Raw genomic sequence first — 107947 nt, 5'->3', positions numbered from 1 at the left:
TCTTGTCCTCCTCTTTGCACGCCACCGGATATGATTTTGGCGTGGTTTCGTTTCTGGAGTAAGGGCAGGCACGTTCCACATTGTAATGTAGTGTTTGTTTGCGCACTTTCCACGAAACGCCTCTCATTTTTTCTTATTAAATTGAATGACCACACACCAGTGCTTGAATCCCTTTCTGATACGTGTCAAATAAGAAACGTCATATACGCCGATGTTTGAAAAATCTTTGATGACGTTACTAAGTCGTTCCACCGCTTGTTATAGGGGGTGCTTTTTTTTTAGAAGTTCATTAAGCCTTTATTGATAACAAAGAGAATAACATTACAATTACAATGGAAGAGAATCACTGAGAACTTCGACTCCATGTTTTGCTAAGAAATCAGTCACATGAGTACCCTTCCTGTAAATTCAGCCCACGGACCCGACAATAAATCCGTGATTTCTATCTAAAGAGATATGAGTAACCGGGTAGCCTTCAATTCCTTTTGCATCTATTTATTACGTTGAGAGAATCTCTTTCTACGATACACTATACACCAAACACCCTAAAATATTTCCTTCAAATACTGCCTTATTATCTATGGAATAACCCGAAAAAGGAACTAATAATCATGCCATCTGAATCTCAAAAAACACCTCTAACACCAACCGGCCCGAGATTTCCAATGGAGCTCCCATAGAAATATAATTGATACATGCACTAGCTTGTGGGACCTATCTTCCCACTTGTGACACCGCTGTAGACAACGGTCCCATTACATTCACAAAATTCGCCACAACATCCACCTTCAATATGCCCCCTCCCTCTTTTGTCACCGAAAACCACGTACCAAGTATTAGGCAAAATCTTATCTTTAACTTGCACCTTCAAAAGTCCTCTAATTATGTTCCAAACAAACTTCCCATAATAATGTTGCTCTCGTGACATCCCGTAATACTTTCCCTTTCTTTGGCACACCTACAAGCGCTAGATGATCCATAATTTGGCAAGGGCATAAAAACACCACAATATTCAATCTCACAAGAAGAGACAAGCTAAAGAAAATCCTAAGAAACTCTAATATTTTTCAAAACCTATAAAAATGGATTGTCTCTATCCAAAAAATCTCTACACCTTATCTCTTGTACTTAATTCTCATATTTCTCTCTCATATCCCACAAAGGAGCAATCCCCACTTACAATTTATCTCTCTCTTAAGAAAAGTTTTTCTTTCTCATGAAAGCCCAAAAAGGGGGGCACGTCCCACTCTCCTATCTTTGGGATCTCTCTCCCACATTGTAAAAAAAGGCTAAGGGTTTAGGCTATGCGGTTCTTCTCTCTTCTATCTCTCAATTATAAATTTGTGGCTAAAGGTTTTAGGGTGTAGCAAAAAAAAAAAAAAAATTCTTCTGTCTCAAACTAGGTTGCTAAGGAAATTCACCTCGGATTTAAGTTTATAATCAAAGAGGTTCATGTTCTATTGGTGTGGCTTGACCTAAACTTACTTTTTCTGTTGAGATTGAAGGTTGATCATTGATCCGACGCCATCGGATGGTGGTGACTTGGTGTGGGGTCTAATAAGCCCGGTTGCGGTAATCTCCGGCACTCTTCACTTTTATTACTTGCAATCTTATCTTATATCCTCAAACATAGTGCATAGTTATTTCAATGGCATCAAGTTTTAAAATCTTGGTTTTATTGTTATGTTGATTTTATTTGAAAGCATGTACTATTCTAATAAAACCATTCGTAAGTGATTTTTTACTAAAAACAAAAATGGTAAAAAAAAAAAATATATAATTGTCTGGTAAAAGATCACATGGGTCTCTCTGTTAACCATATCCTCCATCATATTCGGAAACCTCTTCTATGTAAAATCAGCTACCACAAAAACATCAGGAAGTTGATTTGATAATTTTCTTGATTCATAGGGATAATATCTAACGAAGGGATATCTAAACCTTCATCCTCAAGAGGCATATTCATCTGACCCCTATGAGGAGCAATCGCCGGTGCCATGACCTCCTCTTCGCGGTCCAAAATGGCAACAATTTCCTCCAAGTTTTCCGATAACTCTCTACCATAAGATAAAAACAGCCTTACCCTCTCCTCATCAATATAAGCTTTTTCTTCACATCCACCTGGTCTCTCGGGCCCCTCAATCAAATCCAAAAATCTTTTCAAAACATTATCATTTCCTTCTATTAACTTACTTCCCAAAATAAGTTTATTAATAGAAGAATTCTCCAAAGAACCCCTCATAGGAACCTCCCAGTCATCTACTAAAAACAGTTCTTTTAAATTACCTTCAATATTTAAATCAACTTTCACTTTCTATCCTCAGTCAACAAGCATAAAAGAAGTACCATATTAGACGAGGAAACTATTTTTGCAACATAAGATTCCTATCCACCTTCCATGGGTTTCGGTCTCCAAACCTTCTTTAATAAATGAAAATTTGAACGAACAAAGTTTGAAGACAAACTTATATGCAACCCACGTGGCTCAATAACAGCCCTTGGATTGCTGCAACTATTTCGAGACGAAGCCATGACAAAATGAAATTGTCTTTTGTTGCAGAGATCCCTAAAAGACTCGGAGCAATAAGCTTTATTCCTACCGACTTGAACCCATTCATTCATTCATCCACTATGTCGCTTCTGTACCCACCTTCATCCTAATACCCTTTCTTGAGTAACAAAAGACCCACTTTTCTTCAACCCCCACATCTATCAAGAAATCTGTCTTTTCCTACACATAATTTGATAGACTTTTGAGAGATTAGATAATTTATTTTTTTTGTAAATCTTAACTGTAAAAAAAGCCGAACCTTTTAAAGATTTTCAATCTATATAATGGAACTTCCCACAAAGATTAGCTAAATCTTGGAACACCTCGAGTTCCTCACATGAACCAAAATACCCCAGAACTTAACCCACACCAAGTTCTTAAAAATGAAAGACGTATGAGTGGATGATTTTCACCTACTCACAGTCAACAATCTCCCATGAACTCTCAAATGGTTATTACAAGGAGCTTTAGATACATCTTTGTCACCGCCCTGAATTATTTAAACTGAAAGATAATATTAATAGTGTTGATAGAAATAAATATAAAATAATAATAATTTAAATAAATAAATAAATAAAATAAAATACTTGTATAAAAAAATATTTAAAGTGATAGTTCATTGCGTCAAAATACACCATAAAGACCATTTTTCCTATGCAATTTACCCCTCCATTTGAACATGGACCCACACTTTCTTGGATATTTGTTTGACACCCTGCTCCTCCATCCATGATTGTTCAAAGAGACTCTTTTCTCAAAATCGTGCTGGTCCATTTTATTACTATCGACCTTTGACCCGTCGAACTCTTGTAAAAAATATTATCGAAGACTTAAACCTTCCAAAACATTTTCTTGCAAGCATATTGTGCCTGGTAAGTATGACGTGCCTCCACAAGATATTGCATTAATTGTCATCTTGTGTTGAGGTAATACCATATAGTTTAGTTAATTTTCCTTTGACACATCATCATGGCATATTAACCCACACCCTCTCTCTGCTGTACGTGCCATTATCATATTTTCATGAGAGTCTATGGTGCTAGTAATACACCATAGGGACTACATTTTCCACCCTTCTCACTAACCTCGTTGGTGGGTTAGCTCTTGAATTTCCATGTTTCCTTGAAGTGTTGGGCGACATGTGGTGTCTTCTCACCTCTCCCTCTTTTTAATCGTCGCGTTTTGTTCGTGATCGTGTGGTCCTTTCTCCTCTCCTCTCCTCTCTTAAATATTCGTTTTCATCACAAGTAGTTGGTTGGTGAGTGCGTGAGATATAGAGTTTTAAAAGGTTTTCCTCTATGTTTTTCTTCTATTTGAAAGAAAGATTTTTTATTGGGAAATATATTTATTTATGTTTTCGTTTTTTTTTTTTTTTGGCAAAAGTCTATATTATAATAAAATAAATTTCAAAATAAAATCAACATAACAATAAAATCAAGATCTTAACAACTTGATGTCATTGAAACAACTATGCACTATGCTTGTGAATAAAAGATAAGATTGGAAGAAACAAAATAAATAGTACCGAAGATTACCTCAACCGGGCTTATTATACCCCACACCGAGTCTCCACCATTCAATGACGCGGGATCAACGGTCTAGCTTCAATCTCGAACCGAAAAAATAAATTTCGGCCAAGCCACATCAATGGAACATGAACCCTTTGATCACAAACTTAAACCCTAAGTGAATTCTTTTAGCAACCTAGTTTGAGAGAGATGGATTCTCTTTTTGCTAAACCATAAAACCCTTAATCATAAATCCATATTTGAGATATATGATATAAGAACTTCATAACTTAAACCTTAGGTTCTTTCACAATGTGGGAGAGAGAGATCAAACATGAGAGACATAAAATTTTTTAAAAGAGAGAGTTAGAAAGATAAGGTGTAGGAATTTTTTTTGGTAGAGACAATCTCTTTTATAGGCTTTGAATAAGATTAAGGTTTTTTAGGATTTTCTTTAGCTTACCTCTTCTTGTAAGATTGAACATACACCGTCAATCAAGGGTGACTTGTGGGGTGAGAGATCCGAGTCATCCATTCTATAGATGAGCCATCAACATTATGAAAGATGCATGAACCACTATCCCTTTTTCTAAATCATTTTTTCATCTATAGAAATTAAATAAATTAAATCTAATCAAAATATTGTGCATACCATAAAATAGCACAAGTCTACTCAATAACTTCCAACCATATGGCCACATGTCATATCACCAAAAAATATGAACGAGAATAAAGGTTGGGCGTATCACCTAAGGAAGGCACTCATGGGCCCCACTTTTTAAGAATATGGCGGGCTCATATGCACAATGGGCTCCCATAATATTTTTATATATTTAAAATTAATAAAAAGATTTTAAAATATTATTTGAATATTTAAACAATTGTAAAATAAATATCTTTAATTTTATGAATCTAAAAATTATAAATAAAATATTTAGGGGTTCATAAAAATTCAAATAATAATTTTAAAATAATTTTCATCATAAAACAAACATAATTAAATTAATTTGATAGGAGAATGATCCATATGATTTAAGAATGATAATTAATGATCCATACGATTTAAAAGTGATACATAACTTTGTCATGTTACATTGGTGGAAAATAAAAAATCAATTTGTTTATCTTATTGCTTTGTGCAAAGTGGCAACATTGGTGGAAAATAAAAAATCAATTTGTTTATCTTATTGCTTTGTGCAAAGTGGCAATTTTCTTGTGTTCATATTGATAAAAAGATCAAGCAAGGGTAACAAACCCCCCCATATACACACATCACTATCACCTCTACTCTAATTTGACCATCCAGAAAGGGTGCAAACCCCCCCATATACACACATCACTATCACCTCTACTCTAATTTGACCATCCAGCAAGGGTAGCAAACCCCCCCATATACAACACACATCACTAGCACCTCTACTCTAATTTGACCATCCAGCAAGGGTAGCAGACCCCCTCCATATACAACACACATCACTAGCACCTCTACTCTAATTTGACCATCCAGCATCCAGCAAGGGTATAGCAAACCCCATATATTCACATCACTATCACCTCTAATTTCACCATATAAACCACACATCACTAGCACCTCTACTCTAATTTGACCATCCAGCATCCAGCAAGGGTATAGCAAACCCCATATATTCACATCACTATCACCTCTAATTTCACCATATAAACCACACATCACTAGCACCTCTACTCTAATTTGACCATCCAGCATCGAGCAAGGGTATAGCAAACCCCATATTCACATCACTATCGGTAAGAATTGAGCTTAGGACGTAGTGTTGCATAGTCATTAGCACTAACCAACTAAGCCCATACACTTTTCCAATTCGGAGCGCTTTGGGTAACAATAAACTGAATGTTCTGCTTCATCGGATGTTGGGAAGTTTTGTTTTGATCAAATTAGTCTTGGTTGGGGCCGTAACCGCAAACCAAAATATTCACTGCAATAAATTTGGGGCTGTTTTATACTTTTATTGATGCGAAATTTGGGTTACTAGGAAATTGACAAATTTGAAACACATGTTGATTTTAATACCGTGAAAATCCAACCCATAGGCTATCTTCATTTTAAATCATTTTAAAATAGGCAAATTATCAAGGGTGTGGTTTGTATAGGGCTAGGGCCCCTAAACAATCAAATCAAGACGTACCTTTAAAATAGCGTCAGAATATATTTTTCGGTGATGAAAATTTTTGTGATGACTTGAAACTTTATTTTCATATCTAATTAAAAAATTTAAAACTTAAAAAATAGTGTAGATCGAGCAGATCTATAAACACTTCAAAAGTTTTAAAAACTAACGGTCCAGATATACATTTCAAAAAAGTCTATTTTCAATACTTGAAATCCATTTTTTTTTATATCCATACATATTGAGGTTGAGATGATCGATTTGATGATTTTTTATGATCACAATAACCTTTTTTATGTGGAATGAGATGATCGATTTGATGATTTTTGAGAATCACAATAATCTTTTTTAGTGGAATTTTGAAGGGTGCCTTAATTTATTTGTTTAGGGCCTCGCCCTTATATAATATTTTTCCAATTATCAAACCTTTTTTTTTTTTTTCTCTTTGGGTAGTACAGTGATGGGAATTTAACTTGAGATGTAGCGCGGCTAAATTCCCAACTGCTAACCATTCAAGTCCAAGCCCGATTTTCTTCATTGATTTAGAATTGTCAAACTTATTCAAACTAAAGTAGTTAAATCAACTACTTTATCGAAAGAGTATTAACAAAGGAATCACTTTGTATGTGATGCCAACCTTATATAGGATGACGAGAATAACTTTAATCAAAATATAATGCATGGCCCAATATGAGACCCACTAATGCAGTATTAGCCGCTAGTTTCTATGAGCTGGATTTCCAAAGTCTCGAAAGGTTAAAGAGAGAGAGAGTCAACATGAGGAGTTTACAAGATTTAGTGCATCATAAATTCTTTTTCAGACAACCCACCATAAAACCCGTTTACTTTCTCTCTCTAAAAACACTCTCCCTTCACAAATCCCTTGGAGACCCATGGAAGGCATCTCCCTCTACAAAACCCCTTTTCCTTTCTCTCTCTAAAACCATCCTCCCTGCGCATAGAAAAGGCAAATTGGGAAGAAACCCTTGACTGGGCTATCCAAGGCTATCGTCATTTTTATCTCTGCATAATCGATGATTTACTAATTACATGCACAACAACACCGTATATCTATAAAGGGTGGGGTCTATATAGAGCCTAGGTTCTCAACAATCAAATTAGAGCCTACTTTCGGATAGTGTTTAAAAATGTGGTTTCATGCTGAAAATATTTGTGATAACCTTAAAATATATTTTCATCTTAATTTATAAAGTTTCAATCTTCAAAAATAGTGTAGATTGTTAGTTCTATGAAAACTTGAACATCTTGAAAATTTACGGTCTAAAAATACATTATAAAATACGCTATTTTCAAAACTTGAAATCCATTTTTTCTCACGTCCATTCTTGATGTCGAGATGATCAATTTGAAGATATTTAAGCATCAAAACCTCTTCTTCTAGTGATATTTTTTAGGTAGACTCAAATTTGATTGTTTAGAACTTCGACTCTATATAAACTTTTTCCATCTGCGAATAACAACATCATTCCCCTTTGATTAATCATTTTGCTTTGCTAATAGAAAAATAAAACCACAAAACCTCCACCCAAATACAAGTAGTTGCATCCATTGCAATTCTCCACCAGAATGAGACCCCTATCAACCACATTTAGCCGATGGACTCGCCACAACGAAATATATTCTGTAATTCCTCAAGGTTAAATTATATAATTGTAACCAATACAAAGTGGGCCACTCCTCCCACAATTATCAAATGGGTAGCACGGAAAAGTACGTAAAAAGTATGGTCATGGAATCAGTCAGGTCATCGGAAAGGAAAAGCACCTCATAAGTATGGTCATGGAATCAATCACGTAGTATGGTCATGGAATCAATCGCATAAAAAGCAATAGTATGGTTTCCCTAAAAAGTAATCAATCGCATAAAAAGTAATTTATGGGATGGTGATAACTCTATTATATACTACTCCCGTTATAATTAGAACACAGTTTGTTAGTTCCCTAATTTTAGTGCATCACAAATCAGAGGATGAATGGAAATTTAGAGGTTCACCTCGCACGAAAATTATGCCATGAACATGGATGATGCTGTAAAAGAAGTGATCAATAAATAGTCTGAACAGACAAACTATGATACAATCAAGTTGATCCATGGTGGAGTTATTTTGGATTGTTATGTAAATGTTATTTATTGTTAAATGTTGTCTAATGTTTTCCTTTTCCTCTTTTCTTGGTAAGTTATTCTATGATGAAAAAAGTTTATATAAGGTGTCAACCTTATACTATGTACTATAGAAGTAAGGTGCACCTCAAAATCCCATAAAAAAAAGGCTGTTTCATCATTGGATTAATATCTAATTGATCATCTTGATTTCGATATATATGGATATGAAAGAAGAAAATGAATTTCAAATCTTAAAAATAGTGTATCTTGTAGCACGTTATCTGAACATTGCATTTTTAAGATTTTTAAATGCTCATAGATCTGTTAGGTTTGCACCATTTTCATATCTTTCAATTTCATTATAGGGGTGAAAAATAGAATTTTAGGTCATAATAAGAATATTAGCATCAAATATACATATTTTAATTAGATTTTGTGGTGCACTTTATCGTGATTGTTGAAGGTTGACACCTTGTACAAACCTAACATTTGGCTTTGGCTCCAGATGTTCTAATTGCATCCTAGCCCACGGCAAAATATTTTGGGCCTACGAGGCATGGCTTGGGCCTAGCAGCACGGGCTCCTTAATGCCCTTAGGGGTAGCAATGGTCCGTGTGGCCCCACCCTATAAAATTAGGGTCTGGACCACAAATGTGGTTGAAGGGCTAAGCCAAGGTCCGAGTATCAATACCCAAACAATCATGAGGAATGACTGTACTAATCCCTATTTGGCTTAAGAAACCTCAAATATTAGTCACAAAACTACAGTGCATAAACAGATGGGCCATCGACTCCCCATCCATTTTATACATTAGACAAACATTTGGCAATACCTTTCATCTTTTAAAGAGATTGTCTATTGTCAGAATTTTATTAAGTGCATCAAGCTATAAAAAACATTGAATCTTATGTGGTATTGGCCATTTCTACACCTGAGCCACTTGTGGTAACATCGACCTCCATCTATCATTGAACAAAAGTGCATACATTGATTTAACTAAATAAATTCCAGCCTTATTCATTTCCCAAACTATCTCATCCTCCATATCACGAGGAATAAAGAACTCTTCTACCAACAAAGATATCCATCGTCATCAATTTCCCAAACTACCTCACACTCTGTATCACGAGGAATAAAGACCTCGTTTAGTTTAGCCAACAAAGATAACAATTGAGACGACACCCCTTCAGGAGTTCTATTGTATGGCACTTGCACATTCCAAATAACCTTATCACCCATAAGCTCGTAACTAAAATGCGAGGATTAGAAACTCTTGAAAATAGTTCAAGATAAGATAACTTCAACAACCATTCTCTATTCCAATTATGGAGCCAAAAGGATATAGGCGAGCCATTACCTGTACACCATCTAGTATCCCTACACATATGTGATCTGCACATAAATAAATCTTCCCAAAAAACAGGTCTTGCAGCATTATCTCTCCCACCCCCCAACGACATCCCAAACCTGTTAAGACCATATTTAGCCTGTAGCACCCTAAACCACAATTGATCCTTTAGGATAAGGCTACGCCACCACCATTTACACAACAACGCATCATTCATCAAACCAACTCTCCTAATACCCAGTCATCCTTTGGCTTTTGTGGTGCACACTCTATCCCATCTCAACAGGTGATATTTTCTCTCCTCTCCAAAGGTACCCTAAAGAAAATCCCTCATCTCTTTTTCTATCCTCTTCACCACAACATTTGGCATTTTAATCATAAACATTTGATAGATAGGGAGATTTGCCATACTGGACCTCCCAAAGACAAATATTTGGGCTTCTATAAATCCAACTTACACTGAGCCCGTTGAATAACCTTATCCTAAGTTCATACTGTTAATCAAGAATCAGAAAGAGGAAGACCCAAGTCTATGAGTGGGAATGTATCAACCTTACAACCTAAAGCTCGTGCCAAAACACCAACCATCTGATCATCACAATTCACTCATATTAGAGATGTTTTTGCAAAGTTCACCTTCAAACAAACAACTACTTCACAACATTTCAAAAAAAGACCAATGTTTTTGATATGCTCCTCATTTGCCTCACTAAAGAAAAATGTATCAGCCACATATTGAAGATGTGAAATAATTGGTCCATCCTGAGCAATCTTAAACCCATTAAAATTTCCCCTATTCACCATATTATTTATCATCTGACTAAAACACTCTTCATACACATTATGCAGAAAGGGTAAAAAGGGATCACCTTGTCAAAGTCCTGTAGAAGCTTTGAAAAAGTCAGTAGGACATCTATCAAATTGAATTGAGAAGTATGTAGACGAGAGGCAGCCAAAAATCCATTTTCTCTTTTTATCCCCAAACCCCAGACCTTCATAATTTCCAAAAGACTACTTCACTCAACCTTATCCTAAGCTTTTTCCATGTCCAACTTAATAACCACCCCCCGGCTCTCCACTTAGAATCTTAGAATGAACACACTCTTGAGCTACCAAGACACTGTCTATAGTTAATCGGTTTTGGGTAAAAGCTGCTTGAGGGACCATAATTAAAGAATCTAGGAACCTTTTGAGCCTTTCCGCCAAAATGTTTACCACAATCTTATACAGACTTGACAGTAACCTGATAGGTCTGATATCTAATAACTCTATTATAACTGACTTTTTAGGGATCAGAACAATATAGGTAGAATTGTCTCATACTTTTTGATGAGTACGTATGGGTTCTATACAAGGGCTTCTTTGGAGGTCACCCGTCTTTCCCCACTTCCAAATCATTTTTAATTTCAGCCAGCGACTCAGATATAAAAACAAAGAAGAATATCTGTAACTTGAACTCTGGCCATGGATTCCCATGTTCTTGTTGCATAACCAAAAAAATGGCTCAAAAATTACAATTCAAAGTTCCATCACTTCTAGTACTACTATTTCTACTGCGTTTAATATCTATCTCCCCTTGTTAGGGACAGTTGGTTCATAAACGAAAAGAGGTACACATGCTACTCAGGGAATGGAATATCTGCAAGGTCCTCTCTATAGGGGATATCTTTCTCTTCTTCTTCTTTCTTGCCTTCTTCACCTTTCTCCAAATGGCTTTGGTCTAGGGTTTCTTGGGCATCTACAAAAGTGACCACCCTGTTCTTTCTTAGGGTTAGGTAGATGACTGCTATAACATAGGCAGCCATTAGAGGAAGGACTATGATGCCTATTAAAACTGATGCAAACTTGGGCAAGTGGTTGTGGATTAACCAATGGACAAAGCCCGTGCTTAGGAAATAAACATTAATTCCAATTATGCAAAACCCTACGATCCATGTGACGATGACAATCTGCAAAACAAAATAATAACAACTATGAGTGAAGAAGTCCCTAAGGAACTAATTTGAAAGATCCACAAAGTTTGTATGAGCTTTTGAGTTTCAAATTTCTTTGTCAGTGTTGAAAATTGATTTTAGAGCCACTATAGAGATTTCAGTGGCCGAAAGTGCTTTCCAAGCAAGGATTTGAAGTGAGACTTTATTTGGTTTCATAAAGCCTAGGCCTTACAGAAACTTCATAGACTATTGCCAATACAAACATGAGTTCACTCCAAAAGTTCTTCTACTCGTGTAGGTGCAAACTGTTCATTAAATATCTTGGTTATAATCTAATACAACCTCATCAATCCACCTAGTGACCTTAAACAATAAAAGAAAGAGTCAAATCACACTCTTTATGTGTCTAAAACAACTGAAATCCTATGATTGAACATAAATCATCCAATCCTTCTTGTCCCTTAGATTTCAAAATGGGCAGTTGAAAGAGTATCATTTACTGGACACAAAGTTTCGGATAAAAATTATTGGACTTTCTGACTCAACCCAAACCATTCAATTTGACATCTAATAAGTGGGACTAGTTGTCACCTCCTTGTACAAAATGTAAATGGTTTCTTTGTAGGCAATCCCTTTTCTTATATCTATCAAATATCAACATCCAAACTCCAGTTTTCTAACTATTTAATATTTTCGAGGGAAATTTATCTTAATACATTTCTTATTTAAACTATTTGATATAATATATTTTTTCTTCTATTCAAAGTCAAAATCATGCGTATTTTGATGGGAATTTTGAAATTAAATCAAAATATATAGGTAAGATTTTAAATAGTTAATATCTAAGTGTATTTTGACAAATTTCCCCATATAAAATTATTGTGTTACCATCATTGGTAGAGTAGAAGAGAGTAAACTCACATAGATGGAATTCTTGTAGGGACCCATTTTTGTTGGGCCGCAGCTGAACTTGAGCAGAGGGACGAGAGAAAATGGCAGCTCAAAAGATAGTATCATCTGTAAATTCCAAATTATATATTAACAAAATCATTTCTCTCTCTCTCTCTCTCTCTCTTCTACATGGAGAGAAAGCTGATATGAACATATGGTAGTTGAAAAAAAAGAGGAAATGTGAGTAATACCAAATCACGATGCTGCCTGCCATAGGAGGTCCTATTTTTGTATTTCATGCATTGAAGAATAGAAAACCAATTTTTTGAAATATTTAAGCGACGCCAAATCCAAAATTTCTTATTGTAAATGGAATATCATTTTTTTTTTTTGGATAATTTAGTGGGGGATGATGAACCCCTATCTTAGCTGGAGCTCAAGTGGTGCTGCCACCACAACCCAATCCGAATCATAAACGAAATATTTGGTGCGACCTCGGTTAAAAAGAAAGGGATCCCCCAAACATTTAACCAAAAATTAAGGAAGTGCTCTCTCTCTCTCTCATCAATGATGGGATGAGAATAAAAACCCTTGATTCCTAAACTAACAAAAAATAAAAAAAAGATATCTCTCTATCTCACCGAAGCGATTATAATAAGCTTGCCGGCACCTGAGGATCCACCAATAATGGATACCGCTAAACTTGGGGCAATGGCAATGCACCTTGTCATCAGATTTCTCATCCACTTCTTCATTCGAAGTTCCAAGAATCCCTGCAACAACAACATACCATATATTATTTTTTTTAAAAAATACTACATAATATTTACAAAAACGAATTATCTTCCTTTGAAACCCCAAAAACAATCATCTACCACAAAAGAGCTTCTCAAACTCTTTATTCTTGTGTAACTACCTGCATAATAAATTGACCAGCATAAGTTCCGGTTACCGTAGAGCTCTGCCCTGAGGCTAGTAAAGCAATTGCATACACTGTAGAACTGGATCTACCTAGAACATTCTGTAGGATGTAGGACAAATAATGTTAGCGCCACAGTTTTAATAATTGAGTTTATCCATTCGGAATCAACTTAAATTGTTACGGAATTGTATACAATGCGACCAGTTATATATACTATAAGGACATCACAATCACTCCTACTCATTAAATGTCAAGTTCGATGGCTTGGCTTAGTCTCGAAGTTTGAGGAATTTTTTTTTTTTGAACTTTCGGGCTTTTGAATGACTGTTTTAGAACCTCCCAATTTAGAATCCAAGGACGAAACCGGATCGGCTAGTACCCGGTCCCAATTTGACCAGTCGAGTTTACAAATGCTGATATTAACACACAAACACACACATACACAAATCTTGTTTTTCTTGTAGCTAGCTACCTGACCATTTTGGGGGATTGGTACCTTGAGCAAGAAGGAGGCGGAGCTGAGATCGAGGTTGTTGCATCTATCTGCATCCTCATCGGAGATGTGCTGCCTTGAGCACACTGTACCCGATACCGATACCACCGACACATTGATTAGAAATGCCAGGAAAAGTGGAAATCCAGTCTCTACGAAGATGTATTTGCGTGCACTCTGCATACGAACATCTAATTCAGGTTGAAGCATAAATCATTCTGAGAGAAGAAAGAGGGGGAGAATCCATTGATCCAGGAATTCAAGCGGAAAAAGAGATAAAATGGCTATAGCATAAAATAAAAAGTAATTTATGTACGGATACATAAAAAAACAGAATATGCTAGTTTTGGACGAAAATTACGTGGAAGGTCTGAAAATCCTTTTTATTTTTATTTTATTTTTTTCCAAAATTGCTCTTCGGTTTAAGAACCGCTTTTTATTTTATTTTGTTTAATTTGCAGTGCCCTAGTGTAAGGGACAGTGCCCTATTGTAAAGGGCAGTGCCCATTCCAGAAGGCATTCCAAGGTTGGTATCGTCGGATTGCCGTATTTCTTAGCAAACAAATGAGCTAATGCGTTCTGAGGATTCCAACCTCGGACCGCCTGAAAAGCACCGGAGAGGGCGGTCCGAGAATGGGCAGCTCGGACTGCTTTTGAATGCTTAAAAAAGTCCGTCTTTACAGTCCAAGGATGCCAACCTCGGACTGTTTTGAAGAGTACCATACAAGACAATCTGATGACGCCAACATCGGACTAATTGGGCATTGCCCCAAACATTAAGGCAAAACCCTTCAATTGAAAAAAAAAAAAAAACAAAAAAAATCATAGGACTTAAGGGCAATTTTGAAAAAAGTAAAACCTTACCATAACCAACTTTCATTATAATTTTAACCCAAACTTGACTCATTTCGTTTTTTAGTATTTGGTTTTTTGTCTATAAGTAATTCACTCTAAAATAAATGAGATAGAAATCAATAACAAAGCTAAAAAAAGAGATAAAAAACCAATAAAAAATGAGGTTATGCTCGAGTGGATAGAAGTTAACGTTAGCAACGCTGCATCTCAAATTTGATTCCGATCATTTAACTATTGAAGAGAAAGAAATAAGAAGCCAAAATAAGAAAGAGAGAGAGAGAGATGCCCAATCTTTTGCTACTAACATTTATCTTATGAACAGACTGGGGCACCTTCCTCGATAAGACAAGCGCTGAGTGCAAAAACAAATTATGCCTGCAAAATATTTCATAGCATTATTAATCCTGGAAAACAATCTCCATGAAACAACACCACTTCTTAATTTCCCAATTTTCCGTTCTTTAATTCCAACAGGAAAAAAACAACACTTATTTCCATCATTCTCTCTTGTAATAGGAACGATTATCATTTCTCTTTTTTATTATGGATGAAGTTTCTATAGGGCTTAGGTTTTATGAAAGCAAAATAAATCCTCACATCAAATCACATCCGGAAAGCACTTTTGGCAACCAAAATCTCCATTATGGCTCTAAAATAATTTTTTAATACTGACAATAAAATTTAAAAATAAAAAAATGGTACAAATCTTACAGACTATGTATAGTTAGTTTTAAGGCGAAATGCATGGTCTAAATAATTTGTTACAATATACATTATTTTTAGAGTTTGAAATCCTCAATTCTTTTCGCAACCATAATGTTCAAGCTAAGATGTTCAATGCTTGAATTGCAATTTTCAGTGAACTATAAAAAGAGGCTTTACTTATTTTGATAGAGCTGCAGCCCTGTCAAACCATTTTCCTTTTACTATACTTATATATTGATATCCTTTAATTTGCATCGCTCCTAGGGGTGCCAATTTTCATAGCACTTGCCTATATAGAGCAATGTTTCTAGACTCGGCCCTAGTCCCAACCACATAGCTCGACTGGGTCTGGGCTCTGCTGTGTCACTCACAATGCCAAAAACACTAATAAATAAAAAGAAATTTAAAAATATTAAAAAATAAAATAGAAACCTTAAAAATGAAATAAAACTAAAAACTAACTTAAAAAATGCAAATGAGCTACAAAATGTAAAAAGTAAAACGTTAACTTAGAAAAAACTTGACCTTTTTTTTTTTTTGGAGGTAATTTAATGGGGAATACATGCACCTACCTATTTTTTAAATGGTTAGGTTTTTGAAGCTGTCACAATAAAAATTAAAAAATCAGTGTCAAGCACGTCTAAATTGCATGTATACTTTTCATGCATCGATGCTACACATTTATATAGTTTTTTATTTTTACACTTTTAATGCATCCAAGTGTACTTGAATATTAGGCTCCGTCAAGAACCGAATCTGAGTAACCGAGTCGTTAAACACTTGGAGCACAGTTAGCAAGTCTGGGACTATCAATAAATTGGCTCACCATAAAATAAAAAATAAATTATTTTTATTTTAAAAAATCGGATGAAAAAATCTGGTAAAAAATACGGATTGGCAAAAATACTTCATATAAAGATATCGCTAATATATCGAATTAGGCTAAAAAAATCGGAGTAAAAAAATCAGACAAATTTATAATATTAGAAATTTTGAAATTCTAAACAATAAAAATTATTTCAAAGCCATCAATTACTAATTCATCTATAAAAACTTGACTAGACTAATATAATTAAGTCAATTAATTAAATGCTTCGTGACTCTCATCCAATCATCTAATATTAAATACATAATTAACTAGTATATACCAAAAAAAAATCTACCATACTTTAAGAAACATCGCACCTACTTATTACATACAAAAACAAATATACTATATAAATTTATTCTTTAAAATACTTTAACTATTGTACGGTGACAAATATACTATAAATTTATTCATTAAATGCTTCAATATCACACCTACTTAGCCGGTGCCAAAAAAAATACATGATTTTTGTTTTCTCATTACAATGATTTAATTATGGTATGGTGACTATGGTCACTCCATAACTATGGTTAAAGTTTTATATATTTCTTTAATTGAAAAGAGGCTTGTAGAAATTTGGGTTTCATATCTTTGTGTTTACGGTTTAGAGAGAGAAGAAGGAAAAAGGAAAAAGGAAGAAGGAAGAAGGAAGATAAGAGAGAAGAGGGAAAAAGGAAGAGAATAAAATAGGGCTAGGCTCATAGCCATTAGGGTTTATAGAGAAGAAGAAGGAAGAAGAAAGAGGTCATGGGCTTCACAAATCCCAATGGAAGAGGTCTTAATTGATTTTTAGAGAGAGAAAAAGAAAAACCTAATGGAAGAGGTCCTAACTAATTTTTAGAGAGAGAAAAAAAAAGATGGGATGCTGATTTGGGATAGTTTGAAGAGGGGTTTTTCCTCTGATTTGGGATAATTTGAAGTGGGTTTTTCATTTTTTTGGAAAAACAGCAAGCAAAGCTGAAGGATTAAGTTTGGGGAACTTATCCTATATGTACAATTACTTACTCTGTAAGTTTATAGTTTACACAATAAAAAAAAAATGATTACCTGGTCCTATAGTCACACTCTCTGCTTCTCATTCATCAGTAAAAGACTATGTTTTGAGCTCTAATTTGTACCATAAACAGTATTTTTATAAAAACAATTATCACAAATAATCATAGAAATCTTCATGTATATGTTTTTTTTCCCAATGATTTACTTTACAAAATGATTTTCTATAAACAATATTTCATTTACATAATGATTTTCCAGAGTGACAACTGAAACCTGCATCTATTTGTTGAAGTTTTTAAAAAAATTCATACCGTCAATATGCAACTGTAGCTTTGAAAAATACCGTGGGGATAAAAGTTGTATTTTAGTTTTTTTTTTTTGAAATAATATTTTTTTTTCAAAAGCACGACAGTAGCAATGGCTGCAATACACAAAACAGGAACACAAATCTTTTTTTTTTAAAATATAGATAAAAAAGAATACGGTTTTTTTGCCTGATGTAAATCTTATTATGAAAAAGTACGTTTTAAACTGTTTTATGAAAACTACGCGGTTCTTTTCGACCTTTTCATAAAGTCTCCATTTAAAACTGTTTTTATAAAAACGTTGAATTTTTCTAAAAATCGTCAAATAAACAATGACTTGCGAACTATGCTTGGGAGAGTAACAGAGAGAGAGGCGATTACGGCGAGAGGAGAGCCCCAATGAGAGCAATGGCAGCACCGGTAGCCCCATTACCGCTAAGCTTAGGAATGAACATGCCCGTGAATACTTGTGATACCTTTGGCTTTGCATAGGCCAACTCCGCAATGTAAGAAGCAGCCATTAGAAACACCATGGTAGCCAGCAAAAGTTCCAGCTTTCGAACCTAGTTCACAAATTACACAAAAAAAAAAAAAAAAAAATCACAAATTGAGAAGCTTAACTTTGTGGCAACAAAAAAATTAATCACAAATTGACAAGCATAACATCGTCGACATTGGCAACATTGATCCACTCTTATGTGTCAATGTAGCACAAATATAGAGCAGTTCGATGTTATTGATATCAATCCGCACATTTATTTAAAAAAAAACAAAAAGTTTCTAACACGGAAGGCGGTTTAATGTCAGCAAATATCGAACTGCTCCATACTTGGGCCAAGCCCTAGGTACTAAGCAAAGAAGTAAACAAAGGGTAACAAAATTAAAAAAAAGATTAGCAGGAAAAGGTGGTCGGAATGGAATCCAGGCCATGTAAATATGTTTTAGGCGGCCTCATTTACCAATTCTGATATATATATAAAAGGAAATGCAGGGACAATTCATCTCAATCGGCCATTCTCAACCCCGACGGTTGACATCACATGGCATGCCGGATAATTTGGATGTTGATGGAGGGAGAGCAAGACAACCACAAGTAGACATCACCCAAAGGTGTGTCCAATTGGTCCTAGTAACTGCCCGTCCATTGATCAGAAAACCGAATGAACTTTTCCCACTTTTCCTTTTTGGGTGTGGTTTGTATAAGCACCTCTAAATCTTTCTAAAAGAATTTCGCCGTCGGAAACTTTTGCGACGATCTTAAAATATTTTTAACCACTAGTTATGAAATTTAAAGCTCCAAAATAGTACTAAACACCTCAAAATTTGAAGCCCAAAAGATTTTTTACTCTTCTGCGAGTATACCATCCATCTACTCCCTCAAGCAAAACTGATACTGGGATTATCTTTTAGATAAAAATTTGAGGCTATAATCTCTAGAACCTGACAACATACATTAAATAAAAACTTTTAATTTTAAAAAATATTGTTACCCCATATCTTTGCAGGCCGAGGAGGAGGAACGTGTTGAGACCAGTGATGAGAACTCCGGCCCATATTGGAATATGGAAGAGGATTTGGAGAGCGGCCGCCGTGCCTATGACTGGTTAGGGAAAGAAAGATATGGAAATGACTGTTCAGAGAGATAAGTAGAAATGGTATCTATAATAAAAGGGTGAGTTTTGCATGAGCTTGCAACCTAAAACAATCAAAGTAAGGAGCAGCTTCAAACTTTGTCATAAAACAATCAAAGTAAGGAGCAGCTTCAAACTTTGTCATTAGACGTAATTTTGGTGTCGAAAATTTTTAAGATAGCCCAAAAATCTGTTTTCATTCTAATGATAAGATTTTAAACTCCAAAAGTGATTGAGCCTTATATAAACTTTTTTTATAATAAAAAGTAGAGTGATTTAAGTAATGACCTTAAATTTTTAAGTAAAATACAAAATGCTCCAATTATATACGATAACCGCAAAGAAGGTCCTGTCAACTTGTCTTTTTTTTTATTTTTTTTCATAAATTTCCCCTCGGTCAAACTGAATTTTGATTTATTTATTTATTTATTTATTTAATAATGAATGTGATTTAAATTTTGGGGCAATGCCTTAATAACGAAAAAAAAAAAATAATTAAAATTTAGGTTGACCAAAGGGCAATTTTGAAAAAACAAAAACCGGTTGACTAAACTTATTTGTAACCACCTATAAACAAAGCATTTTGTATTGGGAAAGGTTTCTATATCTCCCTTATAGATCTATGCTTCCCCTACCATCCAACCGTCCAAATTTGATCAAGAGAGCTGCTCACCGTTTGATCTTTGATCCGACGTCTCAAATTATTTTATTTTTAGGTTTTTTTTATAAAACTTGTATGAATATGAAATTTGGTACGTGCCATCTTCTCATTGGGGCGAACCTATAAAAAATATTAAAAATAAATTTTCGATAAAATATAATAACCAAAATACCCCTTGAAGCTTTTAGGGGTATTTTGGTCATTTTATTTTATATTTTGGTCATTTTATTTTATTAGAAATATGTTTTTCATATTTTTTGCTATTAGAAATATGTTTTTCATATTTTTTGCTAGTGTGAGTCTAACAGAGAATTGGACTTCTAAAATTTGGTGTCAAAATAGTTTATAGAAAAAAAATAATAATAAAAAAATAGTAAAGAGATGTGACATTGTAATTGGGGAAGGATATAAGTTTGATGCTGGAGGGAAAACATAGAAAGCGTGCCTTTTTGTATTTTATCTAAAATTTTAAGGTCTCTACGTAATTCACTCAAAAAAAGAAAAAGCAAGAAACATTAATTCAAGAGGTGTATGTTCATTAAATGAAAGCTGATTCAGTTTTTTTTTTTTTGGTTGTAGTTACCTTCGGGTATGTCAGCTGCGATCACAGCCACTTCAGCTAGTAACCAAAGGCAGTAATTCACAATCTTTGGATACTCTGTCCTGCAGTGCTCTGCCAAATGCTTTCCTGCACAAAGATTTGGTAATCGCGTACATTTATACTCTCTCTCAAGGAATTAACCTAAATTATATCTTTCTCTGTCTAGTTTCCTTTTGCATATTTGGTAGTCAATGGTATTTTCGTTTTCTTCTGTTTTTTCACTTGTGGATGGGTATTTATTCATTGGGTTTTTATTTTTTTGGGTAGACGTAAAACAACTTAATTAATTAGAGCACCTTGGTTTCATCTCTCTAGGATTATTGTTTGCATTCTTTTCCTCTTTCTCTCTCTCTCCTGTTTGGCCTCTTTTTTATTTTGGGTTTTTCAGAACGATCTTTATATATCTCTTATTTTTTTTCTTTTGGAAATTCTTTTCCCTCCATTTATTTTTCAACTCCCTTTTCATAATTTTTTTTCTTTTATAAGGGATCGTGTACAACAATGCCGATAACTTTCTTATAAAGAGGTCACAATTGCTATTAACAGTTAGATAGAAAATTGGATGGATTAAAATATGTTACAAAAGTCGGAAATTTTTTTTTTTAAACTTTAAGATACACTCAAAACCACCCAATTTGAAATATGAAATATAGAAAGGATTGTAACCTCTTTATATTGACAGTGGTTGGGGTTGTGGTGGTAGCATCCCATGTATAATCACCACGTTATCTTTTGGATTCCTACCACCAACACCCATACTAGCACTTTAAAAATCTGACTCTTATGAGCCACTGAATTAACCAACATTTTATTTTTTTTATTTTTTTTTATTTTTTTTGCAATTAAGTGGGGAAGACAGGCCTTACTCAGTTTTTGCAATTTTGGAATACTAACTCCCACACTCTTTTTTCCCACACATGTGTTTTCCTGGCTTCCACTTTTCTCTTATCATCTCTCTTTCCTTGTTTCTTTCTTTTCCCTGTTGCGTTGGATATGGTGATAATCAAAATCACCCACATAAAAAAAATCACATACTATATGGGGATTCTTAAATCCTAAAACATTAATGGGCCTCTCTTTCCCCTTACCTTTAGTGACTCCCAGGTTTGCTGCAAGTGACTGAATTATGAGAATAAAGATAAGCCCAATAAGCACCACCCATAGCAGCTGTTAAACGCACCGTATTATATTATGTTTCAGCAGAAAAAGGTAATACTAAAACTCAAATCTGAGAGAGAAAGAAAAAGTATTTTATCTCTCATCCTACCTCGTACTTGTGACTCGCTCCTGCTTGAAGGTCCGTCTCTACTGTAACAACAAAATGACTCCGTCAGAGAAAGTTATCTAACCATGAAACCATTAGAGAAAGAGAGAAGCATGAAATGAAAGGGTACAGTAAGAGGAGGATTACAGTTGCCGGGATCAAGATAGGCCAGTGAGACAAGGAAACCAGGCCCAACGTATGCCAAAAATTTTCTCCATCCTGCTTCCTAGAGAGAGAGAGAGAGAGAGAGAGAGAGAGAGAGAGAGAGAGAGAGGTGTCAAATAATAGAATAGAACACTCTTATGAGACTCGGCCTCATTCTATGGGCGAGGTGAGTAGGCTGTACAACAATGTTCTGAAGTTTAATTACGTCAAATCTCCTTGAATGGCTTCACCATTAGCTCTCATTCATTTATTTTACATATAATAATTTTTCCCTTTATTTTTTTATTTGTTTTATATATAATAATTTTTTCCTCTATTTTTTTTAAAAAAATGAGATGGACATAAGAGAGTTAATCAGATTCACCCAAATAACTTTCCTCGACCAACCGAATCGATTTTCTGAACACTAGAACAGAAGTTACAAGAGAGAGGATTTGAGAGCTGTGAAGTGCCAGTGTGCTTCGAAGATGCTTTGGGAATATGTCTTCAGGAATGGAATGTTAATTTTGTCATAAACGGAGAATGAGCTAGCCAAGGCTGGAGTTGATGCTCAAGTGTTGACCATTTATTTATTAAATGAGAGAGTTGTAGCTCTTGTAATGTGGATAGGAGAGACGTAGATTTTTATTTTCAAGATTGCTCTCATGCAATTCTTTATTTCATGTACGGTTGTAATTTTTTGATTCATTAATTAATGGATGTGGTTTCTATAAGGTTGCAATTTTAAATAATTCAATTAATGTGTGTCTTTAAATTGTATCGTAATATGTAATTTTGGGGTAAAGAATTCTTAGGATTATCTAAAGGGCTAGCTTTCCATGCTTTCCCTACAGCGTAGAAGTTCTATCCTCCACTTTATCCAACTGTCGATTTTGAATAGAGGGTTAAGATTGCCCTAATCACAATGTCACATCTCAATATTATTTTATTTTCAATTTTTTTTATAAGTTATTTTAACATCAAATTTTAGGCGTTCATTCCTCTATTAAACTCGCACTAACGAAAAATATAAAAAAAATATTTTCAATAAAATAAAATGACAAAAAAACACCTGAAAGTTTCAAGGGGTGTTTTAGTCATTATATTTTATCGAAAAATTATTTTTAATATTTTTTATAGGTGCGCCCCAATGAGAAGATGACACATACCAAATTTCATATTCATACAATTGGTATATAAAAAAAAAACTTTGAGACGTCGGATCTAAAATCAAACGGTGGGTGAGTCTCTTGATCAAAATTGGACGGCTGGATGGTAGGGGAAGATAGAACTTCTATGATGTAGGGGAGGCATAGAAACCTTTCTCTTATCTAAAAATCTGGTTTCATATCTAATTATAAAATTATAAACTAAAAGAATGGTTAAAATCAATGTGCTGTAAGATGCACTTTTTTTGGGACTCAAAATATTTGTTTTTTTCATATTCATTCATCTCGATGTCGAGATGAACAATTAGAGGGCTTTTCAACATTGAAACAACCATTTCCAATAGATTTTTGAGGTATATCTTTACTACTACATTTTAAGGTTGCAACCTTATATAAACTTTTTCCTTAATTAATATCTAACATTTTGTTCAAAAAAAAAAAAAAAAAAAAAACAAAAAAAAAAATTGTTTGAGAGGAGAGAGAAAGTGGAATGCGTAAAGTCTCTTTTAATTTTACCCGGACTTGGGCCGGGCGTAGGCCAGCCAAAGGGAAATAGAACCGGCCTAGGGCTGGAGCTGGCCCAGACGAAGCCGGGCTCATTGCCCGCCCTACACATACCTTTTTCTTGGGCGTGAAGTGGTGCTCATGGGTAGATACAGGCTCTTTTCTATCCAGAGAGACAATGCGATTGCTTCCTCTCCATGAAGGCTCCCTGCAAACAGCTGCACCATTCTCATTCACATCCGCCATCACTCTCTCTCTCTCTAAGCTGCACTCTCTCTCTCTCTCTCTCTCTAAGTTGCCTGCACGATGTGATTCTTTCGGGTGATGCTTATGTAGGCGCTAAACACAAGCATTTAGTTAACAAACTTACATAAAAGCGTATCACTCGATTATCAGTAAAAGTAAAGGACATAATTACGCCATGCCCTGCTACTCTTTTGGGACAAAGGTAATAATTTTTAATTATTCCCTCAATTATAAAAAAAATAAATGACAACACAATCACAAAGAGTGTAATCACGAGATACATATGTAAATAATCCAATCACCTAACCTTTACACCTTCCCCAATTCCACCCACCCTAATCCCACCTTTCCCTCATTCAAATTACCACTAGCTATTGCTCCTTGCAGCTACTTCACACATAGCATCACCAACATAACTTTACTATGGGTGAGGTCTGTATAAGGTGCTCTCTTTATATTAAAGTAATGGGCACCTCTAAAATTCATTTGAAGATTTAGTTTCGATGTCGCAGATTTATGATGGCTTAAAAATCTATTCTCATACTTAGTTATAAAATTTCAAATTTTAATTTTAAAAAATGGTAAGGAATGAACAGATTTATAAACACTTGAAAATTTTGAATATAGCCGGTATAACATCAGAATGCACAGTGTTTATGATTTGAAATTATTTTTATTTGATCAATTGGAGGGCCATCTAACATCAGAATACTCTCTTCTAGAGGATTTTTTGGGTGCACCTTACTTTAATAGTACAAGTTCACAACTTTATATAAAATTTTTCGTTTTTCTTATCAATAAACATATACGAATATTTTCTCATCTTTCCGTTATTTCCTCCCAAATCATCACAAAAGGCTATGGATCCTCCATCTCACTTTTACACCAATGAATGGTGTTCATTGAATCACCTTCCACAATCCACCTATCACATTTTCCACCATTATATCTTGCGCTAACAACTTCATTTCAGCCTCATTTGCAGTTACTGCACCAATAGGACCATAATAATTTTTTTATAGGGTTAGTGTTGCACCCACATGCTGTGGATAGTTAAAAGGTGCACGAGCACCTTTTAGAACCTGACCTCATCCAAGGCCCAAAAGTTAATTTTATTTATATTTTAAAAATTATATTTACTTAGAATTTGGGTTATAGCTTCATTTTTATATGGAGAATTAAATAAAAAATTGATAAAATATATTTTAAATAAAACATATTGACCAAAATACATTTAGAGTATTTTGATCAGTTTTTATTTGAAACAATTTTAAATCAGGAAAATGATTTGATAAGGGTGCGGCCCTATCAAAGTACGTAAAGCTTCCGTGCTCAAAACTTATTAAAAATTACAATTCAAGCATTCAAAGAAATTTACATCGGGCATCTCAGCTTAAACATTATGGTTGTAAAAATAATTAGGATTTCAAGCTCTAAAAATAGTGTATAGTATAACAAATTATCTAGACTGTTCATTTTGCCCTAAAAATAAGTGTTGATAGATCCGCAAGATCGGTACCTTTTTTTGAGCTTCCATTTTTATTGCCGGTTTTGGAAATTGATTTTAGAGATTTCTATTGCCAAAATTACTTTCCAAACAAGATTTGTGATGAGGCTTTATTTTGTTTTCATAAAGCCTAGGGTTTATGGAAACTTCGTCCTTTAAATTATTTGAACTGCCATTGTAAGTTTTGCATGAGAGAGTATATAGATAGTATTCTCTGGCAGTAGTAGGAAAGCTTTGGGCTTTTCCTAACGGATGAGACCGGTGTAAATGTTAATTTTGAAACATGCTTCAAAACAACACCTGTTATGAAGGATTGACGGACTACAACATAGTGTTGTCCTTATGGTCCACCTTGAGCTTACCCTTTCTTTTGTCTTAAGCCTTTTTCTTTTGGGTGGCGTGGTAGCACCTTGCTTCATAATTTACACCACACACAACTTCACCTGTTATATGATGGATGTAATTGGGTACATTTATTGCCTTCACTTTTCACACATGGAGATGATAAGATGATGCACTTGTATACATCTATTGCCGGCCTTTATTTCTCACTTTATAAATATTTGAGGCCCCATCGTTCATGTGGTTTTTACATTTCAGGGTCTTTATCACTTTTCCATGCATCAAATTCATGTTCCACGTTCTTCATGAACCAAAAGCATGATCAATAATGACACATTTTTGTTCATTCCCATGTTTTTTTATGCATAGAAAGCTCTCATTGCTATACTAGTTTGATGCACCAATGATAGGGTCATATGTACATAATGCAACATGTTTTAGTGAATTTTGATTAAAATCAAAGTCTCTTTTGACCCATGTGAAAATGTTTTGGAAATTGTAGTTTGAAGTGAGTGTTGAAATGGGACTCAATGATTCAGGAAAAATATTTTCGATTTGGCTGTATCCCAGAATGTACTCACCTGGATTGCTTATATCTTGAATTTCTGTCGAGTTGGGGGTGTTTAACATTTTGAAGAAAGCGAGTCCATCTTGTGCTTCCTAATCTGTTGCTGAATGACAATCTCCCGGACTAGACAACCCTTACTAGGGTTAACATGAAGTTGGAGTTTTTAGATTTTCTACTTATGGACGTGATAAACTCCCAGATCCGACCTAACCCTAACAAGGTTTAACCAGAAGTTCAAGTTTTCATAATTTCTACTTCTGGACGTGATAAACTCCTAGACCAGACCTAAAACTCACGGGGGGTTACTGGAAGTTGGATTTTTTTAGAGTTTCTACTGCAAATTAGCTTCGGTTATGGGGATTCGACCAAAATATTCATTTCAGGAAGTCATTGAAGAACCAACTATTTCAAGTGTTAAACCAATTTATATCATGAGATGGCTACTAAAAGCTCGATAAAAGTAATGACGGAGGATTTTGTGAAATTTCAATGTTTTTATGGTGTGAATTTTAGAAGGGGGTAGCCCAAGGTCCAATTCTTCCTAGGACCTTAAAAGTAAAATATGCATTGAAGAAACCACGATCCTCTGTCAACACAAAGGCAGCCATACAACTTTAGAATCCACCTGTGCTCATACTATTGGTGAACAAACGGGCAGTGATGGGATATATACAAATGGAATATCCTTAATGCTTTGAGTGATACAATAATAATACGAAAATGACAAAAAAATACAATAATAATACGAAAATGACTATATATACAAATGGAATATCCTTAATGCTTTGAGTGATCCTTTGTTTGATTTCTAAACAAGAATGCCAACTGCAAATGATATATGGGAATCTCTTTAAACAAAATATAAACAAGAGGATGCTAAAACAAAGAAGTTTCTCATTAGTAGATACTTGAATTTTAAAATTATAGAAGAAATATCAGTAATGGGTTTATGAGTTCAAGATCATTGCAAACCCACTAGCATCAAATGAAATTAAATTTGACGAGTCCTTCCATGTCGGTGCAATAATAGAAAAACTGCTTCCCTCTTGGAAAGGCTATAGAATAGATTAATACATAAGTCACAAGATTTGAGCCTAAAGCAATTGATGACTCATTTGATAATTAAAGAGGAGAATAGACTTCGAGATTTGAAAGTGCACAAATCTTAGATTAGAAACCCATATAATTAAATGTCTGAAAAAGAAAATCCAAGGATAGAAAAAATAAACAAAATTGCAGAAAAGAAAAAAGAGAAGAAAAAGGAAAAGCAAGACAACAAACTTCCAAAAGCAAAGATGGTTTATGACAAGGGAAAGAAGCTCATGGCATACTATTTTTGTGGAAAAGCTGGCCAAGTGCAGGAATTCCACAGAATTTGAAAGAAGCAGTTGGTTCCCTCCAATGTGGTCCAGGAAATATTTGTAGCCATGATGTCAAAAATAAATGCTGTAGGGGGTACAAAATGGTAGGTGGATTTAGAAGCCACTGGATATGTCTTCAATGATAGAAACATATTAAGGTGTTACGAAATGGTGGTTGAGGATACTATCATTTACATGGGCAATTCTTCTTCTTTCAAAGTTGTTAGTAAAGGAATGGTTGGATTGAAATTCACATCTAACAATGTCCTAGCCACTCCAGATGTTAATTGCGCCTCGAAGTCTAGAGAAATCTGGTCTCTACATACTTATTGAACAAGTGAGGTTTCAAAGATGTCTTTGAGTTAGAGAAATTCATCTTGTCAAATAATGGTGTCTTTGCAGGGTATGATAACCTTTGAAGGCATATTTAAACTCAATGTACATACTGAAAAAGGTACCTCTTCTTCTGTGTATATGATTGATTTCCTTTTTTTTTATAATATGATAGATTAGGTGAAGTTAATAATCATGCTTTGAGAAAAATAAATACTTTTAGACCTTATTCCTAAGTTTGAGAATTTAAAAAGTACTATGTGGGAAGCATGTACAATCAAAGATCACATGGAAACCCTATCCTAAAGCAGAAATAAGTTCCAAGATATTGGAATTGATGCGTAGTGATGTTTACAATTTAATTTGAGAGGAGTACAAACCAGTAGTGGGAAGAAATACTTATCAATTTTGTTGATATTTTCTCAAGATACATATATGTTTATTTGATTAGAAACAGAGTGGTAGTACTTGAGAAATTTAAGATTGGACACAATTTCTTAGACTCGTATGTAGAAATGTGGCCCGTCTTACTAATGTATTTTAGAAATGGATTTTGGCCCTAATTTTTAAGGAATATATAATCTATAATGTATAGACTATTAATATATAAAAGAAAATAAATTTAAAACTTAATAATAATAATGTTTGGAAAAAAATATTTAGACTATTGGCTTTAAGTTTTCTTTGGAGGGAACACCATTTACATCCATCTTTGGACGGATGGTTTATGCCTAGGGGGACGCAAATGTAGGAACATGCAACGCTTTTCCTTTAAGATTTGTGGACCCTAGATAAGACCCATATGAATAATGCCTGACGTATGGTCTTGGAGTATTGAGCATGGACCTTAGGTCAAGCACATTCAGCCTAAGTATATTTAATATATACTTCAAAACTTCGGCTCAGGCTCGGGCTGTTTACCTACTGGGCCCGACTTGGGCCCGGTGCAAAAAACCCTTGGCCAGCTCAGGCCCCTTAACAGCCCTTACCTCCAAGTTGAAGATTATGCCAAGGGATAAACCATTGTAATTCTGGAGGGGGAGAGACATATTTGTACAGGGAAGAGAGATGAGATATACCATTGCCATTCTAAATAGGCCTTCCTCTAGGGTGAGTATATAAACCATCGTCATTCTAAATGGGCCTTCCTCTAGAACACACTCCCGTTGAAGTTGTGTTGAAGGATATTTGTCTTGAACTTTTCCTATATACCAGGTAGTAATCGTAGCCAACTGTCTTAAGAAATTCATTTTCTTTTGATGAATTAAGTGTGGTTTCGATACAAGATCTTCTTTGGAGGTTGCCCACCTTGCCCCAATTCCAAACCATTCTTAATTGCACCAACATATGTACTAATGCACAAATAAAGTTGGATATCTGCATAACTTAATAATTGAAACCTGCCCATGAAATTAAGGGCACATTTAGGACGTGTGAAAATAATTTTCTTGAAATTATTTTCACATGAAAGAACTTCACTAAATAATTAGATGTAAAAGTTTTTTGCACCAATTGGTCCCTGCGTGTTTTTCACACCATTTGTTACCCAACTGGTGTGAAAAATCTCAGATTGCGGAGTTCTTTCATGTGAAAATACTGTCAGAAAAATATTTTTTTATCCATACCAAATGTGTCGTAAACTTCTACTATTTTCCATGTTCTTGTTGCATAACCAAAAAGAACTCAAAAATTAAATTTTAAAGCCCTTATCCTCATGTTATTACATCATTTGTACTACTACTATTAACACTAATACATGTTTCTACAATTTCTATTGCCTTCAGTATCTCTTTCACCTGGTGAGGGACACTTAGTTCACAAAAGAAAAAGATAGACATGTTAGAAGAGATACAGATGTTACTCAGGCAATGGGATATCTGCAAGGTCCTCTCTATAGGGGATATCTTTCTCTTCTTCTTTCTTCTTGCCTTCTTCACCTCCCTCCAATTGGTCTAGGGTTTCTTGGGCTTCTACAAAAGTGACTACCTTGGTCTTTCTTAGGGTTAGATAGATCACTCCTATAACATAGGCAGCCATTAAAGGGAAGACTATGATTCCTACTAAAACTGTTGCAAACTTGGGCAAGTTGTTGTGGATTAACCAGTGGACAAAGCCTGTGCTTAGGAAATAAACATTAATTCCAATTATGCAATACCCTAGGACCCATGTAATGATGAGAACCTGCAAAATAAAATAATAACTATGAGTGAGCAATCCCGGAGGAACTAATGCAATTAGTATTCCACTATGTTTTAATCAATAATTTACAATATTTAAATGTCATTGTCGTCATTAACATTATTACTGCAATTTTAATTATGGAAACAAATTATATAAGATTGCAACCCTATACTATAGAAGTAAGGTGTATCTCAAAAATCTCATAGACAAGATTTGACCATATTTGGAAAATCCTCCAATGATCTAGACTTTGAGATGTATGAATATAAAGAAAAAGAATAATTTCAATTCTTAAAGCTGGAGCATCCTGTAACAAGTTATCTAGGCCATGTATACTTTAAAATTTTTAAGTATTATAGATCTGCTTGATCTACACGCATTTGAGACATTTAAATTTCAAAATCAGGGTTGAACATGAATTTATCAAGCTATTGTAAAATTTTTGATATTAGAACTACATCTTTAGTCAAAATTTAGAAGTGTGCGTTAGGGAACCTTATATGAAGCTCACCCTACAATTATTCAATTGTTACATAGGAAAAATTCTAAAGGCCTCTTTCTTTCAAAATAGCGAGTATTGGACTAGTCAAAAGGAATATATCAACAGTACTAATATTAGTTCATGACAGAATATCGTGTACTCGTGTGGGAGCAAACTTTTCATTTAGTCTCTCAGTTAAAAGCTAATGTATCCTCATCCACCTACCTGGTGACCTTAAAGGAAAAAAAAAGAATCAAACCTCACTCTCTATGCACCAGAAACAACTCTAAGATTGAACAGAGATCATCGAATTTTGGAATACACGATCCAAGTACTTGAAGAACTCAAAATCAAACTTTCTTCATTGACAATTATCGTTTGATGATACTCATGCGAGCTCCAAAATTTTATATTAAAAAAAATAAAAAAATCCCCCAACTAGCACTTTCACTAGAGATTGCAAGTGTACCGTATGCTCCATTGTTAGAAAAACCGGACGATCTAATCAGTAATACCCGGTTAGATCGAAACCGACCCCTTGTCGGTTTTGGTTTCGGGAGGTTTTGGTGATCGGTCGGTATTTTAAAAATAAAAATTCAAAAAAATATCTATAAAATACCAAAAATAAGGAATTTGAATTTTTAATATTTTTTACATTGTGTAAATATTAAAAATTATTTTGATCATTAATACTCACTTTTAAAATCCAGTTTTTCATTAATTTTCAACTTCATTTGAAGGCAATTTGTTTTAATCATTATTTATATGATTTTTATATTTTAGTGTATGTTTTTTGCAGCATTTTAAATTTTTTTAATAATTTTTTGGCCACCCGGGACGTACCCCGTTAAAACGGTTGAATCGGCCTGTTTACCGGTTAGGCCGGTTAAACCGCTTTCGGCTCTATATCCGGTTAACCGTTTTGGTTTCTATTTTGTGATTACTGGTATGCTCCCTCTGGCGCAATATGAGTTATGTATCGACTACCCATAACCAAATTTACTGTTGTCCTTCCCATTATTGACCATATCTCTCCCTGATATAATGGTTTTTATTTTTTATTTTTTTTATGTAACTATTTTCTAGATTTTAGGGGTATTTGTATCTTTTTTTGTTGCAGAGAATTAAGAGCTATAGTTGGAAGTTAAATATGAAATAAATGAAGGGCTGGGATTTAATATTGATTAAGGTTTATGAAGGACCAACATTAGTCTTAGGATTCTTTTTCTTTCTATATATATGTCACTATTGGACTCCAAAAAAAAAAAAAGTAGAATTCATTATGGTTCTTGTGAAAGAATCTCATTTGGAGTAGACTCATTTGTAAAGCTAAGAGGGTATATTCTCCCATCCCCTTATTTTTTGAATTATTACTCTTATAATTTATTTATTTTATTTCTACCCTGGAGCACTTTCTTCTCTCTCAAATCACCATCATCCAATGTGTTAAAAAATTAAAAAATGCATATTACTTTTATATCTATGCATCTTGAGCATGACTCTGTGAAACGCCCACTCAAATCACCATCATCCAATGTGTTAAAAAATTAAAAAATGCATATTACTTTTATATCTATGCATCTTGAGCATGACTCTGTGAAACGCCCAATACCAAAAGGTGATTAAAGAAGGTAAATATTTGAGCACCAACCGTAGCAGATGTGATGAGGATTGAAGTTGAACACAATAATAAAAATACAACAAGCTTATATGCCAAATAAATATAATGACCACTTTAAAAAATATTTTGTGCTCATTGGAGTCCCTAAATCATTCTTAGTTATCCTTAATTTAAATCTTCCTATCATCATGTAATTCATCATCAAGTATGTGGTTGGGGAGGTTGGAAGCGTGACTAGAGATTTTTGTTGATTGTTTTCACACAGTATTTAGCTAGTTCTTTTTAGGTTTCGCAATGGGCAAGGTGACCCTTCTCAGCCCGGCATGCCTGGCCCTGAAAATTTAGGGCCTAGGCCACAATATATGGTCCAAGGGTTAGGCCAAGGCCTAGCTACCATGGCCTGAGCAACAGGTTAGGTCGCGCCTGGGCTATGGAAGTGCCGCCGGCTCTATGTTCGGCCTTATCTTTTTTCTCTATATTTCTTTGAATCTATTAGGCATGGCTATTGCAAGGACCGGCTTGGCCTTGACCTAGACAAGGCCTCTTTGGTAACCTGGGCCGGGCTCTAGCCCACTGCCAATCCTAGTTCTTTTTTTTTTTTTTTTTATCATAATAATCATTTAGTATAACTTGACCTTTTTAGGGTTGTGGTGATAGCACCCCTATATTGTGGTTTTCATTCCCACCAATAACACTACATTACTAGTACATTCCAAAAGCTAACTTCTAATCTACTTGAAAAAAATGGGTAGGGGCTGTGTTCCCCACATCATTACCCAAAAAAAAAAAAAAAAACAAACGAAACTTTTTTAGGGTTAGTTTGCATTGTCTTGGCATTTAATTTCTTGTTCTGAATTTACATGTTTAGTACCCTTTATGTTAATTTTTTATGTCGACAAATGTAGTGGTTCTGTCAAATCAACATCCAAACTCCACTTTTCAACTATTTTAATATTTTAAAGAAAATTTATCTTAATATACTTCACTTTTCAAATATTTAATATTTTATCTTTTTTATACTATTCCAGGTCAAAATCGTCCATATTTAGATGGCCATCTTAAAATTAGGGATTGTATACTGAGATTATTTTCCTTTGGTATACGGAGGTCACAATTACTTATAACCATCCGAAATTTGATAGCTTAGATGTATTACAAAATTCAAATTTTTTTTGTTTGAACTTTGAGTTTGGTCAATGAAATAAATGTAGTCACTCCATTTCAAATCTAATGGTTAAAACTAATTGTGACCACCTTGTACCAAAGATAAATTAGGGATTGTATACTGAGACTATTTTCCTTTGGTATACGGAGGTCACAATCACTTATAACCATCCGAAATTTGATAGCTTAGATGTATTACAAAATTCAAATTTTTTTTCTTTGAACCTTGAGTTTGGTCAATGAAATAAATGTAGCCACTCCATTTCAAATCTAATGGTTAAAACTAATTGTGACCACCTTGTACCAAAGACAAATGATCTCTTTATATACTTTCCCTTAAAATTAAATGAAAACTTATGGGTAATATGTTGGACAGTTAATATCTCATGTGTGTTATGACAAATCTCCACATTTTAAATCAGTAGGTTACCATCGTTGGTAGAGTAGAAGAGAGTAAACTCACATAGATGGAATTGTTGTAGGGACCCAGTTTGGTCGACCCGCTGCTGAACTTGAGAAGTGGGATGAGGGTAAATGGCAGCACAAAAGAGAGTATTATCTGTAAAGTCCAATATATACATATATTGACAAAGTCATTTCTCTTTCCACATAAAAGGTCTTCATCTCTAAACACATAAATAAACATATTAAAAAAACATAAAAAAAATAAAAAAAATCAAACTCACTGAAGCGATTATAATGAGCTTGCCGGCGGCTGAGGCTCCACCAACAATGGATACTATTAAACTAGGTGTAATGGCAATGCACCTTGTTGTTAGATTACTAGCCCACTTCTTCATTCGAAGTTCTAAGTACCCCTGCAGGAGAAATAACATAAGATGACATCTTATCCTCTTGAAAAACAAAAATGTATGTAATCTAAAACAAAAGTATTATTTTCTTCCAAACCGAAAAACTCCCATCTTCTACAATTAAAGCTTCTCAACACTTTACCGTACAATAACTACCTGCATGATGAATTGACCCGCATATGTTCCTGTAACTGTAGAGCTCTGCCCCGATGCTAGTAAAGCAACTGCATACACTGTGGAACTGGACCTACCGAGAACATTCTGTAGGATGTAGCAAAAATGATTGTTAGTACCTAAGTCTTAATAATCAGAGTTTCCATTCGGAATCAACCTATACTGCAAGAGGATGTATTCGATGTTGGTTTGCTGTAGATATACGATCAAAAAAAATTTGAATATTTGGGTGATCAGGCAAATCCATCCTTAAATTGAAAAGTGCACACCCACCAATTCTGAATCGGCTCAATGATTTTTATAGTATCCATTAGTATTAGACTAACTATTAGCCGACCCCAAATAATTGAAAAAATGTTTTAATGATGATGATGAGACATATATATTTTATTTCTCCTATTTGGTACTCTTTTCTACCAAAACGTTTTGGGTGGATGTTACCTTGAGCAAAAAGGAGGCAGAGGTAAGATCAAGGTTGTTGCATTTATCTGCATTCTCCTGCGATATATCTGGTTTTGAGCATATGGTACCCGTAACCGCTACCACCGAAACATTGATTAGAAATGCCATGAAAAGTGGAAACGCTGTCTCTATGAAGAAGTATCTGCGTGCACTCTGCAACAACCCAAACACACATCTAATTCAAATTGAAGCATAAGTCCATCTCAGAGATAGAAGGACAGAATCCATTGAGCCAAAAATTCATATGAAAAGGATAAAATGGCCACAACATAAATAAGTGAAACCATTTTCAGTAACAGAGCTGTGAAAGAAACGGAAATCCAATAAGAATCGGGCTCGTGCTTGAGTAGTTGGCAGTTGAAGTTAGCAATGTTAAGTCTCGAATTCAGTTCCTATCTTAAAAAATCAATAAAGAGAGAGATGCCCAAGCTTATAAGACTAACATTTATCCCGTGAATCGACTGCGGGACCTTCCTCGATAAGACAAGCGCTGAGTGCAGATACAAATTATGCCTGCAAAATATTTTTCAAATACATGATTAATCCTGGAAAACATTACCCATTAAACAATTAAACAACACAATTCTTCATTTCCTAATTTGCTTTATTTGATTAAACAAGAAAAAAGAAGTACTTAATTCCATGATTCTCTCAACTTAGTTCAAAATACGACGCGCAATTATCATTTATATCTATTTGTACTTGTACATTGCTTTATGTATTTTTAATTTGCAATGCTCTTATGAGTGCCAATTTTGATCATAACTTGCCTACATGGACGGTGAAGACAATCGAAAACTCCTCCTTACTTTTATTGCTGTATTTTGTATTGGAGAAATACTAGGTTTTACTTTAAAATAGTATTTTTTAGAATCCTTTTTTCTATAATGCTTATTTTTTCTTATATCATGCTCTACGCAAAAGCGTATTTTGTATTGAAAAAACTTGTTTTGCGTCCTTTTAGGTGAGAAACCGACTGCCTAGAAAGAAAAAGTTCCTTTGTTATCTCTGCAATTCCTACAATTTCTTCCTAAGATTTGTTTGAGAGAGAGAGAGGGGCGGGGGCGGGGATGGGAGAGGGAGAGAGAGAGAGGGGGGCGGGGAAGGGAGAGGAAGAGGAAGAGGGAGAGAGAGCAATTCTTGCAATTGTTTCCTAAAATTTGTTTGAGAGAGAAAACGGTGGCAGGGGGGGCCGAGAGAGAACTAAAAGCTAAATTAAGGAATAGAAATAACTAAATATATATATAAAAACGACGTAGTTGGAAACAAATTGACTTACAGTTAGAGAGATTTTGAAAAAAGAAGGGAGAAAAAAAACAAAAGAAAAAATATGACAATTGAAAATAAAAACTCACAATCAGTATAAAACATGTTTAAATTGTATGTATAATTTTTGTACAAACTAAAAATATATAAAAAAACGACGTAGTTAGAAACAAATTGACATACAGTTAGAAAGATTTTGAAAAAAGAAAGATGAAAAAAAACAAAAGAAAAAATATGACAATTGAAAATAAAAACTCACAATCAATATAAAACATGTCTAAATTGTATGTATAATTTTTGTACAAACTAAAAATTTATAAAAAAACGACGTAGTTAGAAACAAATTGACATACAGTTAGAGAGATTTTGAAAAAAGAAAGAAGAAAAAAAACAAAAGAAAAAATATGACAATTGAAAATAAAAACTCACAATCAATATAAAACATGTCTAAATTGTATGCATAATTTTTGTACATGGTTGCTCTAAGTTTATATATTTTCTTTTTTCATTTTTTGAATATATACCGGTGTTGTGCTCCGGTATTTGGATGAACAGGAGCAGAATCCGTGTAACTCGGTCGAGTCCAAAACTCAATTGAATATTAAACACTCAAGGAGAGAGAGAGAGGATTACGGTGAAACGATAGCCCCAAGGAGAGCGATGGCAGCACCGGTAGCGCCATTACCACTAAGCTTGGGAATGAACATTCCCTTCAATACCTCTGATGCCTTTGGCTTTGCATACGCCAACTCCCCAATGTAGCAAGCAGCCATCAGAAACACCATGGAAGCCATCAAAAGCTCCAGCTTTCTAATCTATTATTTAATTTACACAAAAAAAAAATCATCACAAACTGAAAAAATGACTTCCTTTTTGCTTTTAAGTTTTAGGTGATCAAGTTTTATCGACTTGTTATAATTTTTGTCAAAAGATATATTGGACATTTTATGGATATCACACTGTGCCAGGTGCATTAGTTGATGCACCAAAACCCCACAACTATGGGAAAATTAAGTAGGAGCAAAAAAATAAGTATGGAATTATTGTACGGTCTATATTTTCTGAATTTTACATTACAGTCCTATTTATGGGTGATTTTCTTTTGTTCTTGATTTTCGCCTAGTTGGATGTTGGCAACATCGAGCCATTGTTTATGTTTTTAATTCTTTTTTATTTTTATGACAACTAGGGTGGGACAATACCCCAAAAAGGTAAACCGCCTCACATCTAAGATGGTTCGATATTTGCATCATTGAACTATTTTATCAAATTGCCGTATACTTCAAAAAAGAAAAAATAAAAAATAAAAAATGTATGAGCAGTTTAATTTCAACAATATCAAACTGCCCAACATCCCACCCTCTCCTACTCTCCTACATAGTAAAGCTGGTCTCACAGCTTTATGTTACATGGAGCATGCAATTTAAATTGCGTGGTTTGAATAAGGTGCATAGCTTCTCCTATACAACTGCACTTTAGCTTATACTATACAAGTAAGGCGCAACTCTAAATTATACCATAAGATTTAGTTTCAGTTTCAGAAACCTTATGATGGTTTAAAAATCTATGTTCAACAATATTTATAAAATCTAAAATTCAAAAGTTAGTGCATATTGAGCATATTTATGAATATGTCAAAATCTTAAAAATAGATAGTCGAGATAACTTATTACAAGATGAAATATTTTTAGTACTTTAAATTCATTTTTTCCTTTGCAACATACTTCTCGAGGTCAAGATGATTAATTGCAAGGCTGTCAAACTTCAGAATGCTCTTTCCGCCTTACTTCTATACTATAAGATTGCAACCTTATATAAACATTTTTCGTTTATGATAGGTGTGGCATGCCTGATAATGGTCCCAAAATATTTTTTCTACTTTCATCACATCACCATCCAATCACGGTTTTAACGGTGATTGAGAGGGAGCAAGATACACCACAAAAAGACACTACACCAAAGATGTGTCCAATTAATCACAATCACCATCCGTCCATTGATCAGACAACCTAATGAACTATTTCCTATGGGTGCGGTTTCTATAAGGTGTCAACCTCAAAAAATCAAAGTATGGTGCACTCATAAATCTTGCTAAAAGCTGCAGTTTTGATGCTGTGGACCCTTGCTATGATCTAAAAATCTGCTCACCTCTAATTATGAAATTTAAAATCTTAAAAATGGTATAGATTGAGCAGATACATATAAGAAAAAAAATTGAAACTAGATGGTCTAAATTGCAATGTCTTTTTTTCATATTCATATATGTCGAGGTCGAGATAATCAATTCTAGAGAGATTTTTGATGTGGGTAGCAGCCTTCCTATGTGGATTTTTAAGATAAGCACATATAAATTCTATTCTTTTTCTATTATCTATACAATTAAAATACTTTCTGCCCCTTAATTTAATTTAATTTACTCTTCTCTTTCTCTCATTTGTTTACTATTTGTTACCCCATATCTTTGCAGGCCGAGGAGGAGGAAGGTGTTGAGGGCAGTGATGAGAACTCCGACCCATATTGGAATATGAAAGAGGATATGGAGAGCAGCAGCCGTGCCAACAACTGGTTAGAGAGAGAAAGACCAAGGAATTAGTGTTTAGAGAGACAAGTAAAGATGTGTTTGTTCAATAAATGAAGAGTTTTTTTGTTGAAGTTTATTACCTTCGGGGATATCAGCGGAGATGACAGCCACTTCGGCTAGTATCCAAAGGCAGTAATTCACATACTTTGGATACTCTTGCCTGCAGTGCTCCGCCAAATGCTTTCCTGCACAAACATTCCGAAATCACTTATATTTACACTCTCTCTCTCTCTCTCTTTCCAGAAATTACATAAATTAGCACACTCTCTCTATCTCTCTCCTTTGCTTTTGCATAGTTTTTCTTTCTATTGTGTTTTTTCAAGTGTGGATGGTAGTTATTATTTTTAATTTTTTTTGGGTAGCGGTAAAACGAGTTTTTGAAAAATCAAACCAACCTCGGAAACCGGCAAGGGTTCATTAAACTAAGCACATCCAAATAAAGTTGAAAGTAGTGAAAAAATTCGGCAAGAGTTCATTAAACTAAGCACATCCAAATGAAGTTGAAAGTAGTGAAAAATTTGATTTTAAAACAATGATTCGTAGTTAGGGTTATTTTTCAAAATTTAAAAAAAAAGATAAAAAAAATGTAAAAGTATTCATAACCAAAACACTTTCCAATCTTTGCTAAAATGATAAAAAAAAAAAATTTAAAATACATTACAAAAAATTCCCTTATTTTTTGAGATTATATATATATATTTAATTTTTTTAATACCAAACCGGAGCACCAAAACCAGATCGGCCAGTGCCCGGTTCTGGTTTGACCTGCCGAACACGGGGTAAAACACCTTAAGTAGAGCACCTTGGTTTCATTTCTTGCATTCTCTATTTTTTATTTTTTATTTTTCTCTCTTCTGTCTTGGCCTCCTTCAATTTTGGGTTTTTCATAACTTCCTTTACGTTTCACTCTCTCTCCTTACCTGTAGTGATCCCCAGGTTTGCTGAAAGTGTCTGAATCATAACAATAAAGATGATCCCAACGAGCACCACCCATAGCAGCTGTTAAACGCACCGTATTCCGTTATGTTTTCACCAGAAAAACCCAATATTACCAACCCATACCTGAGAGAAAATCAAAAGACAATTTCTCTCTCATCCTACCTCATACGTGTAGCTCGCTCCTGCTTGAAGATCCGTCATCACTGTAACAACAAATTGATTCAGTCCCACACATAGAGAGAGAATGTCATCTAACCATGAAACCAAGAAAATTATGATTCTCAGAGAGAGCGAGAGAGAGAGAGCAAAGTAAGAGTAGGAGGAATTACAGTTGCCGGGATCAAGATAGGCCAGAGATACGAGGAAGCCAGGCCCAACGTATGACATAAACTTTTTCCAACCTGGTTCCTAGAGAGAGAAAGAGAGAGGAAGAGAGAGAAAACTGTCAAATAATGGAATAGAAGTTACAGGAGAGAAGGGGTGGAATAGAGTTTGAGAGGGGAGAGAAACTTGATTGCATGCCTTTTTCTCGGGCGTGATGTTGTGCTCAGTAATGGAGGAGGCGGGTTCTTCTACATCCTCATCCACAGCGACTATGCGATTGCTTCCCCTCCATGAAGGCTCCTTGCACACAGCTGCACCATTCCCAACCTCCATCTCTTTCTCTCTCTAAACTGTACTCTCTCTCTCTCGCTCTAACTTGCATCATGTGACTCCTTGCGGCGATACTTATATATACAGGCGCCAGAAGCATTTCGTCAAAAAAACTCAAATAAAAGTTGTGAAAGTCACGTGGCTTAGGTGTAAAGGTCTCTTAATTCACCTGCTTAAAAAAATCCTCTTATAAATTCAATCAGAAAGAACCTCGTATAAATGCGTATTATTCGATTATTATATTGGGAAAGTGGGATAAACTAAACGGGATAGGTGTCTTGATCAGTGTTGTCGCTAGCTTCCGAGTGTCATGGATTTTACGGAAAAAAAAAAAAGTTTATATAAGGTTGCAACCTTAAAATGTAGAATTACATAAGCACTTAAAAAATTCATCCGAAAAGGTTGTTTTAATGTTGAAAAACCATCTAATTGATCATCTCGACTGTCGAGATGTATGAATATGGAAAAGAAAAAAGAAATTTGAGTACCAAAAATAGTGCATCTTACAACATAATCTAGACCGCCCATTTTCATGATTTTCATATATATATAGATTTACTTGATTTTAAGTATTTTTGGAGATTAAAGTTTTATAATTAGATACAAAAATAGATTTTCAGATAATCCTAATAAATTTTTATAAAAAAATTACTTGTTATGATAAAATTTGGAGGTGTGCCTTAATTGGATTGTTTAAGGTCATATCCATATAGAAACCGTACCAAAAAAAAATGGATTGTATACAATGAGATCATTCACCTTTGGAATTGGGAGGCTACAGTTACTTACAACCATCCGATGTGAAATGTGATAGCTTGGATGTGTCACAAAGTTTAAGATAATTTCTTTTGAACTTTGAGCATAGTCAATGAAATAAATACAACCACCTAATTTCATATCCAATGATCAAGATTAGTTGTGACCACCTTGTAGAAAAAGTAAATGGTGTTGTTATATACTTTCTCAAACAAAAAAAAAAGACCAGTTCCACGCTTCAACCCATTCAGAGGAAAATTTTGGAATTTTTAAAGAGTAATATTAATAAATTATATATATTCACATATACAAATATATTAAAATAATAAAAAATTTTAAAATAAAAAATTATATATATAAAAATAATATAATTATGTGCTTCATCTGGAGAGGCCGAACCACTGTGAAGCGGGCTGAAGCGTAGAATTGACTTTTTGAAAGACAATGTTGTGCTTCGGACTGGAGAGCTTCTGTCTGTTTTTTTTCTTTGGTCTACGCCGAGTGAAACGAATCTGACAAAATTGATCTCAATAGCTCTCGCTCTCTTTGTCTAGAAAATCTACTCTCTCTCTTTATCGGATAGTAATGCTAAGGCTTTGAACCATCTAAGGCACAATTCAAATAGTGTCAAAGATGTGAATTTGTACCCAAAATATATGTGATGGCTTGAAAATTTATTTGTATCTCTAATTATATTATTTAAGGCTTAAAAAATAGTATAGATCAAGCAGATATATAAACACTTGAAAGTTGAAGATGTAGATAATATGTTAAAAGATACACTATTTTCAAGACTTTGAAATCCACTTTTATATATATATATATTATTCATATATTTCAAGATCAAGATGGTAAGATTGGAGACTTTTTCGACATCATAACAATTTTTTTATGCCTTAATTTGATTGTTTAGGACATCAATATATAAAATAAACTTTTTCTAATGGCTCTGTCTTGGCGTGTTGAGTATGACTCCATGTAAACCTTGAAATCAAAATGGTGGCCTGAGAATGCAAAAATTTGAGCACAACTGTCCAACCGTGGCAGGCGTGATGGAGTTGAACGCAATAATAAATATGCAACAAACTTTCGCCAATTATTGAATAAGATAATTACCCCAAAAAATTATTAAATAAGATGCTTTCATCCTATGAAATATATGTCAACGGGAACAACGGAATATAAATAAATATAAATAATTATTTATACGGTAAAAATATATAAGTAAAACACAATCAGTTTTGGTTGACTTTCACTTGTGACAAGCAACAGGTTCGTTGCATGTTTTGACCAACACAATGCTTTTATAGATGAACGTAAAAAATTATTGTTGGATAGAGATACATAGTACTGTTCTTTATTTAAGTTCTTGTGCTCGTTTCAAAATATGAAAAACTTAATAATGCTTTTGATTATAAGCATACAAAAGTTTTGTAATCCAAATTTGAAATTTTTAATGCAAACCAATAAGTTGTTAAAGGCAATATGAATTTGGAGCTGCCTTTCACTTTTTCTATTAAAAATCCTCTCTCTCTCTTTGTTTCTTCTCTCTTTTTTCAATGATGAAACCCCAATGAATCAACTCATGTATTTTTTTTAAAATTTATCTCCTTTCTCCGTCTTTCTATATTTTGCCTGTGTCGTTCTTCAATTTGTTCAAGGTTACTCCAGAAAGCCAACATTTTATACAAAGTAGAGTTTCATTAAATAAGATTTTCATGCATTTCAACTAATTTACACAAAAATTTACTCCTCTAGAGAAATCAAACACGAAAGCATTATTTCTATCGTAGCAAGTTGAGAGAATATAATACTCATTTTTTTGGAAACTTACTAAATTCCGAGAGAGAGAGAGGGAACAAGTACTTAAAGGTGAAATTCAATTTTTACCTATGTTTGCATGTGTGTAAAAAATAAATAGATTAAATCAAGTATAATGTCTATGTGCACGTAAAAAAGGTCCTAGTGTTGAATAGAGGCCATTCAAATTTTGTTTCTCTCTTGCTACCCGCCAATTTTCTTTTTTAATGTTATTCATAAAAGCTACATTTTTTAAGTTCTATTTACCAATAGAGCAGGGGTTATTTTGGTGGTATAGAGATCCCACACTGTCTATTTTCTAATCTCTTGACCAACTTACCCCTTTGATTGACCATTTTCTTCTTAAACAAAAGTGAGAAAGACGCCCATATCTATTCCTTTCTAAACCCCACTCTCTCTATAATGAGTTTCTTTTTCTCTCTCCTTGCGTTTCTCTCCAAACCTCTTTTTCTTTCTTTTTCTCACCCATCTCTCTTTCGGCCCTTTTTTTAGAGAGAGATAGGAACTCGTTATAGAGAGAGATAGGGGTTTAGAAATAAATAGATATATGCATTTTTCTTACTTTTATTTGGGGTAAAAAATGAACCGTCAAAAGGCGTAAAGTTATTCTAAAGGGTTAGAAGGTATATCATACAGGATCTCTATCCTGTCAAAAATGTTTTCATATCCTAAATTGGAAATAGAAGTTCAAAATAGGGTGTATAGAGATATTTTTCCTCATTTATTTGGTAGCATATTGAGAGAGCATCAAAGTCATTTCCTTGAAAATTTATATAGTCTATGTGAGAGAGAGAGAGAGAGAATACTTTGAAGTAAATTTTAGGCTCTGCTTGCATATGTATGTGTGCATGACAAATCAAATCAAACATATATTTTATGTGCATGAAAAAAATAAAGATCTAATATTAATTAGAGAGCCCCCAAGTTTTGCATGGTCGACCCTAAAAGGTGATTTACTGAAATTGGCATATAATCTATGCAAGTTGATATTGCGTATATGTCGAGAGAAAACAATAATTTGTTTTTTTTCTTTTTCCCTAGATGGATGTAATACTATAGCCTACCCTAAAATATGGTATTAAGGCATTAGAGCCTTATTACAATGCTAAGAAATCATTGAAGAGGTATAAGAGTGAAATCTTTCAAGAAAACTATAAACATATTGCAACTCTCTCTCTTTCTCTCTCTCATCTTAGGAGGTGAATTATTATTTTTTTTGACAAAAACTAGTATACTCTCAAGAAAATTTATTAAGCGATATAAACTCTCTCTCTCGTCCATCTTAGGAGGTAAAATTATTTTCTTTCACAAAAGCTAGTGTACTCTCAAGAAAATGCATTAGTGATATAGTATCTCCCTCAAGCGCACACTTACACACTCTCTACAAACACACAGACATATGCTTATATAATTGGAACTTTAAAAGATAGAAATATTAGTTCATATACAAGCAAGTCAAAATCTAAGTTTACACATAAATGGAACTTTATAAATTTAGTTAAGGTAAAAAGAAGAATTCATAATCAAATGAATTCTTTGTGATGGTGATGGTGATAGTGATGGAGATAAAAAGATGGTGATAAGTTTCACAATCATTTGATAATTAAGAGACATTGGAATTCCTATGAGATATAGTATATTAGGTTTTTCCGATAAAATCATTCCAGTTATCATGCACTGTAACACACTGTGCTTTTCAAGACAATATAATAAAATAATAATCCATTATGATTTTAAAGAAAAGATTTAAATTTTTTCTAATTTTGGTATTTCTATATGTGAAAATTCAATTGAATTTAATTCAAAATAAAATTAATACCCAAATTTTTAACTAAATGCTCTTTTTCATGCTTACTATGTTTAATTTTCAATCATCACTATATTGTAAATAATAACGAAATATTAAAAGGAATAAAATTTCACATTTTACTAATTAAAACAATTATGACTGCTCTCCTTTTTAATAGTTTATTCGATTCCAAGTGCCAATATTATCAACTACTAAGTTGACCATCTGAAGTGTCTAAAAGATAATTGGAAATGTGACCTTATGTTGTCTCTTAGCAATTAAAAATGATTGTCATTTAAATTCGTTTTTATTTATTCATTAATAATACTACATAATTATATTATTGAAAACATGAATTGACTTTCTACTTAATTATCATGATAGCCATAACTGAAACGTAATTTTGTTGATATAATTAGTAACTCTGCTCTATTACAATCTTTAAATTTATACTCAATGCTAAATTAAATTAGATTTATACTTTGGGTGCGGTTTGTATATAGCGTGGGCTTTAAACAATCAAATTAGAGGCTACCTTTAAGTAGTGTTGAGAAATGTGGTTTTAATATGGAATATTTTTTGGATCGCCTTAAAATATATTTTCATCTTTATTTGTAAATTTTAAAACTTTTAAACTAGTATAGATGAAGAGATCTATAAAAACTTCAAAATCTTGAAAATTGACAGTAAAAAAATGTGTTACAAAATACACTACTTTCAAGAGTTGAAATCTATTTTTTTCTCATGTCCATGCATCTTGATGTCGAGATTATCAATTTGAAGATATTTGGGCATCAAAACAACATCTTCTAATGAAGTTGTTTTGGTAGGCTCAAATTTGATTGGTTAGAGCCTCGGTTCTATATAAACTTTTCCCTTATACAATATATTTACTCAAAATAAAGTGTACTTTTTAGATTCAAATTTTGGGAGTGACAATCTCAAACTTCAAAAGAAATTTTTTCGAACTTTATGACAAACCCAAGCTATCAAATTTCACATTAAATAGTTGTACATAATTGTGACCCATTATATAAATGGTAAATGGTCTCATTGTATACGATCCCTGTATGTAATGTAGAATTAACCACCAACTTTTAAACAAAAATACTATGTACTTCCCTTTATTTTAATTGATAACTTTGACTCCCTCACTTACACCTATCTAAGATACGTTACATGTTTAAAGATATCAAAACATGCATGACACGTTTTATAAGATAATATTGGGTTCCATTTGCTTTAATTTATGACAGGTCTTACACCTAAAACTTTTCAATGGTCAAATGACCAATTTGCCCCTCTTCTTATTTAAAAGGCCATAATAGGAAAATGTCACTCTCCATTTGTGCGGCCTCATCTACAACATCAGAGAAGTTAAGGAGATTGCATTCTTCTCTATTCAATAAACAAAAATAAAGACACAGCATTCGTTTTAAACAGTTGTAGAGAGAGGTTAAATGGAAACTCCAAATTCAAGCTCTCTAACCTGCTTTTCATCTCAACTTCCACAGAACCAGACTACGAAATTCACTTTCTTCTCCACCTTTACATCCCTACCACACCATAAACAGCAAAAAAACACAACTTTTAGAGAGAGAAATTACCACTCCTCTCCCTTTAAACATACAACTTTTAGAGAGAAATTACCATTCCTCCCCCCCCTTTAACACAAAGGCTCAGACATCCACCCGCCTATATCTGAACCAAGAAACCTTCGAAAGGATACCTGAAACCCGAAATTCTAGATAGAGAATTCATTCAAGAACGTGACATAGGAACCCAAACTTGTTGAGAGATGGCTTTATTTGAATGAAGAAACTAAATGAATGAATGAATCACGAACGAAGAGTTGCGATCCCAGACTACCCACAAGTATTAATGAAAAAAATGCACAGGATGACTCGGAAACAATGACAGCAGAACAATGAGAATTGGCACACTAGAGAGAAATTAATTACCAACTTCATTTTCTTTAATTTTAGGGAAATTTATGTACAGACCGGGTTTTGGTCCGAAATTACCCGAAATTGGGTTGTTATTATCTGGAAGAACGGATCCCCTATTTTTTTTATGTTCCTTTTCAAGTTTACCGTCGGTGATGTTTGCAACATTGGATCACTCTCTTTAACCCTAAAACCTCTATGTTTGCCCGATTCTTCACTCTCACTCTCGCTCTCAGTCTGTAATTTTCCTGGCCCTCTCGCTAGCTCTCTCTCTCACTCTATAAATTTCCTGCCCCAATCTTTCCTCTCACTCTCTCTCTGTGCTAGCTCTCTCTCACTCTATAATTTCCTGCCCCAATCTTCCCTCTCACTCTCTCTCTGTAAATTTCCTTTTCCCTCTTGCTCTCTTTCTGTAAATTTCCTTCTCTCTCTCTCTCGCTTTACCTCTGTGAACCCCCCCTCCTCCCCCTCTCTTCCCTGTCGCCAAAGAGACATATGTATGTCTCTCTACTGGTGACTACGCATATACTGTACATATGGTTTTATGTGGGATTGGATTAATTTGACGAGGCTAGAATGACTTTTTGGGAAATTCTAATCGTTACCTCCAGGCAATGGGTGCATGTTGAGAACTAGAAAATGTTTATTCGTGTTTGCTTTTTGGCCTATACATGTGTGTATTCATGCAGTTTGATGCACTAAATCTTTTCAGTTAATGGAACATTGTTTAGAAACAAATTGTTTAGAAACAAATGAGCTCCCATGAGTTTCTTAAAATAATGTATTTGTATTACAATTGGGATGCATTCATGAGTTTTCATTGAATTCAGGGTGAAGTCATGCTTTGCAATGCAACGCTAAACCGGTTTTCAGATTTATTTTGGTTAATTATAATTTTAGTGAGATATATTGTTGAATGGGTCCATGTCGGAATACTCGTATCCATATATTTTGTTTTTTTACCTTGTGATTTCTTTCATAATTTTTATTTCTCTCTCTTAAACATGCTTAATTTTCTGGGGTGGTATCCACCGCTAAATTTTATACTGCCTCATAGAGACACCATTAAACACCATAAGGGCTCAAAGGAACCCATGAATGAGGGCTGAGCTCGGCTCAGGGCTATATACGTAGAGAATCAAATAACAGAGATAGCTTCATTTTTATGCTTCAATAGAGAAAAGCATTGATGCCAGTGCTGAGAGAGAGCATTGATTGTGCTTATAGAGAAAGTTTTCACCTTCAGTCTCTGAAAGATAATGAACTATCCAAAAGCAACTAAGTACTTTATTTTAATTTTTCCTTATTTTAACAGGGAGGGAAAGTTTGTCACTTGTTGATCTGAAAAAAGTAGGAGGACAAAGTCGTAAACAAACCTTGAGAGGTCCATTTTATTTTAAAAAAGAAAATAATACAAGTGATATTTTTTCCCTAAAAATCCCTAATTTAATTTTAATTTTATCTGTTAATTAATGATAGGTTGCGGTTATAACTTTTTTATTGATAATTATTAGATTTAATAATTGTTCTCGTAAAAATTTGGCAGCTTTTAAGTTATGCTAACTACGAATTGAGTTTACAAAAATGTTAACCTTTCATATAAAATTTCAATTTTTAAGAAATATTTTGAAATATTGAAAATATAAATTGGATTTTTTCATTATATAATTTAAATCTTTCAATAAAGTGATATATTTTAAGGAATTATAAACATTATAGAATAATTTATTAAATTGATAGGGGCTTATACTATCTTTTTGTGTAAAGAATTAGTTATTTTAAAATATAAAAAATAGTATTTGTGACGCATTTAATACTGCATACATGCATGTAAAATGGCGCATGCATCTAAACTAAACTATAAATTAAAATGCTCCTACTGGAGCATACTATATTTAATCTCAAAAGAACCTACTTATTAATACTCCATGAATCTAAAATTTAAATCTCCTTGCAATCACATTAATGTTTAGAAAAAAAAGAATAAATTTTAAATTTTTAAAAGCAGATGGAGGTAGAACCTGAGGGAAGATAGGTTCAATGGATTTTTATGTCGCTGACATGTCTGTTCACATTATGAATTATGTATTATAACTAGGAAAAAGTTTATATAAGGTTCAAACCTTAAAATGTAGAAATACAGAAGCACCTCAAAAATTCATTATTTTAATATTGAAAAACCTTCTCACCAAAAAAAAACATCTCTACACTATTATTCTCTCCAAAAAATATATTGAAAAGCCCTCTAATTGATCATCTCGACAATGAAATGCATGAATATAAAAAAAATAAAAACAAAAAATAAAAAATTGAGTCCTAGAAATAGTGCATCTTGCAACTCATTATCTAGACTGTCCATTTTCAAGATTTTTATATTTTTATAAATCTGCTTGATTTTAACTATTTTTGGAGTTTAAAATTTTATAATTCAATATGAAAATAGATAATCCAAAGAATTTTTTGCACCAAAATTACATATTATGATAAATTTTGGAGGTGCATCTTAATTGGATTGTTTAATGTTACAACCTTATAGAAACACACCGCTCAATATTGTAACTTACTCTTATTATGAACTATGTAATATGTCCACGTGCATCCTAAGTGGTCCGTTAGATGATTATTGATTGATTGAGATCGATATTGATCATTGTTTTCAATTGTAGAGTAGAATATCATATGACCAATCATAGAAACTCTATAACACATTAAAAATGGAAAATGTTTTTATAGAGCCTAGGATCTAAACAATCAAATTAGGGTCTACCACAAAAATTTCACTAGAAGAGGTTGTTTTGAAGTCCAAATATCATCAAATTGATCATCTCGACACCAAGATGCATGGGCATGAGAAAAAAATGGATTTCAAGTTTTGGAAATAGTGCATCTTGTAATGCATTTTTAGATCGTCAATTTTCAAAATTTTCAAGTTTTCATAGATTTGCTCGATATCCACTATTTTAGAAGCTTTAAATTTTATAATTAAAGATGAAAATATATTTTAAGGCTATCACAAAAATTTCTAATATGAAAAATCATATTTCTCAGCACTATTTGAAGGTGGACTCTAATTTGATTGTTTAGAGCCTCAGTACTTTGTGGTCAGTCATCAAATCTCACTTATCTTTGTTTTAAACCTTGCGTCATTCATGCTGTGTAAAGTGTGTCATCAAGTATGTGGTGGGGGAGGCATGTTCTCCCCTAATTTTTTAATATTATTATTATTTTTTTTTTTTGAAATCTATCTGGCATAGGCCCTACAAGGTCCAGCCTGGACCAGACTGAGCTGCAGGGATCTGGGCTCCTAGCCTATTGCCAGCCCTATTTCAATCTAGGTTTGTTGCACCTTTTATTTTCGGTAATAATCATTTCGTATAACTTAACTTTTTTATGTTTAGTTTACTTTGTCTAGGTATTTGTTTTTCTATTTTAAATTTACACTTTTATTAATTTTTAGGCCATTTTTTACTTCTTGTTGGGAAATAGTCGAAATTTTCATGTTTTATGTCCACATATTTATTGGTTCTCTCAAATATCAACATCAAACCTCCAAATTATTTTCTTGGGATTTATTCGAACACTTCACATTACCTTAAATTGCACGAACTCATCTCTAATTTGTTCAAATTTTAAGTCAGTAGGTTTTGATCATTACTAGAGAAATAGAGAGGAGTAAATCCGCATATATGTACTTCTTGTGGGAACCCATTTTTGTTGGGCCGCTGCTGAACTTGATATATGGATTGACGGCAAATGGCAGCTCAAAAAGCTCTGTTGCATGAACACAGACATGGGTGTCGGTGTTCAGAGTGTCTAGTATGTAGGCAAAAAATATGATTATTTTCTCGATACTTCTGTATACTTTAATTGTGAATTATTTATTATTATAAATGTAAACACCCTGTTCCCGGAGGAGGGAATTCTAAGAAATTGAAAGCCTTGAAACTGTAGGGACCCTGACCTAGTCACCTTCTAGGGCCTAAGCAATAGACTATAGACCCACCTAGTACTGCAAATTAGTCATTCCAGATACCCACAAGCCTAAGAAGCATAGGAAACCAACCTGTATACAATTCCGACATCTAGAACCCGGAAAATCGACACCTAAAAGTCTAAGCCTTCTAGACCTTCTAAGGTTATTGGTCCAAATTGAATGTTTAATTATAGAGGAGGTTGTAAGCATTCAAATGGTATAAGAAAAAGATCAAATACCGTTTGAATGTAATGGACCCAAACAAATTTGTTTTTTAAAAATTCTAGTTTGGTCCTTCTATGTCAAAGGTTTTGATGCGAGCGGCAAAGTCTGTTCTGCTATAGAGGAAAAGCCTGCCGCAGCGTTTGTTGTTCACCAGATTTCCTATAAGCCCCGTAAGGTGGCGCCACAAACCCTTCGTCGCAACCCCGAAATCACCCGAAAATGCTAAAAAAAACCTTCCGAAAGCGGTTGTATTTATTCTAGCGAGGGACTGGCACCTTGTTGCACATGACTAACCTTTTGTTGCGATCCAAAAGTTTGAAAATGCCCCAAAATTGCCTGAAAACGGCCATCTTTATTGTGCATATCCAACACATTATGTGACAAACCGTTTGAGGCTCACAACAAAGGGTTTTGTTGTAGAAGATCTACCGTTCAGATTGAGTAGTAGCCACTTTAGTCCGGGATATTATCACTACTCTTTCTTTTATATAACTCAATTTCAGACTGTTTGAGGGTCGAACGGTGTCCATTCTACCCTAAACCCTAAATCTACCAAAATGACCCTTTTGCCCTTGCACCTTAGAAACCCTAACATCGCCCTTGACCCTCTTGGCCTCCCTGCAAGCACAGAGCATTCAGACCACCTCACCAACCCTTTGAAAGACTTCAAAAGCCTTAGAATTACACTGGGGACCACCATTAGACTACCTTTGATCATCGTGTTCCATACTCGTCCCAAAGGCCCCTCAATCTCCAATCACACTCAGTCAAAAGTCAAGTGTTTTTGGCTCAGCTCTCCAACAGACATGGAAGCAGACCCTTGCACTGACAACTTTGAGCCGGACCGCTAACTCCTAGTGCCAGGCCTATGGTGTCGGCTTGCAAGTAGGCCCACTAACTTCCTTCTTTATTTTTAATTATTGTCTTTATTATAATCATTCAATATATTCCTTCCTCTCTTTTCCCCAACTTTTTAAAAAATTTCTCTTCTCACAGGTTCTCGATTTTGTTGTTGTACTAGCCAACATCGCTGATGGTCCACGAAGGAGCGGTGCATAGGCCAGTCTCTCTCGCGGATAACGATTTTACAGAAACCGCTAATCTACTACTGATTGATGAGTTTACAAGAAAAAAGATGTAGAGATTATGTTTGTCGGCCTAAATTTCACGTATAAACCATAAAATATATAAAAATTAGAAAAACTAAAAAAATTAGAAAAATGTATCCTATGTACTGTTGTTATAATAATTTTAAAACTTTAGTAATAGTTATTACATCATGCAGGTGGCAGAATTACCATGCACAGAGCATACAGGAGTCTTCATTCCTATAATAAGTATAATTTTGATGTTCGGTATTTGTTTGATGAAATATACGTGATGTCATGGTCACATATAACAGGTGTCATCTGTTTACCATGATTGTCAACCTTGCTCTCTAGGTAAAACTAAACTCTTATTCCTCAAATAGGAAAATAGAAAATTGTTTCATGAGAAATGTATGCTCTCCAGCAAGTATAAAGCATCCATCTTAAAGATGGATACAAGCTGGTGTTCCATCTAAAAACAATAAAAACAAATGGCCCAAATGTTTTTTTACTAAAATTCTAATTTTTAGTTTTAAAATTTATTTATTTTTTCATATTCATGATCTTCCATGTTAGATATTACATGTTCTTAAAAATTAAGTCTTAAAATCCATCTCAAAAATAAATTTATTAAGAGGCCCGCATTTCTACATATGCGGGCTTGGCCGCATAGAAACTAGGTCTCCTAAAATTATATCCATGTTTTTCTAGGAAAGAGTAGACTTTCATTCCAAAAATAACATGCATGATTTGATTTTCAATTATTTAATTTGTACCAATCCATTGCCATATTAAATAGGGAAATATTTTGATAGGGTTGTAGTCATATCAAAAAAAAGTATCAGGTCAAAACTCACTATAAATTGTAGTTCTGGCGTCGGAAAACTTTCAAATTGATCATCTCGATCTTGCCTATTATAGTTGTAAAATAAAAACTAGGATTTCAAACCTTAAAATAGTGTATTTTATAACACCATTATCTAGACCGTCCATTTTCAAGTGTTTATAAATACGTAAGATTTGTACTATTTTTTGAACTACAAAGTTCATAATCCGTAGTGGAAATTGATTTTAGAAGGGAGTATCCATGAAGTGTCACTGGTGTCGAGGCGTGTTGACACATAGCCCAATAAGATAACTGAAGTGTCCATGTATATGTGAATCTGGGTTGTGGGAAGACTTGGTTTATAATTTGCTGTAGACTGGGTTTAAGTGGGGATCATGGATTTCATAGGGGTGGGAGTTCTGCTCAAGCTCCAGCTTTATGAGGCGATATAAGGGGGTTTTGTTTCTTTTTTTTCTTCTTAATTTTTCTTTGGATAAAATGTGGATTGCCGTTCGTTGTTGGGAGGGATGTTGGTGCTTGGGAAGTGTGGTTAGGAATTATTTCTACTTTGTGGTGGTGGTTGAATTCTGTTGTAGATCACTAGCAATTGTTTGATTTACAAAATTATTTGTAAGTTTACTCCTTGTTCGTTGAGTTTGGAGTATAATTCATTTTATTTGAATTTGCAGCAAATTTGTTTAATGAATACTGTCAAGATATTACAATGGTTATGCAAACACATGGTCACTCTGCCCTCTTTTCCTTTAAGATAGATTTTTCATAACTTAAGAGATTCTGCTTCTAAGAGAAGAGCTGCCACTTGATGATTTGCAATTCTACGTCTTAGGCTCAATTCCTATCAAGAGTAGGGTCCTCTCCCCATTTACTCACACAAAAAAAAAAAAAAAAAAAAGTACTTCTCCTTTCACTCCTCTCCAAATAAAAATCAATAATGTAGGATAAATTTTTTTAGGCCCCGAAATTTTTGGGATGGAACCGCTTCTACCCAAGGATCAATCACACTCTCTAAGCTAGAAAAAAAAATATTTCTAAAAATTTGAAGGTCGGAGATATGATGTTTAAAAACTCAAATCGAAATTACTCTATTAAAACCATTGTTTTAAAAAGCGGACCGCCCAGCGCCTGGGCAGCCGTCGAGGCGGTCCAAAAGGCCTGGGCACATCACCTAGGCCTAGGCGGCCAAACTAGGTGGATATCCTTGGGCGCTCGCCTAGGCGCCCGGGAACCCGCGTAGGCGCCCGGGAACTTGCCTAGGCACCCGCCTGAGGCGCTCGCAGGGGCGGCCACCCAAGGGCGGAAATGCAGATCCTCGAGGGTAATTTCGGGTCTTTTTTTTAATACTAAAAGACAATTTTATGGGTTTTAGGTTAATTTGAAACTTAAAATTCATTAGAGGCTATTTTAGAGAGAGAAAATCCCAAAACAAATTTTTTTTCTGTTGGGCCGCCCAAGTTCTGGGCGCCAGCCTAGGCGGCCTAGACTCTCCCCCCCCCTCCGACCACCTAAGTGCCACCTAGCGCTTTTTGAAACACTGATTAAAACATAGACGTGCAGTGATTCTTGGTAGGATCCCAAAATTTATGATCGGAGTAATCATTCTTTTGTGTGTAGCTAGCTTTTTCATCGGATGGAGTATAACACATCAAAAATAGAATGTGTAGATTGTATTACTGAATGTGCAGTACAAGATGAACTCTTTCACCCGATGAAGTGTACGTTTGAGCTCCACAAAAGACGTGGGTCTATTGTGCTTTACTCAAGTCTAGGGGTGGCAATGGACCCGGACCCGACTCAGGACCTCCTGGGTAAATTCGAAACATTTGGTCCCAGTGGGTTGGGCGTGGTTTCAAAACCGGGACCCAAACACTATTTAGGTTTAGATTTGCGTTCGGTTGGACCCGACCCGTACCTGTAAGTTTTTGGAAATAAAATGCTTCAAACTCTATTCATTTGTGTATATTAAGGATCGTATACAACAAGAACTCATAGTCATCTTTAGTTATTAAAAGACAAATTAGACAACTTGAAATCTAATGACGGGGTGATTGTGACCTTGTTGCTTTGGCTATTAAAACACAAACTCTACTCTCTCTCTCTCTCCTTTTATTGGGTGTGTTTTTTGTATAAGGCTGAGACCCTAAAATTTCAAAGTAAGCCACACCTTCTAATAGTGTCAAAAGATGTCACTTTGGTACCAAAAATATTTATGATTGCTTGAAAGTTTATTTTCATATCTAATTATATAATTTAAGGGGCGATTTGGATAAAGTTACGTTTAATGTTTGCAAAATCGAATAAGAACGGTTAACCGGACATGGGCTCGGAAGTAGTTTAACTGGCCTAATCGGTAAATCGGCTTATTCAACCGTTCTAACCAGGCAAGTTCTAGACAATAAAAAAAATGTTGAAAAAATAAAAAAGATACAAAATAATATCTACTAAAATTTGAAAATCATATAAAGAATGATTAAAACCAAACACATTCAAATGAAGTTGAAAATTAATGAAAAAAATAGATTTTAACGAATCGATTTTTTAATTAAAGTGACTATAAATGATAAAAACAAATTTTAATCTTTACCATAACGTAAAGAATATTAAAAAAATGCATCACAAACCAAATTCCTTGTTTTTGGGAATTTATATACATTTTTTTGATTTTTTTTTAAATACCAGTCAATCACCAAAACTTCCGAAAATTGGAACCTACCACTGGCCGGTTACGATTTAACCAAGCGGTTAGCTGTTTGATCGCCCGATTTTCCTAACAATGGTTGCGACCTTAAACAATTCAAGTAAGGTGTGCTTCCAAATTTTATCACAAGATGTAATTTGATGTTAAAAATTCTTAAGATGGCCTTATAATCTATTTTAATATCTAATTATGAATTTTTAAACTCCAAAAATAGTTCAAATCAAGTGGATCTATAAACACATGAAATCTTTAAAATTGAAGGTTTAGATAATGTATTGTAAGATGTACGATTGTTGGGGCTAAAAAATTATTATTATTTTCCCATATTCATATATATTGATGTCGAAATGATCAATTAGAGAGTTATCCAACATTAAAATAACCTTTTGCGATTTGAGTTTTTTGAGGTATATCTTAATCCTACATTTAAAAGTGCGACCTTGTATAAACGTTTGCCATAATTTAAAGCCAAAAAAATAGTGTAGATCAAGCAGATATATGAATACTTAAAAATGTTAAAAATTCAAAATCTAGATAATGCGTTACAAGATGCATTATTTTCAAGACTTGAAGTCCACTTTTTTTTTCTCATGTATATGAAGGTCGAGATGATTGAATTTGAGAATTTTTCGACATTACCATAAATTCTTTATGCATTAGTTTGATTATTTAGAACCTCAACTTTATGTAAAATAAACTTTTTCCTTAGCTCAGGCTCTCTCTTTGCGTGTGGAGTATGATTCCATGTAAACCGCCAAATCGAAATGGTGGTCTGAGAATGCAAAAATTTGAGCACGACTGTCCAACCGTAGCAGGTGTGAGCGAGTTGAACTCAAATAATAAATATAAAACAAACTTTTGCCAATTATTTAATAAGATAAAAGGCAAAAGTTTATATAAGGCTGCAACCTTGAAATGTAGAATTACATATGTACCTCAAAACTCCATCAGAAAAGGTTATTTTAATGTTGAACGACCTTTTAATTGATCATCGACATATATCGACATATATGAATATGAAAAAGAAAAAAACTTTTAAGTCTCAAAAATAGTGTATCTTGCAATACATTATCTGGATCGTCCATTTTCAAGATTTTCATATGGTTATAGATCTACTTGATTTTAACTATTTTTAAAGTTTAAAATTTTATAATTAGATATAAAAATATATTTTCAGATAATCCTAAGAAATTTTTACACCAAAAATACATGTTATGATAAAATTTGGAGGTGCGCCTTAATTGGATTGTTTAAGGTTGCAACCTCATAGAAATCACACCCAAAAATTATTCATACAGTAAAAATATACAAGTAAAACACCTTAATCAGTTTTGGTTGACTTTTATTTGTGACAAGCAGCAGGTGCGTTGCATGTATTGACCAACACAATGTTTTTATAGATGAATGTAAAAATTATTGTTGGATAGAGATTTTACTGTTCTTTATTTAAGTTCTTTTGCTTTTTTTAAAAATAGGGAAAACTCGACAGCACTTTTGATCATAAGCATGGCATGTAGTGACAAACGTTTGGTAATGCAAATTTGAAGTTCTTAATGCAAACGAGCAAGTTTTTAAACGCAATATGAATTTGGGACTGTCTTTCAATTTTTCTATTACAAATCCCCTCTTTCTCTTTTAAAAATCCCCTCTTTTTCTTTGTTTCTTCTCTCTCTACAATAGTGAAACCCCAATGAATCGAACTCCAGATTTTTACGCATTACTGCTAATTTATAATAAAAATCCTTACTATAGAGAAATCAAACACAAAAGGCATTATTTTTATTGTAGCAAGTCGAGAGAACATAATATTTGTTTTTTGAAAACTTACTGAATTCCATGAGTGAGAGAGAATAAGTTACCCAAAAAAAGAGAGAGAGAATAAGTTCGTAGAGGTGAAATTCAATTTTTACCTGTGTTCGCATGTGTGTGGAAAATAAATAAATTAAATCAAGTAAAATGTCTATGCACTTGAAGAAAACGTCCTAATGTTGAATAGAGGCCATCCATTTTTTGAATGGTCAAGCTTAAAAGTTGATGTAAAGAAATAGGTATATTAATATGCATGCAAGTTAATATTACGCAAAGCGCAGAGAAAACAATAGCTTATGACTTTTACTACTTTAATATAACATATTAGCCTGGTGAAAATTATAGTAATAACGTGTAAGTCGAAAAAGCCCATACCAATCCCCCCTGATGAGTCCACTCTAAGAGTTGGTTTAATCTCAAAAATATTTATTAGTGACCTAAAATCTCTCTCATTATACATTTGCTTATACATTTAAAAGAAAAAATATTAGTTCACATAAAAGCAAGTAAAATTGAAGTCTATGCATAAATGAAACTTTATAAATTTAACATATATAAAAGCAAATTAGATCTAAGTTCACAGCCAAATAAAACTTATTCTGATGAGATAATACAAACTAATTGAGACAAGTATATGCAATCAGTGAGATGATAAAGAAAATGTGGTGTAAGACTCACTGATATAAAATGTTGCCTTTTTGTGTTTCTCTCTATCTCAACAACCTCTACCCCGCCAATTTTTTTTTTAAAGGTACACCAAAAAAGCTACTCTCTTTTATTGCAAAGTGAAGTTTTATAACAACTCCATGAAACATAAACACTAAAAGCGTTATTTATTTGGTAGCATGTTGAAAGAGCATCAGAGTCATTTCCTTGAAAACTTATATAGTTCTATGAGTGAGAGAGAGAGAGTATTTTGACGTAAAATTTAAGCTTTGCTTGCATTTGGATACGTCTATGAAAAATCAAGTCGAACAAATAGTGTATGTGCATGAAAAAAGAACGATCTAATATTGATTAGAGACCGTCCAAGTTTTGAATAGTCGAGAATAAAAGGTGATCTACATAAATAGGCATATAATATCTATGCGAGTTGATGTTACGTATATGCCAAGAGAAAACAATAATTTGTGGCTTTTCCTATATGGATGTTACAATAATTTGTGGCTTTTCCTATATGGATGTTAACACTATAACCTACCCTAAAATATGGTCTTAAGGCATTAGAGCCAAATTACAATGCTAAGAAATCATAGAAGTGGAATAAGAATGAAATCAATCAAAAAAACTATAACCATATTGCTACTCTCTCTCTCTCTCTCTTGAGTCATTCTAGTAGGTGAATTATTTTCTTTGAAAAAAACTAGTATGCTCTCAAGAAAATTTATTAAGTGATATAAAGTCATAAAAACTAATACTCTCAATAAAATTTATTAAGTGGTATAATCTCTCTCTCTCTCTCTTCCATCCTAGGAGGTGAAATTATTTTCTTTCATAAAAGCTAGTATACTCTCAAGAAAATTTATTAGTGATATAGAATCTCTGTCATACACACACGCAGACACTCTCTCTCTACACAGGCACACAGACATCTGCTTATATAATTGGAACTTGAAAGATAGAAATATTAATTCACATACAAGTTAGTGAATCTAAGTTTACACCTAAATAGAACTTTATAAATTTAGTTCAGGTAAAAGCAAGAATCCAAATTCACATACAAGTTAAACTTTACATTGATGGGAGCAAGCCCCAGTGCTATAAGAAGGTGGTGATGAAGTTTCATGGTAATTAAGAGACTTCATTGGAATTCCTATATTCCCATGAGATATAGTATATTTGGCCTTTATGATCAAATCATTCTATTTATCATGCACTATAACACATCGTGTTTTTTAAGACAATATAATAGAAATTATGATCCATTGTAATTTTAAAGAAAAAATTTTAAATTTTATCCAATTTTGGTTTTATTTGTTATATATGAAAATTCAATTGAATTTAATTTTAAATAAAATTAGTACCCAAATTTTCTATTAAATGGTCATTGTCATGTTTACTATTTTCAATTACCATTATTTTGTCAATCACAAAGAAATATTAAAACTTGAATAAACTTTCACATTTTACTAATTAAGACAATTATGATTGCTCATTTTTAATATTTCATTCGATTCCAAGTGCCAATATTAACATAACTACTAATTTGACCATCTGAAGTGCTGAGAAGATAATTGGAAATGTGACCTTACGTTCTCCCTTAACAATTAAAAATAATTGTCATTTAAATTCATTTTTATATATTCATTAATGATACTACGTAATTATATTTTTTAGTTCATAATTACAATTTTGAAATTCTGAAATTAAATTTTTACTTATCAATAAATTGTGAATCACAATACTTATTAAAACTTGAAAAATTAACGATTCATTTAATATGTGATATTAATATTAGTAAAATTATTTTTTTGACAAGTTTACTTAATATTGTTAAATCAAAAATTCAATTACAGTCATCCTAGGTCTAGAACAACAAATAAGAAACAACCAAAGAGTCTAAAGATGGACCATTCTTGGCTAGATCATCGGCAATAGGCCCCCCTATAGACATGGATAAAACTCACACAGCAATCAAGCATCCTCTCCATTACCTATAACCAAAGTGGCGTTAACGCCAATGTGGTCTATAGGATTTATTACACCAGCTGATCACATTAAATGAGTCACCGGCCTATTCCCCAAGTTTTTTTTCCTCCAAATTGACACCTCATGTTTCAATGTTGCCATTTCAGCATGGTTAGTTGTAACTACACCACTTCTTAATTAATAATATTATTAAAATTATTAATTAAGATAAAAAGTTTAATATTATATTGATGCAAGTACGTCTAGCCATTCGTCTTCTTCATTGTTGCTTTTGATTATGGGAATTTTTAATATGGGAATACATCTAGCAATATGACTTATTACCACTCTAAATGCATACAAGTGCTTGGCAAATTGTTGAAAACATGAATTATCTCTTTTACTCACTAAATGATCAAAATAGCTATAATTTAAACATAATTCTATTGATTTAATTAATAAAGCTGACCTGCTACAATTTTTTAATTTATACTTAATGTTAAATTAAATTGGATTTATACTATATGTTTACTCAAGATAAAAGATCAATTTAGAAGTACTATTTTTTTTTTTTTGACAATATCCGAAATCTTATTAAACTAAACTCTTTGGATTCAAATTTTGGGAGTGCCATGCCATTAATGTGATGTAGTATTAATGACCAACTTTGAAATAAAAATACTATATACTTCCCTTTACTTTAATTGATAACTCTGACTCCCTCACTTACACCTAGAAATCTAAGTTATCTTACACGTTTAAAGATATCAAAACATGCAAGATACGTTTTATAATATAATATTGGGTTCCATTTGTTTTAATTTATGACAGATCTTGCAACTAAAGTTTTTTAAAGGTAAAATGACCAATTTGGCCTTCTTCTTGTTTAAAAGGCCAGATAAGGGATTATATATTATGAGATCATGCATTTTATACAAAGATGATAAAATCATTTTTGACCATTAGATGTGAAATCCAATAGAAGAAACTGCGTCGCAACATTCAATAAATTTTGTTTTGCACTTTATGCCCAAACAACGATACACTCTCAACCACCCAATCTTAAATCTAACGGTCGATAATAATTGTGATCTCTTTTGTCTCGTTATATACATTTCCGTACGAAAATGACACTCTCCATTTGTGCAACCTCCTCTACAAAGCTCGGGTTCAGGGCTATATACATAAATGGAGAATCAAATAACAGAGATTGCTTCATTTTTATGCTTCAAGCGAGAAGAGCAGTGATGCCAGTGCTGAGAGAGAGCATTCATCGTGCTTAGAGTGAAAGCTTTCACCTTTAAAAAAGAAAACAGCGGAAGTGTTTTTTTTTTTTCCCCTAATTTAATTTTAATTTTATCTATTAATTAATGATAGGTTTTGATTATAATTTTTTATTGATAGTTACGTTAACCTTTTTTATAAAAATGTTAACCTTTTTTATAAAAATGTTAACCTTTTTTATAAAAATTTCAAATTTTAATACATATTTGGAAATATTTATCTATAAGTATAAATTGATATTTTTCATTATATAATTTAAATAAAGTGCTATATTTTAGGGAATTACAGATGTTATAGAATAATTTATCAAGTTTATAGGGGCTTATACTATCTTTTTGTGTAAAGAATTAGTTATTTTAAAAATATAAAAAAAAGCATTTGTGACGCATTTAATACTGCATACATGCATGTAAAATTGTGCTTGCATCTACACTAAACTATAATTTTAAATGCTCCTTCTGGAGCTTACTATATTTAATCTCAAAAGAACCCACTTATTAATAATATATAGATCTAAAATTTAGATCTCCTTTCAATCACATTAATGTTTAGAAAAAATTAATAAGTTTAAAAAATTTAAAGGCAAATTGAGGTAGAACCTGAGGAAGATAGGTTCAGTGGACTTTTCTATCGTTGACATTTATGTTCACACTATGAATTATATATTATAACTATTCTCTATATTATAACTTACTCTTTTTTTTTCTTTTTCTTTTTTTAATCAAGTAACTTTAAACTTACTCTTATTATGAAATATTTAATATGCTCACGTGCATCCTAAGTGGTACTTTGTGCTCATTAGAGTCATTAAATCTCAATTATCTTTGTTTTAAATCTTGCTATCATCATAATAGTCACCTCATTCATTCTTTGTAACGTGTGTGTCATCAAGTATGTGGTGGGGGAGGTTAGTAGATATTCTTTTAGATTGTTTTCAAATGATATGTAGGAAGTTATATTTAGGGCAGGCAATGGGTAGGATGGACCTGCCCCAACTGCCCAAGTCCTAAAAAATTAGGGCCTAAGGGCTGGGTGAAGCTTACGACACTCCGAGGGTCGGGCCAGGTCCTGTCTTGGCCCTATTAACCTCGAGTTTGCCCCTATCATTTTACAATAATTTTTTTTTAATCTATTAGCTATAGGTCCTACAAGGTCCAGCCTGGACCAAACTAAGCTGCGGGGATATTGGGTCCTAGCCTGTTGCCAGCCCTATTTCTATATATGTTTGTTGGGCCTTTCATTTTCCATAATAATCATTTTTTATAACTTAACTTTTTTCATAGTTAGTTTACTTTGCCTAGGTATTTGTTCTCTTATTTAAATATACACTTCTATTGCTTTTTATGGCATATTTGACTTCTTGTTGGGAAAGAGTCGACATTTTCATGTTTTATGTCCACATATTTATTGGTTCTCTCAAATATCAACACCCAACCTCCAAATTATTCTCTTGGGATTTTTTCCAACACTTCACATTGCTTTAAATTGCACGAACTAATTTTTAATTTGTTCATATTTTAAGTCAGTAGGTTTCGATCATTACAAGAGTAATAGAGAGGAGTAAATGCGCATAAATGGAGTGCTTGTGGGGACCCATTTTTGATGGGCTGCAGATGAACTTGAGAAATGGAATAAAGACAAATGACAGCTTAAAAGCAGTGTTGCATGAACATGGTTGTTGGTGTCCAATACTTGTCGGAGTGTCTAGTAGTGGGCCAAAAATCTCATTATTTTTCTCAATATATTTGCACATTACTTAATTGTGAATTATTTATTATTTCAAATATAAACTCCCCGTCCCCAGTTGTCGGAATTCTAAGAAACCAAAAACCCTGAAACTGTATGGACCCTGACCTAGTCATCTTCTAGGCCCTAAGTCGTAGACTATAGACCTACCTAGTACCTCAAATTACGCATGCAAAACACCCATAAGCGTAAGAAGCATAGGAAACTAACCTGTATGCAATTTTGACACCTAAAACCCTGAAAACTGGCACCTAAAGGCCTGAGCCTTCTATACCTTATAAGACTCACTCGTATTGGTCCAAATTGAATTTTAAAATATAAAGGAGGTTGTAAGCTTCCAAATGGTTTAAGAAAAGCTCAAATATGATATATACCATTAAGAAGTTATGATCCGAACAAATTTGCATGCTAAAAATTCCATTTTGGTCTGTCTGCCACAAAGTTTTTGATGTCGGCAGCAAAGCCTTTGCTGCTACAGGCAAAAAGCCTGTTGCAGAGCTTGTTTTTCACCAGATTTCTTGTAAGCCCCCAGGGGTATGACAAAGCCTTCGTTGCAAGTGACAAAACTAAAGTTGCAATCCCAAAACCGCCCGAAAATGCTTAAAAACTGTCCAAAAATGCATGTAGTTATGCCGGGGAGCTGCTAGTGCCTTGTTGCACATGGCTAACCTTTCATTGCGGCTCCAAAAGTTTGAAAATGCCACTAAATTGCCTGAAAAAAGTCCATCTTTATTGTGCCTGTCCAACACATACTGCGGCAAACCGTTTGACACTCGCGACAAACGTTTTGTTGCAGAAGATCTACAGCTCAAATTGAGCAGCCACTTGGCCAGGGACATTATTACTATATTTTTTATATAAATATATCTCAATTTTAGACTGTTCGAGGGTCCGAAAGGTCTCCATTCTGCCCTAATTCTACTAAAAGAACCTTTTTGCCCTTGCACCTTAAAAACCCTAGCTTTGACCTAGACTTAAGCCTAGACCCTCTTGGCCTCCTTCCAACCGCGGAGAACTCAAACCACCTCTGCAACCCTTTGAAAGACTTCCAAAGCTTTAAAATTACACTAGGTACCACCAGTAGACTACCTTAAACCATCGTGGTCCATACTACTCCCCAAAAGCCTCTCAATCTCTAATCATACTCAGTCAAAAGTCAAGCATTTTTGGCTCAGCTCTCCAACAGACATGGAAGCGGACCCTTGCACCGACAACTCTGAGACGGGCCACCACCTCCAAGTGCCAAGCCTTTGGTCTCGGCTTGCAAGTAAGCCCACTAACTTCCTTATTTATTTTTAATTTTTTTATTTATTTATTTGATTTAATCATTCAATCTATTTCAAATTCTCTTCCAAAATCTCCCTTTTTTTCCTTGACCTTTTTTTAAAAATTTTCTCTTCTCGCGGGTTCTCAATTTTGTTGTTGTATAAGCGGACATTATTGATGGTCCACAATGGAGCGGCCCATAGGCCTGTCTCTCTCGCAGATCACAATTCTACAGAACCCCTAATCTAATACTGGTTGATGAGTTTACAAGAAAAATGATATATAGATTATGTTTCTCCGACTAAATTTCATGTATAAACCATAAAATATATAAAAATTAGAAAAACTAAAAAAAGAAGTAGAAAAATGTATTCTATGTACTGTTGTTATAGTACTTTTATAACTTTAGTCATAATTATTACATCATGTGGCAGAATTACCATGCACGGAGCATACGGGAGCTTGATTGCTATATTAAGTATGATTTTGATGTTCATTATTTGTTTCATGAAATACATGAAATGTCATGGTCACATATAATATTAGTCATTTGTTTAACAAGATTGTCTACCAGTCTCTCTAGGTAAGAGTAAACTCTTATTCTTATTATAGAAAAATTGTTTCATGCGGGCTGGACCGTATTTTTACATATGCGGTCCAGAAAGTGATCTTAAAGATGGATGCAAGCACGTGTTCCATCTGAAAACAATGGAAGCTAATGGTCCAAATGTTTTCTTATTGGAACTATTATTTTTAGTTTTTAAAATTTATTTAATTTTTCATATTCATGATCTCCATGTTAGATATGAAATGTTTGTAAAAATTAAGTCTTAAAATCCATCTCAAAAATAGATTTATTAAGAAGCCCGCATTCCTACATATGCGGGCTTGGTTGCATAGAAACTGGGTCCCATAAAATAATATGCATGTTTTTCTAGGAAAGAGTTGACTTTCATTCCAAAAATAACATGCATGATTTGACTTTCAATTATTTAATTTTTTCCAATCCACTACCATATTAAATAGGAAAATGTTTTGATAGGGTAGTAGTCTTATCAAAATAAGTATCACCTCAAAACTTACTACAAATTGTAGTTCTGGCATTGGAAAACCTCCAAATTGATCATCTCAATCTTGCCCATTATAGTTGTGAAATAAAAACTAGGATTTCAAGCCTTAAAATAGTGTATAATATAACTTCATAATCTAGACCATTCATTTTCAAGTGTTTATAGATCCACAAGATTTGTACTATTTTTTTAGCTACAAAGTTCATAATCGGTAGTGGAAATTGATTTTAGAAGGGAGTATCCATAAAGTGTCACCCGGTTTTGAGTCGTTTCCATGCATCTGTGAATCTGGTTTGTGGGATGACTTGGTTTATAATTTGCTGTAGACTGGGTTTAAGTGGGGATCATGGATTTCATAGGGGTTGGAGTTCTGCTCAAACTCTAGCTCTATGAGGAGATAAAAGGGGGTTTTGTTTCTTTTTTTTCTTCTAAATTTTTCTTTGGATAGAATGTGGATTGCCAATCGTTGTTGGGAGGGATGTTGGCGCTTGGGAAGTGTAGTTAGGATTTATTTCTACTTTGTGGTGGTGGTTGAATTTTGTTGCAGATCACTAGCAATTGTTTGATTTTCATATTGAAATTATTTATAAGTTTTATGCTTGTTCGTTGTTCATTTTCTTTGAATTTGGAGCAAATTTGTTTAAAAAATGCTGTCAAGATATTACAATGGTTATGCAAACACATGGTCACTCAGCCCTCTTTTCCTCTAATATGCATTTTTCATAACTCAAAAGATTCTGCTTCAAAGAAAAGAGCTCGGATTTAATTGGTTAGTGCTTAACGATTCGCAACGCTATGTCCTAGGCTCCATTCCTGCCAAAGGTAGGGGCCGTCTCTTGACTTACTCACACAAAAAAAAATCTGTTTCTCTTTTCACTCGTCTCCAAATAAAACTCAATCATGTAGGTACAATTTTTTTGGGCCCCGAAATTTTCGGGATGGAACCTCTTCTACCCAAGGATCACACTCTGTAGGCTAGAAAAAAAAATATTTCTAAAATTTTGGAGGTCGGATATATGATGTTTAAAAACTCAAATCGAAATAACTCTATTAAAACATTGTCGTGCAGTGATTCTTGGTAGGATCCCAAAATTTATGATCGGAGTAATCTTTCTTCTCTATGTAGCTAGCTTTTTCATCGGATGGAGTATACGACCTCCAAAATAGAATGTGTAGATTAGATTGTATTACTGAATGTGCGGTACACGATGAACTCTTTCACCCGATGGAGGAAGTGTACCTTTGAGCTCCACAAAAGACGTGGGTCAAGTCTAGGATATGGGTTCAAATAAAGACCCAGGACCTGCCGGATATACTCGAAACAAGTCTGGGTATGGTTTCAAATTTGGACTTAGGCCTGGTTCCAAAACCTGGACCCTAACACTATTTGGGTGTAGGTCTGGGTCTGATTGAACCGACCTGTACCTATAAATTGTTGGAAATAAAATACTTCAAACCCTATTCAATTTGGTATATTAAGGATAAAATACTATTAGAACTCATAGTCATCTTTAGCTATTAAAAGACAAATTAGACAACTTAAAATACAACAGCTAGTGATTGTGACATTTTTTCCAATAATATGGGTATATGATGGTAAAAGAAGAGAAAAAAATTAAAAAGAAGCTCATAGTGAGGGGGATAGTTATAGTAGCCAAATGTTGAGTTTCTTATATTTGGTTGTAGTAGCCAAATATTAACTTTCCTATTTTCCTTTTATTTTTTGGGATTACAATTGTAATGGGATTTGTTTTCTAAAAAGCAAGAGTTATAACTTTATAAATCTCTGTTAAACTATAGTAATCCCTTTGAATGAGATATCGGTTTCCCCTCTGTGAATGTAGGCACCATTGCTGAACCACATATATGCCTTGTTGATTTTCTTCTCTCTACCCTTCATCTCTATTTCCTTTATTGTAAATTCTATATAGTATCAGAGCAGGTAGTGATCCATTGATCATCAGAATTTGATTCTTCTTCTCTCTATCCTTCATCTATGTTTCTCTTAATCGTATGTCTTGTGGGTTTGTCCATAGTCATGAAATGAATTGAAGCCGAGGTTTCAGTGGTCATCTTTATCTGCAACATTAAGGCCACGGTGAAGGTTCTGTGAATTTTTTTTTTTGCTTGGGCCGTAAGTTTTTGCTTTGAACCCTTGGAAAATTGTCCAAATATTGAGCTTTCTATATTTAGTTACTATAACTATCAACAAGACTTTATGTCCACCGTCTTTTTCATCTTCTATGAGATTTTCCGTCCACTATCTTGTTCTTTTGTACATATACCTGCTCTTCTGTGTTTTCCTCTCTCCATGAGAATGATTTATGCTTCAACCTGAATTAGATTTATGTCTGGGGTGTCACAGAGTGCATGCAGATACTTTTTGATTGAAAGTGGATTTGCACTTTTCATGGCGTTTCTTATCAACATGGCGATGGTGTCGGTTTCAAGTACTATGTGCTCAAGGTCAGACATCTCCCATGAGGACAAAGATAAATATGACAACCTTGATCTGAGCATTGTATCCTCTTTGCTCAAGGTGTCATTCCCCCACATCGTTTTAAGGTGCTCTCTTTTATAGAAAAAGATTTTGGGTGAATGATACCTTGAGCAAGAAGGATGTAGTGCTCAGATCAACATTATCATATCTATCTTTGTCCTCAATGCAGGTGTTCGACTGTGAGCGCACAGTGCCACAAACGGACACCACTGCCACGTCTATCAGAAAAGCTATGAAAAGTGCAAACCCACTCTCAATCAAGAAGTATCTGCATGCAATCAGTGACACCCCATACACAAATCTAATTCAGATTGAAGCATAAATCGTTCTCAAGGAGAGAGAAGAGACAGGATCCAGTGAACCCAAAGTCCAGATGGAAAAAGGACTGAAAAAGATATTAAAAAAAATCAGGCATAAATAAATAACAAATCGAAGAAAAAGAAAAGAAACTGAAGTGGATTGGGCTTGGGGTTGAGTGGCTAGTAGTTGATATTAACAATGCTAAATCTCAAATTCGATTCCTATAACTGAACCAAAAAAAAAAAAAACAGAAAATAATAATAATAAAGAGAGAGAGAGAGATGCTTATACTAACATTTATCCCATGAACGGACTGGGGAACCTTCTTGGATAAGACAAACGCTGAGAGCAAAATCAAATTATGACTGTGAAATATTTTAAATTAAAACAAATATAAAATTTTAACTTAAATATAAAACAATTAAAACAGATGCGCAAAATTACCCCCACTACTTTTTAGGATTTGTTTGATATTTCATTTTAAAATTTAGGCTAAAATTATTAAAACAGATGCGCAAAATTTTAGCTGAAATCAATTTATAAAACATTTTAAAATTTAAATAGAAGCATGCGTTACTGAAACTACTACTCATTTTACGTGACATCCTATCATTAGCTTTTTTCTCTCTATATACATAAAGAGATCATGAGAGACGATTACGACATAACAAGAGCCCCAATGATGGCGAGCACAGCACCTGTCACATGACTACCACTAAACTTGGGAATGAACATTCCCTTCAATGCCTCTAATGCCTTGGGCTTTGCATAGGCCATCTCCCTAGAGTAGCAAGTAACCATTACAAAAACCAGCGATGCTATCCAAAGCTCCAGCTTTCAAACCTATTACACAAAATTTACACCTAAAAAAACCATTACAAAATGAATAGCAAGTTTTTTCTTTCTTTTTCATTCTTTTCCTTTTGTTTTGGCTTTCTATAAGTATATTGTAACACTCCCGAGCACTTGGTGCAGGTGATAATGAGGCTGATCACTGCTTAATTAACTTGTTAGTGAGTGATATGCAGGTATGACTTGACTGGTCCCACTATTGTTGTGTAATCATCATCAAAGAATTGGACGGACGGTGATTAACTTCATACTGGCTTGTGCCATTTGGTCACAGCGATTATGGCATTCTCAATCGTATTATATATATATATATATATATATATATATATATATATATATATATATATATATATATATATATATATATATATATATATATATATATATATATATATAAATTAATTACGGCAAAACATGCCCCTTCTAAATCTCTATCTAATGTGAAGATCTATGACTTCAACCGAATGGCATATTACTCTAGATGCGTTTCTGTTTCATATACTGAAAACTTTGAATGGACAGTTGGAATTCTTTCAGTCCCAATGTCATAACTCAGCACTTGAGCATCAAATCTTGATCTAATGGTTCAAAGTTTTTTTTTTTTTTTCTTATTTTATAAAACATATTGAAGTGAAATATTGGGTGTCCACACATCTAACAAGGGTGTAGAGGATAAAAATAGGAAGAAAATATTTTTGATGAGAAAAAATGACCAAACGTCCCTAGAACTTGCAGGGCCTTTTTGGGTATTTATTTTTATAAGAAGATTTTAGTTTTTATTTTTGCTAGGTACGCCCCAATAAGGTGAGGTCATGTCCCAAATTTAATTCCAAAATTTTGTAAAAAAATATTTTAAAAATCAAACAGTATTCAATGTGACATTGTGATAGAAGCATTCCGGTAGTCTATGAAGATTTGACGGTTGGGACCAATGTTCATACATGCTTTACGTGTGGGTGGCGGCAGATATATTTACAACCATTAGTGCATATGTGACTAGTTACTCAGAATGAATAGGAATAATAATGTAGGTTCAAAGAAAAAATTGAAAACAATCCATTTTTATAGTTTAGAGTCCGTTACTTCTTGAAATTCATGATCATGGTGATGAAGTTTAGCAACCTATGAACTTCTAGGTTCACTATCCATAACTGGATGGATTTTTGCATTTTTTGCATTTGCTAAATTCTCATAAAAAAAAAGATCAAGTTAACACTAAAAAGTAAAAATGGATTTTTGCATCTAAATAGATATGCATTAGCTAGCCACCAAAACCCATAAGGGACAGTTTATCGGAACCGTTGAATGTTAGTTGTGACGATTGTGTTTACATATAACATGCAATTTTATTGTAGGGCAAGCTTTCTATGCTTCCCCTACAGCATAAAATTTACATACTTCCCCTTATCCAACCGTTCATTTTGAATGGAGGGCTAAGACTGGCCCAATCACAATGTCACGTTTCTACACTATTTTATTTTTAATTTTTTTTTATAAACTATTTTGACACCAAATTTTGGACGTCCAATCTTCTATTAAACTCGCACTAGTGAAAAATATAAAAACAATATTTTCAATAAAATAAAATGACCAAAATACCTTGAAATTTGTAAGGCGTATTTTGGTTATTATATTTTATGAAAAATTATTTTTAATATTTTTTATAGATGCGCCCCAATGAGAAGATGGCATCTACCAAATTTCATATTCATACAATTTGTATAAAAAACACTAAAAATAAAATAGTTTGAGATGTCGGATCTAAAATCAAACGGTGAGTGACTCTCTTGATCAAAATTGGATGGCTAGATGGTAGGGAAAGCATAGATCTTCTATGGTATAGGAGAAGTGTAGAAACCTTTCTCTTTATTGTACACATGACATGGCTCAAAAAGATGTATGTCAACCGTCATCACATCACAGTCAAATAAGGAGTTAAACACTGAGAATCACCACAACATGTCCCCACTTGAAAGTGTGTCCAATGAGTCGCCATCATCTGGTCATTGATCAGACATCCCAATGAACTTCTTTTTCTATGACCTATATAATTAAAGGAAACAATTTATATAAGGTTGCAACCTTAAAATATAGAATTATATATGCACCTCAAAAATCCATGGAAAAAGTTGTTTTATTGTTGAAAAACCATCTAATTGATCATCTAGACATCGAGATGTATGAATATGAAAAAAAAAAAAAAAAAAAAAAATTTGAGTCCTTGAAATAGTGCATCGGACTACACATGATCTAAACCATTTATTTTCAAGATTTTCTTATGTTTGTAGATTTACGTAATTTTAATCATTTTTGGAGTTTAAAACTTTATAATTAGATATGAAAATAGATTTTAAGATAATCTTAAGAATATTTTACACCAAACTTACATGTTGTGATAAAATTTAAAGGTGCGCCTTAATTGGATTGTTTAATGTTGCAAACTTATACAAACGACACCCATAATTAAAAGATGAAGTTTCTATAATGCATAGGTTTTATGAGAACCAAATAAAGCCTCACCTTAAATTATTGTCTAAAAAGCACTTTCGACAACGAAAATCTCTATGATGGCTCTACAATCAATTTCCAACACCCATAATAAAATTTAAAACTCAAAAGACTGTACAGGATTTATAAAGACTTATTTTTAGAGTGAAACGGTTTGCATAGATAATTTGTTACAATACGTAGAGCTTGAAATTCAAATTTTTTCCCAGCCATAATGTACCAAATGATCCATGTTAAAGTTTTCCAATACTTGAATTATGAGATTTGGCGTTAATATTTTGATAAGGCGGCATCCTTATGAAACCATTTTCCATAATTAAAATAGGCTTTTTCTCTCTTGATTTAATCGAGTCCTTTCTCTCTTTGCTTTTAATTACCCCTTATCTTTCCACACTCTTTCTGCCCTCTCTCTCTCTACCTGTAGTGACTCCCAGGTTTGCTCCAAATGACTGAATTATGAGAGCAAAGATGAGACCAATAAGCACCACCCATAGCAGCTGTTACACGAACAATCATACATTATTTTTCAGCATCAAAACCCAAAGAAAAAACAAACAAACCCCAATCAACACGAAATGAAAAAGAATCTTATCTCTCATCCTACCTCGTACTGGTAACTTGCTCCTGCTTGAAGATCCGTCTCCACTGTAACAACAAATCGATTTAGTCCCACATAGAGAGAGAAAGTAATCTGACCACAAAACCAAGAAAATTATGATTTAGAGAGAGAGAGCAAAGTAAGAGGAGGTGGAATTACAGTTGTCAGGATCAAGATAGGCCAGTGAGACAAGAAAACCAGGTCCAATGTATGCCATAAACTTTCTCCATCCTGGTTCCTAGAGAGAGAAAGGTGTCAAATAATAGAACAGAAAGAGAAAAGGGGGAAATAGGGTTTCAGAGGAAGTTGAGTGCATACCTTTTGCTCAGGTGTGAAATGGTGCCTATCAGGGGAGCTGGGTTTCTTACTTCCAAGAGAAACTATGCGATTGTTTCCCCTCCATGAAGGGAAGGGTCCTTGCACACAGTCGTACTACTTTCATTCACACCCTGCCATCTCTTTTTCTCTAAACTGCACCAATATAAGTATCCCTACAAAGAAGCACATAGTAAAGCTGAGAGAGAGAGCAGTTTAAAGAGAGAGAGAGAGATGGCGGGTGTGAATAGAAGTGGTGCGGCCGTGTGCAAAAAGCCTTCATGGAGGGGAAGCAATCGCACCCACGTTTCTCTCCTCCCACATCCCATCCCATCCCATCCCACTTTATTCAAAGACACACTGACGCGCAACACACATTTTTCGAGGGTTAGTGAAGTTTGAGAGCCATGAAGAAGCTTCACGTACAATATCGGCACTACTGGTAGATACTTGATGAATACGCACCGTACCGTATTTGCCTTCAAATTACAGGCATGTTCCGGTACTAAGAAGATGGTGCACTTGTACATTTGATTTGGTTCGGGTGAAATTGATTTTTATAAAAAACATTTGTATGAAAAAATTATCATGATTCGCTTGAAATTGTTTTTTATAAAATATTTTTATATGAAAAAATTCTCATGAGATTAAATTTCATATCAATTGATTTTAATAAATTGATAAGTTATTGAAATAAAAATATTCTCACATTTAATCACATGTGATTTCGAAACATAATTTAACGCCTACATGCAAAACAAAAGAGACAGGCCGGGTCCCTTTTATTCCGTTTAAATCCACACAAGAAATCAAGAAAGCAAAATTTAAAAAGAGTGAGAAATAGGCATAGCCTTCAATGCGATGTTATGAATGGGGTCAATACCATTGCTTCAAGTTCAAGTTCAATGCATAGGTAGGTCAGTCAGGTCTACCCAAATTTCTATATTTGCATATCTACGCATTTAGTGCATTTTTCCATTTCCATACTGTAGTGGAAACATGTTCCCAAACACTTATGGCCCTCTCTCCTTCCTCCCCTCCCCCTCTATCCTACACCTAATTGTTCTCGCCCATCCACAATTAAATAAAGAGTGATTTACGTACAGATCCTAAAATCTTTTTTGGCTAAAAAAATGAAATGCATTATTTCTAATTAGAAATTACAGCAAATGTCAGCCAACCTACTTTTCTTTTTTTTTTTTCAAATTGCCCCTTGGTTTGAATTTTATTTTTTATTTTTTAGTGTTTTTGTTTTTTCATTAGTAGGCAGTAACTGAAGCTTTAGGGCAGTGCCCTAATAACGAAAAAAACTAAAAAGGCCGTACTAAAGAAAAACTAAAGGATAATAATAATTAAAATTCGATATGAGGATGTCCTCAGATCGAGGGGTAAATCTGAAAAAAAAAAAATAATAATAATTATTTTTTATAATTTTCACCTATAAATAGAGTGTTTTGTATTTTAGGAAAAATTTAAAGATCTGAACATAAAACACTGTTACATACACAAGGAATTATCATCTCTCCCCAATACACATCTATAAGAGAGATAAATACTTGACACCCAACCTTGAAGGGGATGACATGCATAAATCTCCCCTCCGTACATAGCAACATGATGGTTTTAAAATTAAACCTTCATTCATTTTCCATCAATCAAATTAAGGAACTCATTTATCAAGAAGCAAATCCTTTCATCTTTTTTAGCCTCTCGGGTTGGGCTGGTTGATCCATGAGTCAGCAAACGTTACAAGATGCACTATTTTCAAAACTTGAAATCCATTTTTTTCTCATGTTCATGCATCTTGATGTCGAGATGATCAATTTGAGGATATTTGGGCATCAAAATAACCTCTTCTTGTTAAACTTTTTAGGTAGGCTCTAATTTTCTTGTTTAGAGCCTCGGCTCTATATAAACTTTTTCCATTATTAAATAATACCAAATTTTGTTAATATCTTTCTGTTAGTACCATGGATCCATTACTAGTTCTCTAATAGGGTAAGTATGGATATGCTTATTACACTGGCCATACTCACTCTATCAATATCTATTTATTAATTTCATAAAACTAAATTTATAAAAAAAAATTAACATTTTGTATGCTTAATGCATTTGGACTCCCTCTCTTTGAAGGTCACCTACTTACATTCTCTCTAGCAATAGGGGGTCCATTTTACTTTTGAAACATATTTCCACCTTTTGATTGTGGCATAATAATGTAGTATAGATATTCATTTTTCTATCTTATTTACTCTTTGTACATCTCTAGTATTCGTTTGACTCAAAATCTCCGTGAAGTCCAACCTTTAAACCAAGTTTTGGCTAGCCATCTCTCTCTATTTTTCTCTCTCGTGAGTTAAAAAATTGTTTATTGAGAGGAAGCACTATACAGTTAAAGAAGTTTTTGCCAAAAATGGCCATTGGCCATAAATCTAGCAATAACATCGATTGAGCTGTGAGCCTGGTGAGCCTTGTCGTGAAGGTTTAGCTTTCATTTGGGGGCTTTGATCCCTTTTGTGAGGTACCATTTCTCTCTGAGGCTTCCAACTTTGGTGCATTGATCTCGCTGCAGATATCATTTCTGTCAAAGTGAGGAATGAGTCTCCCATCGGGTGCTCTTGGAGGCCGACAGGCTACATGACGATGTTCATGGAGTCCTACTCATCGATGAGGGGACGGTCTAGGACGTGGCCTTGGGTAGCCGTTCTTAAAACCTTGAGTAGCGCAACGGTTTCAGCTGTGGTCAAGTCCACCACTCTAATGAAACCCGAGTTTGAGTGTCGGGTGTGGCCTTAGTGATCTCTAAGAATTGTACCAAGTTGGCAGGGCCTAGGTTGCCGGGTGAAAATCCATCAAATTTTAGTTTGAAAGAAGCTCGGTCCAGTGGTAACTAAATGCTGGATGTTGGAATGGTCGGAGGTGGCTTCGAAAAGTGTGCAGGAGTGGGTACTTATGTATCTCTCCTTCTATTGTGATGGGAGGAGAGATCAATTTCTTTTGGTAAGAGTGAGAGCTAAGCATAGGTTTTTTTTACTTTTATTTTTGACAGAAGTTCCAAAATTTTATTAACGTAATTAATCAAAAGAGACTACATCGGAAGAGAACAAAAGAGAGGGCAGAGAAGCCCATCCTTTAGTCAAGGAATCAGCTAAAGCAGTTAATAAAAAGAGATTACATCGGAAGAGAACAAAAGAGATGGCAGAGAAGCCCCGGCTTTGGCCAGGGAATCAGCTAAGAGCATTCGCCTCGCAGGACACATGAGAAAAGGAAACCGATATGGACGCAGAAAGGTCCATGATTTTCAGCCAAGTAGATCGAAGCTTCCAAGGGATACGTCGTTCCTTCTTGTACCAACCAATCATATTTAAAGAGTCACCTTCAAAAATACAGCTCCGACCAAGGTTTTTAGAGATAAAAAATTTTAAACCTTGCAATAACGAAGCAAGCTCCTCGTGATTAGCACTGGCAGGGCCTAGGGGACCAGCATAGGAAAAGATGATCTCTCCCAAATTGTTGTGCAAGACCCCCCCAATACCAGCCAAACCATGATTGCCTAGCAAACTTCCATCAAACTTCAATTTGAGACACCCCTAGTCCAGTGTTGTCCAAAAGTTTTGAGGTCTCATCTTGACTTTACCCATTAGAAAGAGATTAGGTAAATTAAGCATTACACCCGAAAGAGAAAGACCCCACCCCTCCTTGGTGACTGAAAGCCAATGCCATAAAGAGAGCTTGATGTTATCAATAAACAGAGCATCCGAGAGGCTCACCCCTTCAAAAGTACGCCTATTCCTCTCTTTCCATATTTCCCAAAGCACCGCCCCTCTAGCAATTTGCCAGACCGTACAGCCACAGGCCGGTAAATGAGGGAAAGCTAGTTCAGACACAATATCCCCGCCCGATATGGGAATGGGGGCATGGATCCCAAGTAATCCGAAAAGCCAGTACCAAATTTTGGAGGCAACCTTACAGTGAATGAAAAGGTGATTCCCCATTTCCACATCCATTTTGCGTATCAGACAAATGTTTGGTAACACTTTACCTCTCTTTATCAAGTTGTCAACAGCCAATGTTTTATTTTGGATGGCAAGCCAAAGAAAAACCTACACCTTATTGGGGGTCGGCCACTTCCAAACTGTGGCTGTGAGAGGTAGAGACCACCACCATCTGTCATGGAACAAGGTTCTATAACACTTAACCAAAACAAGACCATCGCATGCAAGTTCCCAGATGAGATCATTCGGGTGGCCAAGGGAGATGTAAACCTTCTCCAATAGGCCCAAAAGATGTAGCCACTAATTGTAAGCCTCGCCATTGAAATATTCCAGGCAATGTTAGGGCCTGTACAATCAAACACCTCAGCAACCATGGCATTCAGGTGGAGAACCTTAGCGAAGAGAACAGGGCAACTCAGCTTCAGTGGGATGTCACCTAACCACTTATGGTGCCAGAATGAAATCGAAGTACTATTCCCCACATTTCAGCAGAAATGGCTTGCAATCATCGGTCTGCACCTGAAAATAAGCTTCCACAAAAAAGAAGCTTCACATAGGCGGCCGCCTTCTAACCATATGCTAAACATGTCCCTCGCGTATTTGGAAGTTAGAACCTCAACCCAAAGCTGATTAGAGCACAGGAAACTCCTCCACCACTATTTACAGAGCAAAGCCTCATTCATGTATTTAAGTTTGCTATGCCCAAATATGCCTTGTTTCTCACTATTTTATGTTGTTTTTCATTAAAAAAAGATCAAAATAGACCATATTTGGGGTCTGGGATGTTTGAATCTTCTAGATCCCTGACTGTAGGAGGTGACACAAAGTGTGTTGCTCTGCATGCCTTAGGCGACACACCTGGCGTCTCCTACACTGGCTTGGGCAACACACTTTGTGTCGCCCAGTTCCATGGGTCTCGAAATATTTCCAGTGACAACAATCCTATTTCACAGTTTCTGGACTTCTGTCTCACAGTTTTTGGATTGAAAGTAAAATTTTAAAAATATATAAAAAAAAATCATTTTATAGGAAAGAAGATCAGTTTCAATTTGTGCATGATTTTTATTTTATTTTAATTTATATTATTTTATTTTATCTTCATCCATGAGTTGCTTACATTCACATGTTCATATTAGCCTTGTATAAAAACTAAAAACAACAAAAATTAAGAAATATATATGATAACCAAAAAAAAAAGGAATCAAGGTTTGCCTGCACCCTCCTTCGACTATGTCCTGATCGAGTCACCCTCGACTCGGGTTTCACTCAACTAGGCACGAATCGTGCCCTGTTTCCACTTTCTTAACTACACATCTTCATAGGGGTTGCTTACTCCTACCTCAATTGTGCTTTCGATCGATTAAACTTCGACTGGAAGCACAACACACTTGGCACAAATTGTACAAGGTGCTCACATGTCTTTCATCGTGTGTTTGCTTGGTTGCCACATTCTCTTCACACATGCACACTTGTGTGCTTCTTTACATAATTCTTGCACATAATGGACCGAGGAAGCCTAGAAAACCCCCAAAATCTGATGTTAAAAGTCGTGAAGGAAACCTAGCCTTAAGAGCCAAGACGGTTGGGATTCACGTAACTTTAACTGTGAGCACCTTTCCATAATCCTCAGCGTCAAAGAAACTCCACACATAGTATGACTTGGTTAATCCCTTTACTAGGCGACAAAGACCTGCGTGGGGACCCACTCAGCCTAGCCACATTCAAACTTTCACTAGTTTGGAACCCACTCAGCCTAGCCACATTCAAACTTTCACTAGTTTGGAACCCACTCAAACGTGGCCTACCCATAGTCTAAATAAAAATCTTCAAACCTTTTTCGAGTGCTTTGTTGTGCTTATATCTCGATTTGTCAGTCTTAGATCCTAGCCTAGGTCAAAATCCGGTCTAAAACTAAATCTTTCTGGGTTCGAGCCCAAGCTTGTGCTCAGTCGAGCCCAGGTTAGAACCAGGTTCACTCCTAGGTCCAAGCCTAGGCCCTCTTGGTTAGAGCCAAGGCTCGCACCCAATCTGGCCTAGATCCTAGCTCTGGTTCACACCCCATCTAAAACAGAATACTTATGGGTCTAAGCCCAAGGTTGTGTCCAGCCGAGCCCAGGTTCACACCGATGTCCGAGCCAAGGCTTGCACCCAATTTGACCTAGATCCCAGTCCAGGTCCACACCTGGTCTGAAACTTAATCATTCTAAGTCCAAGCCCAAGCTTGTACCTGGCCTAGCGCAGGTTTGTACCAGGTTCGCACCCAGGTCCAAGCCTAGGCCCCAGCCAAGACTTGTATCCAATCTAGTCTAGATTTCAGTCAAGGTCCTAGCCTAGGCCTAGATATAGAGTTATCCTTAAAACTAGACTAGGTTCACCTTAGCTCAAGGTTCTAGTCTAGGCCCGTCGAGTCTAGCAAGATCCAAATCTTGATCAAACCCTAAGTCTATATTCAAAGATCAAGTTAGGAAGAGTCATCATGTCAGTCACCCAATGCGACCATGATGATTGTTACATATCTTACTCTGAATCCAATTTACCCAAACCAAGGGACCAGTATGTCGCAATCCCATGGGATTACAACCAAAGACCGAGTTCATCCATAGTTTGACGCCCTAGCCTCCAACTAGATGGAGAGTCTCAAGGATCAGTTCCAGGTCCGGAAATATGTGTAACCTAAACGACCTTAAATAGTCAAGGGATTCGACTTGGGGTCATCCTACAAGGGCTTTTAGGTACCTAAAGTAGGAGTGAGGGAAAAGGCTCACACATTACCAAATGCTCCTACTCATAACTCAAATCATGGTAACCCCAAGGTACAATAACATCGAAACCGTAATAATCAGGACCCACCCAGGTCTAGGGGATCTAACCCGGCTACAAGCCACCATAGCATGACTCAAGATCAACTTAATGCAATAGAAAAAGGAGGTCTTGACCTAAATCATCCCCATGGTGATCTTGATATTCAAGCGGCCCTCCAAAGTCTCGTTAACCGAGCCTTATACTGTTTATGCCTCAGCACATGGGTCAGTTCTAAGCCAACTTAGTGTTATAGGACAACCCCTAGGATAACCGAGTCAATTAGTTCTTCAATTGGTTCCAGTAGTCTGTCATGTTCAGCAAATATCTCTACCTCCGCAACCCGTGGAGGCATCAAGGGGGGAAATGATACCATGCCATTATAATATAATGAAACCACACTTCTAAAAAATCATGTTTGTGGTATTAGTATAAACCAAATTTTGCATGCACACTCTCTTCATATGAATAATCAATCTCAAAAAAAATTTAATGTTCACCCTATATATGATCAAAATGAGTACCCTCCAACAATAAATCAAGACCGTCCATTTAGTGAATTTCAAGATCCAGGCCTTTATGAATTCATAATCAATTTTTTCTTTTAAAAACGTTGTTAATCTAGTGATAATAAAGTTATCTAAAAAATTTGAAAGAAAAAGATCCTTGTATGGCCAAGATTTAAGTATCTCACCAAAATGGACGGCCTATATAAATTGGGCTGAAAAATATTTTCTAGGTTATGTTTTTAAGTTTTCTTTTTTGTGATTGCTCATTAAAATGAAAAGAGTATATATTTTAAATTTTGGGACAAACAAATGGCCCTAAGATGGTTTTTGAAGATTGTTTTATTATATTATTATTGTTTATGATGAAAATCTGACGGATCTTTCGAAGATCTCTCGAATTTTAACACCCTAAACTAATTAAAAAGATGTAAATAAATTGGTAGAGAAATTGGGAAAAATCGAATCAGATCTCGGGCCAGATTTGCCAGGAAACAAGTAGATCTACTCTCAGATCTGTGGCAGAGCCGGTATGATCCAGAGCATTAAAATACGATTTTTAAGACAAGTTAATAGATCAAAATAAATAAAAGAAGCAAAACAGTAAAAAGAAGAAAAAAAAGAGAGGAAGATATAACAATAAACCAGGCCGGATAGCTCGAGATTCCCGAGCCTTCGAGGACTCGCCCGTATGAAAACTAGTCTTCTTTTTCCCTCTGATTCGGATGTTGAACAGTAAATCTCTGGTGTAAAGGTTTAGATCTATGGTTGTTGTACCCTAATTCTAGTTTTGATGTAGGGTTTTCGTATCCTAGGTCTAGGTTTTTTCAGCCTTGGGGGTTAGGACTTCAGGAGCCTAGGGTTTCTATCTTCTCTAAGGTTTTCAATTTAGAGATTTTTCCAAAGCTGTTGGTCTTTCTGCGGTCTAGAGGAGAATTTTCTTGATTTTCTAAGGGTTTTGTGTCTCCAGAGGTTGAATATGAATTGTGAGATTTTTTTTAAAATTATTGGGATTTTTGGGAATTTTTCCTAAATTTTTAGGAATTTTCTAAGGGTTTTTCTTATTTTTGGTATTTTTGTGTAATTTTTCTAATTTCAAGAATTTCTAAGTTTTTTTGGTCTCTCCTTTTGGGTTAGGGAGAGGGGGTATTTATAAAATTCAATTGGTGCTTTTTTCTAAATTTTTTGGAGCTTTTTCAAAAAATTTTGGATTTAACTTGAAGTTTTAGCCTTATATAATTAAAGAAACACAGTTACTGCATCATCAGATGTGTTGACTATATCATCAGCCCGTGTTTGGGCCTTTTGGGTTCGTTACAGCCCACCCTGCTCTCCGACAATTAGGTCTCACATGGACTAAATTGTCATTTATTTTATGTTTTTATCCGTATGTCTGATTTAGACGATTCTTGGACCGTTGAAAAGCTCTTGGGCTCTACTTCAAATTGTGATAGGATTTAGGTAGTTTTGGAGCAATTAAATTGGTTTTATTAGGATAATGTGGTCCTAAGCCAAAAAACCGTAGAATTTGCTAGATTTAAAATGGGGTGTCTACAGTTGCCCCTCTTTGGTACTCCCTGTCCTTCGAGGGACAGGTGAGTGGTAAAGAAGTAGACACTTTGGCGTTCATTGTCCTTCAAAGGGTAGGTAAACATCTAAGATAAAGCAGACATTTAAATTTCTTCTTGAGGTCACATGGTCAGGGGGCACACCAACTATCCCTCCAAGCTATTGCCCACACCGAACTCACCCACCTAGGGCATTTTTCCTCTTAGGGTTTTCGGCATGAGATGTCGGTGAGCTACACAAGGTTGAAACTCTAGTTGAATTTTCTAGCCATACCACTTAACTTCAGGCGTTTTTGTAGTTTGAATTTTTAACCCTTGCATTTTCTTTGATCTCCTTATAGTTTTCTAAGGCTATCTATATGAAGAAGCTTTCTATAGGAAGAGACTTATCTGGCCGAATCCAAAGAGAGAGACGAGGCAGCAACGCGGCAATGCGATAATCATCATGTATGAGTATCCAAGCTCCTTCGTTTTTTTAAGACTTTTTTAGAATTTTTTAAAGTAGGGGGAGATTTGAAATAAAACCCGGAGCAAAGACAGGTTACGATTTTAATAAAGAAATTAAAGTTTTGGAAAACACAAGACATATAATGAAAATTTTGAACAAAGAAAGATATTTCGAAAAACTAGTGTGGTTAGCAGTTTTAACTCCTGCAACCATAGAGCCCTCTAAGCAGTTTAGCATCATACAGCGATGGACCATACACCCCACCCTTTTATGTCAATATGGGGATAGACATAATCCATCGAACAGAGTGGTTGTGCCCTAGATACACCCGACCTTTTGCGCCATACAGGGCTAGACGATACCTGCCTCGGCTCTTTTACATCGCACAGGTTTGATGTTTTTCCATCGAACAGGGTAGTGGTGCCCTGGTTACACCCGACCTTTAATGTCATACGTGAATAGATGGTACCTGCCTTGGCTCTTTTACGTCGTAAGAGTTTGAATTTTTTCCATTGAAACATGGTGGTTGTGCCCTAGATACACCCGACCTTTCACATCATATGGGGATAGATAATACCTATCTCTGCTCTTTTATGTCGCACAAGTTTGACGTGTTTCCATTAAACAAGGTCGTTGTGCCTTGAATACACCTGACCTTTTACATTATACGGGGATAGATAGTACCTGCCTCAGGTCTTTTATGTTATAAGAGCTTGACGTCTTTCTATTTAAATAGGGTGGTTGTGCCCTGAATACACCCGATATTTCACGTTATACGGGGGTAGACGATATCTTCCTCGGCTCTTTTACGACGCGCGAGTTTTATGTCTTTCCTGTCTCGGCTCTTTAACGTCATATAAATTTGATGTTTTTCTTATCTCGGCTCTTTAACGTTGCATGAGTTCGACATTTTTCCTATCTCGACTATTTTACGTAGCACGAGTTTGACGTTTATCCTGTCTTGGCTCTTTTATGTCACACAAGTTTGACATTTTTCTGAATTGGACTTTGGGACATCATACGCACACATGGGGATGAGCTTGCCCCATTTTGCCTCAGGGGATCAGGTCGAGAGAAAAACACTCTCAGACTAGCCAATATCGTCATTGGCGAGGTTCACCCATCTCCGATATGTGGTAGTTGGTAGTTATACTCATACAACCATGGAGTGCCTGACTAGTTTCAAGCCTTCATAACAAGCATAGGAAGTTGGCTTTGAGAACGAGGCCATATTGACTAACAGTTTAACCTCTTGTAATGATGGAGGAAGTCCTTTCTAAAAGGGTTTTGGAAATAGAGGGTTTTAACAATCAGATTGAAAAAGTGCTTTTAAAAGGGACGGGCCTTACAGTTTTGCCACTTGTGGCCCCTTTGCTGGTCATTTTCTTTATTATATTTTACCCAAAGATGATGAAAGGATTTCCTTGTAGGATCGTGAGAACTCAAAAGTCTTGAAGTTGTCTTTTGCCTTTGGAGCTTTCATCATGTGCTTCATGGGTCCATGAAGAGTTCTCTAGATTCTTGCTAAGCTTCCATCTTGGAGAGGTCCCGATGTTCTTTTAGGATTCGTCGATGTTCTTTTAGGATTCGTAGAAGTCAATTCTATTTTCCATTCATATCACACTCTCGCATCTTTCTGAGTTGGTTCTGTTGGGAACCTTCAGGGGTTAGGAGGAGTCTTCGTCCTCAAGGTTTGTTTGTGTCGTATTGTTGGAACTTGCAAGTACTTGTTTGTACTTGAGTGTTTTTTAATCAAAAGCTCCTTCTTGGGGATTTTTTCTTTTTTTTTTTTTTTTTTTTTACCCGTGATGCTCTTTCAGGTTTTCACCATGTCCATTTTTTTTCCTTCTTTTTTTTTTTTTGTCTTTTTTTGTGATGCCTTTTCAGGTTTTCACCACTCTTTTGAGCTCGTTACGGGTAGTATTTTTTGAGATACGTCGCGTTGATGGGGTCATTGAGCTCGCACCCCTCCTGATTCTTGATCTTGTAAGAATTGCCTGCGTGCACTCGGGTGACCACAAATGGCCCCTCCTAATTAGGTTTGAACATGCCTAAAGGGTGTGGGTTTGCAGAAGTGTGGAATATTTTCTTAAGTACCATGTCCCCTTCGCTGAACTATCGAGGAACAAATTTACTTTGGTATGCCCTCTCGATTCTACGCTGGTAAGCAACAATATTTTTTATTGCTCGTAGTCATCTTTCATCCAAATTAGCGAGGGCAGCGATTCATGCTTCGATCTTTTGTTCCTCATCTGAATCTTTATGAATAAGCACTCAGAGATATGGTATCTCAACTTCAATGGGTAACACTGCTTCCATAGCATACACCAATGAGTATGGGATCTTGCTAGTAGGAGTCTTCTCAGTTGTCCAGTAGGCCCATAGCGCGTCATTTAGCTTTTCGTGCCAATCTTTACCACCTTCTAGTATTCTGTCTATAATTCTGAGAAGTCCTTTCTTGGTAGCCTCTGTTTGTGCATTTCCTTGAGGGTAGTAAAGTGCGGAGAATTTTTACGTTATCCGAAACTTTTTGCATACCTTAGAGACCTTTTCATTTTTTAGATTGGATCCATTGTCAGTAATGATTGATTTAGGAACATCGAACCTGAATACAATATTGTTCTTTATGAAACGGGCAACATGTTGTTCCTCAATTTTGACAAATGATGCGGTCTCTACCCATTTGGTGAAGTATTATGTGGCCGTTAATATAAAACGGTGGTCGTTTGAGGCTTTCGGTGAGATCATTCTGATGATATCCAAACCCCACATGGTAAAGGGTCATACAGGCTGTGTTGAGTTGAGTAGTACAGACAGTGCATGGATGAGGTCTCCATATAGCTGACATTTGGGACACCTCTTCAGCCATGGTGGTCCAGTAATAGCCTTGGCACTTGATTTTCTGAGCTAAGGCGATTGTGCCAAAATGACCTCCTTCATTGTGTAACTCTGTCATTACTTGGTCGATTTCTGGCTGATCAAGACACCGTAGAATGACAAGAGATCACCTCTTACTAAGAATCCAATAGAAAACCTTCGACGGGATCCTTTATCCTTTTTGGTGGCTCCTTCAGGGTATAATCCATCTTTTAGCAAGGACAAAATATCGTGGAACCATGGTTTTGTCTTAACTGACGCATCTGAAGCCATGAGAGACACGTCCCCATCATTCTCATTTTCTTGCTCTATTTCTTCTTCGATCCTTGATGGGGAAGGATCATGTTTGTTCCTAATATAGAATGACAGCGTGGTCATTTTTAGAAGAATATCAACCATTGAAGCGAGGGTTGCAAGGGCATCGGCGAACCTATTATTTTCCCTAGTTACATGATGAAAGGTGATTTTCTTGAAATATGGGATCATCTTTTCCATCTTTTCTTTATAGGGCTTGAGCTTTTCTTCTTTCACCTTCCAAATCCCTTGAACTTAGTTTATGACTAGTAAAGAGTCACCAATCACTCGTATTTGTTGGATTTTTATTTCCATGGCGTTCTCGAGCCCGGCTATCAAGGCTTCATTTTCAGCAACGTTATTAGTACATAGAAAATTCAATCTGATGGATGTTGGTATTAAAATCTTATCGGGCGAGCATAGCATAACTCCTATACCTGACCTATATTCATTCCTTTCACTATCAGTATAGCTCCCAAATTGATTCCTCAATTGTGAAAAGGTTCTCATCAGAGTGATCCTTGTAGACAGGAGTGTTATCTCTTGTAGACGGGAGTGTTATCTGACAGTACGTGTTCAACTAAGTGGCTAGCAATAGCTTGTCCTTTGATCGATTTTTGAGTAACATATTTGATCTCAAATTAGCTCAATAGTATTCTCCACTTCTTCAAACGTCTGTTCTTCAATAGGTACTTGAGTGGGTCTATTTTTGAGATAAGCTTGACTGAATGATATAAGACATAGTGTCTTAACTTCTGCATGGCCCACACAAGCATCAAGCAATGCTTCTCCACATCTGTGTATCTTATTTCATAGTCCACCATAGTCTTGTTGATGTAGTATATGATTTGTTCTTTTCCACAGTCATCGTATTGTCCTAACATTGCCCCCATAGTCTTGTCTCTCACTGACATGTATAAGAACAAGGGTTTATCTGGACTATGAGGACTAAGGATGAGAGGTTTGGTGAGGTATTCATTGATTTGATCAAATGCTTATTAGCACTCATTATCTCATATGAATGGGGTATCTTTCTTAAGTAGTCTATTAAACGGCACGCACTTGTCCGCAAGTCGTGAGTTGAAACACCTTATGTCTTGTATGGGACCTTGCAGCCCACGAATTTCTCTGATGTTTCGGGGAGAGGGCATTTCAGTGATGGCTCATATTTTGGATGGGTCCACCTCAATGCCTCTTTGGGTTACTATAAAGCCTAGTAACTTGTCGGATTCAACCCCAAAAGCACATTTTGGTATATTGAGTTTGAGTTGATGTTTTCGGAGTCTTTCGAAAATAGTTCTCCGGTTAGTAAGATGATTAGGCATGGTCTTCGATTTGATCGAAATGTCGTTGATATAGTCTTCCATGATGGTGTGCATTAAGTCGTGGAAGATGCTAGTCATTGCACGTTGATAAGTTGCCCCTGTATTTTTTAGGCCGAAGGGCATGACTTTATAGCAGTAAGTTCTCCATTGCATTATGAACAAAGTCTTAGTCTGGCCTTCTTCTACCATGAAGATCTGGTTGTAACCTGAGAAGGCCGTCCATGATAACATCTCGTGCCCCGCAATGTTGTCGACCAAAGCATCTATGTTTGGTAATGGAAAACTGTCCTTTGGGCATGCCTTGTTGAGGTCTCTAAAGTTAACACACACTCGGATCCTCCCATCTTTCTTGAGTACGACCACTATGTTGGCCAACTATTACGAGTAATCGACTGGGGTAATGAACTTCGCTTTGAGCAGCTTGTCGATTTCTTCTTTAATTTTGAGCTCAAGGTGAGTCTTTTGACGTCAAAGTTTCTGCCTTACAAGCTTGGCCTCTTCATTAAATATTAGGTGATATTGTACCAATGTGGGATCTAACCCTGACATATCATCGTATGACCAGGTGAAGACATCGTGATATTCCTTGAGAAAGGAAATCATATTTTCCCGTTCCTCAAAAGATAGGGAGGTTCCAATCTTGGTTAACCTTGGGTCCTTCTCAGTTCCTAAGTTTATGCCGATCGTCTCTTCGATGATAGCCCTTGCTCAACATGGGAAGTGAGTTCCTTAGGTTGAAAGATTTCTTCAGACTCTTAGCTCTCTTAATCTTTGTCTTGGTCATCCAATTCGTCATCTTGGGTATTTTGCACCGTTATCGGGCTATCTTGAGTGGTCGCCGTTTTTGAAAATTCTTTTTCATTATTTTCAGTTTTATCATGTTTTGATTTTTCAACAATTTTTTAAATAACACAAGAGGTGTCTCTTATGGGACTCGCGAGAGAAATGTTGGGGACTGGACACGCAGGGTGGTTAGATGGTCACCTTGCGCCTATCTGTTTTTTGGCACTGGGACTTGAAGGTGTCGCTGATATGCTTCCAGCAATTCTCGAGATAGGGGAGTGATTAACCAATTATGTTCTTGGGTTTGAATCAGTGGATGAGCATGCTTGACTGTGTTAGAGCCGATTGTATATACCTTCGAATTCAGGTTAGCAAAAAGGTCTTCAATTCTCAGTTCTTGTGTGTGTCGAGATGTGGAAGAAGAGTTATTCCCCATTGGGGATTCAAGGATCACCTTAGGCCGTTTTGAAAAACGGGCATCGAGAGGATCGAGGCTTGGAATGCCTCCAGATCCTAGATATCTTGAAATCTTCATTCGACTTTGCAATATGGTGAGAGAACACTCGAGTCCTCTTCGATCTCCGTTTTCAGTTTTGGCTTCGAATGATTCAAAATTTGCCTCCATTACGCCTTGCCCTTGACTCCCCAAGCCTTGGCCTGGTTGAAAGCCTTGGGAGAAGAGCATGTGCCATGCTTCGAGGGACCTGAAACCATATCGATGTTGACATTGGATAATGTCATCCATCGATGTAGAAGTTTGAAAATTTTGAGGAACAGGTCACCGGCCTCTAGGCGTAAAGTGGTACAATCGGCTTGCTCTACGAAAGCGAGCATGATTTCTCTGAGCTAGACTCCTACAGCTAGCTTCCCATTATATATACTAGGATTGATAAAAGCAGGGGGTTCAACACATACCTTTGCGACGCCATTTTTAGTTGGAAATTTGAGGCATTAATAGAGTGTAGAGGCGACCACGAGGTTTTCATGTAGCCACAGTCTTCTTAACAGCATGTTGAAAGAAGGTTCTATGTCCAAAGCATAAAACTTTATCACTTGAACGGTAGGGCTGATCTTGAATGTGAGAGGCAGTATGCCTTCAACTTGTCTTTTGGTTCCATCGTATGCAGCGATAGTTAGTTGACACAGATCGAAGTCATCTGGGCTTTTGCCTATCTGCTTTACTGTTTTCATAAGGCATATGTTTAAGGATGCCCCATTATCAACAAGCACTCTTCGTATCTCATATCATTGCATGAAGACGGTGATGTGTAAAGGTCGGCCATGAAATCGGTTGAAGCTGGCTGGGATGTCATCGCCTATGAACATGATTAGTGTTGGTACCATCAGGTGGTTAATCATTCCGCACAACTCATTTGGGTGGGTGCTGCTTGGGATGTGTGTCTTGGCGAGGACTTCTCGATCTGGGCTCTATGTACTGGTGAATTGGCGACTAGCTCCAAGATGGAGATTTGAGCCTGGATCTTCCAGAGATGAGCTAGTAGATCATAGGTAGTTGCAGATCCTTGAATTTTTTTTTCCACTCGTGATCTATGACTCTCACTAGTTGTTTGGCTTTTGAGGTATTTCCCATTCTTTCATCAAGAGTATCGACCATCAATTGAATGGGTTTTAACACTCGGACTCTTCGGGTTAAGGAGTCGACCTCGCCAGCCTGAAGCTCGATAGGGTCAGCCCTAGCAAGAGTAATGGGAGACTTTGGGGTGTTGGCCCCTTGTTTGAAAGATGACACCTTTTCATTGGTCCTGATAGTTAGTTGACACTGCTCGAAGTCATCTGGGCTTTTGCCTATCTGCTTTACTGTTTTCATAAGGCATATGTTTAAGGATGCCCCATTATCAACAAGCACTCTTCGTATCTCATATCATTGCATGAAGACGGTGATGTGTAGAGGTTGGCCATGAAATCGGTTGAAGCTGGCTGGGATGTCATCGCCTGTGAACATGATTAGTGTTGGTACCATCAAGTGGTTAATCATTCCGCACAACTCATCTAGGTGCGTGTTGCTTGGGATGTGTGTCTTGGCGAGGACCTTCTCGATCTGGGCTCTATGTACTGGTGAATTGGCGAGTAGCTCCAAGATGGAGATTTGAGCCTGGATCTTCCCGAGATGAGCTAGTAGATCATAGGTAGTTGCAGATCCTTGAATTTTTTTGTTCGACACAATGACTCCCACTAGTTGTTTGGCTTTTGAGGTATTTCCCATCAAGAGTATCGACCATCAATTGAATGGGTTTTAACACTCGGACTCTTCGGGTTAAGGAGTCGACCTCGCCAGCCTGAAGCTCGATAGGGTCAGCCCTAGCAAGAGTAATGGGAGACTTTGGGGTGTTGGCCCCTTGTTTGAAAGATGACACCTTTTCATTGGTCCTGATAGTTAGTTGACACAGCTCGAAGTCATCTGGGCTTTTGCCTATCTGCTTTACTGTTTTCATAAGGCATATGTTTAAGGATGCCCCATTATCAACAAGCACTCTTCGTATCTCATATCATTGCATGAAGAAGGTGATGTGTAGAGGTTGGCCATGAAATCGGTTGAAGCTGGCTGGGATGTCATCGCCTGTGAACATGATTAGTGTTGGTATCATCAGGTGGTTGATCATTCCGCACAACTCATCTGGCTGCGTATTGCTTGGGATGTGTGTCTTGGCGAGGACCTTCTCAATCTGGGCTCTATGTACTGGTGAATTGGCGAGTAGCTCTAAGATGGAGATTTGAGCCTGGATCTTCCCGAGATGAGCTAGTAGATCATAGGTAGTTGCAGATCCTTGAATTTTTTTGTTCGACTCGTGATCTATGACCCCCACTAGTTGTTTGGCTTTTGAGGTATTTCCCATTCTTTCATCAAGAGTATCGACCATCAATTGAATGGGTTTTAACACTCGGACTCTTCGGGTTAAGGAGTCGACCTCGCCAGCCCGAAGCTTGATAGCGTCAGCCCTAGCAAGAGTAATGGGAGACTTTGGGGTGTTGGCCCCTTATTTGAAAGATGACGCATTTTCATTGGTCCTGATCATATCAATCTCTAGTGTGTCATCTTCATCATATCGGTCCCATTTGGAAAGGTTATCGAGGTTTGGAGATGAAGGGCTTCCTCTTAGGAGGCTCAAAAGATCTTCTTCGGGTTCATGAAAGTGATGATCACCAGCTAATATGATTTGACTAGGATCCTTTTCTTCGTCTTCACATTCAATCATGTGAATAACAATGTTCTCTTTCGAGTTGTCTTGTGCTCACGGCTTTTCGTTCGTTGTGACCATATTTTTTGGGAGAGGATTTGTGAAGATACCCATCTTTTGATTAGGTTATTCGACATATTGATTTCTAGGTGCGACAGTGATGTCCCCCCTATTGACCCGTTTCAAATATATGCAGTTTTGAGTATCATGGGCATGGTTTTGATGCCATTTGCACCACCTGCTCTTATCCATGACTTGAAATGGTGGTTCAGATGGTGGCGGCAGATAAACCATATTCTTAGCCAGAAGTAATTCCAACACTTTTTCTAATGGGTCTTTGAGAGGGGTAAAATTATCCTGTCACCTTTGGTTATTATTTTGAGTGTTGACTCTAGGATGACCCTTTCTGTTTTGATTCTGATTGTTGCGTTGAGCAGCTGAACCTTGGACCGATCCGTTAGCGATGATTCCATGAACCTGACCAGAAGCATTCCCTTTGTTTTTGTTCTTATTTTGGGAAGCTGTTATTGGCTTGTTAGGGCTTGGTGCTGAGGGGTATCCCTCTGGCTCTTTCATGTCGCGCCACCCGCTTGATCATGGAGTTGAAAGAGTGGGAGATAAGACCTTGGCTGAAGAAGGACATATACTCGGGAGTAGCATTCTCTAAGACTATGGAGATCTTGGCTGGGTCTGTAAGTGGACATTCTATGACCCGCATGGCTGCCTCATGAAATAGAACGATGAAATCCTCGAAGGATTTTCTTGGGTTTTGTTTTGTTGCACTGAGTTCGCCCTGGGTGAGAGGTCTTGGTGTCAAACTGCGGTAATGAGAGGCGAATAGGTTAAACATTTCGTTAAGAGTGATGTGTGGTCCAGCATACATTGTTCTTCGATGCCAATTCAAGGCCTCACCGATCAATGTTTGTGAAAATATGGCCTTCAGCTGGTTAGGCCTGTCTCACAAAGCTCGAATGGAGAGGAAGTACGCGTTGACGTGAGTATCTGGATCGCTCTTCCCATTGAACTTGTTTCTGAATTTTGGGACAACAAATCCCAAGGAAAGGTCTTCCAAGCCTCCAAGGGTCTCATGAACATAGGCCTTCGGGGGTAGAATTTCATGCATACTCATTCTTACAAGCATATCTTGCATTGCTTTTAAGGTTCCTTCTTATTGAGTATTTGGCATTACAGTAGGCCCGTCGGTCGGTGGGTTCCCAATTGTAGACTGATAAGTTGAGACTTGGGGTATATGTTCTCCTACATGGGCCTGAGAATGATGAGCCGCAGTCACTGGGGCGGTTTGACACATTGGTGCCTAAGGGGCGTAATGACTCATAGGTGTCGCCACCGATTGCAGAAATTACACGATTTATTGAACCGGATAAACCAGAGGAACCGATTGAAGAATTGCGTGACTCGGCTGTGCTAAGGGTTGACCTATACCACTAACTTAATTTGGGATCGACCCATAAGCTGGGGTATGAACAGTGTAACCTAGGTCAACTAGACTTTTGAGGGCATCTTGGTCGCCTATCTCTCCAAACGGTTGGTTTGAGTTGACACCTCTGCTTCGTACAGTGTTCACAACATCATGATCTATACTATGGTGGCTTGAGGTTGGGTTAGATCCCCTAGACCTAGGTGCGTCTTGGTTTTGAGATCGTTGAACCTCAGAGTTCTCTTGGTTTGAGTTACGGGAATTGGCTTTAGATGTTGCATGAATTTCTTCCCTCATTCGACTTCTACTTTGGTTGCCTAAAATGTCCTGTAGGATGATGCCTGATCAAACTCCCTGACTATTCAAGGTTTTTCGGGCGGAGTCGGCTTTACGGCCACACATATCTCAAGATTAGGAGTGGATGCTTGGGACTTTGCCTCTAATTGAAGACTTGGGTATTGGATAATAGATTGTCTTGAGGTTTGTCGATAACTCCAAGGGATTGCAGCACACTGGTCCCTAAGTTTGGGCAAGTTAGGCTTAGAGTCGACCGTGGAGCAATCATCATGGTCGCCTTGAGTGACTAACATGGTGATTGCTTTTGGCTGGGTTCTAAAATCTAGATTTAGGTAAGATCTACATTCGACGACTTAGGGCAAACCTAGCCTAACACTGGGGGGAAAAACCTTAGCTAAGACCTAGGCTAAGACTAGACTGGAACCTAGACTTACTAGACTCAATAGATTTTGGTTAAGACCCTGAACTAGGGTAAGCCTAGTCTAGCTCTAGAGGCAACTCTTAAGCTTAGACTTATACTAGAACCTAGACTAAGATCTAGACTAGATGGTGCACGAGTGTCGGCTCGAACAAAGAGTGGGTATAGGTTTGGAGGGGTAAGCAACCCTAATGTATTTTTATTTTATTTTTTTATCTTTTTAATTTTGATGAAGCACAGTTAAACTAGCATGGTGAAAGCACGGAAAATATGATTTCAGTCAAAATTAACAAACTAAAATAAAATCAAAAGGGCAGAAACAGAACAGATCTATCTCAAGCAAAATATTTTTTTTACATTTTTTTAAAAGTTTATTTTTAGCCAAATATTGGTCAACAGGGAGTCAAAAGTCCCTCAAATGGTCGTATGGGGTCCCAGAATTTTTCTGGAACACTTGCAGTTGGGCGACGCGGGCGGTGTCGCCTAGGTGGGCACTACTGGCTGGTGTCGCCCAAAAAATTTATTTATTATTTATATTTTTATGTTGTTAATATTGATGAAATAAAACTACTTTAAACTTAGAAGAAGCAAAAAATAAAAATATTTGTGATGAAATAAATTAAAATAAAGTAAAATAAAAAAGCCCAGATTGAATTGAAAAAATTTTTTTTTTGTATTTTTAAAACTTTTATTTTGATTTAAATTTATTTGTACAATCACAAAAGAGTCACTAGAACAGATCCACAAAGTTTTAGAGGTTTTTGAGACCTTTGAATTTGGGCGACACTGGGAGTGTCGCCTAGAAAAAGTAGGGTTTCGGAGCACCGAATGGATTCTGGTCACAGCCGTCTTTTGGGACCTTTTGTAGTGAAAAACAGTGAATAAAAATAGTATTTTGAAGCTTGGATCAAGCTCGAAATAGCCTCATGGTGGGCGCCAAACTGTTTACGATGAAAATCTGACAGATCTTCCGATGAAGATCTCTCGAATTTTAACACCTTAAACTAATTAGAAAGATGTAAATAAAGTGGTAGAAAAAGTAGGACAAATCAAATTCAGATCTGAGGCCAGATTTGCCCGAAAACGAGCATATCTACTCTCAGATCTGTGGCAGAGCCAGCATGATCCAGGGCATTAAAATACGATTTTTAAGACCAGTTAACAGATCAAAAATAAAAGAAGCAAAATAGTAAAAAGAAGAAGAAAGAGAGAAGAAAAAATAATACCAAATTGGGCTGGATGGCTCGGGATTCCTGAGCCTTTGAGGGCTCGCCCGTATCAGAACCAGTCATCTTTGCCTCTCTAATTCAGATGTTGACCAGCAGATCTTTAGTGAAAAGGGTTAGATCTAGGGTTGTTGTGCCCTAATTCTAGTTTTGATCTTGGGGTTTTGTGCCCTAGGTCTAGGTTTTCTCAATCTTGGGGGTTAGGACTTCAAGAGGTTAGGGTTTCTATCTTCTTTAGGGTTTTCAATTTAGATATTTTTTTAAAGCTGTCGGTCGACTTCAGGAGGCTAGGGTTTTTATCTTCTCTAGGATTTTAAATCTAAAGATTTTTTTAAAGCAGTTGATTTTTTTGGGGCCTGGAGGAAACGTTTCTTGGTTTTCTAAGGGTTTTGTGATCTCCATAAATTGAATATGAATTCTGCGATTTTCTCTAAATTTTTGGGACTTTTGGGGATTTTTTCTAAATTTTTAGGAATTTTCTAAGGGTTTTTCCTATTTTTGGTAGTTTTGGATAATTTTCTTAATTTCGGGAATTCCTATGGTTTTTATGGTCTCTTTTTCTCTCTCCTTTTGGGTTAGGGAGATGAGGTATTTATAAAATTCAATTGGAGATTTTTTAAAAAAATTTTGAAACTTTTTCGGAATTCTTTTTATTTATCTTGAAGTTGTATACTTATCTAATTAAAAAAAACATGTTTACTGCATCATCAGATGCATTGACTGCATCATTAGCCTGTATTTGGGCCTGTCGGACTACATTGTCATTTGTTATATCTTTTTATCCGTAGGTCTGATTCAGTCGATTCTTAGACCGTTGGAAAACTATTGGGCTCTACTTCAAATTAAGATAGAATTTGGATAGTTTAAATTAGATCTACTAGGGTAACGTGGTTCTAAGGGTTTAGAAAACCATAGAATTTGCCAGATTTAAAATGGGATGTCTACAACTATACAACCATTGCATGAAAGCACTCCCCATATATGGGAAAGTCTTCTATGCTTTCACTACTGTATACAAGTTACATACTCCCCCCTTCCAGTTATAAAATTTAGATCAAGTGAGCCACTGACCGTTTGATCTAGATCTAACATTTCGAAATATTTTATTATTAATTTCTTTTACGAAACAATTTGATACCAAATTTTGGGCGTCCACTCCTCTATTAAACTGGCACCTGCAAAAAATATAAAAAAAAAATATTTTTGATAAATAAAATGTTCTAAGTACCCCTAAAAGTTTCAAGTGTATTTTTTTCATTTTCTTTTATCAAAAAAAATATTTTAACATCTTTTAGGTGCCCCGAATTGAGATGATGGCAAGTACCAAATTTCACATTTAAATAATTTGTAGAAAAAATAAAAAATAAAACAACGTTGTGATTGGATCTATCTCTGCCAGCGTTTAAATCGAACGATTGGACAAGGGAAGGTTATAACTTCTTGTTGGGTTTATGTTGCCATTAAAGGCTTCATGAAAGCTTGTATAAACATTTTATATAGTGAAATATAAACTCAATAGGAGTGTACCCCTCTTGTGGACTATATTAGATAAATGTTATTTGTCAATACTTAGACTTGGATCGACGTGTTAGGCCAGTCGAATTGGAAAACCCAAAGTACTTGGGCATAGAGTTAAAATCGAGAAGGTTCAAGAAAATGTACGGCCTATGATGATTGACATCCACCTTTCACTTCTGTAATAGGGAAAGTACAGAAAGTTGTGTTGACTTAGGTCCATTTTCTCTTTCATTATGTTCTGCATAATGTAAGGGGACAGTGCCTGTCCATTTAAGAAACAGCTTGCGGATCCTGTTCCGTGGTGGGAAAGGAAACAATTTTGAGGGAGAATCAATGTTTTGTATGCTTTGAGTAATTGTTGAGGACTTCTAAAGTTTCCTGGATCCATTAGCAATGTCTGATGAATCTTGAGGGCTTGAGGTAGTAGTGGAGGAATTGCCTAATATCTTCGGATGTTGTCTGTTATTGAAAATAAAAAATTGACAAATAGGTAACAAGGCTGAGCAAGTGGATTAGGGAAAGTTGAATATATTTGGTTGAGTACATCTAAATAAACGTAATAGCCGACTCTATAATTTTTTCTTTTTCTCTTAATTTTGGGATTTTTTCTGAATTTATTTATATTAATGTACCAAATTTAAGTCGTGTGTTTGAATAGCAGCAAGATTGGGTTCAAATCTTCAAATCTCACCAGCGAACAATACTTCTAAATGCTGTCATTTTTTTTATATGAAGGGAGTTCTAAAAAGATACCAAATTTAAGTCGTGTGTTCGAATAGCAGCAAGATTGGGTTCAAATCTTCAAATCTCACCAGCGAACAATACTTCTAAATGCTGTCATTTTTTTTATACGAAGGGAGTTCTAAAAAGAGGTAACCCCCGAAGAATCGAACTTTACACTTCTTACAAATGGAGCTTTAGGTCAGGCAACCAAACCTACATGCCAATAGCTTTTTGATTGAAAAAGCTTTTTGATTGAAAAAGTACCCGCTAATTATATATATCACGTTTTATTTTCTTTAAAAACAAGATAAACTAGATTTGGGCGAGTTACTTAGACTCGTCCGTGTAACTCGCCATAGCAAACGCTCAAGAACCTTGACGAAGTTGATTTTCTGAACACTGGTTTTGATTGTTAGGGTATCTTTCCCTTGCATTTAATGTTTATTGGAAAATAAAAAAAGAATATAATCCTAGAATTACATATTTACTAGGAGAATATGGTATGGTGAATGCAACTTTAGATGCTCACCTCCACATAATCATCCACTTGAACCAGTTTATATCATTCACTTGAACAACAATAAAATGAAGGCGATGTTATAAAATAAGTGATAAGCAGTCTGAAAGGTACAGTCAAGTTGTTTAATGTGCAGTGGCCATGAATTCAGGTGGTCGATCCACCTGTGATGGTGGAATTCTTTTGGATTATTATATACATTTTATTCAAAGTTTTTTCTTTCGAAAACGAAAAGCAAACCACGAAAACTAGAAAGAAGAAACAAACACAAAAGAAAGAGACAACCAACCACAATACAATGATATACGTGGTTCGACAACGCGTCTATGTCCACGGAAGATGAGAACTTCTCTACTGGCAATGGAGAATAGGATTACTAAAAGCTCTCTTCCTCATGCTTCTCTGATTACATAGCACTTTGCGTTCTTTTTTCTTTAACCCTAGATAAACCCCCAATCGCAACAATTGCAACAATATATATCGAATTTCAGATAGATGGTACAAATTACCGAAATACCCTTGTACGGATATATATTAAGTCCCAGATATATCGAATCCCATGTACAGATATATTCGAATTTTTCCTCAGGGGCTGCCGCCCCCGACCCCCACATGGGCCGAGTCCGTCGAGTCAACCTGTCAGGACAACTCTTCCGGGCCTTCGGCCCTTCGGGCTTTTAACGGCCTTCCGGAGTCATCTTTTTTACTTCACCTTGACAGATCTATTTCCTCATAATACAAGACATCAATTCTCAACATTCACTTGCCTCTTTTCTTGATTAGTTATTATACGGTTTCAATCTTTGTAGTTATGTGGGTGTCCCATGGGCTCAAGATGCTTGCTTTTGGATACATGAATGCACCCCTATATTGGACTATTACTGGGCCGGATTTATGCAGGGCTAGCTGCACCCCAAGGTTGGGGTCAAACTGAGTATGTTAGGACCATAGTTAGCAAGTCGTTAAAAATGGTAAAAGTGGGACTTTCTCAAAAAATTCTGCAATTCTTAAACTACGACATTTTCAAAAGATTGGAAAAAATATGCGATATTTTCACCAAAATGTTCAATACGTGCTTTATTGAACTATAAAAAGAAAAAAAAAAAAAAAGACAAAAGACAGGTTGCTTTTTTTTTTTTTGCAAAGATGAATGCCTTTTTCATTTTTATGTAACTTCTATTTTCATACTTCCGACCTGTGTACTTTTTTAATTTTTTTTGGAAAAATGAATGCCTTTTTTTTATGTAACTTCCATTTTAATACTTTTTTCATATTTCTTTTTCTTTTTTTTTTGTAAGATATTTGGCATACCTGAGTTTTTTTATGGAAAAAGTTTATATAAGGATGCTACCTTATAATGTAGAACTATGAATGCCCCTCAAAAATCTATCGAAAAAGGTAGTTTTAATATTGAAAAACCCTTTGATTGATCATCTCGACATCGAGATATATGACTATGAAAAATAAAAACTATTTTAAGTATCAAAAATAGTGCATTTTAAAACATATTATCTACACCGTCCATTTTCAAGATTTTCATATGTTTATAGATCTACTTGATTTTAACCATTATTGAAATTTAAAATTTTATAATTAGATATAAAAATAGATTTTGAGAAAATTCTAAGAACATTTTACATCAAAATTATATACCAAGATAAAATTTGAAGGTGCACCTTACCTCTACACTTGTGGATGCATCCATATGCAAAGTACACCCTTTTTTTATTTATAAAACAGGGCAACTAGCTTAATCAAGTAGACTCGGTCAGTTTTTTGGGGTTGAATATTTGAAAATTATATTATATTTACTGGTTTAAAGCTCTCATATTGGGCATTTGCTTTGAGTGGAAGAGCAAAAAAACCAATGTCTCTTCAAAAACGGGATTGTTTACAAAGAGATCATTTACTTTTTTTACAAAAAGTCATAACTGAGTCAAATTGGATGGCTTAGGGTGAGTAACAAACTTCGAGTTTTTTCTGGAACTTTGTGTCTAATCAATACACTCTTACAATCAGCTATTTTGAAATCTAAGGGACCAAAATTATTGTGACCTCCTTGTACAAAAAGTAAAGGAAAAATCGGAAAATGTTGTTTTAATATTGAAAAGCACTCTAGTTGATCATCTCAACATCGAGATGTATGACTATGAAAAAAAAAAAAAGGATTTTGAGTTACAAAAATAGCTCATCTTACACCATATTATCTAGACCGTCTATTTTCAAGATTTTTGTATGTTTATAGATCTACTAGATTTTAACTATTTTTGGAGTTTAAAATTTTATAATTAGATATGAAAATAGATGTTGAGATAATCCTAAGAATATTTTACATCAAAATTATATATTATAGTAAAATTTGAAGGTGGACCTTACTTGGATTGTTTAAGGTTGTAACCTTATCTAAACCACACCCAAAAGTAAATGGTCTCTTTCTAGACAATCCCGTTATAAAACTCATAATAAATTATCCTCTTAACCCGTAATAGTCCTTCCATACCCTGTTTGAGGCCATGTTCACCGGCAATGTTCTAAAACTCGACCGATGCCACTTGAACTCATCCAAGTCACTTAGCCGCACCCTATAGGCGATGCGAGTTATAGGCGATGCGAGTTTTGGGCGAGCAGACTGTACAACATTTTAGTAAATATTATGTATATTAATACGTTAAACCTAAGTCATACAAACATTATGTATATTAATACGTTAAACCTAAGTCATGCTTGTATGAAGGGTCGTGGTTAGTAGGGGGATACATAAACCTCATGGTGTTGCTAAGTTTGAATCCTGCCGGCGGCCGATGAATGCCTATTTTTTAAGGGTGCGTTTTGTCTGGAACGTAGGCTCTAAACAATCAAATTAGAACGAGAAATGTGTTTCAATATTGGAAATCTTTATGATAGCCTTGAAATATATTTTCATCACAATCAAATTAGAGCGAGAAATGTGTTTCAATATTGGAAATCTTTGTGATAGCTTTGAAATATATTTTCATCTTTATTTATAAAGTTTAAAGCTTCAAAATTATTTTTTATAAAGTTTAAAGTTTCAAAAATAGTGTAGATTGACAGATCTATGAAAATTTGAAAATTGATGGTCCAAAAATACGTTACAAAATGTACTATTTTCAAAACTTGAAATTCATTTTTAAAAAAACTAGAAATCCATTTTTTTTCTCATTTTCATGCATCTTGATGTCAAGATGATCAATTTGATGATATTTGGGCATCAAAACAACCTCTTCTAGTGAAATTTTTAAATCTTTGTGATAGCCTTGAAATATATTTTCATTTTTATTTATAAAGTTTAAAGCTTCAAAATTATATTTTATAAAGTTTAAAGTTTCAAAAGTAGTGTAGATTAACAGATCTATGAAAACTTGAAAATTGATGGTCCAAAAATGAGTTACAAAATGTACTATTTCCAAAACTTGAAATCTCTTTTTAAAAAAAACTAGAAATCCATTTGTTTACTCATTTCCATGCATCTTGATGTCAAGATGATCAATTTAATGATATTTGGGCATCAAAACAACATCTTCTAGTGAAATTTTTTAGATAGGCTCAAATTTGACTGTTTAGAACCTCGGCTCTATATAAACTTCTCTCACTTTTTAAACATTTTCTCTTTTTTTTTTTTCATATGATAGAAGTTATAAAAAAATTCTAAAACCCTCAATGTGCTATATATAAGCAGCTCAATGACGAGGCATAACCAAGATGCCAACAACAGTTTGCTATTCAAAGAAAGCCCACTAAATATAGATATTACATTTTTTTCATCATTTTTTTCACAAAAAAAATTGAGCCGGACATGGGCGAGTTACTCGGACTTGCCCCAGTAAATTGGCTCGGCCAGGTGCCGAGTACCTTGGCCGAGTCACTGGTAAGGGATCTCCAGGCCACAGTTGTCAGTACACTCTCTAGGCCTATGCACCCTCTGCCTCCCTGTGTAAACTCATCCCCATTTCCTACAATAACATTAGCTAGTAGCCACCTTGAAAACCATCTTGTCCTATTCATCCCTTGAGGCATAAATCAACTGGCATTGTTACACAGAGGTTTATGCCTCCAAGCCCCATCTTGTCTTATTCATCCCAGTCGCTGATCAGTCAGCTGCGATTTCTCTCTGAGGCTTCCAACTTCGGTGCATTGATCTCGCTGCAGATATCATTTCTGTCAAAGCGAGGAATGAGTCTCCCATCGGGTGCTCTTGGAGACCTACAGGCAACATGACGATGTTCATCGAGTTCTACTCATCGATGAGGGGACGGTCTAGGACTTGGCCTTTGGTAACCGTTCTTAAAACCTTTAGTAGCGCAACGGTTTCAGCCGTGGTCGAGTCGACTAGTCTAATGAAACTCGAGTTTGAGTATCAGGTGTGGCCTTAGTGGTCTCTAAGGATTGTACCAAGTTGGCAGGGCCCAGGTTGCCGGGTGAACAACCATCAAAGTTCAATTTCTAAGAAACTTGGTCCCGTGGTCGCTAAATGCTTGATGTTGGAATGATCAGAAGTGGCTTCCAAAAGTGTGTAGGAATGGGTACTTATGTATCTCTCAGAATGGTGGGACTAGAGATCAATTTCTTTTGGTAAGAGTGAAGGTTGACCATAGTTACCAAGATCTCATACCAAGGGCAAGATCCCCCCTTCACAAGCTCGCTCCTGCACTCCAGGCAGGGGGAACCCGTGATTTTTATACTTTGGGTTCTCGATCCTTCCTATTCGGGGTTTAGATCTGAAGTTATACATGATCCAAAATCCTCTGCATCATTTCTAAGGATCAACCAAACCCAGGGTCCACCAATGCGGGATCAAGATTAGCTTATTGGTAGACTCTACTATCCCTCTTTGCCTCTTTAATAGGTTACGAGTACGAAACTTGAGCTTCAACTTAATGATAGTTATTTTTCAAAATTATTTCAACATATATATGTATGGAAAATGTTTATATGTGATGTCAACAACATCTAAGTTATATGTGATTCCACTTTTTAGCCGTTCGATCCGAATTGAACGGCTACGATGGCTCATGCCGCACAATATCATGCCAAACACTATTTTATTTTTCATTTTTTTTTACAAAACATTTTTGGATGAAATTTTGGACGTACCATCATAAAATTAGGAAGAACCTGGAAAAAAAAATAAAAACTAAATATTTTTTATAAATTAAATGACTCAAATACCCCTACAATTTTTAGGGATATTTTGGTACTTTTTCATCATCAAAAATATTTTTTTTATTATTTTTATCATGTACGTCCCTGTCAGATCTATGCATGCTCCAAATTATGCTTCAAAACTATTTGTAGAATCAAAATAAAAAAATAAAAAATTACGAGCCGTCTGATCAATATCTGACAGTTAAGAGCTACCTTGTGATATTGTAACTCAAGCCATCTCGGCCATCTATTCAGATTTGACGGCATATACCAGGTGTCAAATATGATATATGTGGGTGTGGTTACATAGAAAGCTCCGTCTGTATGTATTATATAGGTTGGCAACTAGTCAGGCCTGGACTTGGGGCGGGCCAGCCCCTGCCCTAGCCAGACCCTATTTTCTTGAGGGTCGGGCCAAGTTAAATAAAAAAAAAACAATACATAATAAGATTAAAAAACCAGGGCCGGGCCGGGCCGAGCTTGTCTTAGCCTAGCCTAGCTTAGCCTTGGACCTCGAGCCACATTTTGTGGCCCAAGCCCTAATTTTTTAGGGCCCGCCGGGCCACCTCTAATAGCATTTTGGTTCCATGATTTGACCGCATATATGATCTTCTATGGTAATAAACTATATTGGCCCTTGTGGGCTATTTAACATGTCATGAGTTACCTTGAGTTTCAACTTAATATTGATTTTTATAATTTTATGTTCTTACATTACATAAAGTCATAAACTACACTTAAAGAATGCAAAAATTAATTTTTTTCATTTATTTTTTTTGATAAAATTTCAGTTCCTTTAAAAAATATTAAATTAAAATATAAAATACACTCAATGGAGTACAAAAGTAAAGTCAATATAGGATGATTGGATTTTTTAAATCTTTCAATAAAAATTTTAATTTTTGGAAAACAATTAACTATTTGTAATAATATATGGATTGTGCTGCCGATATAAGAAACCCTAGTTAAGTGCACAAAAGGACCCTGATTTTTAACTAAATGGAGCTGTGACCTATAGAACTTATCATTCGATCCCTAGAAGCCTGCAAAAGTGTATGTAGTAGCTATTTTTGAACATACCAAGAGAACAAGAACGAGAAATGTGCGTGTCAAATTTAACAAATTAAATTAAGTATCTAACTTGAAATTATTTAGATATGGAAAAAGTTTATGTACGTGCGAGGCTCTAAATAATGAAATTCAGGCACACCTCAAAAATTTCACTAGAAGATGTTCTTTTGATGCTCAAAATCCCTCAAATTGATCATCTCGACCTCAAGATGCATGGAAATGAGAAAAAAATAGATTTCAAGTTTTGAAAATAGTATATCTTATAATACATTTTTGGACCATCAATTTTCAAGATTTTCAAGTTTTCGTAGATTTGCTCGATCTACACTATTTTTTAAGCTTTAAATTTTATAATTAGAGATGAAAATAAATTTCAAAGCTATCATAAAGATTTCCAGTATTTAAACCATATTTTTCGACACTATTAGAAGGTGTGCTTTACTTTGATTATTTAGATTGGCTCTCGTTTGGTTGTCATTGGTACCTCTCTTACTGTTGCCTTATACTATTGATTAATTTTATTACAAATAATACAATATTATATTTTTGTATTACTATTTGTTGTGTATTGTTGATTAATAAATAATATTTGAAAAATATTGTTGAATTTGTTTATTTGTATAATTTTTTGTTATTCACATTAATATTTGTTGTTTGTATTAATATTTTTTGTTTTGGGTAGTTTATTTAAGCAATCGATTTGTTTAGTAGTACATTATGTTGATATATATATATATAGTACTACACTATATTGTATTTGTTGTTTTTGCTAAATATTGTTCAACTTATTTGTTTGTGTTAATATTTATAGTTTATTTTGTGTTTTTGTTGTTTATTGATTAATTGACTTTTTTAGTAGTACACTATTTTGATCTATGATGTAAAACTCACAATTTATGAACCCTATATTAGTTAGATATATCCAATTTTTTTGTATTCCTTATTGTATTGATTTTTTGTTATACAAATTTTAGTATTCATTTAATACAATAGCATTGATGATGGTTACCAAAAAAATTCAACTGGTATTTCGATATGGGGGGCGCACCTTTTAGATATTACGAATAGTTTATGGACTTAGCATTCCTTGTATGTTTAATTGACTCTTAACCGCATAGTATCAAGCGTGAAGTGGACCGGCCGGTTTACCTAAAGGGACCACCTGCCTCGACCCTTTTGGTACCATGGTCCAATGAAAAGACAGGATTTGAAAAACATGCTATTTGAAACTCAACAAATACAAGAGAAAGCTTTCTATACTTCCCCTATAGAAGTTATATACTTCCTCTATCCAGCCGTTTAATTTAGATCAAGTAAGTGATTGACTGTCTGATCTATATCTGACGCCTCAGAGTACTTTTTTTAAAAAAAAATAATAAATTATATGAATATGAAAGTTGATACTTGCCATCTTCTCAATTGGGTACACCTAAAAAAAACTAAAATATACTTCTGATAAAATAAAATAATGATCAAAATACATTTGAAACTTTTAGGGGTATTTTGATCATTTTATTTTATCAAAACTATTTTTTTATTTTTTTTGTAGGTATGAGTTTAAGAGAAGAGTGAACACCAAAAATTTTGGTGTTAAATTATTCTATAAATAAAAATAAAAATAAAACATTGTAAAAGTGTGATATTGTGATTGGGTCTATCTCAACCGTCCATTTAGATTGGACAGTTAGATAGGGGAAGTATATAACTTCTGCAAGGTAGGGGACGTATAGAAAACTTTTCCTATATGATTTAGGTCCATTTTCTCCTTCATTATGTTCCTCCCTATCTTTTAGATACTATTTAGTCATGTTGAGAATGCAAGATACAGTTCTTGTCCATCTAACAAATAGCTTGCAGCTCCTGTTCCGTCGTGGGAAAGGAGATAATTTTGAGGGAGAGAGAATTCAATGCTTTTCATGCTTTGAGTAATTGTTGAGGCCTTCTAAAGTTTTCTCGATCCATTAGCAATGTCTGATGAATCTGAGGGCATCAGGTAGTACCTTGCTTATGGTGGTTGGCATCAAAATAAACTTAATGGAAAAAGTTTATATAAGGTTGCGACGAATTAAGGTGCACTTTGAAAGCTCATTATAAAAGGTTGTTTTGATGTTCGAAAACCTTTGAATTGATCATCTTAACATCGAGACGTATGAACATGAAAAGAAAAAAAAAAATTGAGTTGTAAAAATAGTGTATATTACAACACATTATCTGAAACGTCAATTTTCAAGTATTTGTACATCTACTTCATTTGAACCATTTTTTGGAGTTCAAAATTTTATAGTTAGACATGAAAATAGATTTTCAAGCCATCCTAAAAAAAATTTACACCAAAATTTATATTTATGATAAACTTTGGAGGCGCACCTTAATTTTATCGTTTAAGGTTGCAACCTTATACAAATCACACCCAAGCATAATAGCCGACTCTCTATTTTATTTTATTTTATTTTTCTCTGGGTTCTTTTCATTTATCCTAGCTCCCCATTATGTCTTCTCCGGTGTCCAATTTTTTTATTGGTGGGGTTTCTTTTCTTTCCTTTTATTTTTAATGTTTACTGGAAAATGAAAAAATAAAATAATCCAAGAATTACATATTTAATTAGAGAACATGGTATGGTGAATACAAATTTAGATGTTCACCTCCGCATAATCTTCCACATGAACGACAGTAAAATGAAGGCCATGCGCCAAGGGTGATGCTGTAAAAGAAGTGATAAGCAGTCTGACAGGAACAATTAAGTTGTTTTTATGTGCAGTGGCCATGAATTCAGGTGGTCGATCCACCTGTGATGGTGGAATTCTTTTAGATTGCAATGTAAATCTTATTCAATGTTTTCCGTTTCCTCTTTTTTTGGTTAGTTATTATCGGTGTCCAAAAGATCGAACCGGTCTCCGAAACCGGATAATGGCGAGTTCCAAGTAACCCGTAACCAGCCCGTTCAACTGGCCTATCAGGCAGGTCCCGGCCGATCCAAAAAGTGTTCATAAAATAAGATAAAATATAAAAAAAACTAAAAAAAATGAAATATATATTTAAAACACGGCTAGACAAAATACATCCAAATGAAGCTGAAAGTTAATGAAAAAATAGATTTTAAAATTTTTAAAGAAGATGGGAAAATATAAAAATAAGTATTGATAGCCAAAACACTTTACAATTAGATAAAAAAATTGAAAAACATATTACAAATAAATCCCTTATTTTTTATATAAACTTTTTTAAAATTCCCAGCTTGACTACACAAATCAGCTAAAACCGGATCAACCAATACTTGATTTGACCAGCCGGTTCCCAGTTGTACCGATCGAGTGTGTGAACACTCTTTCATTGCTTTTGGATACATGAATGCACCCAACATTGGGCTATTAGGAGGGCTTTATATGGATATGGAAAAAACATAATCTATATATTGTATATAAGGTGTGGTTTGCAATTATAAATTTTTTTAATTATAAATTTTTAAGTTCCAAAAAAGGTTCAAAACTTCAAATCAAGAAGATCTATAAACTCATGAAAATTATAAAAATAAATATATTATTTTTATAACTTAAAATCTCCTTTTTTTTTTGTTTTTTTTTTTTTATCGAGACATCTTGAGGTCAAGATTATCAATTAGATGCCTTTCCAGTATCAAAAAATCCTTTATTTGATTTATTTTTTAGGGGCACCTTAATTCTACAATTTAAAGCAGTGTAGGAAAAATTGAACCGGAACAGCTAACTGGACACGAGGTTGGAAGCGGTTACTCTATACTAAGTGGTAAACTAGCCGATTCAACCAGCCTAACTGAGCAAGTCCTGAGAAGTAAAAAAAGTGTTTAAAAAAATAAAAAAGTGTAAAAAACCTAATAAAATATGAAAAATATATTTAAAGTATGACTAAACAAAGCATAACCAAATGAAGTTGAAAATTAATAAAAAACAATGGATTTTAAATAATCGATTTGTGCCCAGGAGTATTTTTAAAATTTTTTAAAAAGATGGAAAATGTCAAAATAAATATTGATAGCCAAAACAATTTCCAATCTTTGTCAAAATGTTGAAAACTTTAAAAAATGTATTACAAATAAAATCCTTTATTTTTGGTATTTTATATAATTTTTTAAAAAAAAATAAACTACCCAACCAGTTCACCAAAATTGGTCGAAACCGTAACCTGTCACTAATCGGTGGTTATAATTTGAACGGCCCTATTTTTCTTAAACTGATTTAAGGCATCAACGTTATGTATATCATCATCATCATCAAAATATTTTTGCAACTATTTGGGTCTGCTACACTATTTGAGAAAAATTTTGGACGAAGCCTGGGTTGTACTAATTATAGCCTGAACACGGCCATTGAAAAAACCCGTAGACCGGTATACATGCCCCATAACAGTCCTTGCTCTCAAAGTTAAAGATCAAGCCAAGGGAGTTGGAGAGAGAAAGGTGTTTTATATCATTGTTATTCTAGAGAGAGGGACATATATATTTGGTCTAGGGAAGAGAGATGTTTTTTAACATTCTCAATCTATATGGACCTCCAAATCAGTGCAGGAAAAATCGAAAATCAATCGTTAATCGGAAATGAGGCCAAAAGCGGTTATTCGGTACTAATCAGTTAACCGGCGGATTCAACCGGCCTAACCGGGCAAGTCCCGAGTAGTGAAAAAGGTATTAACAAAATAAAAAAAAATCTAATAAAATATGAAAAGTATAAAAGGTATTAACAAAATAAAAAAAAACTAATAAATATGAAAGTATATTTAAATGCATGATTAAACGAAGCACATCCAAATGAAGTTGAAAATTAATGAAAATATGAATTTTTAAAAATTGATTTGTACTTAAAGGTACTTTTGAAATTTTCCAAAAAAGATTGAAAAATGTAAAAATAAGTAGTAATGGCCAAAACAAGTTCTAAGGCATTAAAAAATGTATTGCGAACAAAATCCCTTATTTTTTTGAGATTTTATATAATTATTTTTAAATTTTTCAAAATACCTGGCCGGTTCACCAAACCTAGGCGAAACCAGCACCGGCCAAGGGCCGGTTCCAATCTAACCAAGTGGTTTTGATTTGAACCACCCAACTTATCTCACATTGCTCTAAATGCGCTCTCCCATTTGATGTTGAGTTGATTAATGTCTTAAAAATTGGCAAATTGGATCGGAATTGGCCGGTTTAGATTGGGAATCATCGAGGCCGGTCCAGTTCTGCTTATAGATTGGGAACCGACCAGTTCTCACAGAACTGGTCCCACATTATTTTTTAAATTTTCTTCACTTTTTTTTGGTTTTCTTTGATATCTTTACATTTTTTATTCTCCAGTTCATTGGGCCAAATCGGCAATCCAAACTGGTTTTCTAAAAGACCGATCCGGGTCACAAAACGATGTTTTTAAACCTTGGGTCGAACGACATTTGTCTTGAATTTTTCCGATATCCACGTTTACCCCCCCCCCCCCCCA

The 107947-nt window shown here is 35.1% G+C and overlaps 2 protein-coding genes and 1 long non-coding RNA gene across 3 annotated transcripts in view; all 3 read right to left on the bottom strand.

Annotated features, from left to right (window-relative positions):
* LOC110007045 (uncharacterized) overlaps positions 1 to 135 on the bottom strand; it is a 2069-nt gene extending 1934 nt beyond the window's left edge. Inside the window, exon 1 of the long non-coding RNA XR_016044995.1 lies at positions 1 to 135. This exon is cut by the window's left edge and continues 67 nt beyond it. This is a non-coding gene — a long non-coding RNA (uncharacterized LOC110007045).
* A 10991-nt stretch (positions 136 to 11126) lies between these two features.
* On the bottom strand, positions 11127 to 23868 carry LOC18431855 (metal transporter Nramp7.2). The gene is made up of 13 exons (XM_088850634.1): positions 23737 to 23868; positions 21953 to 22031; positions 21809 to 21849; positions 21630 to 21708; positions 20524 to 20628; positions 19139 to 19248; positions 18030 to 18211; positions 15080 to 15149; positions 13923 to 14096; positions 13421 to 13525; positions 13144 to 13277; positions 12535 to 12637; positions 11127 to 11628 (listed from the first exon to the last, which is right to left on the bottom strand). Exons 1-13 carry the CDS (start codon positions 23866 to 23868, stop codon positions 11299 to 11301), a joined length of 1644 nt encoding a protein of 547 aa, XP_088706760.1. The 3' UTR covers positions 11127 to 11298.
* A 5790-nt stretch (positions 23869 to 29658) lies between these two features.
* On the bottom strand, positions 29659 to 72700 carry LOC18431851 (metal transporter Nramp6.2). The gene is made up of 14 exons (XM_088852135.1): positions 72334 to 72700; positions 72175 to 72253; positions 72022 to 72062; positions 71836 to 71914; positions 62222 to 62243; positions 38802 to 38881; positions 38593 to 38702; positions 36774 to 36955; positions 35318 to 35387; positions 34854 to 35027; positions 34395 to 34499; positions 34113 to 34244; positions 33890 to 33985; positions 29659 to 30160 (listed from the first exon to the last, which is right to left on the bottom strand). The coding sequence occupies exons 2-14, from the start codon at positions 72230 to 72232 to the stop codon at positions 29837 to 29839; spliced, it is 1473 nt and encodes a 490-aa protein (XP_088708261.1). The 5' UTR covers positions 72233 to 72253; positions 72334 to 72700; the 3' UTR covers positions 29659 to 29836.
* Between the last annotated feature and the right edge of the window lie 35247 nt (positions 72701 to 107947).

This window comes from Amborella trichopoda, chromosome 11, assembly GCF_054954075.1.
Source record: "Amborella trichopoda isolate Santa Cruz 75 chromosome 11, AtrichopodaSantaCruz75HAP2 v2.0, whole genome shotgun sequence".
NCBI lineage: Eukaryota > Viridiplantae > Streptophyta > Magnoliopsida > Amborellales > Amborellaceae > Amborella > Amborella trichopoda.
The sequence above is the reverse complement of the archived record's forward strand: the minus strand, read 5'-3'. Positions and strand labels throughout refer to the sequence as shown.

Coding starts and splice junctions, on each gene's coding strand:
- LOC18431855 (XM_088850634.1), bottom strand. CDS start 23,868: ATGGCGGATGTGAATGAGAATGGTGCAGCTGTTTGCAGGGAGCCTTCA. Junction 19,249..20,523: donor CGCAGCTGACATACCCGAAG/GTAACTACAACC, acceptor TTCCCTAACCAG/TCATAGGCACGGCGGCCGCT. Junction 13,278..13,420: donor CTGGTCAATTTATTATGCAG/GTAGTTACACAA, acceptor TTGTTGTTGCAG/GGATTCTTGGAACTTCGAAT.
- LOC18431851 (XM_088852135.1), bottom strand. CDS start 72,232: ATGGCATACATTGGACCTGGTTTTCTTGTCTCACTGGCCTATCTTGAT. Junction 72,063..72,174: donor CTATCTTGATCCTGACAACT/GTAATTCCACCT, acceptor TTGTTGTTACAG/TGGAGACGGATCTTCAAGCA. Junction 38,882..62,221: donor CCTGGCCCGACCCTCGGAGT/GTCGTAAGCTTC, acceptor GGAGCACTGCAG/GCAAGAGTATCCAAAGTATG.